The sequence below is a fragment of the Tamandua tetradactyla genome, chromosome 5, assembly GCF_023851605.1.
Source record: "Tamandua tetradactyla isolate mTamTet1 chromosome 5, mTamTet1.pri, whole genome shotgun sequence".
Classification (NCBI taxonomy): Eukaryota; Metazoa; Chordata; class Mammalia; order Pilosa; family Myrmecophagidae; genus Tamandua; species Tamandua tetradactyla.
In genome coordinates, this window is record NC_135331.1 from 42,200,664 (window position 1) to 42,344,842 (window position 144,179).

The 144,179-nt window shown below is 39.6% G+C and overlaps 2 protein-coding genes and 1 pseudogene across 3 annotated transcripts; all 3 read right to left on the reverse strand.

Annotated features, from left to right (window-relative positions):
• Positions 1-818: 818 nt before the first annotated feature.
• Positions 819-62,108, reverse strand: LOC143683074 (ceruloplasmin-like). Its single transcript, XM_077159369.1, has 19 exons — positions 61,481-62,108; positions 60,407-60,630; positions 55,691-55,903; positions 35,627-35,797; positions 34,724-34,966; positions 32,793-32,958; positions 30,737-30,867; positions 30,102-30,242; positions 29,610-29,821; positions 27,201-27,351; positions 26,130-26,342; positions 23,426-23,633; positions 21,322-21,461; positions 19,665-19,793; positions 17,845-17,951; positions 15,953-16,154; positions 13,101-13,240; positions 9,024-9,186; positions 819-928 (listed from the first exon to the last, which is right to left on the reverse strand). Exons 1-19 carry the CDS (start codon positions 61,636-61,638, stop codon positions 840-842), a joined length of 3,201 nt encoding a protein of 1,066 aa, XP_077015484.1. The 5' UTR covers positions 61,639-62,108; the 3' UTR covers positions 819-839.
• Positions 56,604-57,787, reverse strand: LOC143682157 (heterogeneous nuclear ribonucleoprotein A3-like; annotated as a pseudogene).
• A 3,224-nt stretch (positions 62,109-65,332) lies between the features above and the next one.
• TM4SF18 (transmembrane 4 L six family member 18) lies at positions 65,333-103,381 on the reverse strand. 2 transcript variants are annotated; one of them, XM_077160753.1, is made up of 6 exons: positions 103,035-103,381; positions 102,752-102,945; positions 99,869-99,955; positions 98,142-98,284; positions 80,988-81,168; positions 65,333-66,754 (listed from the first exon to the last, which is right to left on the reverse strand). In XM_077160753.1, the coding sequence occupies exons 2-6, from the start codon at positions 102,926-102,928 to the stop codon at positions 66,689-66,691; spliced, it is 654 nt and encodes a 217-aa protein (XP_077016868.1). In that variant the 5' UTR covers positions 102,929-102,945; positions 103,035-103,381; the 3' UTR covers positions 65,333-66,688. The 2 variants fall into 2 exon arrangements, with proteins under 2 accessions (XP_077016868.1, XP_077016869.1); XM_077160754.1 differs by lacking the exon at positions 65,333-66,754 and adding an exon at positions 78,270-80,237.
• Positions 103,382-144,179: the final 40,798 nt, after the last annotated feature.

Sequence of the window (144,179 nt, forward strand, 5' to 3'; positions counted from 1 at the left end):
GTTTGTCAGACAACCCAATAGACATTTCTAGTTCTTTTTCTCTTGTTACTTCTACAACAAAGGCTGAAAAATCTCTTTCCCAGACTCCCTTACAGATTGGAGTAGCCAGACAACATGGTTTTGTTTTGTCCAGAGAGACACAGGCAGAAGTTGGCTGTGGTCTCCTGGGAAGACTTTTTGCTTTCCTGGTAAAGGGGGAATGTGCAGTAGCTACTACCCTTTCCTCTCTTCTCTCTTTTCAATGCAGATGATCTAGGACTTAAGCAGCCATTTCACTACCATGAGACAATAGCCACAAGAGCAGGGCCAAGGAAATTAGAGCCACTGGCTCTCATGGCATCAATTTGCTGAGCCAACCCTAGCAGCCACCTGCCTCCAAACTTTTTTGTTATATAAGACAAACAGCATTACTAATTATCTTTTAGCTGAATTTTCTGTCACTTATAGCAGAACACCTCCCAACTGTTAAAACTGCCAGGTAACAGGCCAGCTGACAGCTCTTTATTTTGGTTCTGGAAATCTACCTTCTGTAGCCAGTAGTCTTCCATGCCTAAGACACAGCATATAAATGAATTTGCATTTGAAAGACTGACTTAATTTAATTTTTAAATCTAAATGCTGCAGTTCAGGGTAAAGTCTTGGATTGTGGGGCTCTTTTTCTAATTGAACTAGATTTCAGCTTGCATTTGCTCTGTATCCCTGTTGCCTACTTCCACTGCCATTTGTTGAACGGTTTGTTATATCACTGCAGTGTCACAGTTTACACAGCTCACACACAAGATTTATGCAGAAAACTTTAATTTAAAACTAGTTTTTCTGCTACATTATCATGAAAATCTTTATTGAGCCCCTTCTTGGAGTTTTTCTTCTTTGTCGGCTTTAGCTCTGCTCATGGGCTTGTTAACATCATATCGGGGAGATAGTTCTGCTATATCAAAGAAAGTTTAAAAAAAAATAGCATTATTATATAATAACATGCAGTTCTAAACTAGAACATTAAATTTAAATGGTTACATACATTTAAAGATAAACGTGTAAACCTTAAGTCTTAAGAACATCCTTAAAATGACTACCATGCTTTTGTCACAAAAAGTTCACTTATTAAATTGATGGCAAGTTAATAAAATTGTTGTCACCGGTGATATAGGCCAAGATGGCGGCTTAGTAAGGTACGCACGTCTTAGTTCCTCTTCCAGAGAAACTACTAGGTGAACAGAAACAGTGCAGAACAGCTCCCGGGGCTACGGCAGGGAATGGACACACAGCATACCCCAGTCTGGACTGGCTAGTCTGACTGCGAGACTCGGCTGCGGTGAGATCCCCGAGCGGCACGCGATTTCCCAAGCAGCGGCAGCTGCGGCGGTCGGAGCTACACCTTCCCTCCTTCCCGGGCCGGCTGAGAGTCTCGGAGAGGCAAGTTTCCCAAGCCACAGTGGCTGGCGCCCCTCTTTTGCGGGCAGCTTCCTGGTCTGGCTACGAGTCTCGGATCAGAGGGCTACCCAAGCCGCGGTGGCCCCCCTCCGCGGGCGGCTTTCTGGTCCGGTGACGAATTCCCCGGGCCTGCTGCGGCCGGCACCAATAGGGAAATCAATAAAGGAGCCACAGGGTCCCCTCAAGCCACGGTGGCTGACGCCCCCACCACGCGCGGCCCCCTGAACCAACTGAGAGATTTGGATCAGAAATCCCCAGGCCGCGGAGAACAGTGAGTGGGGGGATCCCTTCCAAACACGTGAGACAAACGTGTGCCACGAGCGCCACCTACTGGGCAGGATAAGAAAAACAGAACCCAGAGATTTCACAGAAAAATCTTACAACCTTGTTGGGTCCGACACCCAGGGAAATCTAAATGCCCAGACGCCAGCAGCAGAAGACAACGGTCCACGCTCAGAAGATTGAGAACATGGCCCAGTCAAAGGAACAAATAGTTCAAATGAGATACAAGAGCTGAGACAACTAATGCTGAATATATGAACAGAAATGGAAAACCTCTTCAAAAATGAAATCGATAAATTGAGGGAGGACATGAAGAAGACATGAGCTGAACAAAAAGAAGAAATAGAAAAACTGAAAAAACAAATCACAGAACTTATGGAAGAGAAGGATAAAGTAGAAAAGATGGAAAAAACAATGGATACCTACAATGATAGATTTAAAGAGACAGAAGATAGAATTAGCAATTTGGAGGATGGAACATCTGAATTCCAAAAAGAAACAGAAACAGAAACTATCAGGAAAAGAATGGAAAAATTTGAACAGGGTATCAGGGAACTCAAGGACAACATGAACCGCACAAATATACGTGTTGTGGGTGTCCCAGAAGGAGAAGAGAAGGGAAAAGGAGGAGAAAAACTCATGGAAGAAATTATCACTGAAAATTTCCCAACTCTTATGAAAGACCTAAAATTACAAATCCAAGAAGTGCAGCACACCCCAAAGAGATTAGACCCAAATAGGCGTTCTCCAAGACACTTACTAGTTAGAATGTCAGAGGTCAAAGAGAAAGAGAGGATCTTGTAAGCAGCAAGAGAAAAACAATCCATCACATACAAGGGAAACCCAATAAGACTATGTGTAGATTTCTCAGCAGAAACCATGGAAGCTAGAAGACAGTGGGATGATATATTTAAATTACTAAAAGAGAAAAACTGCCAACCAAGACTCCTATATCCAGCAAAATTATCCTTCAAAAATGAGGGAGAAATTAAAACATTTATAGACAAAAAGTCACTGAGAGAATTTGTGACCAAGAGACCAGCTCTGCAAGAAATACTAAAGGGAGCACTAGAGTCAGATACAAAAAGACAGAAGAGAGAGGTATGGAGAAGAGTATAGAAAGAAGGAAAATCAGATATGATATATATAATACAAAAGGCAAAGTGTTAGAGGAAAATATTATCCAAACAGTAATAACACTAAATGTTAATGGACTGAATTCCCCAATCAAAAGACATAGATTGGCAGAATGGATTAAAAAACAGGATCCTTCTATATGCTGTCTACAGGAAACACATCTTAGACCCAAAGATAAACATAGGTTGAAAGTGAAAGGTTGAGAAAAGATATTTCATGCAAATAACAACCAGAGAAGAGCAGGAGTGGCTATACTAATATCCAACAAATTAGACTTCAAATGTAAAAGAGTTAAAAGAGACAAAGAAGGACATTATATACTAATAAAAGGAACAATTAAACAAGAAGACATAACAATCATAAATATTTACGCACCGAACCAGAATGCCCCAAAATACGTGAGGAATACACTGCAAACACTGAAAAGGGAAATAGACTCATATACCATAATAGTTGGGGACTTCAATTCACCACTCTCATCAATGGACAGAACATCTAGACAGAGGATCAATAAAGAAATAGAGAATCTGAATATTACTATAAATGAGCTAGACTTAACAGACATTTATAGGACATTACATCCCACAACAGCAGGATACACCTTTTTCTCAAGTGCTCATGGATCATTCTCAAAGATAGACCATATGCTGGGTCACAAAGCAAGTCTTAACAAATTTAAAAAGATTGAAATCATACACAACACTTTCTTGGATCATAAAGGAATGAAGTTGGAAATCAATAATAGGCAGAGTGCCAGAAAATTCACAAATATGTGGAGGCTCAACAACACACTCTTAAACAACAACTGGGTCAAAGAGGAAATTGCTAGAGAAATTAGCAAATACCTCGAGGCGAATGAAAATGAAAACACAACATTTCAAAACTTATGGGACGCAGCAAAGGCAGTGCTAAGAGGGAAATTTATTGCCCTAAATGCCTATATCAGAAAAGAAGAAAGGGCAAAAATTCAGGAATTAACTGTCCACTTGGAAGAACTGGGAAAGAACAGCAAACTAATCCCAAAGCAAACAAAAGGAAAGAAATAACAAAGATTAGAGCAGAAATAAATGAAATTGAGAACATGAAAACAATAGAGAAAATGAATAAGACCAGAAGTTGGTTCTATGAGAAAATCAATAAGACTGATGGGCCCTTAGCAAGATTGACAAAAAGAAGAAGAGAGAGGATGCAAATAAATAAGATCAGAAATGGAAGAGGAGACATAACTACTGACCTCACAGAAATCAAGGAGGTAATAACAGGATACTATGAACAACTTTATGCTAATAAATACAACAATTTAGATGAAATGGACGGCTTCCTGGAAAGATATGAACAACCAACTTTGACTCAAGAAGACATAGATGACCTCAACAAACCAATCACAAGTAAAGAAATTGAATTAGTCATTCAAAAGCTTCCTAAAAAGAAAAGTCCAGGACCAGACGGCTTCACATGTGAATTCTATCAAACATTCCAGAAAGAATTAGTACCAACTCTCCTCAAACTCTTCAAAAAAATCGAAGCGGAGGGAAAACTACCTAATTCATTCTATGAAGCCAACATCACCCTCATACCAAAACCAGGCAAAGATATTACAAAAAAAGAAAACTACAGGACAATCTCTCTAATGAATATAGATGCAAAAATCCTCAATAAAATTCTAGCAAATCGTATCCAACAACACATTAAAAGAATTATACATCATGACCAAGTAGGATTCATCCCAGGTATGCAAGGATGGTTCAACATAAGAAAATCAATTAATGTAATACACCATATCAACAAATCAAAGCAGAAAAATCACATGATCATCTCAATTGATGTAGAGAAGGCATTTGACAAGATTCAACATCCTTTCCTGTTGAAAACACTTCAAAGATAGGAATACAAGGGAACTTCCTTAAAATGATAGAGGGAATATATGAAAAACCCACAGCTAATATCATCCTCAATGGGGAAAAATTGAAAACTTTCCCCCTAAGATCAGGAACAAGACAAGGATGTCCACTATCACCACTATTTTTTTTTTTTTTTTTTAAAGAGAAAGGGAGGAAAGGAAGGAAAGACAGAGAAGGAAGGAAGGATGGAAGGAAGGAAGGGAGGAAGAAAGGGAAACATTTTTAAACATTTTCTTGTTTTATTATATTTTGTTTGTTTGTTTGTTTTTTACATGGGCTGGGGCCGGGAATCGAACCGGGGTCCTCCGGCACGGCAGGCAAGCACTCTTGCCCGCTGAGCCACCGCGGCCCGCCCCACTATCACCACTATTATTCAACATTGTGTTGGAGGTTCTAGCCAGAGCAATTAGACAAGAAAAAGAAATACAAGGCATCAAAATTGGAAAGGAAGAAGTAAAACTATCACTATTTGCAGACGATATGATACTATACGTCGAAAACCCGGAAAAATCCACAACAAAATTACTAGAGCTAATAAATGAGTACAGCAAAGTAGCAGGTTACAAGATCAACATTCAAAAATTTGTAGCATTTCTATACACTAGCAATGAACAAGCTGAGGGGGAAATCAAGAAACGAATCCCATTTACAATTGCAACTAAAAGAATAAAATACCTAGGAATAAATTTAACTAAAGAGACAAAAAACCTATATAAAGAAAACTACAAAAAACTGCTAAAAGAAACCACAGAAGACCTAAATAGATGGAAGGGCATACCATGTTCATGGATTGGAAGACTAAATATAGTTAAGATGTCAATCCTACCTAAATTGATTTACAGATTCAATGCAATACCAATAAAAATCCCAACAACTTATTTTTCAGAAATAGAAAGATCAATAAGCAAATTTATCTGGAAGGGCAGGGTGCCCCGAATTGCTAAAAACATCTTGAGGAAAAAAAACGAAGCTGGAGGTCTTGCACTGCCTGACTTTAAGGCATATTATGAAGCCACAGTGGTCAAAACAGCATGGTATTGGCATAAAGATAGATATATCGACCAATGGAATCGAATAGAGTGCTCAGATATAGACCCTCTCATCTATGGACATTTGGTCTTTGATAAGGCAGTCAAGCCAACTCACCTGGGACAGAACAGTCTCTTCAATAAATGGTGCCTAGAGAATTGGATATCCATATGCAAAAGAATGAAAGAAGACCCATATCTCACACCCTATACAAAAGTTAACTCAAAATGGATCAAAGATCTAAACATTAGGTCTAAGACCATAAAACAGTTAGAGGAAAATGTAGGGAGATATCTTATGAAACTTACAATTGGAGGCGGTTTTATGGACCTTAAACCTAAAGCAAGAGCACTGAAGAAGGAAATAAATAAATGGGAGCTCCTCAAAATTAAACACTTTTGTGCATCAAAGAACTTTATCAAGAAAGTAGAAAGACAGCCTACACAATGGGAGACAATATTTGGAAATGACATATCAGATAAAGGTCTAGTATCCAGAATTTATAAAGAGATTGTTCAACTCAACAACAAAAAGACAGCCAACCCAATTACAAAATGGGAAAAAGACTTGAACAGACACCTCTCAGAAGAGGAAATACAAATGGCCAAAGGCACATGAAGAGATGCTCAATGTCCCTGGCCATTAGAGAAATGCAAATCAAAACCACAATGAGATATCATCTCACACCCACCAGAATGGCCATTATCAACAAAACAGAAAATGACAAGTGCTGGAGAGGATGCGGTGAAAGAGGCACACTTATCCACTGTTGGTGGGAATGTCAAAGGGTGCAATCACTGTGGAAGGCAGTTTGGCGGTTCCTCAAAAAGCTGAATATAGAATTGCCATACGACCCAGCAATACCATTGCTGGGAATCTACTCAAAGGAATTAAGGGCAAAAACTCAAATGGACATTTGCACACCAATGTTTATAGCAGCATCATTTACAATTGCAAAGAGATGGAAACAGCCAAAATGTCCATCAACAGACGAGTGGCTAAACAAACTGTGGTATATACATACGATGGAATATTATGCAGCTTTAAGACAGGATAAACTTTTGAAGCATGTAATAACATGGATGGACCTAGAGAACATTATGCTGAGTGAGTCTAGCCAAAAACTAAAGGACAAATACTGTATGGTCCCAATGATGTGAATTGACATTCGAGAATAAACTTGGAATATGTCATTGGTAACAGAGTCCAGCAGGAGTTAGAAACAGGGTCAGATAATGGGTAATTGGAGCTGTTGGGATACAGACTGTGCAACAGGACTAGATACAAAAACTCAAAAATGGACAGCACAATAATACCTAATTGTAAAGTAATCATGTTAAAACACTGAATGAAGCTGCATCCGAGCTATAGGTTTTTTGTTTTGTTTTGTTTTGTTTTGTTTTGTTTTTACTATTATTACTTTTATTTTTTTCTCTATATTAACATTCTATATCTTTTTCGGTTGTGTTGCTAGTTCTTCTAAACCGATGGAAATGTACTAAGAAACGATGATCATGCATCTATGTGATGATGTTAAGAATTACTGATTGCATATGTAGAATGGTATGATTTCTAAATGTTGGGTCAATTTCTTTTTTTCCGTTAATTAATAAAAAAAAAAAAATTGTTGTCACCTTCCCATGTGATCAAATGACCTGTACGCCCAACCAAGTTTGAGCTTTATGTCATTTGAAATGCAAAATCTAGTTTCTCAAAGAAGCAATATAGTAAATGGTGGATTTTCTTCCTGGACAATCTCTTTTTGTAAGAATGTACATGAACGATTGTAGGAATAAGGGTTATATGTATAATAACTGTATTAGTAATGATATCACTATTTATAGTAACAGGATGTCATAGGTAAAAATCATATTCTGGGTTAATGAGTTTTGTTTAGTTTAGATTTTTTGGTGTGTTGTATAGCAGAGGTCACATTTCATTTTTTTTTTTTCCATGTGAGTATCCACTTATTGCAGCACCATTTTGCTGAATTTTTGTTTGTTTCGTTTTTCATTTGCTTGCTTGTTTGTTTGGGAAGTTTATGGGCTAGGAATTGAACTACGGTCTCCCACATGGCAGGCGAGAATTCTACTGCTGAACTACCCTTGCATCCCATGAGTTTTGTTTATATAAGTACAGACCTTATGTACAGACAGGATTCTGAGGAACCACCCATAATGCCCCTGCTTCCTCCTACTTCAGCTGCCCTGCTCCTGCAGTCCCACAAGCTGCCCCAGAGAAAGTCTCCATGCTACTTGTTAGCTGCACAACACATTTTAAAATAGTGTATGATGTACATATTTTTAACTATTTTTCTGATTTTAAAAGTAATTTAAACTTTACAGAAACCTTGGAAAAAGAGAAAAGCATAAGAAGAAAATAAAACTCATGATTTCATCACCCAGAGAGAATCACTCTTAACATTTTAGTACAATTATGTTCAGTCTTCAGATATCTGTGAATCTGGATGCTATTTCATATACTATTTTGCAGAACACTTATTTTTAATCACTCAGTATTGTATTATAAGCATTTTCCCATTAAAACACTTTTAAGACATGATTTTAAAGTTAGGGAATCCCATTATTATTGTAGCAAAACTTACAGTAGATCATTTAGCTTGTTTTTAGTTTTTCACCAGCATAAGATAATGTTGTGATAAATCTTTTTCTGCATTGTTGATAATTTTCTGAGATCAATGGTCAGGTATAACTACTGACTCAAAATTTTAGGCTTCTTATTTAGGTTCTTTCAAGAGCTGTGCAACTAGTTAAAATTTTTCCAAATTGCATCCACATACTCATCTCACCACAACTGTTATTGATCCTATCATCCAAAATAGGTATCTTTGCCAAATTTATAACTTCTTCCCCCCAAAAGTTATCTTATTCTTGAGGCTAGATATTTTTTATAGATTCTAAAGCCACCTACTTGTATTTCATGTTCTGTGAATTGTCTATTCAAATTCCTCAGACAGATACTAAATGAATCTGGAAAATTCATCTAACCCTAGACTGGCAAATTAATTTAACTACAGACTATGTTTTATCAGATAGGGAACAGTTACCTAAGTTTAATCAAGAAAATAAAGCCATAGTATCCTGTTCATATCTAAATAGTAATCTTTGAATGAATGCGTGGTGGGCCACATCATGTAACTGTTCAACGAACAAGACTGTCTTAAAAAACAATGTATTTGTTTAAATACTGTCGCTTCTAATTGATTCAGCTAAATGCTCTTACCTTTTCTTGGAAGGACTGTGTAAGTGCTTTCCATTCCAGCTGTGATGTGAACGCTAACGTGGCAATGAAATAACCAGATTCCAACATCTCTTGGGAACATTTTTACAGTTTGATAGACTCCAGGGGGGAGGGAGTAATCATCAGAGCGATATATTCCCGAATCCTCAACAAGGAGAGGAAATATCATTAGTGACTTAGAGAAGGTATAGCCGCGTAAACATAGTGCCATCTACAATAATTCCCCAATTCTAATATACTTGGTTAAATCACAACTACAAAGATTACAGCGGTAGCCAATCATTGCAGCTGTTCTTTAAAAATCTCCTTCGAGTACAATCGAAAGTTTGGAGAAGTAGTAAGTACCAGAACATTGCAGTGTTTTCGCCATAAACAGGCTGCAAGGAAGACATCTCATTCTAAAAAGGTCCCCGGGGGAGGTGTGAGAGACCTTTCCAGCATCTCATCCAGCCCAACCCTGAATTCAAGGGTGCTCTTGATTTCAGAGAACGTCTGGTTATAAAAATCTCAAAGGTTCTAACTGAAATATTTCTAATTGGGATGTCCGTGGTAGGAGGTTGCTCACTTCTCAAGATGCAGCTAAATCAGGAAATCCCCAGTTAAGGAAGAGGGAGGCAGAAAACCCACTATTTAGATGTGCAGGCACTTGCAGTCACATCTGCCTTCTGGGGCACAGTGATTAGGGCACCTCATGCCTAATCTCTCCCCTAAATTGAAAGCATGCTGTTTAGGAAAGAGCCCATATAGCCTACTTTGAGTTTGAAAGAAGAAGCCCCAGGGCCTGGCACAGATGTATTAACAGGAGAGTAGGAGGGCAATGAATTGCTCTGCATAATAAAATGAGAGGTGTTTGCACGAAGCAGGGTCTGGGGTTGCAGCTCAAGAAGGGGTTCAGATTAATTCGAGGGGACAAAAGATGTCAGGAAAGTCTCTAGAAGGACTCTGGAGAAACAAGTGAGGGTAAAGGGAGAGAGTCAGAAGTTCTCAGCGATGGGTGTAGTGGAAGGATAATTAAGAACATGGGGCATCTAATGTTAAATGCTATGTATCTGAACTGCACGGTGCTGCAGGAAAAGCTCTCATTTTATCTCAAGACTTTCGCTGAAATCCATGATTCACACTGGCCATTATGGTTGCATAGGTGAGTTGAAGGAAATGGGGTGAGTTCCATTTTTGGAACTGCATGGAGACCCTTCTAGCTTCAGGAGGTGAGAGGCAAGAGAGACGCGCAGAAGCAGGAAATTAGAGTTGTGGGTGACCAGAAGAAATTTAGGACCTTGAGACACCCTGGAAATACTGGAGAGTATAGAGGAGCATAGGTTGATGCCACATTTCCCTCTGGATCTAGAGTGGTGGCTTAAACCATTGTTATTTAGGAAGATTCATTTTTCCCCTGAGGGGAAAAAGATACATGTACATAGAACACACTTCTAAGATGTCAGAAAATATAGAGAACTCTACGAAAACATCTTTAATGCAGATCAATAGTGCCCAAAGCACAGGTAAATGCCCAATATGTCCCTGCAGCCTTGACTCCAAGGAAGACCATGGCCTCAGGGAACAGGCTGTGACTGGCTGGCTTGTCCCAGGACTAGGTTAGTAGGACCAGTGGGCCCACTCCAGTGTCCCTCAGAAGTTCCAAGGAATAAAGCCCAGTAGCTGCATTAATGCTGGAGTGATTATATTCTGCCTCTGGGGGTGGGGTGGGGGTGAGGGGACTAGATGAGATCACCTGCTAGCTGAGATTCGAACCAGATGAGATGGGTTTAGAGCACGTGGCTAGAGTTGGGAGTTGGTATTAGGCACCTCTGTGGAATAAGAGAGCTCATTCTTAAGGGAGACAGTTTTGTGAAGTGGTTAAGAGTTCAGGCTTTGGAGTGGGAGCTAGTATACAAGTCCTTGTTTTACAACTTCTTTATGGTGCAACTGTAGAGAAGTGCTTCGTTTTGCTAATTCTTCATTTCACTACCCTGCAAAATGGTGATAACATAGTGCCCATCTCATAGGGAAGTTGTGAGGAGTCCATGAGAAATTCAATGCAAAGTACTAAGCATAGGGTCTGGCACATAAGAAGTACTTAAGAGAGGTTAGCTATAGTCACCATTATAGAAATGTTACCATAAACTCCATATGATTTGGAACCTCGTAATATAATCCTTTATGTAACAGTATCTTCTGAAAGATAAATCTTGCATTTCCTTTTGGCTCTGCACAACATTTGGCATGGTTCTAGGCATATTACAGGTACTTGCCGTGCTGAAATGATCTATTATATTCAATAATGTTAACTACAATCTAGATCTCTATATCCAGATTTTAAGTCTCTCTTTTTGCTCCAATTTTTTAGTGATTTTAATACAGACAGTTATTAACTTAATAACAATCTTGTTTCTAGGCTTCTGCTTCAAAAATCCAGGGAGTGAGTAGACAAATGGAAGTGTAGAGAGGTTATGATTGCTGGCAGAGGTGCTCTTCTAGGAAACACCAATGGGAATTCATTATATTATTCTGTCCATTTTATGATATACCATTTTTAATAACAAAAATTCTTTTTAAAACAAAAGTAAAAGAGTTTGAGGGAAATGAATTTGTTCATTAAAGGCTGGGAAAGAAAGCAGAATACCAAAAAGGATTTGTGCAAATCAACTCATGCACACTCATTTATTTCTATAATACACCTCTGTGCATGAGAGAAGCTGTGAGCATTGTTCATCTAGAATATGGGAAAGCTTTATGTGAAATTTTTGACAATGTGGAAAAGATGGACTATACTAATGCCAAGTGATTGGATAAAATATCTGAAGTACCAAATGCATAGAATATAATTGGTTCTAAATCATGCATTTATATAAAGATTAAGATGAGGAAATAAAGAAAATACTGCTTAAGTAAATAAATGTTACCAACTTGGAGACTGAAAGAGGAAGTATACAATTTAACATACTCATTATACATTAGAGAAATGGCCAGTCAAAAGTGGTCAGTAAAAAAAAAAAATTGTGATGGAGTATGACCAGTGGGATGAGAAGAAACAATTCAGACAGAAGATGTGAAGAAACTAAAAATATGTAAAATAGAAAAAAAGATGAAAATAAAAACGATAAAGTTTCCATGAAGCCAGTTGACACCTAGTCCCAAATTTCTATTTTACAACGAATGTTGAAGAAATGACAGAATTGGGAAGTTAACACTTTGTAAACCTCATTGTGAAAACTGGTTCTGGCAAAAATCATCAATGGATGCTTTTTAAAAACTATTAGGTGAAAAATTGTTGTAGAACAAAATTTGTAAAAAAACAAAATCAGGAGACAGATCAATACAGAATATGAAATATTCTATAAAACAACGATTTGAACTCTTCAAAAATGTCATAAAAGACCAAGGGAGGAAAAAAGGCAGAGGTACTCTTCTGATTTTAGGAAAGAAATGACTGTGGCAACCAAATATTATAATGAATGAACATTGATTAGATCCTGAATTTAATGTGCCTATAATTTTATAACTACATATGTAAATTTTACAGAATAATTGGGGTCAATTGTGAACTATGTTATATTAATATTGTTTTTTGGGGGTGTGATAATGTTATTGTGTTTGGGGTGGAAACTGTTCTTAATTTTAGGATACACACGCTTTAGGGTTTAGGGGCAAGGAATTGTGACTTTGCAATTTATTTTCAATTGGGTCAGAAAAAATATTCAATTGCCACATTGCAGATGTGGCAATCTATATGAATGCTCAAGGTATTTTTCTTTTACATTATTGAGGGTTTTAAATTTTTTTAAAAAGCTTGGAAAGAGTGAATTTAAAGATGATTATAAAAGTCTTATTTACATATCAAACAACATCAGGTTAGATTGAAAAATGCACTTCATTCACAGTTATCCAATATCCATGGGGTATAAAGAGCTGAGTGTGTAATTATTTATTTGTGCATGTATCGAACCTCTCAGCTCTGGCTTGATCACTTCCTCTCCGGTCATGTGATCTGGCCATTTTACCCCAATAATTGGTTTACGAGACATCACAGTAATTAAACCGAGTTACCGAGGCTCTTACCTTGTATTGAAAGCTGTGGCCATGAAAATGAATCAAGTGCAGGTCAAGTTCACTTCCTATGCTAATCAGGTACCAATTCACTTCATCCCCAACGTGGACCGTCAGCCCTTGGTTCTCTCCAAACATTCTTCCGTTAATGGCTTCAAAAAACAGAGTTTATTGTTTGTTATATTTAATAAAGATTTGAAATACTGTAGGGTCATTTTGTTGTTGTGGTTGATCATCTTATAGAAAGTATCATGGATGTTTTTAGGACAATAAGGAAGGCTGAGGAAGTCGTTAAATAAGATGAAGCCATCCATTCATGGTTGTGCATAATTCTAGAGTTTTACTTGCCTGAGGAAATGAGGCATCAGCATTGCTTTAATATAGTCTGGTTGGACTTGAATGTTTCACAACTAAGGACACTTAATTTAGTGGTGTGACTATTAAAATGTGTCTCCATATATAAAATGTATATATAGTAAATTGCCACTAGAGATTCAGAATATTAGGAGAATATATTCCCATAAACCTGCTCTATGTTAGACTTTTATCTGTTACTTGTATGCCTGGAATAGTCATTTACCTGAGTTCCAGGCTTGTTATCTTGTCTCCCTCTTCCTCTCTAATCCTCTACACGTGTGGTCTCCAAAGGTGTACATACTCCCCAAAGGTAATAGGGAGAAAATATTAAAATTATATATATATATATGCCCATTTTCACTTTTGTATTTTTTGTGGATCTTTAAAAATGCATTAGTACAGTACTGCAAGTATATGATGTATAACTGTATATCTATGTATCCATGCAGGTATGTGCTCTTAACACTTTTAGCTGATGGAGGGGTGTAAAAGGAAAAGGTAGGAGACACTGCTGTAGCCCACTGCTTCTCAGACTTTACTGTGCATGACCTGGGAGCCTTCGGCAAATGCAGATTTTGATTTAGTAGGTATGCATTTCTAACAAGCTCCCAAGTGATACTGGTACTTCACTTCATGGACCATCCTTTGAGTACCAAGTGCCCAGAAGACTGCCGGGTTGTTCCTAAAATGCCCATCTGTTCCTGTCATCCCCTAGCTCAGTTCCCGTGATTCTTTTAGCACTGTGGTTCTCAACTGGGGTGATTTTGCGCACCTAGGGACATCCAGCAATGCCTGGAGACATTTTTGGTTGTCACAAATTGGGAAGATGGGGGAGGATGCTACCATCACTTAGTGGGTAGAGGCCAGAGATGCCCAACCCAGCCCAGCCCCGACAACAAGGTGTTATCAGATCCGAAGTGTCAATAGCATTAAGGCCATGAGACGCTGACTTCGATCAAGTCTAAAATCTTAACAGGATGTTAGAAGGTGGTCTACAGTTCTGTTGGTCTTTCCTTTCCAGGTGCTGTGTGACTTAGCTCATGTTCTTCCATTTTCCTGGAATGCCATTCCCCTCCTTTTCTACTAGGTAGATTCCTAGACTTCCTCAAATACTCATTAAAAGACTATCGATGCCAGAGAACCGGGTTCGATTCCTGGTGCCTGCCCATGCAAAAAAAAAAAAGACTATTGATAGAATCGATGCAGCCCTTGCATTAATATTAAATTTATCTCCATTACTTCAAGAAAAAAAAGTTGACAATTGCCATATATGGATTTGCCTTCATTAGAGATTCCTTCCCTAGTCATGTCTCTGAGCTACCTCTGTGGGAAAGGTTAGGGTCAGAAGTTTGATTGGGTGTGATCTGATGAAACGAGATTGCTTGTGTGTTTTTTTGTTTGTTTGTTCGTTTTTAGGTGCATGGTCAGGGACTCGGACCCGGGTCTCCCGCATGGCAGGCAAGCATTCTATCCCCGAACTACCCGTGTTTTTTTTTTTTTTTTTTTTTTTGAGTAATTGGGTTATTTATCACTGTGTTTCTAGATGGGGGGAGGTCCCGAACTAGATGGACCTAATCACAATGGACCTATGAAAGAACTTCATTTGACAAGCACAGGGCTTTAAAAATTCCACCCATGAGGGTCTTTGGTGAGAAGGGTAGGTGCGACCATGTACTCTCTGGTTTGCCTGGAGCTCCTCTCTTCCCCATGTTCATCCATGTAAAATATTAGACAAGTGTCTGGTAAGGCCTTCGGGAAATGACACTGAGATTGGTTTTACGATCCAGCAGGCTTCTAGAAGTCTTTGGAATTTCCCTTGCTGTTCTAAGCCAGTGGTCCACAGCCTGTGAAGGCAAAATCCAGCCCCAGGTCTGCTTTCTTATGGACCATGCACTGGGAATGGTGTTCACATAAAAAAAAAAAAAAAAAAAAAACACTGTTTCATGACACGTGAGAATTATAGGATATACAAATTTCAGGGTCCATAAATGCAGTATTCTGGCTCACAACTATGTTCATTTGTTTACATATTATCAATGGTGGCTTTTGTGCTAAATGACAAGGTGGAGCATGCTTCTCTCAGAGACGTGTGACCCACGTGCCCATAACCTTTAGCCTCCAGCCCCTTACAGAAAAACGTTTGCCAACCCCTGGTCTGGTGTTCTAGACCGCGGCTCTGTGAACATGTGGTCACTTTCTATGAGCTGTGACAAACCACTCAGATGTGAGCCTGCATCTGTTCCTTTTGGGTGGAGCAACCCCACCGGGCCTCCGTGGGGGACACAGCTGGTGGACGTGGGGGGACGCAGCTGGTGCACGTGGGGGGACGCAGCTGGTGGACGTGGGGGGACGCAGCTGGTGCACGTGGGGGGACGCAGCTGGTTCACGTGGGGGGACGCAGCTGGTGGACGTGGGGGGACGCAGCTGGTGCACGTGGGGGGACGCAGCTGGTGCACGTGGGGGGACGCAGCTGGTGCACGTGGGGGGACCCAGCTGGTGGACGTTACCGTGCATTTGGTTGCTGAGGTTAAACTCTGGGTCTTTCCTGTTAACGTTGTTTGGGTCACGAGAATAGGTTTTGATGTTTTCTTCAAAGTACCAGGATCTGTTCTCATCGAAAATCATGAAGAGGATGACGCGATGGACCAAGCTGGGCTTGGTGTGGTTGCGACACACCACCAGAGGCCCTATCAGCCCACTGTTGAGATCCTGAAGAGGCGAAATGAGAGGATCAGCTGCACCCGTCACCACCAGGTCTCCCAAACAATAAGAGGATTGTGAGCAAGTTTTCTTTTTCGATTTTTTAGTGTGTGCTGGTGGGGTGGGGTGGGGTGGGGATGCATGGTCCGGGAATGGAACCCGGGTCTCCCTCATGGAAGGCGGGCATTCTACCACTGAACCACCCGTGCACCCCAAGTTTTAATTTTAGTGAGGTCAGGGCCTCACGTTTCTGAGGGTGAAAGTAAGTAGCAAAGTGCATGTCAGGCTAAATCCTTGATTGAAGAAACACCACCATCTCTCGCGTTAGAATCAAAATCTAAAGAGTACAACAAACTCCTGAGACGGGTGTTAGGTCTCAGAAAAAGAATTTTAAGAGCAAAAGGAACTCTTGATTCAGGGACCCCTCAGGCGCCTGCTCCCCGCCGGGCTCAGCTTCCTTGACAGGTCCAGAGATACCGGCTGGTGCTGTATCCTCCAGATGGCAGATACCCAAATAACTAGAAATATGGTCATAATCCGTTTCTGCTGATATCACCCTCCCCTACCAGCACTCCAGCCTGCTGATCCATGCAGCTGGACGTCGAAGGAGAGCAGTGCACAAACACCTCAGCAATCGATCACACCCTCAGTTAACACGCTCCCATCCTATCAAGGGACAACACAACACCAGTCGGCACCCTCCCCTCCCGGCTTCACTTCCCCTTTCAGACACAGCTCCCAGAACAAAGAGGGAGAGCCATGTTTCTTTCCTTTCGCTGGCTCCCGCCTCCTGCTTTCTCTCTGCTTTTTCTGTCTTCGATCAATCTGTGAAGCTTTAACTCGCTGTCCTGTGTAGATTCCTTAATGACTCCGTGCCTAACAAGGGGACTTTAGACATTTTCTTCGTTGGATTTAGCTCTATGTTTGAAATTTTCATTTAACAGCAGAATTTCGATTTTAATTGGAATTCTCTGGCATTGGAGTTGGTTGGCAGAGAAGTCTAAAGGACTCAGTTCCCTTTGCCCCTCCTTACGCCTCTGCACCCCCACCCCAGCCATGCAGCTTTCAGTGGGAGCCTTTGTTTGTTTATACTCATTTTAAGTTGAATCTCTGTGTAGATTCTTATTCCAGGAAGAGAGTGGGCCAAGATAAGTAAGTTCAAAGAAGGGAACTCTTTTTTTTTTTGGAAAGCAAATAAATTTAGACTCCAGAGTCAAGAGTTTTAAAAATATATACAATATGATACATTTTCATTTCTCATAGAATTTTAAACCCCACAGTTTGTTTGCTGTAACCCAAATCCTATCAAATGGAACAAGGAATGAGATATTATTATATAGTTACATGTATTTTCTAATTTTTTGACATTGTAGATAATATTATAAATCTAAGCAATCATAACCTAATAATTTATTTTACTTTTGAAACAATGCAAACCGGTATAAGATTAGCAGCTGAGCTGAATTCAGGTTACTTAATAAAAAGTTTACATAGAAATAAGATTTTTTTTTTCTTAAAGCTAAGTCCCTTCTTCCCCTTCTTTCCTTATAAGATTGGGTTAAAACTATGATTTGAGGGCAGGTCACGGTGGCTCAGCAGGCAGAGTTCTTGCCTGCCATGCCGGAGATCCGGGTTCGATTCCCAGTGCCTGCCCATGCAAAAAAAAAAAAAAAAAAAGGTGATTTGATTTAAAGTTTACCTTAATCACATCCACAGTGGAGTAGTAAAACCAAGGAATGCACTCAAAGTCCTCTGAGGTAGGGCCAGTTCTTTCAGGGATCTGCCAGATATATGTTTGGATTTCTCCTAAAATATATAAATACAGTCTATTTAGAGTCTTTGAAATCATACATCTTTATGGAGAACCAGACAATGAGCAACCCCCAAGGCTGCAACTGTATTAGGCAGCACAGTCCTAGTTTTCACTTCTGCCTCTACTGCTCCTAGCTTTGTGATCTTTAGTCAATGTGTTTATATTCTGTGGTTCAGTTTCCTCAAATACATAACTTGGGGATTTAGGGGTGAGATGAAATAGTGCATCTGAAGTCCCTGGCGTTCCTTTGCCCTGGCCACAGGGGAGGTCAATGTCACGACCAGTAATGGGACAGACCTGTTTTGAATCCCAGCTCTATTCCTTCTAACCTATAGATCACATGCCACCCCATCCACCACCCCCAAAGCTGTTTGCACGAGCCCTAGAACCTGAATCCTGTAGTCTTGCAGGAAAGGTGTTTTATCTACCCCCCTCCCACCCCCCACACACCTTCCACTTCTAGAGATTTAGAATCATTTTCCCAAGCACTCCTGACATGGTCTTCTTCCTCCACAATCAACCCCATCTCCGGTCTTGCTAATCTTTAACCTTTAATTTAGGACTAGCCTTTTCCTTCTAAAACACTGAACAGTGCCTGGTACACAGTAGATACTCAGAAGGGACCGTAGAATGCACGTAATGTGATCCTTTCCTGACTCATCAGAATGCTACGTGACCTGCAGTCTTCATTGATAGGAGCTTCCTGTTGATACTGCCATAAGATCGTTTTGAAAAACAAAAGGGAATATTTCACCCACCACCAAAGTTTATTTTCAGTACTTCTGCCCCACAAATCTTCCCTTCCTGAATTTGGCTCTTGATGCTTTCCCAAAACTACTTGTTTTGGAGGGCAACTACAGTGGGTGTTCTGATGCCATGCCTGCATCCCCCTTTAAGAATGAAGGAATTGATGTTCCTCCAGGTGTCAACATCCCTTGGGACACTACCTTGCCTAAAGAAAGCCACCTTGTCCGAGCCCTTATCCATAACTGGTGCAGGGATATGAAGACTCAACTCTCTCTGCTCAGTTCAGGATGCTGAGGGTCACCCTATCTTCAGAACTTCTCCTAGGGTTAGCTGAGACTTCTATTGAGGCTGCATATTTGCTTGACTTCTCCCTCTGTCCAATCCTACATCTTTCTCTTCCTTACTTTAGTCATTGATCCCTAGAACATTACTATCCAAATCTGCATGTGAATCTTCTCAGAGTTTGCTTCCTGGGCAATTTTATTAAGACAATATTAATTTTCTTCTGAGCTATATCATGGTGATGCCAAAGAAGCGTTCATACATGAGGCTCATCAATTCCCCTCAGTGTCTCAACTCTTCCTTGCCCCCTTCCTCACATACCGCAACTTTTACTCAACTCCTATGTTAGCACCTAAGTTGGAGAGATTGAACATAGCCTAAGTATATCTGTCAGTTAGATGGGTGTAGAGAAAGGAGAGAGGGCAACCCTAGAGGAGAAATTGTACACAATGGGGAGGTGGGTCCTACAGACCAAATGCTCATTTCACAGTTTTGCCCATCGTGCCCCATTCTGGAAGCCAATTTAACTTCAAAAGGAACTCTCCTTCCAAACTCTCTTCTGGCTCTTCTTACTGGTCCACTGCTCTCTCTCTCATCTGGAATTGTACCCATGTTTAAGGAAGAAATATGGTCCTGTGGAAGAGCTGTGGGGCTTTTCTTTTTCTCAAAGCAGTTACCTGGCTGAGTTGGAAGAACAGTGGAAGAGTTTGTTTTCACTCCGTGAGCATGAATAGAATGTGGTCGTGTACCTTTGTTTTTAAAGACAATTCGGAGTACTTGACCAGGCTTAGCAAATATTAACGGACCTAGGGAACATAAAAATTATTATTTATTATAATTACAAGCGGAGTCATCTGTCTTCTCAAGTATTTACAGTGATTTATGTCTTCTCAAGGATTTATAGTGATCTATTCTTATCCTTTTACTTAACATGTAGCCAAGTGAAACACAAAGACATATAATAAGTGGGTCACTGTTGAATTATGAAACAATTTAAGCTGATTTTTATCTGGAAAAATATAAATAATCTAGAGTTTTTATAAGCTCCACCTGATGGGCATCAGCTAAGGCCCAGGAAAATACAACCCTGCAAATTTAGAAATGAAATCACTTATTTTCCCTCCTGACTCTCATCAAAGTGTTTTATTCTCTGGCTCCTTAATGCTAAGTAAGGATTGCGAGAAGCTGCAAGGCCTGTTTGTTGACCAATGGTGATTTTCTCCCCCACAGACTGAAAACTTTCTTTTAACTCTCTGTCTCGTCCATCCCAAGCCAAGAACTACAGATATAAAATTTGTCTTAAATGCTGTATTTGCAAGCAGATTGAATTGGTGGCTCTAAAAATTCTGAAACCAAGATGGCTTTAAGATGATTTAAGCAGTAAGAACCCTTCTCAAACTTGTGCTATAATGACTAAAATCAGAATCTTGAAGATGCCTGGCAGATGTTAGATGCTAGCTAGAGACAGGGCCCCTCTCTTCCTCACGGCAAGCCCACCTTCCCAAACCCTATGCTTATTTTTCCTTTTCCATAAAGAATTTTCCTTTTTGCATAAATGCTATTAGAATCACAAGGGTCACATTTTGTTATTTATGTTGGTGCAATCAGCCAGAATCCTAGAGAAAACCAGCCAGTTAGAGCCCACAAGAAGGCAGCAGTAACTGGGTAGCATGGATCTCCTTCCAGAGGTCACAAAGGGACCAGACCAGGGGACCAATGATAGCCAAGAAGAGTAAAAATTCCTCCATCAGCACATTGGTCCATCAGTGAGGGTCTCAGACCAGAAAATAGCCTCTGATATGCGAACATATGTCAGGGTTCAAACAAGATTTGGGCATACATAAATGCTGTGTGATTTCTGGAAATGTCACCTGTGGAGGACTTGTGGTTGACCAGTCAAAGGGGGAAGAAAGGGTTGTAATTCTTCTCACTCTTGGATGGAAAAAGAGAGACGATACTTAATTTAAACAAAGAGACTCCCCCCTCCCCACCAAACTAGAGTTCCTGGGGCTTTGTTTTAGCTGCATTGAAATGATCCCTAGATGCATTTCTAAGGTCCATTCCAAATCTAGAATTCTTGATTCTGAGGGCAAGAAGTCAGGTAATATTTCCTTTTTTTTTTTCTTTTCCATGAAATAATATTTGAATTATGGCTCTTTTCCCAGTAAAAACACCTCTCAACAAACAAATTAGAGTTAGAATTCCATGCACTGCCCCCTGTCACAGTGGCTATCTATCCTCAATCTGTACAACAGTCTCTAGTGGCTGCGGACGAGAAGAAAATCCCTAAATTCCACCCTATAATCCAGCCGATCGGAGAAACCGATTCAATACCTAGTATGTCCAGATGTTTTTCCTCCTCATTTCTTTCTGTTTGATTTGTGAATGTGACATCATCATACTGACGATATACAATTTTCTTATATTCGGACCCAAGAAATGTCCCAGTTCTTTCCAAATATATGCTTGATATGCTTTAAGAGAATGAAAACAGAAATAAAATGCACAAAATTAATTTGACCAATAGACAATGCACTCTTACAGAAGAAATTCTTATTGCAATAATGCAACTTATTAATACCTAGAGGTTATTTTACCTCGTAAAGTAGTATTTTTCTCTCTCTTTTTTTTTTAAAAAAATCAAATGCATATAGATCTGAGGGTTTGTTTTTGAACCCAATTTGATTCTATTGACCTGCTCATCTCTCCATATGTCATTGGCTAGTTTTGATTACTGTTTTGATTACTGTAGCACTAAGTTTTAAAATTGGGAAGTATGAATCCTCCAACTTTGTTCCTCTTTTTCAAAATGACTTTGGTTATTTAGGGCTCTTACCCTTCCATATAAATTTAATGATTAGCGTCTCCATTTCTGCAAAGAAGAGTGTCGGAATTTTGGTTGGATTATGTTGAGTCTGTAAATTGCTTTGGGTAAAATTGGCATCTTAACAATAGTTAGTGTCAGCTCCACACTGTACCAGGATGGGGTGGGAGAGGAGTCAGCAAGGGAGCGCAGCACTTCTCTTACCACTTTTGTGTTTTCTTGATTTGGCAGTCATCCAGTTACTGCAACCTTTTCACTTTTCCAGAGGTCTCAGGAAATGGCTTTGCCTGTTTTTGCTAGTCTTTCAAAAATTCTGGGGGGTGGGGGCAGAATGCTTGTCTTCCATGCGGGAGACCCGGGTTTGTTTCCTGGACTATGCTCCCCCCACCCCCCGCCGCCCCGAAAAAAAATTCTGTGGGAGAACAGAACTTTGGAGCATTTTACACCACCTTCTTGGCTTCCTGGAAGTCTGTAATTCTTTTTTAACGTATTAATCTTGTTAAGATTCCTGGATAACCACTCTGTATTTTGAAACATTCTCTCAGGATGAAATTCTGGTTTTTATAAATGAATTTGTAGTAAAAGTGAAAAGCAGAGAAAGAAATAAAATTCTGCCAAAAAAAAAAAATCCGTGTCTGAGATTTGAGGTTCCCAGAAGAGTATAGATAGAAACAAATGAAGACAAATGAAAAATCTGACTGATTCCAAATGCTAAATGTGGGTGTAGTTCCATTTTTTATTCCTCAAAGTGAGAGACGGGTGGTGGGAACGGGCGGTAACACACAGCAGGAAGGAAGGAAGCAAGAAGTAGAAAGACAAGCTGGAAGAAGTAAATTATGTAGACATTTAAAAAGTTATGAAGTCATTTATATTTGAATATATCTCACACACAGATTTCCAGTTATGTATAATTGAATGTATCCTTAACACACACACAAACACACCTGATGCCACACACGTATTATACACACATCTTTGGCACACGCATGCACATTTTTAGTTTCCTAGGCTGCTGAATGCAGAGATCATGAAATGGGTTAGCGACACAATGGGGATTTATTAGCTTACAGTTTTGAGGCTGAGAAAAATGTCCAAATCAAGGCATCCTCAAGGAGATGCTTTCTTCCCAGAAACCAGCTTTTGGTGCTACATGGAAGGTACATGGCAGCTGGTTTCTCTCTTCTCTTCCAGATTTTGTTGCTTTCAGGTTCTTGCTGTCATGGCTTTCTCTCTCTTTGTCTGAACTTCATTCTCTTTTCAAGGACTCTAATGAGGACTACTACCCATCCCGGGGAACTCCTTAATTGAAGGAGCCTCATCAAAAGGTTCTACTTGCAATCAGTTCACAGCCACAGGAATAGATTACCTTTAAAAACAAGATTTTCTGGGGTACATACAATTTCAAGTCGCCATGCACACATGCCTTACCAAGCACACATAGAGAAATACCATGCACACACAAACCAAGCATTCGAGTGTTGAGGTAATTTATAATCGGAGGAGTTCTAAACATACACACCACACACACACACACACACACTCGTGACTGAGAGGCAAGAGTAGAAGATGACAGAAGTGGTCACTTCCAATCAGAGACTAGAGTTATCACCATACTTTCTGCCTTGTAAACGGTGTAGTTCTCTCTCCCACTTCTTGCTAGGAGTATAGTCCCATATGATTTCCTCAGCTGCAATGTAGATCGTTTTCTCCTCGTTGTAGGACATTTGATCAAGGGTTGAGTTGGGGCACTGTCTCACTTGGTATTTATGTTTCATGCCTCCTAGGTAGTGTTCTGTTGTCATGCAAACCACATTAAATGTTCCTAGAGGTGAATAAGGAAGGAATACTGAAAGCTTTGCATTCAGATTTCTTTCTTCTGTGAAATCATCCATCAGATAGAAACACCAGAGAGAAATAGAGCAAGACCATTCATTCATTTGTTCATTAATTCAACAGATATTTACTGGGCATCTTCTATATGCCAAGCATATTTTTAGACACTTGGGAAACATCAATGAATAAAATTGTCAAAAATTCTTGCTCTCACAGCTTACTTGGGGGACGGTATAAAGACAGGCATTTTACATATTAAGAAACTTTTATAGTATGTTGGAAGGGGATAAGTACTGTGAATAAAAGAACAGTGTAAGGGGGATTAGCATTCTGAGTGGGGAGGGGGCCTTGAGAGAGAAATGACCAATGTGTTGTTGTTTTTTTTTTGCCTGGGCAGGCACCAGGAAGTGAACCCGGTTTTCCAGCATGGCAGGGAAGAACTCCCCACTGCATCACCATCGCCCACATGACCAACGTGGTTATAGCATGAGCAGGGCAAGCCTTGTTGGGAGAGGGACATTTGGTCAAAGACTCGAGAGAGGTGAGTTGTGGCCATGTGAGGGCAAAGCAATTGGGCAGAAGAAGCAGATGGAGCAAAGGCCCCACCTAGGGGCCTCCTGGGTGTGTCTGAGGAACATCTAAGAAGGTCTGTGTGTCTGAAGTGGAGGGAGCAAGGTCAAGGGTAGTAGGCGAGAGGATGGTGGGGAGTGGAGGGCCAGGTCTCAGGGGCCCTCGTGGATCACGGGAAGGAATGAGCAGCTTGCGAAATGGGAGCGCTGTGGGTTCCCAGTAGACGCATGACATAAGGGCACTCTGGCAGCTGTGTGAAGGATAGATCAGAGTGGGTAACGGTGGAAGGAAGGAGGCCTGCTAGGAAGCTATAAGAAGAACTGACGAGAGCTGATGGTGGCTTGGGTTAGGGTGGTGGCAGTGGAGGCAATAGAGAGACGTTGAAGGGAATTGGATTTATAAGTTAAGAATGCAAACCGGTGACAATAAGAAAAACTCTAGCTTGGTTCAGGCCAGTCAACTCCATCCAAATCCCAGTTTTCTTTCTTTTACTTTGGCAATTTTCTGTTTCCTTTTTTTAGCACTAATCATCTCTTTCAACTCTGTGCATTTTTCTGTGGTTGCTGTTACTTTTAATGGGAGCTAAAATTTGAGAAGACTGATGAGGAAGCAAAATATTCAGACCCAGAGGGTTTAGGAAAGAGAATTTGTTTGGAAGGAAATGATCCCTGTCTGGGCACTAGCCCCGGGTTTGACACGTCGTAAGCATCATGACATGTCTGTTGTGACCAAGAGCACTGAGGAAAGGGAATGACAGGAAGGCAAAGGCTAAGTCTAGGAAAACATCTGCACAGGAAAGGAGAGGAAGAAGCGGGCAGAGATTCCCCTCCCCTGGGTGCGTGTGTGAGTGCCGTGGAGATGAAGAGATTTGGAGAAAAGTTTTTCTTTATCACCCTCCGATTGCTCTTAATCACCGGTTTCCTCTGTTCGAAAAGTAGAATGGAAATTTTGTAATGTGGGAAATTCAGTCAAATGAATATTTGGTACCACAAATGATAATAATAATAATGATTATCCATGGTCTTTAGAGTGGCTAGTCTATTGTGTAGCCAGTATATGGTTTGTGCCAGTGGTTTTTAGCCAGGATGGATGGATTTGTGTGTGTATGTGTGTGTTTGGGTGGGGGTAGATCAGCAGCATAAAAGGAGGAACTCAAGTTTTATTGAAAGGCAATCAAATACCGGACACTTTACTACACTCTATCTCATCTGATCTTGGTCTATTCCATTATGTGGATTATAAATTATTATAATCCTTATTTTACAAATAAGTGACTTAGGTTCAGGGGGGTACTAGTTCCCCTTTTTTAATTTTAATTTCGTTTTTGTTATTTGACTAGCTCCCCTTTGATCCACACAGTTCTCTGATTGAGGTGCCCCCCCCACCGCCCCCCATTTATCAGGCAAGGATAAACCTCACTGAGGTTAAAACAACAATTATGCAGAGAGCAAAGCTAGTAAGGAAGCCGGTGGAGAGAGGAAGGCAGAAGCAGGATGAATACATAAGTGTGTGCTGATATTGCGAGTCATTGATTGGAAACAAACAAACAAACAGAAGCAGGAGGGAGGCCAGGGAAATAAATGGAAAACGACAACATGAAATGCAGAACATATTAGAACAAAAACAAGTGAAAATACTTCAAAACTTTTAAATGTTTTCAACACTTTCGATGCGTTTAAAAAGTGTAGGTTGGGTTAAAGCCTGGAGGCTGTGAAAGACAGAGAATGGGATAAGGCCGAGGGGATTATGTCTACAGGAAAATGATATGCTAATGTGTACATAAATTAAATGGAACAGGCCAATGGGAAGCTTTCTAAGCATTGCTGTATCATTTCTGTTTTCTTTTCTATACCAACAGAGTATCTAGTGCATGCTTGGATGTGCTTCTGGCTGAAAGAGCAGATGCCCTACTTACCTGTGGAATCAGGTTTCATAAAAAGTGTCTCAGAGATATGTGGAAACAGACTTATAGTGTCCATCCTTGCCCCTAAAGCAGTGAAGGTATTTCCTGAAAAATATATCCCATGTAAATCTTTCTCTGATCCCACACTCAGAACGTGCCAGGAAACGTTGTCTCCTAAGCACAGATCCAGTCCAGGCAGGTTCCCGTACATGTATCCATTCAAAGCTGCAAGACATTCGTGACAAAAAACGAGTATTTAAATGACCAGTTCTTGACATCTTTTGAAATGCAGAACAAAGCACTAATCATGAAACAGTTCACTCCTGCAGGAAAGCACTGATTTACATACAACGTTCTTCATTCCTGTTGTTGTTTAATCACTCCATTGGGGGCTGCAAGCACATTAAGGAATTAGCGAATGACAGAGCTAGATGGCCTTTTCTTAGATCAGCCTTGAACCCCCTTTTTATTTTAGAATTGAAGAACCAGGGCCAGGGAGACAGTTGCATGCCTATGTCATCAGTCACCACACCACACCTTCTTCAAAAAGCAACCAACAAGGTGGGTGCAAAGGTAGCTCACAGGTAGAATTCTCGCCTGGCGTGTGGGAGACCCATGCACTTCCCAAACAAACAAATGAGAAAAAAAAAAACAAAAATTCACCAAATAGTGCTGCAATAAGGGGATACTCTCATGGAAAAATAATGAAATGTGACCCCCGCCATACAGCATGCACAGAAAAAAAGCAGCCATCCAGCCATCAGCAAACACCCCATTCTACCCACTCCATCAAATTTAGCCGTAGAGAACTATGTCATCTTTCTGTCTTACATTTAACAATCACTAAAATAAAGTATTGCACCAAGAAGACATTGAGAAATATTTAGTAAATTGAATTCAAAATAATCACCCTGGTAGTCGATATTTTTATCAGAAAAGTATATTTTAAGGAAACATGAAAAATATTAGCAAGTCTCTGGGGAAAATATGTGAATCTCTCTTAAGCAATCTGTGATTCTTTAAGTAGAATGAAATGAAATAACCCTTTAATACATTCATTTTGTAAATTATAATCTCTCTTACAGTACATCCTGTTAGAGTTCTGGAACTCGGTATCCTCTTTATTCACGTTTTCAGGCTCTGTGGTAAATGTTCTGATATTTTCATCCAAGAGATGACTTTTGTTTTCATCAAATATTGTGGCAAGCAGGTAAAACTCTTTGTCTATTCCTTTCTGTGGATGAGAATAGACACAAGAACAGACCCAAAGGGTAGAAGATTCACACTCAAAATCTAGTGAAATGGTTGATCTGTATCTGCATACAGGATTTCCATAAAGGTTTTTTTTTTTATACTTGTGAAAAATCTGGCCAATTAATATCTTGGTTTGTGGGCACTTTATATAAAGGCATCTGTGAGGCCATAAACTGGAGGAGCCGTTTACTCCTAGATAAAGCGACCCGTTCCCCATTTCCCTGTAGGCAGGTCTGAAAGTGCCCATGTGTATTCCTAAGCACAGTAGCTACCTGTACTAGAACCACTCCTGCCACATGTCAGCAACTTCTACAAAACGTGTTTATGATCTTGCAAAGCTCATCTTGGTTCTGTGCCTTCCTTGCTCTTACCTGATGGAACCCCCTGTGACCTGCTGGGTGCTGACTGCTGCTCTGAACCTCCTGTGGCCACCAGGACCCGCTGCCCAGTTTGTGAGCTCCCTAAAAAACTGTTACTATTTTCTGTGCATTGCTTTTCCAGTCTTTAAGTGCCCATGGAACTTCAGCGGAACTTATTCTATGAGTTCATAACCAGACACAGTGAATCCAAGTGAATGAATTTATCAAAGAATTAAAGAACTTGGGAGAAGTTTCTATGGCTTTTTTTTTCCATAAATTTCTTACTCTAGAAACCCCTACATCTAAACTCCCAAAGCTGAACAGTATGACCATAGATATTTATAGCAGCTTTGTACAAAGAATGCTATGAAGTGCTCTGTGGAAAGTAAATTAAACAAAGTGTTTTCAATTATAGAAAGGTGCATTTTTAGGTTTTCTAAAGAAATTAGATATTTATATTGTTGGACAAGATATAAAAATTATAGGTATGATAAGAATGAAGAGATTATTTCACTTGACTTTTATTATATACATGAATGCAAATATACATTTGTAGTTGTAAGTAAGCATAAAGTTAATGACGCATTTATTTGTATTTGGGTATGTATACTTTATTATATGTGAATTTTTTAATATAAGGGCAAAAAAGTACTTGGATATTAGTTCATTCGTGAATAAGGAAGAAGGGAACCTTATTCATCAAGTATTTATTGAGTGAGCATCTACTAATGCCAGAGAGGGACTATGGTGGTTACAAAAACAGAGAAACAAACAACCTTGAACATGCTCTCAAGAAACAGTCTAGTGGGAGGGATAGACCAGTTAAAATAATTGCACAGAAAAATTCTCTAAAAGAGACATGCACAACGGACTATGGCAATCCCTGATTTGTTAGGGAAATTTTCCAGAAGAAGAGACCCTCAGACTGAGTCTTCAAAATGTCTCTTTTTCATCAGAAAGACCCTCCCTGACAGAGAGAAGAGGTACAAAATCAAAGAGATATAACCCAGCCTTCCTCCCACAAAGACTAACGAACTAACTCTGTAGGATAGTCAAAGTGGGGTGTACAGAGAGGAGGGGGGACATGAATCTGGAAGGATCAGCAAAGGTCGTATGTTGGTCTCTTAGCCAGCAACTTGTCTTGGCCTCCTGTGGGGGTGATTTTTGGTCTGGGGAGTGCTGTACCCAGGATTGGCAGGGAGGGATGGGGAGTGTTTTTGAAGTAGGATGAGAATTAGCAGAGGACTTAGGAAGTTAAACCAACTCAGAAGACACCTAAAATAAGACAGCGGTATTGGTGATTACATGTTGGAGGTGAGAAAGAAGGAGTTGTTGAAAGAAGTCTCAGGCTTGGTAAGGCCATTAACTTAGAGACAAGATAGAGGAAAAGAGGCTGATTCGGGAAGGTGGGGGATGGTTTAGTAGCTATTCAGAGAAAGGTTTAAAGGTTAAAATAGCAGAGTGTGGGGTGCAAGGGTAGCTCAGTGGTAGAATTCTCGCCTGCCATGCAGGAGACCCGGGTTCAATTCCTGGTCCATGAACTTCCCCCAAACAAACAAACAAACCAAAATTTAACAAATGGTGTTGTAATGACAGGATACTCACATGGAAAAAGACTGAAATGTGACCCCCACTATACAGCATCCAAAAAAAAAAGTCGAGTGGAATTTGAGGTGTGTGGTGGCCATACCAGCATGGGAGTTCATTTGGCAGGAGGAGATAGAATTCAGTATAGTTCAGAAGAGAATAGATTTGGGAGGCATCAGCATACGGAAGATGAAACTGCTGGTTCCTGTGGCCCTGGGACACCACTGGGTCTGGGAAGTTCTGTGTCACGCAGCCCTCCAAGGAGTCCCTGGACACAGGCCCCTTGGCTCACCTGTTTGCCGTCCTCTCCAAGACTTCCATTCCTGCACACCAGGAGAGGCCCCACAAGGCCACTGTTAGTGTCTTTTTCCTCATTCACCGAGGAGTAGTATAGCCAAGTCAAGCAATTGGGATCCGTGGAGGTGGGACCCACATCTTCTGGAACTTCCCATGTGTAGACAAATGTTTTACCAGGACTCACATGTGACGATGGTGTGGGAGTACCTAGCAAGAGATACACTTTATAAAAGAGAACCCGGGACCGTGAATGCACTGGGCCAGACTCTGAGATCTTCTCAGAGCAAGGGCTGTCTCTTGCTTACCTTGCAGCCCCTTGAGTGATAATCGAATGGGGTGGCTGAAGGAATAACTCTGCCACAAGGAGGGCACAGAGTTGTTGTGGTATGAAAAGGAGGCTGGACAACAATTTTAGAAGGAATTTTATTTTCTTGCTGATATTATGTTGCAGTATGGCTTGCTTGGGCCCACCTTGAGCTCTACTTACCTTTTCCAGGTGTTTTGTAGAAGGCACCCTCGTTGCTCTTGTTGTAACGCAACCCATGACTTTGAATGCTGAGTGGCAGGGAAGCATTGTTATAGAATGTTACCCGGATGCTCTGTCCCACCTCGGCCTTAATGACAGGGCCTAGAAACCAACAGAATTAATAGTTGTCCTCGGTTTTCATGACCATAACTGTCAGTCTGTACTGCTTGGGCGAGGCTCTCCTAGGAGCGAAGGAATGGGATGACGCCATGGGTTTGAATTACCTCCTACTGCAAGAGGTCTAGGTGATTCAGGGTCTTAGAAAACTCATTTTGGATCACAGGAATATATTAATCCCATTAGATTTATGGGGAACAAAGAATGCAGTTAAAAGCCATTGGGTCCAAAAAAAAAAAAAAAAAAAAAAAGCCATTGGGTGTAAAAACTAAAATAACAACAATAAAAAAGAAATTTAAAAAAAATGAAAAGAAAAAGATTCATTGGGTGAATCAGAAATGCCTTGTTTCCATAAGATTATAAGGTTATGGCTAAGTTCTCTAAAACTGTGTAAATAAAACTGTGTGAATATTGTTTTGATTGCATAGAATTTGGAAAAATGACATACATAACCTAGCAAGGTATACTGAGCGTTTTACCAAGGATTCCATAATGCTCTTCTCTTGCCGTCTGTTTTTGGAAGGAAGCATCTGTGTATCCACGGTAAACAAGTTTTTTGTAAGTTCCTCCAATTCTGTTGTTGCTTTGCTCAAAGTATTTCTGAGATTCACTGTGCAGAGGAATTAAATACACGAAGAACTTTTATATTTATATGATAATGTGAAAAGAAAGGAAGAATCTATGCATATCTGTTATAATATATATATATAATTCATTGTTAATTATAAAAGTAGTGTATATTCATTATAGAAAACATGGAAAATAAGGAAAGATACAACAAAGAAAATTAAGTTCTTTATAATCCCACCATTTATTAGAGTTATTGTTAATATTTTCATTGGTCTCCTTTTAGTCTTTGGTCTATGCATGTGTATGTGTATCTGTATATTTCGATATTTGCTCTCTACTTAATCATTTATCTAAAATTTTTCTTTTGGGGAAAAAAATATTAAAGATGCTCTGATTTTTTTTCAGGAAAATAATAAACACTGCTTTCAAAATAACTATGTACAGAGATGCTATACTATTAAGATATTCATTCTATTATTATTATTATTGTATGTTTAAAAATATATGTATCTGGGTTCCCCTCAGAAACAGTATTCCCTAGCAATGAAGTGAGAGCTTGCTGTGCTAAGATACCCTGGAATTTCACAACTAGGAGAACCAAACAAGCTAAAAGAATCTATTGATTTGCAATTATAGTGGTCAATGTAAAATGAAAGCAAGACTTAATCTTGAATCTAATTTTTGCTGTAAGCCCAGATAACCTTTTCACAATTAATATAACATTTCTGTTACCCAGATTGATTAATTTATTGATGAGTTTCAAATGTTAAGAGAAAATATTCACTGGACATAATATTCTTGGCTTTCTTAAACTTTCTGTGAATGAATTACAGAAAAATAAATCAAATGCCACAGAAAGCATTATTACTTTTTGGTGGTTTTAGAACCTGATCATTTCTGACATGTAACTTTCATTCAGTAGACCAGAAGAATTAAATCCCTGTAACCTCCAAATTGGTAAATAGATACTGAGCAGGACAGCTGTCAGAAATTCAGGGTCATTAAGTACTTTTTGGCATATTTCAATGCAGATTCACAGTGCTGTATTTCGGTCTTAGGTTTTGGTCATTAAAGTAACAGTTGCTAATATATTCTTAAGTGTCATTGAGTTAATGTTTAGATGATATGATTTAAAGATGGCATAGAAAGTCATTCAGTTATGCCTTCGGCTCTTAGCAAGGGAGTATACTACCCATGAAGAATGCTTTTGAGACTCCCTAAATGGTTATGAATACTGTTGTCTGCTATGTTGTTAAATGTCTCAAAGGTATTAAATGAATCCGTTTTAAAATTTGGCGCTAGGAAAGTTGGTGACATGTGAGTTGAGGGTAGAGGAGTAAGGGGTTGGGAATTTGTGAAGTTTTCTAGTAAGAAGGATGGAGCAGGTACAAAGGCAGGGAGGTGAAGCTGATGCATTTGGTTGGTGGGCAGGGTCTGAAGAGAGGGGCATAGTGACAAGGACGACTCTGTCTTCAGCCTGAAGAAGCGCCATTGCTAGAGTGACGTCATCGTGGAGGGAACACGCCTCCTTGCAGAACTGGTGTGAGAAGCAAAGCGCCCTGGCCATACGTAGCTCAAGGACCTTCTCTTCTCCCAGAGTAGACAGGGCTTCCCCTCCCTTGGGACTGCCATTCATCCATGCAAGCTGCTCAGGACTTTCTGGCTATATGAAGACACAGTCTGGGTTAAAAAATAATAATAAAGCTAAGAAAAAAAACGAGTAGTATATTTTCATTTGCTTTGGTAAATAATTGTTAACCTAGATGATCGGCTACAATTATTTTCCACCCTTTACCATTCTTGGTTGTTATACATTTTTTACTGTTATTATAAAAGTATGATTTTCATTAATATTTATATTTTGTTATATGGTACCTTAAATCCTTTAAAAGAATATCAGGGTTATAAAAAATTCAGTTATCTTTATCATTTAACCATACATATTTCAAGCAGTGAATTTCAAACCTTCCAGGTGCTGTTAAATTTTTTCCGGTGAAGAAATCTATACCAGAAGGGGCATAGTCCCATAGGATTTCTTCAGCAGCAATGTAGTAATTTACAACCTGTGCCCCAGTAGCATCTGTTGAAGGTTTTTGGCAATTTGTTACATTGAAAAAAGCCTTCATACTCTCTGAAAAACAATAAGACCGTGTAGAGAATATTATTAAAAATAAAAAAGATTTGCTAAGCCCATATATATTTTTAATTGTAGTCAAGATTATGGAAACATCTGCTTTCTTTGAGAAACAAGGTATTTTATTTATGAAATCTGTGCCAAAAAATCTAAAGTGTATGAAACAAGTGTAAAAGAAAGCAGGACACAAAGATGAATATTAGAGGGACATATATTACTAGACTCATTGACTCATCTTCTAGTTGAAGAGAGCACTTCCATAAAGGAGAGACACTGAGACTGTCTCTGGTCCAAAACATGTTTCGTCCATAAAGACAAAACTCCCATCAATAGTCACTAATGAGTAACTTGGTTTATCAGATTAATTAGTTGGCAGGCAGGAAGAAATGCCATGAGCATCATTAGTGGGGGTGTAAACTAGCATAAGGCAATTTGGAAGTGTCTGTTAAAACGAAAAACGCTTCAGTTATACAAAGAGTCATGTACAAAAGTGCTCACCGTAGCATTGTTTATAAAGAAAAACAAGAGGGGGGGGGGGAAGAAAATTAAATGTCTACCAGTAATCAAATAGTTAAATAAATTAAGGAAAAAAATTCCATATTCCTAAAATATGGAAAACATGCAAAAATTAAAAAGAAAGAGTTAGATATATAAGGAATGGATTTCAAGACATACTGGTGAATAAATAAATCAAGCAGCAGAGTATTGTATATAATGTGATCTACTTATGTAAGAGCTAAATACTAAACGAAACTATGTATCTTTATTCTATCTGTTCATCTATTTGTGGGTGAAAATGGTAGTAAAAGTTTTGCAAGTATACACCAAATTGATTTCAATGGTTACTCTTTGAGGAGGGAGCTGGGCAAGAGGTAAGGTTGGTTTGGACTAGCGTTGTGCTCTTAAATTGGGTCTCCAAAAAGAAACAAACAATAAACTTGATTTACAGCATTTGCCGTTTTATTTTTGCGGTGTAAGTATTTCCACTGAGGCCAATAGGAAGCTGTTAACAATTTAACAGTTGGCTCAGTTTAACAGTCTTGAGCCAGTGTGAGCTGTCTTCAGCCAACCACACTGGACTTCCATTTTCTTGCCCCCACTAACTACCCCACTTAATCAGTCTAACAGCTAAACCACAAATAGTTATCAAGGTTTACTCTGTGCTGCGCACTTTTCAGGGCTGTGGGAGAGAGAAGCCACTCAATGGCTACTGGAATTCAAAGATTGGAATTAATGATAAAATGGTTATCGTTTAGAAATGGGTATCATTTTCAGGTTAAAATGTGCAGTCAGCCCCCCTCCTCTACTTACTTCAGTCAGAGACGTGCCCTCTGCCAGGTCTCCCACCACATCTCTGCAGACACAACAGAGTCAGCCCTAGATCCAATCGAAAAAGTTTCTAAAACCTACGTGGCTGATTGATCCCATAGCTTTCTCCCTTGTTTCTTCTTTTTTTTTTTGCTATGTCCTCCCACAGTTTTGTGTTTTTTCTTTTAATTTTTATTTGCTTCCAGTCTTTAAAAAAAAATGAGCAATTATAAGAATATATGAATAGGGTGGTGGGGCGGTGGCTCAGTGGCAGAGTTCTCGCCTGCCATGCCGGAGACCTGGGTTCAGTTTCTGGTGCCTGCCCATGCCAAAAAACAAAAAGAATAAATGAATAGACTTTTGCTGGAAAGGAAGGAAGGGAAGAAGAAAGAAAAGAAGGAGGGAGCATGCACTTCTCTGAATAAATAAGTATTTGTGGGCAATAAATCCCTACCGTAAATCTGGCAGCTCAGCATCCACTCTCCTGGGCCTTTGGCCTCCATGTAAGCATCTTCTAGTGAGGCTGGTATGACAGTGATGGTGTCCCTTCTATGATTCCGAGAGAGCAGAGTTTGTCCATGGAGGTATATGGGATGGATGTCCACCGCACCCCCCATGCCAACAAAATGCCAGTGGACTCTGTCTTCTGCACACATGGTGAGATTGGGAAGATTTCCATATTGGTACCCATTTATTGCTAAAAACAAATACATATTAACCCATCAAATGGAGTACAGCAATGCCACATGTATAAATGCTACATATTTTTTTCATTATATTAACCTTGCAGCATCAAACTTGTTTTCATTCATACTTGAAGGTAGTATTTGCTTCATATCACACAGAAAATGTCATAAATATATATAATTAGAAGTGTCAGGATGAAAATGTTTACAGTTAGATGGAGAAGTAAGCTGAAAGGTAGGCAGTGGTGAAATGGGGGAAAGAATAGAAAGTGAGTTTCAAAGAAAGTGAGGTTAAGGTGACAGACTCTGAAAGCATTCTTTTCTGAAAAATTTTATGTTGGATAGAAACACAGTTTTGTAAAATATATGAGCAGTTAAGACTCTACCCTTCCATGATCATTTATTCCCCTAAATGTGTTTTTACCATCTCCTTTTGATCAAATATCAGACTTCAGGAAACAAGTTCATGCATCTAATTTAACAAGTTAAGGAACTTTGGAAACCAATAGAATTTACTAAATGCCTTGTATATCAAACAGAACACCCTGAGTGAAAAATCAAAATATTTAAACTCATATGTAAACAAACTCAAACCAAGGGAAATTACCAAACAGAATACAGAAAATAGAATTGCAGTTATTATGAATGAGAAATTCTATTTTTGATCTTACAAGGCTTTTTATTGCTCGCCACAAAGCCGGGATCACTAGTGTTAACTTTGCCAGGTTCAGTAAATGTATTAATATTGTCATTGATATACCAGCTTTCATTTTCATTGATTATAGTAAACAACAGAAAATAGGACTTGTCAACATTTTTTTCATTGTTTCCATTCAGTGTCCCTGAAACAAAAAGAACAATTTATTTTTTTAGATTTTTCATAAAATAATAATCATGGCTATGTCATAGATACTATTTTAGTTTTCCTTGGCCACTCAAGCGAATTACATGCAATGGGTTGGCTTAAGCAATGGGAATTTAATGGCTTGCAGTTTGGAGGCTAGGAACAAAGTTCAAATCAAGGCATCTAAAGGCCATGCTTTTTTCCCCAGAGACTAGCATTCTGGGGCTGGTTATTGGTGTGGCTTGGGCCTGGGTTCCTTAATCATTTGGCTGTGCACATGGCAGTCTCTCCCATCTCCTCCAGGTTCTGTTGACTTTCAGCTACCTGCTTCCCAAGACCTTCTCTTTGTCTGAATTTCATTCTGTTTATAAAGGACTCCAGTAATGGGATTAAGACCCATCCTCACTGAATTGGGCCACACCTTAACTGAACTAACGCCATCAGCAGGTTCTAATTCCAATGGGTTCACCCCCGCAGGAATAGATGAAGTTGAAGAACATAGTTTTCTGAGGTAGACAGCTCCAACCCATCACAGATACAATTATGTTTATTTGAAAAATTATCTACAGGGTTTGTTCATTGTTAGAGCATACCAAAAATATAAGTATTTGAGTTGTGGGGTTACAAAAGATGCACTTTTTATATATAAATCTATTTCATTTTTATTTCGAATCAGGAGGGGACCATATCTGATAACCACTATCGTATGGAATTGTTCTACGTACAAAATCTCGAACTTTGTGCTTCCTTACATCGAGCACAATCGTCGCTCATGTCAATTAATTAATTAATTAATTAATATGCACGCATTCATCAAATATCTACTGAGAATTTGTAATGTGCTAGGTGCTATGGCAAGTATGTGGCTCAGAAAATTGAATGACGGATTTCTACACTTGGAGAGCTTATAAACTAGGATGGCTCCCATCAGTAAATAAGTAATACACTATAATACATGAAGGTCTATGATAGGAAAGAACAGGAGCCATCTAATGAAATCTTGGGCATGGTAAGCTTACTAGTGACTCCTCAAGTGACATCTAAGGATTGAGTGAGAGTTTGCTGGAGTGTGTCAGGAGAGAAGATTCCAGGCAGCGAGTAAGAGAAAAGGAGCTTGGCTTTTATACTAAGAGTAACCTGCAGCCAAAGAAGGATTCGAAGCATAAGAGTAACAAGATCAGTTTAGCCTTTCAGAATTGTCTCTCTGATGGCCAGGTAGAGAAGAACTGAAGAGGAAATGCTGGTAAAGCAGTTTAAGAGGATGTTGTGGGTATATAGGTAAAGATGATAGGTTAAGATCAGTGAAGCTGGAAGAGAGTTGAGCAGATTTAACCATGTTCAGGAGGTAGAAGTGGCAGGACTGGATGATTATATAGGTTTGGTGGAGTGTGAGGGAGAAGGGACTGTCAGGAATGATGTCCAGAGAAGATTGTGGAAAGATGGTAGAGTAGAGTACTCCAGAAATCAGTCCCTCCACCAGAAGAGCAATTGAACTGACAGGAACTCCAGAGTCTAGTAGAACACTGTGCAGCCTCCAGGGAAGAGTGGAAGGAAGAGGCCGGTAAATTGTAAATAACTGTGAATTTCACTCTCTGTGCTGCAGCTACCATCTCCCACTCCCCATCCTCCCTGCAGACAGCAGTGGGGTCCGTCAACCTGGCTGCTGGTACAGTTTGCCAGTACCTGAGTGGGATACAAAGACCGAGCTCCCTAAGATCCCCAGGTGTGCATTCCCATCACTGCTCGCTGCTTTTGGTCAGCTCCTTCCAATCACTAGGGACCCTGCTCTGGAGGCAGCCACTGTTCCAGTCTGCCTTGGACAAAAAATGGCAGAGAAGTCTTATTGACAGTATTCTTCCTCCAAACATAGAAAACAAAGGTTTGCATTAACCAGGCAAGTGCCCACCTAAGAAGATGCAGCTTCAAAAGTCACAGGAGAAGCTCCTGGCACCCTTGTTGGCCCCACCCTTACTTCCTCCCCCGGGCAGTGTGGAGCTGGTCCGTGCTTCCATTGTGGGTCCCTGGCCTTGTTCTGGCTGACCTTAGGGAACTCCTCTTGGGCTTGCTTGCCCCACCTCCTACCCAGGAATTGCCCTCCAGGCTAAAACAGCCTGGGACAACTAAAGCAGTGCAAGAAAAAATTAAGTCAAACAGTCTGAGACAAAGTTTTATCTGTCTTAAGTCTTACAGTAGGGCACTCCAGAGAGGGAGAAAGTCGGTTTCACAGGGAATAAAAGGGTCATTCAGATTCCTATGAACAGGGAATTCCTAACGCCACCAGGAAGCTCCATGTCAGGACAAGATGCAGGCTCAGAAGAGACAGGGAGGACCCTGCACTTTGCCTTGACCTCCAGCTGACCTTGACAGGAGGACTGAACGGCGAAGAGCAAGGGCTAATGCAAAGCCAATTTGCAAAGACTGTGAAAGGTTTTTTCACATTGGGTTTTGGTTTTATTCGCTCCAGGAACTCAAAGAAAAGTCTGTCATAACAGCAGCTAGAAATAAACTCAAGGAACAGACAGTTCAGACACTAAACTCCGTAATTAACATTTTTAAATATTAAGGTGCACAATGCAACAAAAGATCATTTAGACAAGTAAAGAAACAGGAAATGATGACCCATTCAGAGGAAGAAGGTAAAATCCAGAAAACATCAATGAAGAAGGCCAGATTGTGGATATGCTGGACAAAGACATTAAGAAAGTGACTCTCTTCACCAATATCAGCAGCAACAATCAGGACAGCAAAATGAAAAAAAAAAAGAAAGTGATTCTCCATGTGCTCAAGGAGATGAAGAAAAAAAATCAACTAAGGGATATGATGGGAACAATGAATGAACAATATGAGAATTTCAATAAAAATGTAGAAATTTAGGGTGGGCCACGGTGGCTCAGCAGGCAAGAATGCTTGCCTGCCATGCCAGAGGACCCAGGTTCAATTCCTGGTGCCTGCCCATGTAAAAAAAAAAAAAAAGGTAGAAATTTTAAAAAGGAACCAGTCAAAACGACTGGAGTTGAGGACTACTTTAATCAGAATGAAAAGTTCCCTAAAAGGTTTCAACAGCAAATTACAGGTGACACAAGAGGGGAGCAGTGACCTCAAAGGCAGGATAATTGATAGGAGTCAGGCTGAGAAGCAGAAAGAGAGAAGATGTAGAAAAAGTGAAAATAGCCTAAAAGACCTGTGACCTGTGGGATACCATCAAGCACACTAATATATGCATTATGGAAGTCTCGGAAGGAGGAGGAAAAGAGAAATGGGTAGAAGGAATATTGAAAGAAATAATGACAGAAAAGTTCCCAAACATAACAAAAGACATGATTATGCACATCCAAGAAGCTCAGTGAGCACCAAACAGGCTAAACTTGAAGAGAAATATGCTCAGACACACAGTAGTCACATTGTCAAACCCAAAGAATAAGGAGAGAGTTCTGAAAGCTGTAAGAGAAAAGCAGTATGTTATGTACAAGGGTGTCCCAGTAAAATTGTTCTGATTGGTCATCTCAAACCATGAAGGTAAGAAGGCAGAGGGATGGAATACTTACAGTGCTGACAGAAAACAAGTTCCAAGCAAGACTTTTATATCCAGTGGGGCTGTCTTTCCAAAATGAGGGACAACTTCAGACATTCCCTCAAAAAAACAGTTGAGGGAATTGGTCACCCCTAGACCTGTTCGACTGGCAATGCTACAGGGAGTTCTTCAGATTTAAGGAAAGTACACTAGACAATGGATGGAAGCAACAGAAAGAAAGAAAGAGCTCTGGTAAAGCTTACCAGTTGAGTAATTATAAAGATGAGTTCTATTGTATTTTTTTGGTATGTAACTCTACTTTTTACTTCTTTTAGGTTCAAAATGCAAATGCATAAATAGTCATGACAAATCTATGTTTTGGGAAATATGATGTGAAAAGATAATTTATAACAAGTGAAATAAAAGATGGGGAACAGAGGCGTGTAGGAGCAGTGTGGGTATGTGTTACTGAAGTTAGTATCGACTCAAATGTGATTTCTATAGATTTAGAATGTTAAATTTTAGCTCCATAGTAATCAAAAAGAAAATAAATGAAAAGTACACATAGAAAGAAATAAGAAGGAACTCCAACTGGTAATACAAAAAAATCAAATACATATGAAAGTAAGCATTAATGGAAGAATTAAGAGACAAAAATGTATAAGACTTACAAGGACCATGCAGTAAAATGGCAGGAGAAAATTCTGCATTATCAGTAGTTACTTTAAACAAAAAGAGATTAAACTCTCCAGTCAAAAAGCAGACATTGGCAGAATAGACAAAAATGCATGGCCCAGTGATAAGCTACTTATAAGAGCCTCACCTTAAATTGAAAGACATAGGTATTTTGAAAACGAAAGGATGGAAAAAAATACACCATTCAAATAGTAACCAAAGGCAGTTGGGGTTGCTATGCTAATATCAGACAGAGTAGTCTTTAAGTCAAAAGCATTTGCAAGGGACAGAGAGGGTCACTATATACTGCTAAAGGCCTCAACTCAACAAGAAGACAAAAAAATTATAAATATATGCCCCTAATGGCAGAGTCCCAAAATATATATAACAAATATTGGCAGATTTGAAGGGAGAAATAGATGGTTCTATATTAACAGTAGGAGACTTCAATATACCACTTTTATTAATGGATAAAATACAGAACTTATAGACAAAAGTTCAATTAGTAAATAGAAGACTTGAACAATACTGTAACACTAAACACCAACTAGACCTAACAGACATATATTAAACACTTCGTCCAATAGCAGCAGAACACACATTCTTCTCCAGTGTACATAGATCATTCTCAGGGTAGATCACAGATTAGGTCACAAGAGAAGTTTCAGTAAACTTAAGGATTTTGAAATCATACAATGTGTCTTCTCTGACCACAATGGAATCAATAAAGAAGCTAGTAATCAATAACAGAGGGAGAACTGGAAAATTCACAGATGTGTGGAAAGTAAACAAAGCACCCTTAAACAAACGATGGGTCAAAAAGAAATCACAAGGAAAATTAGGAAACATCCTGATGCAAATTAAAATGAAAGCACAAATGCCAAAACATGTGAGATGCAGTAAAGGCAGTGCTGAGAGGGAAATTTATAGCTTTTAAATACTCATATTAAAAAAGAAGAAATATGGAAGGAAGAAATATTCACTTCCATATTTGGAGAATTTCTGATATTCTCAGAAGCAGTGGGGAAAACCAAATCAATAGGCTGAGCCCTCGATTTTGGGGTGCACCCCTATGAAACTTATCCTGCAAAGGGTAGGCTAAGGCTACTTATAATTATGTCTAAGAGTCACCCCAAGAGAACCTCTTTTGTTGCTCAGGTGCGGCCTCTCTCTCTAAGCCAACACGGAAGGTGAACTTACTGCCCTTCTCCCTATGTGAGACATGACTCCAGGGATGTAAATCTCCCTGGCAACATGAGACAGGATTCCCAGGATGAGCCAGGACCTGGCATCATGGAATTGAGAAAGCCTTCTTGACCAAAATGGGGAAGAGAGAAATAAGACAAAATAAATTTTTAGTGGCTCAGAGATTTCAAACAGAGTTGAGAGGTTATTCTAGAGGTTATTCTTATGATATATCTACATATATATATATCATTATATAGATATCCCTTTTTAGTTTATGGTATATTGGACTGCCTGGAGGGAAGTACCTGAAACTGTGAGCTGTGTTCCAGTAGCCTTGATTCTTGAAGATGATTGTATAACGATGTAGCTTTTACAATGTGACTGTGTGATTGTGAAAACCTTGTGTCTGATGCTCCTTTTATCCAAGGTATAGACAGATGAGTAAAAAAGTTTGGATAAAGATAAATAAATAATAGGGGGGATAAGGTGTACAATAAATTGGATAGATGAAAATATTAGTGGTCAATGAGAGGGAGGGGTAAGGGGTATGGGATACATGAGTGTTTTTCTTTTCTTTTTTTATTTCTTTTTCTGGAGTGATGCAAATGTTCTAAAAATAATCATGGTGATGGATACACAACTAAGTGATGATATTGTGAGCCATTGATTTTACACCATATGTGGACTATATATATGTGAAGATTTGTCAATAAAAATGTTTTTTTTAAAAAAAGAAGAACAAATATCTCAAATCAGAGATAACCTCTGATTTTTAGGACTTAAAACAAACAAATAAACAAACAAACTAAATTTAAAGTATGCAGAAGAAAAGAAATAAAGATCTGAGAGGAAATAAATGAAATAGAGAATTAAACAAAATAAAGACTCAAAAAAATCAAAAGTTGATTGTTTGAAAAGATCAATAAAATCAACAAACCCTTAGCTAGACTGTCAAAGGCAAAAACAGAGAGGATGAAAATTACTGAAATCAGAATTGGAAGAAGGGACATTATAATTCAACCCATAGAGATAAAAAGTACTATAAGAAGATACTATGAACAAAAAACAAATTAGATAACCTAGATAAGATGGAAAAATTCCTAGAAACATAGAACTAAACTGACTCAAGAAGAAAGGGAAAATACCAAAAGATCATTAACAAGTAAAAAATACTGAATTATTAATAAAAAAATTTCTAATGAAGAAAAGCCCAGGGCCAGATGGCTTCACCAGTAAATTTTGCCACACATTCCAAGAAGAATCAATCCCAATATGGCGCAAACTCTTCCAAAAAATTTAAGAGGAGATGACAAAAGCAGTTGTCTTCAACCCATGCTATGAGGCTGGCATCACCCTACTACCAAAACCAAATAAAGTTACCATAAGAAAAGAATATTACAGGCCAATATCCCTTATGGATATAGATGTAAAAATTCTCAACAAAATACTAGCGAACCAAATCCATAGCACATTAAAGGAATTATACACCATGATCAGGTAGGATTTATCTCAGGCAGGCAAGGATATTTCAACAAATGATAATCAATTAATGTCATACACCACATTAGTAGAATGAAGGAAAAAAAAACAACCCACATGATCATCTCATATGATGCAGAAAAAGCATTTGACAAAATCCACCAACACTTCTTCATAAAAGTATGTAAACAACTAGGAATAAAAGGAGATTCCCTCAACGTGATAAAAAGTAACCATGAAAAATCCACAGCTAAGACCCACTTCAGGGAAGATGACTGACTAGAGCAGCTTGAGATTAGCCCTGCTCCATGGAAAAGATAGAGAAGGGACAGGAGGGCGACTGAGGCAGCAATTCAGGAGTGCGACTGACCTGGGAGAGCCTTCTGCACCATGTGAGGCAGCCCTGGTTGCAGAGGCAGAACTGAGAGGCAGAAAGCTGGGGCCTGGCCTGGAGGCACAGAGCGGCCGAGCCCATGGGAGTGCACGGATGGGAACACGGGACTAGGAAGTAAGCCAGGCCACATTTCTTGGGTGCGCTACCCTCACCTGTGACTCACCCCACACCCCATGCAAATGAACCCCCTCCCCCACTCCTATTCCCCACGCTCCAGTGCTCCCACCCCACCAGCCCCCAGTGCATGTACCTGCTCCCCACCCCCATCTCAAGTGCAGCCCAACCCACCTCTCCTGCACCCCTCCCGAGCACTGCCTCCCCCTCCCTGTTCTCTGCAGGCTGTTGCCAGCACATAAAGTTTGGGGGCACTAACCTCCATACCCAGGCTACCCCCACTGCCCACTCACAGTGTCACAGAGCCTCACCCCATCCTCCCTGTGCTCAGCGCATCTGCTTACAGCATTCCCAGGCTCACGCATGTGCATAGGCCACAAATCACGTCATTCAGCTCTGGGAACCACACTTTACAGAAGTCTGGGAGCTGTGCACGCACACAGCCCTCAGTCTCACTTCCCAGCTCTGAGAAAGTGCTGACCTGCACAGCTGGGTCATATCTGCCCCCAGGCCACAAAGGCATAACACCGACCTACTGCCACTGCTCTACGTATGCACACAAAGGGCCCGTGCCTTAGACCAGTGCACACCAGGGTTACATACTCCAGACTGATGCACCCGCACAGCTACAGCCTCCCTGGCCAATGGGCACCCATGTTCACAAGCACCAGTGTAACATCCTTAACCTGCACCTACACCTGCCCTGAAACAAATCACCACACTGAGTGGCCCACCCCATGCCCTGCTCCCTCCTGTACAACCATCCTGCAAACACAAGGCCTTAGACTACTGAAAGAAATCAACTCCCAAAGTAAATTGATCAAGATATGTATATGAGATGAAGACAGCAGAAGAACGCTAAGCACCTCACAATGCAGACAGATGTAGCCCTGCCTAAGGACCAAATTAAAACACCAGAGGAGACACAGATGTTGGAACAACTAATCAAAGATGGTCATACAACTCTACTTAATAAAATAAGTGGGATAGCAAATGACATAAAGGAGATCAGGAAGACAGTAGAAGAGCACAAAGAGCAATTGAAAGAATAAATAGAAAAATAGTGGAAATCACAGAGATTAAAGACTATTGACCAAATAAAAAACATACTAGAGGCACACAACACCAAATTTGAAGAGACAGAAGAAAGAATAAGTTATACAGAGGACAGGATAATTGACTTCGAAGACTCAAAACAGCAAATGACAAAAAAGATGGAAAAAACTGAATGGGAACTCAGGGAAATGATAGACAAAACAAAATGCACAAATATAAGAATCATTGGTGCCCCCGAAGTAGAAGAGAGGAGTAAAGGGCTAGGAAGAGCAGTTGAGGATATAAAAGGGGAAAACTTCCCAACCCTCATAAAGGACATAAACATACAAGTCACAGAAGCCCAAAGAACCCCAAGCAGAATAAATCCAAATAGACCTTCCCCAAGGCACATACTGATCAGTCTGTCAAATGTTGAAGAGAAGCAGAAAATCCTGAAAGTGGCAAGAGAAAAACAAAGCAATCTACTACATACAAAGGAAATCAAATAAGACTGAGTTCAGACTATGCAACTAGCGCCCTGGAGGTGAGAAGGCAGTGGTATGATATACTCAAGATCCTGAAAGAGAAAGACTTCCAGTCAAGAATTCTCTACCCAGCCAAAAGGTCCTTTAAAATTGAGGGAGAGATTAAAGCTTTCATCGAGAAAGTCCTGAAAGAATTTGTCAACAAGAGATGGGCCCTATAAGAAATACTAAAAGGAGTTCTGCTAGCTGGAAAAAAAAAAAGACAGGAGAGGGAGGTCAGGAGGATGGCACAGAATTGAAGAGTACCACTAAGGATAATTTAAAGAACACAAAGAGAAAGAGGGAAAAGAATATATAGATCTGACAAATAAAATAAAAAAGATAAGATGGTGAAATCAAGAAATGCCATTTCAGTAATAACTTTGAATGTTACTGGACTAAACTTACCAATTAAAAGATACAGATTGGAAGAATGGATTGGATTAAGAAACATAATCCAACTATATGCTGGTTACAAGAGACTCATCTTAGACACAAGAATACAAATAGATTGAAAGTGAAAGGATGGAAAAAGATCTTCCATGCAAGTTGTAACCAAAAGAAAGCAGGAGTAGTTAAACTAATATCAGACAAAATAGACTTTAAATGTAGAGACATCATAAGAGACAAAGAAGGACACTATATACTAATTAAAGGGTCAATTCACCAAGAAGATACAACAATCATAAATGTTTATGCTCCCAATCAAGGAGCTCCAAAGTACATAAGACAGACATTGGCAAAACTGAAGGGAGTGATAGATGTTTCAACAATAGTAGTAGGAGACTTCAATACACCACTCTCCTCTATAGAGAAAACAACCTGAAGAAGATCAACAAGGAAATAGATAAGTTAAATATCTTGATAAATGAATTAGACCTAACAGATATATATAGGTCATTGCACCCCAAAGGACAAGGTTATAAATTCTTCTCTAGTGCTCATGGAACATTCTCCAGGATAGATCATATGCTGGGGCACAAAACAGGTCTTTATAAATTTAAAAATGCTGAAATTCTTCAAAACACTTTTTCTGATCACAATGGGATGAAGCTGGATCTCAATAACCATCAAAGAATGAGAACATTCACAAATATATGGAGATTAAATAACACACTCTTAAACAACCAGTGGGTCAAAGAAGAAATTGCTGGAGAAATCAGCAGCTATCTGGAGATGAATGAAAATGAGAATACAACTTACCAGAACTTATGGGATGTGGCAAAGGCTGTGCTGAGAGGGAAATTTATTGCCTTAAATTCCTATATTAAAAAACAAGAGCCAAACTTGAGGACTTAATAGAAAACCTGGAGGAACTTGAGAAAACAGCAAACTAACCCCAAAAGCAAATAGAAGAAGAGAAATAACAAAGATTAAAGCAGAGATAAATGAATGGGAGAACAAAAGAACAATAGAAAGAATCAATAAAACCAAAAGTTAGTTCTTTGAGAAAATCAATAAAATTGATGGGCCATTAGCAAGACTGACAAAGAAAAAAAAGAGATGATGTAAATCAACAAAATCATAAATGAGAAGGGGTGTGTTACCACAGATCCTGAAGAAAGAAAAGAAATCATAAGAAAATACTATGAACTACTATATGCCAACAAACAAGACAACTTAGATGAAATGGACTAATTCCTGCAGCCACACAAACAAGCTACACTGACTCAGAAAGAAATAGAAGATCTCAACAAACCAATCACAAGTGAAGAGATTCAATCAGTCATCAAAAATATTCCTACAAAGAAAAGCCCAGGGCCAGATGGCTTCACAGGAGAATTTTATCAAGCATTCCAGAAAGAACTAACACCATTCCTGCTCAAACTTTCCCAAAAAATTGAGGAAAAAGGAACTCTAGCTAACTCATTTTATGAAGCCAATATCATTTAAAAAAATTTTTTTAAACATACCAACATACAAACATGAACATTCTTACCATATGATCACTCCATTCTTGGCATGTAAACAATAACTCACAATATCATCTCATAGTTGTATATTTATCACCATGATCACCTCTCAGAACATTTGCATCAATCCAGAAAAAGAAATAAAAAGAAAAAAATTTGTACATACCATAACCCCTCCCCCTCCTCCTCCCCGATCACCAGCATTTCAATCTACTAAATTTATTTTAACATTTGTTCCCCCTATTATTTATTTATTTTTAATCCATATGTTTTATTCATCTGTCCATCAGGTAGATAAAAGGAGCATGAGATGGAAGGTTTTCACAATCACACAGTCACATTGTGAAAGCTATATCATTATACAATCAATTTCAAGAAACATGGCTACTGGAACACAGCTCTACATTTTCAGGCACTTCCCTCCAGCCTCTCCATTACATCTTAACTAAAAAGGTGATATCTATATAATGCATAAGAATAACCTCCAGGATAACCTCTCAACTCTGTTTGGAATCTTTCAGCCATTGACAATTTATTTTGCCTCATTTTGCTCTTCCTCCTTTTGGTCAAGAAGTTTTCTCAATCCCTTGGTGCTGAGTCCTAGCTCATTCTAGGATTTCTGTCCCATGTTGCCAGGAAGGTCCACATCCCTGGGAGTCATGTACTACATAGAGAGGGGGAGGGTAGTGAGTTTGCTTGTCATTTGGCCGAGAGAGAGAGGCCATATCTGAGCAACAAAAGAGGTTCTCTGGGGGTGACTTTTAGGCCTAATTTTAAGTAGGCTTAGCCTATCCTTTTTGGAGTTAAGTTTCATATGAACAAACCCCAAGACTGAGGGCTCAGCCTATTGCTTTGGTTGTTCCCACTGCTTGTGAGAATATCAGGAATTCTCCACTTGGGGTAGTTTAATATCATTTTAATACCAGAACTGAGTAAAGATGCTATAAGAAAGAAAAACTACAGGCTAATTAATCTCCCTAATGAACATAGATGCAAAAATTCTCAATAAAACTTTAGCAAATTGAATCCAACAACACATTAAAAGAATTATACACCATGACCAAGTGGGATTTATACCAGGAATGCAAGGATAGTTCAACATAAAAAAAATCAATTAATGTAATATAGCACATTAACAAATCCAAAGGGAAAAATCACATGATCATCTCGATTGATACTGAAAAAGTATTTGACAAATTCAGCATCCTTTTCTGATAAAAACACTCCAAAAGATAGGAATCAAGGGTAACTACCTCAATATGATAAAGGGACTATATGAAAAACTGATAGCCAACATCATACTCAATGGAAAGAGACTGAAAGCCTTTCCCCTAAGATCAGGTACAAGATGAGGATACCCACTGTCACCACTATTATTCAACATTGTGCTAGAAGTTCTATCTAGAGCAATCAGGCAGAACAAAGAAATAAAAGGCATCCAAATTGGAAAGGAAGAAGTAAAATTCTCATTATTTGCAGATTATATGATACTATACTTGGAAGATTCTGAGAAATCTACAGCAAAATTACTTGAACTAATAAACAAATTCAATAAGGTGGCGGGATATAAAATTAATGTGCAAAAATCAGTAACATTTCTATACACAAGCAATCAGGTAGCTGATGAGTCAGTTAAGGAAAAAATTCCATTCAAAATAGCAACTAAAAGAATCAAATACTTAGGAATGAACTTAACAAGGGATGTAATGAACTTGTACACAGAAAACTACATAACATTGCTAAAAGAAATCAAAAGAGATCTAAATAGGTGGAAAGACATTCCCTGCTCATGGATAGGAAGGCTAAATAGAGTTAAGATGTCAATTCTCCCCAAATTAATCTATAGATTCAACACAGTACTAATCAAAATTCCAACAACCTACTTTAAAGATTTGAAAAGCTAACTACCAAATTCATCTGGAAGGGAAAGAGACCCTGGATAGCTAAAAGCATCCTAAAAAAGAAGAACAAAGTGGAACCATTAACACTCCCTGAATTTAACACCTATTTTTATAAAAGCCACAGTGGTCAAAACAGTATGGTACTGGCACAAAGACAGAAGTATTGACCAATAGAGTTGAATTGAGAGTGCAGAAATAGACCACCACATTTATGGTTGACTGATTTCTGATAAGGCCCCCAAATCCTCTGAATTGGGACAAAATAGTCTTTTCAATAATTAGGCATGGAAGAACTGGATATCAATAGTCAAGAGAATGAAAGAGGGCCCCTATTTCACACGCTACACAAACATTAACTCAATGTGGATCAAGCACCTAAATATAAGAGCTAGCACCATAAAGTCTCTAGAAGAAAATGTAGGGAAACATCTTCAAGACTTAGTAATAGGAGGTGGCTTCCTAAACTTTACACCCAAAGCACAAGCAACAAAAGAAAAAAAAGATAAATGGGAACTCCTTAAAATCAAATGCTTCTGCAGCTCAAAAGACTTTGTCAAAAAAGTGAAGAGGCACCCAACTCAGTGGGAGAAAATATTTGGAAATCACATATCAAACAATGGTTTGATTTCTTGTATATACAAAGAAATCATACAAATCAACAACAAAAGAACAAACAATCCAATTATAAAATGAGCTAAAGATATGAATTAGGCATTTTTCTGAAGCGCAAATACAAATGGCTCAAAAGCATATGAAGAGATGCTCATTTTCACTGGCTATAAGGGAAATGCAGATCAAGACTACAGTGAGATACCACCTCACACCTGTAAGAATGGCTGCTATTAAGTTTGGCAGACTCTCCCTGCTGGGGATATGGTGGAGACAGAGGAGAGGTTGTAGGCTTGTTTTAATGGCTTCAAATGACCAACTTCTGGTGTCTGAATTCCTTGAGGGAGGGATTCCACCTGAGTTGTGCTTCACCCCTCCCCTGCGGAAGGCACAGGCTCCAGATAAGCCCTCAAACGAGCTTGTTTCTGCCTATGCCTGGGGCAGCTGCAGCCTGAGAAGTCCTGCAACTGCATCCAAAGGCAGTCAAGTCTTTGTAAAAACACAGCCACAGAAATCTATGTTTCTTTTCTTTTTTTCTTTTTCCATCAGCCCAATAAGTGACCTCCGCTTTGACAAGGTTCACCTGAGCTGGGGGCCTATTTTTTAGTAGTCAGAATTTGTTAATTAATGCCACAATTGGTGTTTGGTTGGGCTCAGCCCCTGCTGCTGCTAAAGTCTCTTTCTTTTCGTCTCTGGGAAGCAGCCTGTGGGGGAGGGGCACCATCCGCCGCTTGGGGAACTAACGGTTCTGGGGAGGCTCACAGCTGGTCTAGCTGGTCAAGACTGGGGTACGCTGCGTGTCCAGTCACTGATGTAGCCCCAGGAGCTGTTCTGTACTGTTTCTGGTTATTTAGTAGTTGTTCTGGAGGATGAACTAAAATGCACACATTGCTAAGCTGCCATCTTGGCCCTGAGAATGGCTGCTATTAGACAAACAAGAAACTATAAATGCTGGAGAGGATATGGAGAAACTAGGACACTTGTGTACTGCTGGTGGAAATATATAGTGGTACAGCCACTATGGAAGACTGCTTGGCTATTCCTTAGAAAACTAAATATTGAGTGCCTTATGATCCAGCAATAACACTACTTGGTATATACTCAGAAGAGCTGAAAGCAACGACACAAACAGACATTTGCGCACCAATGTTCATGGCAGCATTATTCACAATAGCCAAAAGATGGAAACAAACCAAATGTCCATCAACAGACGGGTGAATCAACAAAATGTGGTATATACATACGATAGAATATTATGCAGCAGTAAGACAAAATGACGTCCTGAAGCACATGACACGATGGATGAGCCTTGAGGACATACTGCTGAGCAAAATTAGGCAGACACAAAAGGACAGATACTATATGATTCCACTTTTATGGCCAACATAAAGGTATAATCAGAGACTTATAATATAGAATACAGGGGAATTAGAGATATATAGAAGCTAGAGATGGGTGAACCATTAGCTAATGAGGTTGAACTCCAATGTAAGGGAATAGATAGGAATGAAAGTGGTTCTCTAGTGAGTCTACACTTAATATTACCATATTGCAGATGAACAAGATTGAAACAGGTTGTATAGACCTACGTGTCCCACTGACTCATGCTAGAAATATGAATGAGTTCTTGTAAGAATTACTTGAAAGATATGATTCTTGTATAAAGAGTGTTTGAGAGGCTGTTTCATATGTATGATATTTAGAGGTAAGAACAAGGCCAAACAAGTTGGGGTTAAAGTAATTCGAAGATAGAGGTAAGGAAGACAGTGTCTATATTTTAGAACCACACATACTCTTTGAGACCAATGGAAGAAAAGTTTATTTAATCTGGAACTGAAATTTTCTGTAGTGCATAATCTAAGTCAACCTATCTGTATAGCTCATTTGAACAACTGACACAGAGAGCCCAGAATGAGAAAGAAGTCCTTTAATCCTGTATAGATTATTGTAATGCCTGAAACATCCTAGAGTATATTAAACAGATAATCAAAAAGTATTGGCAAAATCCCCTGAGGAAGGAGAGAAAGACTGTGGAACTATTAAACCTTAGCATCAGGGAATCCTCTGATACTATGCCAAACTTTAGGGAAACCCAAATCATTAGGCCATGCCCCTAATCATGAGGCTTACTCTTGTGAAGCTTATGTAGGTAGCATAGAAGCATAGACTACCTATAGGCATGCCCAAGAGTTACTTCTGGAGGACCTCTGTTGTGGCCTCAGTCTCTCTAAGCCCAATTCTGCAAGTGAAATCATTGCCCTCCCTCTATGTGGGATATGACATCCAGGTGTGAAAGTCTCCCTGGTGATGCAGGAGAGGACTCCCAGGGATGAATCTAGACCTGGCACTGTGGGATCAACAATTCTATCCTGACCAAATGGGGGAAATGAATTGTAATTAATAAAGTATTAGTGGCAGGGAGAGTTCAAATAGAGTCGAGAGGCTACTCTGGAGGTTGCTCTTACGCAAGCTTCAGGTAGACCTTGTTACCTGTCATAACCTGCCAACCCCCAACCAGGACCATTCCAGTAAATCCTAAAGAATACCTAGGGCAATTTATAAGATTCTACAAGGGTTCCAGGTACTAGAGTAACTTGCCAGAAACCTACAACTTCCAGATGGGTCCCTGATCCAGTTAAGTCCTGAAACCTAGCCCAGCCTCTCCAGAACATCAGATAGTTCTATCTCCCTACTCTATGTCCCTATTAGTGCCAGGCCCTTCCAATATCAAAAATTTAGAATTGCCATAGCCCAAACAACCCCAATGAAAGGTATGGAAAGATCAAATGTGATGGTGGAATTGTATATAGAAGATAGGACTTCACAAATGAATATGAATGCTGAATCATTAAATTGATATCTCTTTTAGTTTCCACTATTTTAGAGCAGTTAGAAGTAAAAACCTAAAATTGTGAAACTGTAACCCATGTCAGAGCCTGAAATATGTTCTATAGCTAATCGTGGTGCTGTGCTTGGAAATTTATAGCTTTTTTGTATATACATTATTGTTCACAAAAAAACAAGGAAAAAAAAGTTGATTGTGATGATAAAAAAGTATTTAAACCTGCTAGCCTCCTATATTCTGGAGCAGCTAGAAGGAAAAATTGGAGAGGATCATATGGTAGCCCATGACAAATTCTAGGATCTATTCTGTAACCACTTTTTGAAGAGTGCTTTGGAAACTATTGCTTTTTTATTTCTTTATTTTTATGTGTATATATGTTATACTGTATAAGAAAAAAAGTTAAAACAAAATCCATAGCTAACCTCTTTCCCAATGTTGAATGACTGAAAGCCCTCCCTCTCTGGTCAGGAACAAGACAAGATGCCCACTATCACCAATTTAATCAATACTGAGGAGGAAGTACTTGCCAGAGCACTTAGGCAAGAAAAAGAAACAAAAAGCATCCAAACTGGAAAGTAAGAAGTAAAATTTTCAATGTTTGATGATGATACAACCTTATATAAAGACAATTTACAACAAAATCTCTAGAGCTAATATACAAATTCAGCAAAATGGCAGGGTATAAGATCAATATGTAAAAATCAGTAGTGTTTCTATATACTACTGATGAATAAGATGAAGAGGAAATTAAGAAAAAATCCACTTGTAATAGCATAAAAGAATCACATATCTGGTAATAAACTTAACCAAGGATGTAAAGGACTTACTATAAAACAGAAAATTATAAAACATTACCAAAAGAAATTAAAAAAAGACCTAAATAAATTAAAGGACATACATGTGCACAGTTTGGAAGTCCAAATATCATCAATACGTCAATTGAACCCAAAGCGATTTACATATTTAATTCAATCGCAATCAATATCTTAATAGTCTTTTTTGCAGAAATGTGAAAGCCAATCATCAAATTTATATGGAAGAGTAAGGGCTCCAAATAGCCAAAAAATCATCTTTAAAATGAAGAACAAAGTTGGAGGGCTCACATTTCCTAATTCTAAAACTTGCTATATAAGTACAATGGTCAAAACAGCATAATATTGGAATAAGGAGAGACTGCTAAACCATGGAATATAATTGAGAGCTCATAAATAAACTAAGGGTACCCTATCCGCTCAAATGGGAAAGAATAACCTCTTCAACAAATGGTGCTGAGGAAATTAGATATCCATATGCAAAAGAATGAAGACGGACCCCTAACCCACACCACATACAAGAAGTCAAAATGCATTAAAGACCTAAAAGTGAGGGACACCGTGGCTCAGCAGGCAGAGCTCCCACTTGCCATGCCGCAGGCCTGGGGTTCAATTCCTGGTGCCTGTGCCCATATGCAAATAAATAAAATCAAAGATCATTTAAAAAAAAAAAAAAAGACCTAAAAGTGAGAAACAGGACTTTCAAACCCCCAGAAGAAAATGTACGGACGCATCTTCATTCTTTATATTAGGCACTAGTTTTTAGATTTTACACCAAGATCACAAGCAGAAAAAGAAAAAACTAGATCAATGTTTTGTTTTTTTTTTTAATTGTGCGTTAAAGGACTTCATTATGAAAGTAAAAAGCCCACACAATGGGAGAAAATATTTGGGAAACCACGTATTTGACAAGAGTTTAATATCCAGAATTTATTTTTAAAATCCTACAACTCAACAACAAAAAAGACAAACAACCCAAACAAAAAATGGCAAAAGACTTGTATAGACAAAAAGATACACAAATGATCAAAAAACAAAACAAAACAAAAACCCACACACACTTAAAGATGGTCACCATTATTAGCCGTTAGGAAAATGCAAATCAAAACACAGTGAGAAAGAACAAAAAAACACAATGAGATTTCACACAGTAGTAGAATGACTACTATTTTTTAAATGAAAAATAACAAATGTTGGAGAAGATGTGGAGAAAGAGGAACACCATTCATCGCTAGTGGGAATGCACAACAGCAGAACTGCTGTGGAAGCCAGTTTGGAAGTTCTTCAGAAAGTTTAGTATTAACATATGACCTGGAAATCCTACTTCTAGGAATAGACTCAAAAGAATTGAAAGCAGGCGCTCCTGCTGTGATGTTCATGGTGGCATTATTCATAATTGGCAAAAAATGGAAGTCACCTAAGTGTCCATCCACCAATGAATGGATAAATAAAATGTGGTATATACACCAATGGAATGTTGTTCAACTGTAAAAAGGAATGAAGTTCAGATACATGCCACAACGTGGATCGAGCTTGGTGACATCATGTTGAGTGAAATAAATCAGACACAAAAGGACAAATATTGCGTGAGGTCACTGATAGGAAATAATTAGAATAAGCAAAGTCATAGAGTCAGGAACTAGAATATAGTTTACCAGGTGCTAGGGCCAGGGTAGGGAATGCAGAGTTAAGGCTTGAAATGTACAGAGTTTCTATTTGGGTTGATGGAGAAGTTTTGGTTTATGGATGGTGTTGATGGTAGCACAACATTGAGAAATGTAATTAACAGCAATGAATTGCATATTTGAATGTAGTTCAAAGGGGAAATTTTAGGTTGTATGTATGTTACTAAAATAAATATTATAAAAAGAACTCCTTGGAACTGCAGAACAGAAACAGTAAACCCTAATGTAAAGCAAGGACTATAGTTAATAGTATAATTATAAAAATTTGCTTTCATTAATTGTGACAAATCTATCACACTAATGCAAGGTGTTAATAATAGGGTGGTATATGGAACTCCACAATTTTATGCATGCTTGTTCTGTAAACCCATAACTCCTCTAATTAAAAAAAAGAATTGAGATAGAGTTTGGAAATATGTATACTTGATAGCATAATGCTTAAGTTGAATATATACTTATTCTACATCTAGTCTTCACTCAAATGAGTTCCTTGAAAGTTTGTGAAGGAGGGACAGAGAAGTTCTTCAAAAGTTGGTTTAGATAGTAATTCTCTAAAGAACATAATCTGTAACCTTGAGACTGAGTTGTTACAGTAAACTCAATTGTTAAAATATTTACTGTAGAGAGCTGTTATAAACTTTAAGTTGGAAGCTTGTCATAGGAAGCTAACTTCATTCACTTCATAACTAACCTAATGCAGTGACCTTATTGATTTTGTATAATGAAACTAATTAGAATATAAAAACTGTATATTCCCTTGCAAATGAGAAACATCTCAATAAAACATCCTCCTTGAAAAACATATTTTTGCAATAAAATACACTGGTGATTCTAACCAAACTTAAAACATAAAAGTAAAATCTTGCACTTCCACAAGCAGAACTCTAAGGAACACAACATTCAAGAGACACACAGAGGGCCTCTTATTTTCCCTCACTCTGCTGAAATTTAACACTTCTTCTTTGGAGGGAGAAAGGAGGCAGTAATTTGGTGATGTTACTGATTTTGACTTCCTTACCTGCATTGAACTTGAACAGAGGGGTTAGATTCAAGAACTCCATTTGGTGCTCAGAGTTCCAAGAAGATAACTTCACTTGACTAGAGAAGGGAGATCGTTTGGCTGTAAAATTCCTCTAGGGGAACTGGTGAGAGCCCTCACACTCAGGTTAGCTTTTGCTACAGCTTAAGATTTTAAAGATAGGTTACCTCTTTTACACGTCAGAAGGCCTCCAATGAGTCCTGAAGCCACATCTTTTTCAGTGACCATATGGGAATGATAAATCCTTGTCACGCAGTTGCTATCGTTGGGACCAGGCCCTTGGTTTTCTTCCACATACCACGTGTAGATATACTGCTCCCCCGGCTGCAGCCGGTCGTCCTGCTTTTGCAGGCCTGTAGTATTATCAGGATAGAGAGCACCTGGAAAACATCGTCTGCCACATAAGCACAGTAGCCACAAGTCAACACTACTCAGAAAGTGACGTATGCATTTTCTATTGAGCCATGAATATACCCTAATTTGTATTTTTAGGAAAAAGTGTGCCTTTCTCCTCTTCTCTCCCTCATCTCCTGCCCCTCTCAGGCCTCCTTAATTGACTTTCCCTTGGATGCCCAGCTTAGTGGAAGTTACTAGATCAAAAATGGGTATGAGGCAGGGGTGTGTGTGTATGTGTGTATACATACAATTTTTCTTCAGTGGTTTATGTAAGCATTTATTCTATTTTATATTTTTGAAAAGTTAAAAATTCTTTAATTTTTTATTCCTGGTACCACTACCACAATTTCCAGGGCAATATACCTGATGTAATCAAAGAAAAAAAAGAAAAAGAAAAAGCCATAACAGATTAAAGAGTTCAGGAATGTATATCTAATTGACGCTACATTGCATTCACCAATGGCTGCACTTTTTACAAACTGTGGCTATGACAGCCCTGAACTAGAAGGGTTTCCTGTTTAAGCTGCAGTAACTTTTCTGGCTACGCATCATTGTTTCTTCTGTGGCAGATTTTTACAGTTTTCTAGTGCGTTTGGGATTACTGTCTCAAAGTAACCTGCAGCTTTCCTTACAACTCTTTGCTCTCTCTCTTGCAAAGAACTGAAGCCATTTTCTGTTAAATTCTTAGAAACTTCTGCTACCATGTCCACCACATCCACCCCCAGACCCATACCCACCACCACAGGGACTGCCCGAGCGTCTTCCACCCAAACTGTCCTCTTTCATGGTCATTGTTGTCATCCACTCTAATTTCCAGAATCATTATAGTTCCCATCACCACAATAGCTACCACCACCAAAATTTCCTCCTTCATTGCAACCATCACATCCTCCTCCTCCACCACCACACCCGCCACCTTGGTTTCCATGTCCTGGTCCACCACCACCACAGCCCCCTCTAAGCCTATAACCAGGACCACCGCCATAGTTGCCACCATCACCTCCAAATCCGTTATACCCACCATCACCTCCTCCACAGCTACCTCTGCTGCCCCCCTCCACCATCACCATAGCTTCCTCTTCCACCAAAATTTCCACCATGGCCAAAGTTCCCCCCACTACCTCCAAAGATCCCTCATGGCCCATACAATTGCCAGATCCACCTCCATGACCTCTTTGTGACCCAGCAGGCTGCACCTCTTGTTAAGAAAGGGCCTTTTTGACTTCACAATTATGCCCATTAACAGTGTGGTATTTCTGAACAACAGTTTTATCAACTGTATCATGATCAAATGTTACAAAAGCAAATCCCCCCTTTTTTTCCACTCTGCTGTCTTCCATAACATGGTTTCAATCTCCTCATTTTTTTTTCAAAGCAATCTCTCAAATTATATTCTCCTGTGTCTTCTTTTACACTACCCACAGAAATGTTCCTCACTGTTAGATGGGCACCAGGCTTTATAGAATCCTCTCTAGACATAGGTCTCTTCGGTTTCACTACATGCCCATCAACTTCGTGCGGTCGAGCACACACTGCTGCATCCACCCCTTCAACACGAGAGTAAGTCACAAAACCAAAGCCTCTGGAACATTTTGTATGGGGATCCCTCATCATCACACAATCTGTGAGCATGCCCCCTTTCTAAAAATGTTCTGTTCAACTATCATCTGTAGTTTCAAAGCTCAAACCACCAATAAACAGTTTTCTCAACTGGTTTCTTTGGATCATGGCCTTCCTCCTACCCGGGCAATGGCCGGAGTCCACAAGCATTTATTTTTTTTACTCACAGATCCGAGGGCTGACTTGGGCAATTTTGCTTCAGGTTCAGATCTGCTCTTTATTCTGGTATCAGCCGCTACAGGGTTCATGTTCTTCTCATGGCAATAGCAGAGGCACAAGATATTAAGCAAAACCAGGCAAGCACATTTAGAGTTTTTGTGCATACCATGTCCACTATTGTCCCATGGACCAAACAAGTCACACGGCCAAGGCAAAAGTCCAATGGGGACAGGAAATCTACTCCATCTACTTTATAGGGAGTTCTTGCAAAGCTACCTGGCAAAGGATGTGAATGGATAACTATAGTACTAAGAGGGAGTGAAAAGAGGGGACAATAATCCAATCTGCCATAATGTAACATAGCTTCCCCCTCCCAACATTTTATTATGAAAATTATCAAACACAGAAAAGTTGAAAAAATTTTACAGTGAATACCCAATACACTCTTCACCTAGATTCTATAATTAAGATTTTACCAATCATGCTTTATCATGTCACTCCATTCTGTTATCCATCACTCCATCCTGTTATCCATTCATAAATCCATATTATTTTTTATGCATTGCAACAGAACTTGTACATATAAGAACTTTCCCCTTCAACAAAGCATGCATAAAATTGGCTAGAGTTTAATATTTGATTCTGGTTAAGTTTTTCCTTTGAGATAACATTTACATATAGTAGAACGCACAAATCTTAAGTGATCATTCAATGAGTTTTAACAAGTGCATTCACCTGTTAACCCAAACTCCTATCAAGATACACAACATTACCATCATTTCATAGAGTTCCCTTGGGACCTAGCAATTGGATAGTTTTCTTTTGCATCTCACAGATTTCTAAATTGCAGATCTGCATAAGGTAGTCTTTATAATTTGTTGCACATTAGCAGAATCCATAGGAATGAGCAGAAACAAAATACTGAGAGAGGAAAATTCTTCTGGGGTCAGCTTGGGGCTGTGACCAGAATTACAGAGTGCTCATAGGAGAAGGACATTCATTCATATCAAAATCATTTTTGATTGCCTCCAGGACTGCTGTCACGCTATGGAGAACCTCTGTGGGAATTACAGCAACGTCTCTCCTTGGGTAGTGTAGCTATTCTCTCTTAGATTGGGAACCCAGAGCTCTTCTGTGCAAATTTGCAAAAGTCCACCTTTCCCAAATGGAATCAGCCTCCACCAGGGTGCAAGTTTAGTACAAGACAAGTGGAGTATGAATAGTATGAATAGTGTACCACCATCTTTATTGAGTCACTCAATGAATATTTATGGTGCATTACTAAGTGCCTAAATATGGGATACATAGGTGACCTCTAGACTCCTGAGTTGCCCTCCCCCCATCTGTTCTTTATTGCCAGTCAGACACAGAACCTAAGGCATGAAGAGGCATCCATACCACCTGCATTAACCCGATGAAGTCCTCAGGAGGCCCTCTGTGTAGCTTACGGTACCCTGAGCTATTTTCTCAATTCTCAGTTTGGGGTTTCGCTCTCCTGTCCCTCTTCCTCTCTGGATGGAACTTGGTTTTAGATCCCCACACTTTGAGGCTGAATCCTGATAGTTTTAGATACAACTGCTTTATTCAATCAAAGATTTTGGAGCATGGCCAGCCTCTCATCTTCTACCCATTTTGGGGTATCTTCCTACTTCACCTTGAACATGAAAAAATCTGCAGGTTCATGGCTTACTGACTCCTGTTCTCTCTCCCTGCCCAGCTGTTCATCTGGAGCTAGCTCTAGAGCTGACACAGATTCCCCTGAGTCTGATTCAGTCCAGAGAATTAATTCAGGGCCCATTTCTGGCTTTCTCTTCGTGCTTCACTGAGAGATCATCAAACCTCAGCCCAAGTCTTAAGTGTTAACTAAAAACAACTCTTGTTAACGCTTATCCCGTTATATGTCTATAATGTGTACTCTATTAAGGTGCAGTGATCATTGCAAGATGGTCATGTGACGTGGAAAGAGAGTTATGAAAGATGAATGGAATGAACGATTTCCATTGCCCTGTTTTTCTATAGAGTTAAGGTAAGGTCCTTGTTGGAAGGCACCCACCCTAAAGGCAGCACTCTAATGAAGTTAGACTTAAGATCTAATTTTCTAAAGATTTATACCAGACCTTTGTAAAAATATAAGAAAATAACTCTATTTTCTACCCACAATCAAACCTACGCTTTCTTTTCATATATTTCCTTATTGTCTCCTGGAACTTCAAAAAACCTTATTTAATGGCATTTTCTTCCCTTCCCTTTTCCGAAATCATCAAGCAGCAGTGAGAGTAGATGTGTCGGAAGAAAATACCATCCAGAAATAGTGGTTTCTTTTCTGGAACTGATGTTTGCAAAGAAGCAAATCCTCATTTATAGGAAATGGAAATAGGATGGGGGCACACAGTGCTGATTTTGCCAACCTAATATTTAACTTATGAGTTTCTCCTTTAACATGAAATGAAAGACTTTTTGTTCATGAGGAAAAATTGTGTTTTCTTTCTGAAGAATTGCACAAGAGTTTTCACTCATTCAAGATGAGAAATTGAAAAAGAATCATCTTCGTGATAAACATTAAAGACATCCTAAATAAGTCTGAATTCACCCCAAACAACCCCTAATTCATAATGATGGCCAGTTAATGATTACCTCAGCTTTGGGCGTTGTGCTCATGTGCTCCATAAGCAAAAGATGAGAAAAATAAGGAAAAGGTGGCAGCTTACCCTCATTTTTTTTCGTGTAAGTGAGTCCGTGAGGATGGAAACTGTAGGGTTTTGAAGCAAAATTTTTTACGTGTACGTGGAAGTAATCCCCAGTCTCTCCCTTAAGTATTGGACCTACAAATCCCAACCATGGTGGCTTTTCAATCATTGTTTGGAATGTATCATCAGTATACTGAAAATATGAAGCCTTTTTATAAACAGTTCCTATCCAAGATTGATTATATCTGTAAAAACAAAACACAGCACAACACACAAAAACAAATTTAAAAGTTACAAGTTACAACTGGAAAGAAAAAAATATTAAATCAACTGAAACTAGAAGCAAGAAACTTTACTTCTTACCAATTTTGATAGATAATCCCAAACACTGGAGAAAATAGGAAGGGAGTGATAAAAGATTGTATATATAAAGACAACCTTGGAGTTTCTGATGCAGAGCTCAAATGCAAATGTAGTAATCAATATACCTGGTGTTTTGGTTAAAAGACATGCTAAATTCTTTGTATTGAGCCACACGTGCATTTCTAATCTCACTTTGAGTATACTTTAGTTCTCAAACATTGGGTCAATTCCTATGCCATTGGAGTGTTTATACTTTTGAATAGATTTTTGGATTTCTTGATAGAATTGGAGGCATTTTGCACAACAATAGTGATAAATCAGAGCCTCACTTATAAACTCTAGACCCCTCCTCTCACAATCCTCTGAAGAGAAAAACCAAGAAAGCACTTTATAATCTTTCCCATATCAAAGAGAAAAGCATTGTTTTCACATTTCATTCACCACCCAACAAAATCGATGATAAACCCAGAATTAGAGATGATCCCTCAAATAATGTGTCCCAAGGGCAAGAGTAGCAAAACTTTCCGGAAAGAACAGTTTCTGATTTATATTATTATCTGTTCCATACCTACCCTTATGCTGAATAAACAAAACAACAAAAGAATGGTTCTAGCAATCAATGTATCTCAAGAGTGGAGTGTGGAAATCCTTCATCAGCATTTCATCAACAAATAATAATCAGCAATTTCTGCTATTGATAATGATTTTTTCAAATTCAAAGATATTACTTACTGATCTTCTGAAAAAGTCTTTCCATTAAGCATATTTTTACCAGTAGGAACATAGTCCCAATTGATTTCTTTAATACCTAAGTAGTATTTTCTAACTTTTGCCCAACCTGGAAAATTAATAAACATCAAAAAGTAAGCCAGTGGGTAAAGGGCCTTCATTTTCAAATCCTGAGCCTGGAGATGTCAACTGAATTGGGCTTGCCTTCCTTTTATAATCCAGGCTTTCTTCCTTTATTTGCGTATTTGCATAAATCAGCCCTACATAGGAATTTTTTGTTTATTTTTATTTACATATATATCATTTCCATTTCAAATGAATTTGTTTTTTGGTAAGTCAGATAAAATGTTGCACAACCCATAGGGATATTGGATATTGGTCAAGTGTATACTGCCAGTTCTGTGTTTGCTTGAATTACTGGTAGATGGGCTACTGGAATAATCAATCATCTGACCACTCTCTTCTACCCCTCGAGTACAGAAATAGTCTATCTAGTCTGTTTTCTCACTATTCTAATCTAATCTGCATACCATTGCCAGATTGACTTCTTTAAATGTTACTTTTATTATGTTATGCCCCTAGATAAATATTTGAATTCCTTGTCATTTCAGTGTAAATTTTTCTTAAATACTTTGACATTTAAAACCCTCCATAACCCAGCCCCCAAGCTGATATGACAAGCCCGTCTCCTTCATTCACTAAGAGGGTCTCTGTCCTAGGAAGTCGTCTTCTTAAGGACACGTGTGGGGTGGGGAAAATGCAGGGACACCGGAGTCAGACGCTTACCTCTGTCACTTACCAGCTGTGTGACCGAGTGTAATTCTTCATTTATAAAATGATAGCAACATTACTTACCTGATTAGGAAGATGTGGAAATTAAAAGTAGCAGTGCATGTTGCAGGGAACTTTGAGGACCATGAGAGGAACCTGGCACACAGGCAACACTTAATAAATGGTATAGACCTCCCTTTCTACCTTCTTTCAGTTCACTTTCTGGATTCATCTGATCTTATTCATACCAATTCTCCAGGCCGCTATGCCTTGTCTCCCTTTGTCCCTTCATTGGCTTATCCAAATTTTCCTATTCTTCAAGGTCAACCAAAGCTTTACCTCTTCAGTGAAGCCTTCCCTGACCATTGCAGCTGACACACGTCTCCCGCTTTCCGAATTCACCAGCTGCAACACATTCTAATACTGAACTGCAAACTGCTTTTGCATTGCTGCTTAAATTTTCAGGCAGTGTTTTCTTGGCCCCTCTAGATTACAACTCTCACAATCTAACGAATCACTTCTTTTTCTTCTTTATATCTCTAAGATATATATAATGTATAATTATACATATTATATATTCTATATAGTATATATTATTTGATTTTTAAAAATCAACAGAGTGCATGCTTTTTTGCACTAAAAAATAATGAGGCAAAAAATACAAAAATACAAAAATAAAATAAAAGCAAAAAATAACAATGAGGCATAATCTTGCATTTTGTGGTTCAGTGGTAGAATGTTTGCTTCCATGAGGGAGACCTGGGCTCGATTTCCAGACCATGCACCCCACCCCCCCAAAAAAATAATAACAAGGCTTTTTTTTTTTAACAGATAATATAAAGTGCCTTGCCCAAGGTTACGATACCAAGGAAAGGAACTGGAAATTTTATTTGCCATTGTTTTGTCCTGTATATTGTCTTAAATTTGGGTATCTGTCACTGCTAGGTTGTTTGAGAATTTATAACTTGAAAGCCACAGGGCCTATTAGGAATTAGACTGTTGTTCTGGTTTAGGTTTAGGAACCCAAAGTTGAAATGTTAAGGCAGCACAATCATATGTCATATAGTATTCTGCAGCTTGCTTTTATCCACTCTACCCCATGTCTTAGGCACCTTTCCGTATTAGTATCTAGAGGTTTCCTTCTTTCATTTAAATTGCAGCCTCACCTTTCCTATTACAGATGTAATACAGTTTATCTTTTTCTTTTTCTTTTTTTTGCATGAGCAGGCACCGCCTGCCTGTAAAAATAAATACAGTTTATTTTTAAAAGCACAGAAAATCCAAGTACATATTTCCCATGAACATATATAGATATTTTAAACATTTACAAAAATGTCTGAAAGGGAATGTAAACTAAAAACTGCTCTGAGGAGGAGCAGAGAGGATTATTATATTTTAAAATTCTTTTACAAGGAAAATGCATTTCATTTATATATTATTTGATTTTTAAAAATCAACAGAGTGTATATATATATATATATTTTGCATTAAAAATTAATGAGATGAGTGGGTCATGGTGGCTCAGCAGGCAGAGGTCTCGTCTGCTATGCCAGAGACCCAGGTTCAATTCCTGGTGCCTGCCCAAGTTTAAAAAAAAAATGAGGCAATAATTCTTCCTCATAAGAAACACTGCTAAATTGTACATAGGTCAAAACTTCCAGGATGTGATATCACAAGGCTGGTCATATTTGTGAATCCTTTGGTGAATTTTAAGAGGAAGTTGGATGAGCATCCCACTGCTTTCACAAATTTAAATGCCACCTTCAGATGTTGGAAAGAATTCAGAGAAAGTAGAATGGAAAGGGCACAGTGTGTAGAGAAACCACCTACAGGAGAACCAACAGGAAGAGGAAGGGATTCATGTCTCAAGCCCTCTGAGACACAGTTTAAAGAGTTGGAGATAAGAGCCAGGTCAGAAACGATGGACCTTGCATGAGAGGGATTAGAGTCAGGCTTTCTGGCCTTAAGGAGACAACGCAATTGGATTGGAGAGTTGGAAACTAGAGGTCAACAGATCTATCTCTGCATGTGGAAGAACTTCCCTGCCACTGCGGCTCAGACCAGCTGTATGGAAAGGACCCACTTCCCAAGCAGGTAATGGACTCCTTAAATAGGCTGTCAAAGGCTTCTTCACCGACTAATTTTACTTTCTTCCTCATCCTCATAGGAACATGAATTTTACTATGCACTGTTGATAATAGAGGGACTTTTCAGCTAGCATTTTGTTCCTCAATAGATGCCCACACTAATGCAAACAAAGAAGTTTAATGTGTTTAAATCAAACAGAACTACCTCTACCATTTATTAGCTATGTAGTTGGGGACAAGTTCCAAGTCTTCTTATCTATGACATGAGGGTAATGGTGATTAACATAAGGGCTCCTGTGAGGACACAGGCCCTAGTCCGATATATTCAGTGGGTATATTTACAAGAAGTTAGCGCCTTTCCTTAGACAACAAAGTGATGCTGATAAATATTCCCCTTTATATTTTTATTCATCTCTGTATATAACCAAGGAATCTGAATTGAACTAGAATCTCTCTCTCTCTTTCATTCCCCCACAAGCACTTTTTCTTAGGTAATGTTATATTTACATTTTATGGCTTGCCAAGATGGAAATAACTTGTGCATGTCTGTCCTTTCTTTCCTGCATAGCCCTGAGAGGATCAGCTATTTTCATACAGCAGTATTTGAAGTTGGTTAGCATCATTTGTCTATTTTCTTGGTCTGTAGCCCAACAGCATAAAACAACTTACTTAGCTAAGATTTGTTGAATTTGGCATGAGCATGTGAGCTCAAACACACTGGAGGAAAATTTTGATTCATTCCTGGTTTTTCCATGCCAGGGCTGAAAAAAAGTTTAAAAAATAAATAGAGGACATGAAAATGCACATCACAATCTAATGATAATAGTGCCTTATGTTTGAAAAATGCTTCACAATGTATGTAATACCTGATAAAAGAAAAATATTGCTCTCTGCAACCCTTATAACATCAGCCTATTTTATAGAAGACAGATCTAAAGCTTATGTTCTAGTTTGCTAGCTGCTGAAATGCAATATACCAGAAACGGAATGGCTTTTAAAAGGGGGGAATTTAATGAGTTGCTAGTTTACAGCTCTAAGGCTGAGGAAATGTCCCAATTAAAACAAGTCTATAGAAATGTCCAATCTGAGGCATCCAGGAAAAAGTACCTTGGTTCAAGAAGGCCGATGAAGTTCAGGGTCTCTCTCTCAAGTGAGAAGGCACATGGCAAACACAGTCAGGGTTCTCTCTCAGCTGGAAGGGCACGTGGCGAATACAGTGTCATCTTCTAGCTTTCTATCCTGGCTTCCAGTTTCATGAAGCTCCCTGGGAGGCGTCTTCCTTCTTCATCTCCAAAGGCCGCTGGCTGGTAGACTCTCTGCTTCATAGTATTGCTCTCTCTGAATCTCTCATTCTCCAAAATATTTCTTCTTTTATAGGACTCCAATAAACCAACCAAGATCCACCCAAATGGGTGGAGACATGTCATCCCCTAATCCAGCTTAACAACCATTCTTGACTAAATTATATCAACCAGGGAGATGATCTCATTACAGTTTCAAATATACAGTATTGAATAGGGATTATTCTACCTTTATGAAATAGGATTTATATTAAAACATGGCTTTTCTTAGGGGGCATACTTCCTTTCAAACCAGCACATGCCTTATGTTTGAAAAATGCTTCACAATGTATGTAATACCTGATAAAAGAAAAATATTGCCCTCTGCAACCCTTAAAACATTGGCCTATTTTATAGAAGACAGATCTAAAGCTTAGAAGGTCAAGTAACTTACTGTAAGAGGCACACTTACCAAATTCTGGCCTTGGGAGTCGAACGTAAGTCCCTCGATTCCAAGTCAAATACTCCTTTCGTGAATACCTTAGTAGTCAGCTTCCATAGCTTAAGTGTGTATACTTGTATATCAACAAATGCTACATTTTTCTCATACTGTATGTTCTATTTCTAATTTCCAACAAGACAGAGCAATGGATATAAATTATGGAGGAGCAAGGTGAGGGAAGATGTCAACAAATTTTACAGGATTTAAATTCTTCCTATCACTTCTACTAATAACAACCATTTATTGAAAGCCAGCTCTTCTCTAGCCACTTTTGAAACATTAGCTCGAATTGTGTCAGCAACCCTAGAAGGGAAATTTATTAAACTCTTTTTATAGATGTGGAATCTGGGACTTGAAGCCTCTAAACGAATTGCCCCAAAACAATTAGGTGTTATTGCTGGAATTTAAACCTGGGCCTCAAAACCTGGCTGGTGCCCTTACCACTGAATTCTCTTGCAATCTAGGACTACTCTGAGGAAAACAATCAAGCAGATTAGAAGAGTTTAAATAAGGCAAGTAGCTAGTAGCGGGGGCAGATAGATTCAGTTGCGCTGGGCGCCTCTTGTCCTTCTCAGGTTAAGGTGCTGTAAATGCAGGTGTTCACAGTGTGGGGTAGACTCCGCAAGCGACTGGATACCTGTGGAACGAGGCATAGAAAGGAAGAGTGGGAAGATACTGAGAACCGATGAGAAGGGAAAAGGAAGCCCCTGACATCTAGAAGCTGGCCTAGTATTATTGACCCCTGCAGCTAGGAGCTGGTCTGGCCCTCACGGCTGGATTGTGGTGTTGTGTTGGACACAAAACATCAATGCCAGGCAAGACCACTGTGCTGGTTTAAAACTGCTGTGTACCCCAGAAGAGCCATGTTCTTTTGATTCAGTCTTTTTGTTGTTGTTGGGCGGGGGTGGGGGGAGGATGTGAAAATCAGGTGTTACTGATGTTCATGGCCCAAGAAAGCTGAAATCTAAGCCCACAGAGAGAGAAGTATAGAAATAATCCAGTTCATGCTACTCCAAAAGACTAAGGAATTGGATTTAGAATTCAGTGTACAAGGTAACACTGAAAGTGTATTTTGCTTTGAAAATTCTCTTAGTTATACTAGACGTTTTTCCCCTTTAAAAAAATATATTTTTATTGAGAAATTTTCACACATATACAGTCCATACATGGTACACAGTCAGTGGCTTACAGTATCCTCACATAGTTATGTATTCATCACCAGGATCGTTTTGAGAACATTTGCATCACTCCAGCAAAAGAAATAAAAAGAAAAAAGAAAAAATCATGCATCCGATACCCCTTGCCCTCTCAATGTTTTACCCTTTATCCCACCCTCCACTCCATTATTTATTTATTTATTTATTTATTTATTTAATCCTTATTTTTTTTAACTCATCCGTCCATACCCTGGATAAAAGGAGCATCAGACACAACATTTTCACAATCACACAGTCGCATTGCAAAAGCTGTATCATTATACAATAGTCTTCAAGAAACATGGCTACTGGAACACAGGTCTAAAGTTTCAGGTGCTTCCCTCTAGCCACTCTAATATACCATAAACTAAAAAGAGGACATCTATATAATGTGTAAGAATAACTTGCAACCTGCAGGATAACCTCTCCACTGTGTTTGAAATCTCTCAGTCACTGATGCTTTATTTTGTCTCATTTCTCTCTTCCGCCTTTTGGTTGAGAAGTTTTTCTCAATCCCTTGATGCTGAGTTCCAGCTCATCCCAGGATTTCTGTCCCATGTTGCCAGGGAGGTTTATACCCTGGGAGTCATGTCCCACATAGAGGGGGGGATGGCAGTGAGTTTGCTTGCTGTGTTGGCTTAGAGAGACACATCTGAGCAACAAAAGAGGTTCTCTGGGGGTGATTCTTAATGCCTCATTTTAAGTAGACTTAGCCTATCCTTTGTAGGAATAAGTTTCATATGAACAAACCGAAGATCAAGGGCTCGGCTTATTGATTTGATTGTCCCCACTGCTTGCAAGACTATCAGGAATTCTCCAAATGGGGAAGTTGAGCTTTTTCCCCTTTCTCCCCATTCCCCAAGGGGACTTTGCAAATACTTTTTTATTCATTGTTGAAATCGCTCTGGGATTTATCAGAGCATCACACTTTCCTGGACAAACCAACAAAATCTCATGCCCTATTCAAGGTTCCATGTACTTATGGTGTTCAATTAAACTGACCATATAAGTTAAATTAGGAAATGCACTAGTAAGAATACAAATTTTGTAGCAAATAAACATTCCTTGCTTTGTCTCACACAGAAGTTGAAGTTTTAAAATATGAATGACCATCTATCTTCAACACCCTGCAATAATGACATTCCTCTGTTCTTCCTCATGCAAAAACATTTTTTAATTTGTACATTTAGTCACTATCATTGTATGCTTTAGGCATTCCTAGATTATACCATCTCAGTCTTTATTGTCTAACTTTCCTTCTGGTTTCGTACGTACTCCCTCCCTCCTCCCTCTATCATACTCACATTCAGCTTCATTCAGTGTGCTTACATTATTGTGCTACAATCAGGTAGTAGTGTGCTATCCGTTTCTGAATTTTTATAATCAGTCCTGTTGTACAATCTGTATTCCATCAGCACCAACTACCCAATCTCTACCCTATTTCTATCTCCTGATAACCTGTGTTCTTAACTGAAATTCTTCAAGTTCACTCATTAATGTTAGTTCATATCAGTGAGACCATACAGTTTTTATCCTTTTGTTTCTGGCTAATCTCACTCAGCATAATGTCTTCAAGATCCATCCATGTTATTACATGCTTTATGACTTTATTATGTCTTACAGCTGCATAATATTCCATTATATATATATATATATACCACAGCTAGTTTAGCCACTTATCTGTTGATGGACATTTGCTGTGTTTCCATCTCTTGGCAATTCACATTGATGTGCAAATGTCTGTTTTTGTTCTTGCCCTCATGTCCTCTGAATAGATACCTAGCAATGGGATTACCTGAGCATATTGCAATTCTATACTTAGTTTCCTGAGAACTGCCAAACTGCTTTCCACATCGGTTGTACCATTTTACATTCCCACCAACAGTGGATAAGTGTGCCTCTTTCTCTGCATTCTCTCCAGCACATATCATTTTCTGTTTTTTTGATAATGGCCATTCTGGTGGGTGTGAGGTGATATCTCATTGTAGTTTTGATTTGCATTTCCCTAATAGCCAGGGAAGCTGAGCATCTTTTCCTGTGCCTTTTAGCCATTTGTATTCCTCTTCTGAGAAGTGTTCATGTCTTTTGCCCATTTTTAAATTGGCTTGTTTGTCTTTTTGTTGTTGAGTTGAAGAATCTCTTTGTATATTCTAAATACTAAACATTTGTCTGATATGTGGTTTCCAAATATTATCTGCCATTGTGTAGGCTGCCTTTTTACTTTCTTGACAAAGTTCTCTGATGCACAAAAGTGTTTAATTTTGAGGAGTTCCCATTTATCTATTTCTTTCTTCATTGTTCATGCTTTTGGTGTAAAATCTAGGAAACCACCTCCTCTTACAAGTTTTATAAGATATTTCCTTTAAAAAATGTTTTTTTACAGTTGGTTTTCTACTTTGATTAGACTCAGAGGCACTAAATGACTCTGTTTCCAATCATCAAGATGGCACTGACAGTCCATGGGGTGAGTTGGCAATAGAGATACTCAAAATATCATAATTTGATTATGTTAATTGCATGCTCTATGAGGCAAGGCTCTGGATGAGAGTGTTTCTGACACCTTAACGGAGTTTTATGAAATTCAGAAGTATAATGACATTGGCTGGTCGTTAGTTAGGCTGGATACAGTTATGAGGGAAAGGGTTGCGCTGAAGGCTTCAAATTTGCAACATAAGCATCATATGAAAGATATAAAAGTTTTCATGTGTGCCCTGTGAGGAAATCTTATTTCTTGTGGTTGTAGACTTGAGATCTCTGAAAACCAGTCACAGCCTTATTGTGTGAGTAGCCCATCTACAGCGTAGACTAAAATCTCAGCCTTGTAGGGTGTCTGCTGTTAAGGAAAGGGATTTGAATGGAGAAGGGTGGGATCCTGAAACCTGGGATGTGGAGGCTTGATAATGATGACAATGGAGACAGAGAAACCCAGGGATCTGCTGACTCTCTGCTAGATAGACCTGCAATGGTCTAGCCTAAGGAAGAGCCACCCAGCCTCCAACCTGCCCTGTGGAAAGAGCTTCCCAAGCTACAGCCTACCTTAAGAAAACAGTTTCCTGTGCTCCAGTCTGCCCAGAGGACTCTCCCATCCAAACTCCACCTAAAGAAATTAACCCTTCAGTGCCTGCTGAACCTATAACCGCCTCCCCTGGGGAAAGAGCTCTCACTCTTTGGTCTGGAGCCATTAATCTTCTTCAGCAACTGAAACTACAATGGAATGTCCTGAGGTAATTGACTTGAAAGACACTTTGAATTATTTTCGTAACTCACCCCCACCATCCCTCTTCTCTTCAAGACCTTTGACCACACTGAAGTCCCAACAGGCCTAGAAAGATGAGGTACAAAGTGTGACCCATCAGGAGGTATCTATACTCCAAAAGAACTGCATGAGTTTTCCAATCTATATAGACAGAAATCAGGGGACTATGTGTGGGAATGGATATTAAGGGTGAGGGATAATGGTGGAAGGAATATAAAGTTGGATCAAACTGAATTTATTGATATGGGCCCTCTAAGCAGAGATTCTGCATTCAATGTAGGAATGTAGGATCTGCGTTCAACAATTAGGATGGTTGGCTGAAACATGGATCAAAAGGTGGCTGACATTGTCTGAGGTTGATATGCCAGAACTGCTCTGGTATAATGTAGATGAGGGGATCCATTGGGTTTATCTCTGTATATATGTTTAATTATTCTCTGAATTTTTTTGAGAGTAAGTTGTTATATGCATAACATACTTCACCATGCATCACCTAAGAATAATGGCATTCTCACACAATTACCACACCAAGAAATTTAACATTGATACAAAAATCTTGTCTAATATATAGCCTATAATCAAATTTCCCCAATTGTCTCAATAATGCCCTTTATTACTTGTTCTTTCTTCTGATCCAGGATCCAATCAAAGGACATGCATTCTACTTGGTTGTCATTATTCTTAAACTCCTTTATTTTAGAACAGTTTATTGGCTTTTTAAAAGTACATTTACATTTTGAAGAGCACAGCCTGGCTGTTTTGTTGAATGTCCCACAGTCTGGGTCAGTCTGACTGTTTCTTTATTATCGGATTCAGGTTAAACATTTTCTGACAAGGACAGCACATAGGAGATGTTGGGTACTCCCCATGCCTCACATCAGGAGGCCTGCGATATCCGTTGGCCCTTGCTGGTGTCCTGGTTGAGGTTGCCCAAAAGCAGGTCATGGACAAGGAGTATTTGGGAGGAAATCCCAGAAAGCACAATGTGTTGGTAGGAAAGTGAGAAAAAGAAGAGAAAAAAAGCTAGTAAATGAATGGATTACTGCAGAGGTCAATTTTGGCTTAGCCTGGCTGGGGACTTTCCAGAAGACTCTGCATTACCACCCTCAGAATTATCCTACAAGGGGCAAAGAAGTTACAGAGTTTATCCATCATCTCTGGTTGGCTGAGGGACACTCTGGGGTGTTAACTCCCAAGTATGTCTGAATGGCTCTATGTGTGGTTCAAGTATGTTCTTACAACTTGAGAACATCCTCAGGGAGAGAGATACAGGAAGTCAGCAACCTGTAGAGGCACTTTCTCCAGGAGTCCTACAGGGTAGGCCAAGAGGGGACTCACACAGAGAAATTGTTATCTGCCAGATTTCTCTAGTCTGAAGTTATCTTTTCCTCTTTGTAACTAATAAGTAATCTCGGAGGTTATACTTTGAGATTGAATGAATATCTTATTCCCCAAACACACTTGCCCTTGATGGTTTTCACATCACTCATTCATAATTCCTCTTAACATAAGAAATCAAATCCTATTATTGATTCCTGAGCTCTAAAACCTATAATTAATGAAGATTAATCTTGTCTGGAAATCTGAGCTCTTTAGGTCTGTCTCACTCTTCCTATGGTTATCATCTTAGATCTTAGGCCCAAAGAAACTCATCCTTTGAATTTTTCTAGTATTAAAGAGACTGACTCAAGACCTCTCCAATTCCTACAAATGTTTCCCTTCAATCTCCTGCCCCTGCATCTAGGAATGGGCATCTCTGCATTTTGGCAGAGTAGGTGGAAAGAGACTTGCTCTGTCATTTCTAAGAACACCAAGAAACTCCTAGGGGCCTCATTTTCCATTTCAGAGAAGCTGATGAAAAGACTTTTCCATTGCAGGCAGCAACTGTACTTAACCAGAGATTCCCACTACAGTGGACTTGATAGGTTCCCTAGAGTTGCAAGTCTAAACCACTGTAACCTATCTTGCCCCTCGGGTGGAAGCTCCCAAGGCCTCATCACTTCCTTCTTTCCTCATTTCCTGGGTACCCTCTTCTAGGTCCTTCAGGAATAGCCTCATCTGGATGCCCTGAGGCAATGAGAGCTCAGTGGTGCCTATTCAGCAGGATTCTGTGTTCTTGGTCTGCAGAAGAGACCTGGGCTCCCAGTCAGAGAAGTCCGAAGGAATCCCAGCTATATCTGGATATCTTCTGTCATATCCCTGCATTAGATAGAGTGGTTCTAAAAGTAAAGAACTACAGTCCCATTGAACATAAAAAGGAAGAAGGGAAACCCAGAAGCTGTATTTGGTTGTTCTCTAAGGACCTCAGGCTCCCATTTTTGGCAATAGTTACGAAAAAATTCTTCCAAAACATCTTTAGAATCATTCAAGCCTATTAATCTTAATGCCTAGAATGATAAGTTATGAACTCTACCACAATCAGAATTCCTAAGGATGCACAGACATTTGATGGGAATGGAAAAACCTGCAGGACCAAGCCTGGTTTACTTACAAATTTTGGAGAATGTGATGAAGTTCTCAAGACCTCAACATTAAGCCAGTTCTTGGGATTTTGTACTGGAGTGTTTCCTTAAACTAAAATTTGCTCAAGACTCTTCCAATATGAAAGTTTTCTATGAATATTCCTTTTGAAGTACCATCCTCATTTTGTTTCAGATCTTCTCTTATTTTCTCTTACCTTTTGGAGGATAGTAGTGACCTCTCCCTCTCCTTTTAATAAATTTTTCTTCTCTCTAAATTGATCAATTTTAAAGAAGTCAAATTTGGCTTAGCCTGGCTGGGGACTTTCCAGAAGACTCTGCATTGCCACCTTCAGAATTATCCTACAAGGGGCAAGGAAGTTACAGAGTTTATCCATCATCTCTTATTGGCTGAGGGACACTCTGGGGTGTTAGCTCCCAAGTATGTCTGAATGGCTCTCCATTTAGAGAGTCATTCCTCCAAATTTTTCTTTTTCTATTTTGTTTTGGTCTCTGTCTTTCATGTAAGAGGCTTTCATCAGATATCTGAGGATCCTTGTCTATCTGCTTATGTTTATGAGTGGAGGAAAAAGCTGGCTGGAAACCAAGTATGTGCATAGCACTTATTGACTCTGAACATCATTGCTGGGTGAAGCATGTTATTGAGAAATTCCCAGTGTCAGTGTAGTAGTTTTCTTTTCTGCTTTAATAAATAACCACAAACAGTAGCACAAAGCAATATTAATTTCTTATCTTATAGTTCTGGAGGAAAAAAGTCCAAAGGTCCTAAATCAATTTCACTGGGTTAGGGTGCATGGGTAGTTCAGTGGTAGAAATCTTGCCTTCCATGTGGGAGACTCGGGTTTGATTCCTGGACCATGCACCACCCCCACCTCCCCAACACACACACACACACTATGTATATATATATATATATATTTCACTGGGTTAAAATCAATGTGTCGTTAAGGCAGTGTTCCTTCTGGAGGCTCCAGGGGAGAATGTTTCAATGGCATTTCCAGCTTCTCAGGATTATCTACATTCCTTGGCTTGTGTATACCCTTCCTCCATCTTCAAAGCCAGCAGTAAAGCATCTTCTCTCTTCTCTGACTTTCACCTACTTTCTCTGATTTATCTTCCTGCCTCTCTCTTATAAGGACCCTTGTATTTACATTGAGGTCATCTGAATAATCCAGGATAATCCCCCCACTTTAAGATTTAATCACATCTACAGAGTCTCTTTTAAGATATTTACAGTGTCCAGGGATTAAGACATGGCATTTTGTGTGTGTGTGTGTGTGTGTGTGTGTGTTTAGGGGGATTATTCAGCCTACTACAGTTAGTACCTATGTTTTTCCCTCTTGGGCTGGCCAGATAACCCAGAGTCTCTAATTAGAAGGTAAAATTCTGACAGCCAGTTTTCTGAGATTTGACTGAGTTAAGGCTTTGGGGCCTGGGGGCTGGTTGGGGGGCAAGCAGTAGTGAGGTGAATCTCAGCATTCAACATTTAGGAAGCTCCAGTCACTCTGTTTTGAAATAGTATCCATATTTTTAGCTGTATCTAGTTTCCTCCCTTCTGAGACCAATTTATCCTTTCCAGAGAATAAACTTTCAGGCATATGCTGCTGGTTCCAATGGCACGGAGAAAAGAAGGAATACAGAAACTCATCTAATTCTTCCTTTTTGTTTCAGTGGCCTCCCTTCATTCCAGAGGTACCTAATGATATGAATTTGGGAGTGTTTTGAGTCTGAGGTGTAAATCAGTTGAGTCTCAGCTTCCCCCACTGACAGGTAGCTTGGGATTTTCAGGTTTCTTGAGTTGGTGTCATCATTTACCTTTTATCCATCTGTTCTGCAACTTCCAGATTTTTAATAATGTGCTTCCTCCCCTTTCTCTCCCAATAATTGTGGGTTTATGTTTTTTTAAAAAAAGCTTAACTATGATTTTAATGTGGTATTGGGCAGGAGTGAAATTGGTGGGAGTGTGTGTGTGTGTCGTTCCCAGTGCTCCTTCTAAACAAAGAGAGTCCAGATCTGTGTATTCTGCCCGTGTATTAGCTAGGGTTCCCTAGAGAAACAGAATCTTGTAAATATAAACTTTATAAACATATCTCATGTAAATGTGGGGATGTAGAGTCCAACAAGATATGTAGGGCAGGCCATGAGCTGGCAGCTCCAATGAAGGTTGTCAGTGAACTCTAGGAGAGGCTGGCTGGCTGAAGCAGGAAGAGTTATTGTCTCTTCTGAGTCCTTAAAAACCTTCTAGTAATTGGATTAAGCATCACTCATTGCAGAAGGCACTCCCTTTAGCTAAATGCAAATGCAATCAGCTGTGGATGCAGCCAAAATGGTCATGATTTAAGTCCATGAAATATCTTCACAGCAACAGACAGGCCAGTGCTTGCCCAAACAGACAACCGGGCACCACCACCTGGCCAAGTTGACACATGTACCTGACCATCACAACCTTCTATGCCTGTACTGGGTCGAATAGCATCCCCCCCAAATTCATGTCCACTTGGAACCTGTGAAGGTGACCTTATTTAGAAATATAGTTTGCAGATATTATCATGTTAAGATGAGTCCATACTGGATTGGGGTGGGCCATAAATCCAATATAATTTTTGTACTCATAAGAAGAGGGAAATCTGGACAGAGAGACATAGACACCAGGCAAGATGCCATGTAAGGACAGAGGCAGAATTGGAGTGATGCATAAACAAGAAAGGAATACCAAGGACTGCCAGCAACCACTGCAAGCTAGAAGAAGTAAGGAAGGAGTCTTCCCTAGAGCCTTCAGAGGGAGGAACTGTTGGTACCTTGATTTCATACTTCTAGACTTCAGAACTGTAAGAAAATAAATGCCTGTTTTTCTAAGACTACCAGGTTACAGTACTTCGTTACTGCTGCACCAGGAACTGAATATACTACCCCAGTATGCATACTTGAGCTTTATTCCTTGCCTCAGGTTTTGCCAGATATTCCAATTCTTTCAGGACTATAATTTTGTCACTAATTCCTGGGTTCATCTATCAAAGCAGGAGGCAGAACTAGGAGGAGTCTTTCTGAAAAGGCATAGTTATGGTTTTCCTTATGGTAACCTTGAATCATCTATGTTCCCTATAGCTTTTCAGTGGGGAAATGGTGGAAGTGTATGGACGAGGAGCTGGGACTTTAGGGACACATGCACATCAGCTACCATGTACATGGTCTCCAAGCACGTGGCAAAAGGAAGCATTGGACCCCAGGCACTTTGACCAGTCTAGCAATGCCTATCTCCTATCTCACATTTTTTCTCTCCCCAAACCTCTGACCCAAAGCTGTGTATCAAATTGTCCTATTGGTGGTCACCAACCTTCCCCATTGCCTATGCTTTCTGTTTCGTCTGTGGCATTTCCAGATCTCAGTCATCTTAGACCTGCTTCAACTGCACCCAGGTTCGGATTTAATAGCCTTGGGTCCAAAAGCTTCACTCTCCACGATAGCCTTATTATTATTCCTATTTTACAGTTTGGAAATTGAGACAAAGAGATGCTAAGTAAACATGGGCCAAAATGACACAGCTCATAAGGGAGAGCCTGGATTTGAACTCAGGCAATCTGACTCCAGAGAGCATCTTTAAAGTGGGCTATGCTATTGGTTACTTATAAATCATGTCCTGTGTGTCAAGCTGTGTTTCCTGAGATGTATGTCAATACAAGTATACAAATTAGTGTATATATAGTACACACACACTCATTTAATCCTTGCAACCCTAGATCAAGCAAAGAACAAAGCTATTGAAAATCTGAACAACAAAATTAACGACTTGATCTAAAAGAAACATATAGAATGCTACACCCCAATATGGGGGGAAAACTTTCTTTATCAACACACAGAAAATTTACCAAAATTAGCCATTAAACAAGCTTTGACCACTTTCAAAGAATAAGAATCATATAGCCCACATTCTATGACTACAACACAAATAAGTTAGAAATCAATGTCAAAAACAAAAACAAGAAAAAACTCATATCTTTGGAAACTTAAAAATATATTAAAATACTCATGTAAGATGACATAAATCATAAAGGAAACTAGAAATACTCATAACTGAACTAAGGAAAATACAGTGTTTTAAAACTTGTGATATGCAGCCAAAGTGGTATTTAAAGAAAAGTGAATGCATAGTCTTAAAATGTTTAAGAAAAGAAGAAGAGTTGAAAATTAATGGATTAGGCATTCAATTTAAGAAGTTATGTGAAGAATAATGAAATAGAAACAAGGAAAATAATAAAGATAAGTGCAGAAAAACATCGAATAGTGATCATTCTCAATTAGTATTAGTTGGAATACTTAGTCTCTAGACTAGTTCTCTCCTATTTTTAACTCCTTAAATGGATTTTGCAGAAGGAATTAGAGGGCACTTATTCTTTTTTAATAACATTTATTTTTTCTAGTTAATGAAATAATGGATTTTAAAAGGAAAATTTGAAAATATAAAACAGTGTAAAGAAAGGAAATATAACGAATAATTCCATCTTTAGGCAATAATTTTTAACTATTAACATTTAGATATTTTCCAGTCTTTTTTTCTAAGTATCTGAAAGTGCATCCTTAGATATATATATAATTATATGTTTATTTACAAAAGTTGGACTCAAACTTCACATGGATTTGTACCCAATTATTTTACTTAAAATTATATCATTAGCATATGCTTTTCAAAAATGGAATTTGAGATAGCTATATTAATATATAATTTCATTGATAGGTATGTCACACTGCATTTGACTATTCCCTTTTGTTAGATAATGTTTCCAATTCTTTGGAGGACTCATTAAGCTGATGTTTATTCATGATCTACTCAATGTATGGTAACATATTGTTTTTAAAAACAAGTTTTAGACATTTAGGATGTGTCTGGCAATCTGATGGTGTTGCCCTGCCAGAAATCATTTTGTAACAGGGCTGAGGAGTCTATTGGAGAACTAAGGAAAGAGAGCACTGGATGTGATGAGTTTATAGGCTTGACATTGTAAGAAATTCTCAGGCTTTTGGAGAAGAGGGGCCACTCTACAATATGACATCTGTAGCTTGGGTTTGTCCCATGGCCCCAATCCCATAGAATTCATAAGTCCACTGGAAAATGAAATGGTTGTGAGTGAGAGTTTTAAAAGAAAATTAAGCAAAGCTCTGTAAAACTTGGGGGCCCAAGCATCTCTGCCTTGGGTTATTTTGGCTGTAGTGAACAGAGATAACTGATATAGAAGTGGGGTTTATTGAAACAATACACCTGATAATAAAGAAGAGACACTACCCAGGAATCTAAGAACAGAAGCTGTTGGCAGTCCATGCCTTATATTCACTGGCATTATACATGGTAGACTAAAACTTATCAGTTTTAGTTCATGTGTCTTCACCTTTATCGATGTGAGTCAGAAGTTCTCCATGTGTTGACATTCTTCTGGTCCTTTGATTACTTTTCTGCCAGCAATGCCCAGCTTGCTTTCTTCTTTGTTCCCCAGTTCAAATTCCCAAGCGAGACTAGTCACCAATCTTGTTTGGCTAGTGTTTCAGGCCAGGCTGAGTCAAAGTCCTCCAACATGAAAATAGGCTGCCCTTGGCTCTGGTGCCCATCACAGCTCAATAAGTCCAGCATGTGGGGGTCATGTGGGGCACAACACGGCTCACTTTCAACACTCTTGCTTCAGCAGAAGCTGTGGACAGGGTGGCTTCCCTTAATGGCATAACAGGCTCCAAGGAGAGAGGCACCCCCAACCCCTAACCAATTCCCCTCAAACCACTGTCCACTGCCTCTTTGTCACAGAGCAGGTATTGACAGGGCATTGTTGCCAGTGTCCATGGAAGAGTGCAATGGGGAAGGAGCAGAGGTGTTGAGGCCCAGAGGTCCTGAGGTGGAGACAGGTGCTCGGCAGAGGAGCCACTCAAAAGGGCAGAAGCGCCTGCCATGAACATTCACCTTTGAGTACCTACTGTGTGCTCGAACCTATGGGTGATGGGAAAATATAAGCCATGGCTCCTGTCCTCAGAGGCCATAATATGTGTAGGTAGAAAGTCTGTAAATACTCTGTGTGTTTCAAAAACGTAAATATCATTCTTCATGACACAATTATCACTTGGTCAGTTGTTACTTTCTTTAGTCCATTGAGCATGTGCCCAGGACTCATGTATTTCAAGGCTGGTTTTTCTAGCCCACCACACTTACCACCAGAAGGGAAAGAGTGGGGCCAAGAGCTTAATTAGATTATATGAAGTTAGATAAAATTCTTTTGGCTTACTAAATCACTGCTTTCACTGAGAGTGAGTGAGTTATCACCCCATGGTGTTTACAGATACTCAAGGTTGGGAAACATGGAAACAGCATGTGCTTTTTAAAGTTGGAAAAATGGTGTAATTTTTAATAGTAAAATTGTGTGTTTTTAAAAAGTATTTTACTAATAGATCACACTCAAAAAAGAAAACTGGGGAAATATAGAGAGGTAGGAAGAGGAGTCATTTATGATCCAAATTAACTGTAGTTGATATTTTGGCATATTTCTTTCTGTTTTTGTTTTTTATCCTAAATTTTGAATATTTGATCTTTGTTTTTTTTAGATAGTAGTGACCATATTGCATACATAAACTTGCAATCAGCTTTTTCATATAGCATTATTCATATTCATTTTTCATATAGCATTATTCATATTTTTAATGACTGTGATATACATCTAATATACCACCCTTTATTTAACCCCTCCCCTGAAGATAAACTTTTAGGGTATTTCTGATTTTCTAGACCATTAAACAGTATTGAAAAAATATATTTGTACAAAATTTTATTCTATGTTAAATTTATTTCCACAGTGTGGATTCTTGGAAATAGATTTGGTTGATAAAAACGTATAAACAGGGCAGGTCACCGTGGCTCAGCAGGCAGAGTTCTCACCTGCCGTGACGGAGACCCGGGTTCAATTCCCAATACCTGCCCATGCAAAAAAAAAGTATAAACATTTCTGAAGATCCTAACATTTATTTCTTAGAAAAAAAATGTCTAAATGGAAGGGTGGCACAATTGGCACTTTCAGAAAGGACTGTACATTTCACAATAACCCTCAAACAGAGAAAGCACCATCATTTCAATATTGCCCAAAAGTCTGCATAATGGGGCTTTGATGGCCATATCTTGATTACAGAAAACATTCATGTCCTTATTCAAATGATTCCAGGCTATAGAAGAAAGGAAAAACAAAATGAGTAAAGTTGTAAATTTGGCTTGATTAATGATCCGTAAACCAGGAAGCAGCTTAAATTTATAGTTTATATTCAAAATACAATAGAAAGGAAAAATGTCTATTTGAAACTACTAGGGAAGATTATGATGTTAAAAAGGTCTAACTCATAATTTCTATGTAGTCTGGATTTGCTGAGTCAGCTTAGCAGTTTCAACCATAACTAAATCAACATTAGTATTTTAGTAGATGAAGTAGATGTAGTTTCATCAGGTTAAAATATGTATACGTTTTTCTTCTTCAATACCACCTGTTAAGGATTGTGACTTGAATGGAGCATTATTCAAAACAGAAATCATTTCAATGGGATAACCTTCTGAGCCTTTGATCAGCTGATGAATAAGGAAATTCTCAGTAAAGGATAAGGCATACTTGTGCCTTAAGCTATTTCTACACAGTGCTCAAATGTTGCTCATTTTAAACACTTGTGCTATTTTCACAATACAATAGGTAGTGTAGATTTTATTATTAGTCGACTGATTTAATCCATACACACAAGTGGACAGACACACTGGGACGTCAGAAAAAGATTGAGGTATTGGAGACTGAGTAAAGAGAGGGCAGTAGGGGTGGGGGGAAAATGATGGAATTCTAGAGACTTCTCAAGAACACACTCAATAATACTCATTGATTCCTGGGAAGTAGGGGTAAAAGGGAGGAGGTAGAGGTGCCAGTGAGGATCTATTACCTGGATGATGACGGAATAGGTTCCACAAAAGATTCTGGATAATTGAATGAATACTCTGATGAAGCAGACCATCACTTGAAGCCCGCTGAGGGCGATGAGGATGGAAAATAAAATGATGTTCCACTCCACTACATATGCAGGTTCCAGGCACTGAATCCAAGTGCTAGAATCTGTCAGGAAACTGTCAGAGAGGAGGGAGAAGTCAAGACCCACGGCCAAGTCAACATACTTGTTTGAGGAAGCTTAGTAGTATTTATATGTTTGTGAAAATGACATATGTAGTCACATTGAATGTGAATTGATAGATTAATCATCCAGATGCATCCATTGAACAGATTGTAGGCATAATGCTAAGCTAGACACTTAGTTTATATAACCGTGGTTATATATAACCGTGGTTATATATATAATTGCCCTAGAGGCAATTCCAGTTTGATTCAGAGTCAAGACATATATTGAAGAATTCAACAGCAAGATACAGCAGAATAAATCAATTCCAGGAAGATGAAAACACCCATTCTCTAGGAGTCCAGAAGTTGGCCTGGACTGTTAGGGATAGGGTAAGCTTGCCTAGACTGTAGTCACAGATGCCACAAAATAAAGAGAAATTTGGTTTGAAATTCATAGACTCAACAGTGGTGCTTAACCCAATATTTTTATTATTATTATAGTAACTTATATGCAATCTGAAATTCCCCCTTTTAACCACATTCAGTTATATAATTCAGTGGTGTTTATATGATCACAATATTGTGCTACCATCACCACTATCCATTACCAGAACTTTACGATCAATCCAAATAGAAACTTTGTACAATTTAAGGACTAACTCTCCATTCCTTATCTGCTCCCTGACTCCTGGCAACTCCTATTCCTGACCCTATGAATTTGCTCATCCTAATAATTTCTTATCAGTGAGACCACACAAGATTTGTCCATTAGTGTCTGTTGTATTTCACTCAACATGGTGTTCATCCACATTGTCCCATGTATCGGAACCTCATCCCTTTTGACGTGGGAGTCATATTCCATTGTGTATGCACACCACATCTCGCTCATCCATTCATCACTGGATCGAATACGCCTCAGCATCCCCTGGAGACTTGTTAAAAGTGAGACTGCTGGATGCCACCCAGAGGTTTTGATTGAGAAGGTCTGGGTGAGGCTGGAGAAGCTGCATTTCTAGGAAGTCCCCAGGGGATGCTGATACACTTGCTCAGGGATCCGCGTTCTGACGAGGGCTGCTTTGGGACATAGCTTCTCTGCAGTTGTTAAGAAGATTTAAATAATGAGGTGGGAACCCAGCAGACCAAAAGTCTTCACCGAGGTAATCTAGCATGAGATAGTGAGGGGTGGGGAACAAGCATTAGAACACTGCCTTTAAAGCACCCTGAATCAATCAGACTGACTTTTGCTCACTTCTAGCTTGGCAGCTACCATCAGCACTTCTCCTAAGAGAGCTAAGCTGTCTACATTCAGCTAAATTGAAATGGAGAACTGGTTTCCTGAAAAAAAAAAAGCCCCTAATCAAAAGCAATCAAACCTATTTACAAACCTATTTACAGAACAGTCTTATCTAAATCTCTTGAATCAATAGCAAAGTGGTTTTCCTCAGATCAGCCACAGGCAACCTGAGTTACTCCTAGAGTCTCTGGGTTTCATCCCTGGGGTGAGGGAAACGGTGAAATTTGCATTGTGACCTTGGTCACACCATGACCTCCCTCACTTCTTTTCTTTCCTCTTTCTTTCATTTCTTTCCTGTGCCCTTTCTTTAGCTCTCTTCCCCTCTCTTTCTTTTCCTTCTGTCTATGCTCTGGACACGAGGCCCCCTTGAGAATTTCTTAATGCTACTAATGACCCTGAGACCCCAAGCAGTTAAGAGCAGTGAAAATGGAGTCAGAATGCCTAGGTCTGTGTGATCTTGGGCAAAGAACTTGACCTCTCTTGGCAACAGGGTTAAAATATCAACCCCCAGGGTTATTGTTGCTATTCAGCAAGAGGAATGGAAAAATGCTTTGGAACCTGTAAAGCACAATACAGATGTGATTTTCTCCTAGCATTTCCCTAGGCCCATCTCGTCCCCTCATGCCCCTTACTTAGGGAAGTAAGTAATCCCTCCTGCTGTAATGGTAACTTCTAAATGTAATCTTCAAACTGTAAACCAGCTGGAAATTTTAATAGCAGCCTTTACACGTACCCTTCAATGTGGAAGTAGGCTGTAAGGAGAGCTCTTCCTCTCACAGAGGGCCAATATGTAAATGTAAAGTCTGCAGCACTATGTAAATGCAAAGTTTACACCCAGATTTGAATAAGATTTCCTCTATGGCCACAGACTCCCAGATAGGAATAAAACTTTTCATCTATCTCCCTAGACTGGGAGGTACCTTTCCCAGATGTCACAGAAATGTAAATCCTGGAGGAAATAGGAACTAACTAAGACAAACAACTGAAATTCCCAAGACCTCTGTTCCCTGTTAACTAAGATGATTATCTTTCCTTGTCCCTGACCTCTGTAAAAGCCAAAGGAAAAATCAGAGATTTGGGAGACAGAATTGGGGAAATTCCCCTGTTCTGCAGCCAGTGTAAATAAACCTCTTTGTGTCTCCTCAGCCTTGTTTGCTGTGACTTTTATCGGCCATGCCCAGCATCAAACCAAGATTTGGGGGTGCCCCTTCTGCGGTTTTTGGTACCCCTTAGGGGGCACAACGTCTGAACAATGTGCTGCTGGGTGGATTCCTGAACCCTAAAGTTGTAAGACATTCACAACGTTTAGCTCTGCAGCCAACATGAAAGACTTTTCTCTGAGAGCTAGATGAGAGAGTTTTCTTGCCCTGTGGGTCTATGGCCTCAGTGGTGACCAGGAGAGTAGAACAACAGGTTTGGTGAGTGAAGTGAGGGTGTCTTGTGTGTTGGTTCCGGTTGGGTTTTTAATATTCACCAACACATAAACTCTTTCCAAAGCTGTAACTGGGAGACTGCACTTGGTTCTTTGGGCACTCAGTGGCACATAAAGCCATTGAGACTTGGTCACCTAGTTTTGGCTTTGATTCTTCTTTTCTCTGATCTGTGGTTTGGTTGAATTTTTGGTTTGTGTTTTGTCTTGCCTTGTTTTGTCTCAAAAGTTGTCTGATGAGCATTTAAAAAAAAATGGGAAACAGCACGAGTGAGAAATCTAAGGAAGATAAGGATGATCCTTTAAATTGCATTAATAAGCATTGCGAACAATTTGGATATAAGTGCGTGACAGAAAACAACATGAGACGTTTATATGAAGTCATTTGGCCTCAGTACAAATTAGAGGATGACCATATGTGACCAAGCCAGGGATCAATGGAATATAATGCTGTTTTACAGCTAGATTTATTGTAGAAACCGGGGCCTGGGCTCCCCACCCATATTGAGAGTAAGATGCTACACGTAGCTGCCTGTGTGACCGAGACAAAAGTTAAGGTCAACAAACCTCCTCAGGAAGGAAAAGAATGCACAGATGGTATCATAAACCACTTATCTTCTAAAGCATTAAAACGCCTTGCACCTGATATGTAGATAACAAATCTCCAAACCCCTGTGTCATGAGATTCTGCTGAAACTCTGTTGTTATGCTCTATGGAGTGTCCTTGTCCTAAACCCTTATAAGCTGCCTCTTGCACTCCCACCTTTGTGGTGTGCTGACTTCCCAGTCATCATCAGGACAATCTTCTCCTGTTTGTAAGTTCTAACAAAACTCATGTCTGACCCCATGCCTTGCGTGCTGTTTGGTCTTGGGGCTACATTGAACTGAGCCCTCCAAGAGCTGTCTTGTAACTTTTATTTTTTAAGAGAATGAACAAATGGGATGAAATTCCACACATGCAGTGTTTTATAGCTCTAGCTCAAAACAAAAAACTGCAGAGAAAATGCTTTGTGCATGGCATTTTACCTACCAACTGAGCCCCTAGCCTCTCCTTGAAAGCTCCAGAGATCTCAGCTCCAGAGGAAATAAAGGAGGGCCTCAGCCCCCAGTAAGAAAATGCTAATTAAGATTCCCAGCCTGCAGGTGGTGGAAGGTTTTGAAATTCAGGTGGAGAAATGAGTGGCCAAGATATCTAGGTCCAGGCTTGTGGCTCCCATGCCACTCCTCTTCTGCTAGGGTCTGCCACTTTTGCACTCTCCTTCCCTCTCCACTGAAGCCTAGGACTTTGCCACTCCCTCCTCTTCCTCTCCCTCTGACACCTTGTTGGAAGGCTGAGGACGAGCCTCTCCTGCCTTTGAGCCCCTTTGAAATGGCCTTTCCAGCTCATATCCAGAGTGATGTGAACTCGAAACAGGGTGCTGTCCACCTCTGGAGTGCAAAGGCAGGGACAGTGCCCTCTCTGACAAGTGCCAGCTGGGATAGATAATATGTATGGGCAGACTCCTGTCTCTCCCTCAGACCTATCCAATCGGAAAAGTTGGGTTCCAGTTATCAAGAGGATCCCAGGAAAATGGAAAATTTGTTTAATTTTTGCAAAAATTTATTAGGATTATTTTTTTACACAATTGGGCTGATAATACAAACTTTGTTAAATGTGCTATTAACCTCAGAAGAAAGTAAAATTGTAATTGAAAAAACTCATGATTATGCTGATTCTTTAAGCAGTCATAAAACAGAGAATCCAGTACATGGCCGTGGAAATCTGGCTATTTCACAAGTAAATCCCTATTGGAACCAAATGAACAAGCTGACAGGATAAAATTAGATCACTATAAATAAAGCATGCATAATTGGGACTAACAAATGGAGTGTCTAAACAAAATAACTTAAGGAAAGTCAAAGAAGTTCAAAAGCCAGATGACAATCCATCAAAGTTTTAAAAGTGATTATTCAAGGCTTATCAAAAGTTTCCCAACATAAGCCCAGAAGACCCAATAAACTGGCACAGGGTAAAACAATCCTTTATTTGCCAGAGTGCCCCTGACATCTGTTAGAAATTGCAAAAGCTAGAAGGAGGATCAGGTAAAACAATATTGGAGCTTGTAGAAATTGCCTTTAGAGTTTTTCATGATCAGGAATCTGCCTGTAAAAGGCAGCAGAATCAGCAAGACACTTACCTATCAAACCTCTAAGCTAATCGTCTAGGAGAAATGCTCAACAAGAAATTTGACTACCCTCAAAACCCAAGGGGAAAAAAGCATGACAAAAATACACCACAAAGGGTAAGACCCCCGAGGAACCCTAAGGAAAGCTTTAAATTTCCAACAATGTGCCTACTGTAAGGGGGAAAGGCAATGGGTCTCAGCAGCCCAGCCCCCACAGGGAAAGGCAGTGGGTTTCCAGCAGCCCAGCCCCCACAGGGAAAGGCAGTGGGTCTCAGCAGCCCAGCCCCCACAGGGAAAGGCAGTGGGTCTCAGCAGCCCAGCCCCCACAGGGAAAGGCAGTGGGTTTCCAGCAGCCCAGCCCCCACAGGGAAAGGCAGTGGGTTTCCAGCAGCCCAGCCCCCACAGGGAAAGGCAGTGGGTCTCAGCAGCCCAGCCCCCACAGGGAAAGGCAGTGGGTTTCCAGCAGCCCAGCCCCCACAGGGAAAGGCAGTGGGTTTCCAGCAGCCCAGCCCCCACAGGGAAAGGCAGTGGGTCTCAGCAGCCCAGCCCCCACAGGGAAAGGCAGTGGGTCTCAGCAGCCCAGCCCCCACAGGGAAAGGCAGTGGGTCTCAGCAGCCCAGCCCCCACAGGGAAAGGCAGTGGGTTTCCAGCAGCCCAGCCCCCACAGGGAAAGGCAGTGGGTCTCAGCAGCCCAGCCCCCACAGGGAAAGGCAGTGGGTTTCCAGCAGTTCAGTCCCCACAGCTAGCAAGGCATGAAAATAGTGACCTGGAGTGTTAGGACCCAGGGGCTCCATCCATTCTGAACCTCCAAACTCATTTCAAGGAAGAAATTAGGTGAGAAATTAGTAAATTTCCTGGTAGATAGGAGACTTAATTGTACTTCAAAAGAATCAGTCCTTGTTATGGGCATGTCTGAAGTTGCTAATGGCTAATTCTTGTCACAGCTTCAGCAATGCCAAATTGGAACAGGTCAATTGACTCACATAAATCTTTGCAAGCTTCTCTGCCTCTCTCACCTGGAGAAATGAATTTATTTACAAGTTATGGCTCTATGAGCAGGCCTGAAAACTGCATTGAAAGATCCAAGTAAGCAATAAATTCTTTACAAAGAAGGGTGGTGAAAAATCCTTGAGGTGAGCCAAAGATATATAGAAAGTCATGGTAAGATTGCAGCTGGACGTGATTCTAATGTGTTTAAAACCATGCCCGCTTAGATGAGAAGCAGAGAGAGTATATTGCCACTAATTAAAAGATTTTTAGAATAAAGACTATAACACCAGGAACCCAAGATTACAGACTTGTCTGGGATCTAAGAGCTATAAATCAAATAGTGGAAAATATATCTTACAGTACCTAATTTGTATACTCTCCTCATCAATATTTCTGATGCATCTACTTAGTTTAACTTTAAAAGATGCCTTTTATTGCTGCATCCTAATAAATAAAAACTCTCCATTCAAATAAGAAGAACCTGGCACAGGTATAAAATAACAGTACAGTTGAACTGAATTGCCACAAAGTTTTAAAAGCACTCCAATTCTTTAGACAAATCTTGTCCAGAAATATTCTGAGAGCAAAGCTCCACAAGAGACTTCTTACAGTCTAGACCCTTTGGCAAGCAGCCATGCCAAAGAACAAAAGGGAATTCAGAGGATTCTTAGGTACAGCCTACTACTGTCAACTGTGAATACAAAATTTTTAATTAATAACCAACCCCCTAAATCTGGCAGCTCTGAAGGGAAATAAAGATCCCTTAGAATGGACACAGGAATGCCCAATTGCCTTTCAAAGTTTAAAAGAAAATTAATATCAGCTCTAGCCTTGGGCTTCTTGACTTATGAAAGAATTTGACCTGTCTGCCCATGAAAAGCAGGGCATGGCCTTCAGGTTGCTGGTGCAGCTTTTTGGAAGAAGTATATGGCCAGTGGCTTATTCATCAAAACAGTTTGACACTGTAGCCCAAGGATGGCCTGCTTGTCAGTGGCAGCCACTTGTGAACTCTTACAAGAAGCAGAAGCGTTTGCTTTGAGCTCCCCATTATGTCCTTACTGTATTAGAACAGAAGAGGGGCAGTAGCTATAATGGAGAGGCTAAGTTGCTATCAGGCAGTGCTGCTGACAATCTTAAGTGTCATCCTAAAAACTATAAATGAGCTCAATCCTGCCACCCTTCTCCTAGAAATTAAAAAGGACACTGAACGGACTTGCCAAAACATGATTGCATTCAGCTGTTGGATGAAATCTATTCAAGCAGATGAGGGCTTGAATCCAAGCAGACTTGTGCCACGAGCAAACTCAGACTTAGAAATATTTACTAAAGGTAGTAGTTTCATGGATCAAGGTAAACAGAAAGCAAGATATTCAATAGCAAATACTGTCTCCCCCACTGGGAACATCAGGCAAAGAATAGGGCTAATTGCCCTCTTAAGAGCCCTCCAACTGAGCACAAGGTAGACTCACCTGCCTACACAGACTTAAGGAATGCTTTTGCCATTTTTCATATTCACAGAACAATTTTAAAAGACCATGGTTACAAAAAACTTCAGCCAACAAAAATATAAGACAGATAGATTTAATTTTAAAATGGTTAAAATTTTAATTTAAAAATGGAACTCAAAGAATTAGCCATCCGCAGCAAAGGACATCTATCCCTGGATAATGAAAGTCCTTAGTGAAGGGGACTGGCAAATAGACTTTACGGTAATGCCAAAAGTCCCTGGAAACTTCAAGTCTTTGCTAGTATTCAAAGTGTGGACACCTTTACTAGATGGTTAAAAGCTTCTTTTTCTTTTTATACTAAAAAGGCACAAGAGGTTGTGAAATGGTTACTTCAAGAAATTGTTTCTTAACCTAATGCCCACTTATAAGGGACTGGTAGAGTATTTTATGATGCATCCAAACAAGACAGCCTTACAAAAGAACAAGGAGGCTTCTCAGGTGCTGATATGGAATGATCTGATTTATGTTGCAATATAGGAGAAAAAAGGCATGGAATATTGTGTAAAGTATGCTACCATGTGCAGGAAAAGGATGAAAAGGAAAGGATGAGTCTGCTTCCAAATGTGCACGAAAGAGACTGGTAACAGTGGCTGCTGGGGTGGGGGAACAGGATAACTTGGGACCAAGAGGGAGGGATATATTATTGGATGCTACTTTGTACTTTTTGAATTTTGAATCACATGAATGTTACTTCCAATAAAAAATAAACCAAAAAATGATATAAAAAAAAAAAGAAATTGTTTCTTAATTTGAACTTCTGCTTTCTATTCAAAGCAACAATAGACCAGGTTCCTTCCATAGCAATGATGGTGAAAGGTGTGTGGAGACCCAGGACCTGGGCTACTCCTCCACATTTAGAGTAAATTACTGCATGCAGCTGCTGACATGACCTGCACAGAAATTAAAGGTCAACAGACCTCTTCAGGGAGGAAAAGAATGTACAGATGGTATTGAAAGCCACTTAACTTGTAAAGCACTGAAACTCCTCTCCCCTGATTTGGTTATAAATCTCCAAATCCCTGTGTCATGAGACCCTGCTGAAACTCTGTTTTCATACCCTGTGGAATATCCTTGTCCTAAACACTTATAAGCTGTCCTGTGCACATTCCCGCCCCCTCCACCTACCATCTTTGTGGAGTGCTGACTTCCATTTTCTGCATGATCATCAACAGGAAAAAATCTCCTGTTCACAAGTTCTAATAAAATTCATGTCTTATTTTGTGCCTGATGTGTTTTTTTTCCTTGGGGCTGCAGTGACCCATGCTCTTCAAGAGCTGGGTTGGAACAATTGGCAAGCCAGCCAGGAGATGCAAGAGCTGCTGTCCATAGCAGGTATGAGAACTGGAAAGGGAAAATCCATGTGGGAAATCCCAAACTGACCTGTATTGTCCACTTGGAGAGGAGGTGGCTGCCCTTTTTGAAGAATGGGGACCACTATGAGAGTATTGGATGACCTGAAAACTCTGTTAGAGTTCTTAATTGTTTTGCAACAGATAGCAGGACAACACAATTTTAGCAAAAAGAAAGAAGATTGTCAAATAGCAGCAGCCATAGCATTGTCTGTTAGGAGCCTTTCAGATGGCTACCAAAGCAGAACAAATGGCAAAAGCTACTGAACATTGTTCAGGGGAGGAATTAAATCTAAAAAGAGATATGAACCTTGCCCAGGCAGAAATTAAGGATTCTACAACTGACTGTCAGTGTCGAATGGATGATCAGTTAGAGACTCTGGCATGCAGAGGCCATAAGTTGCCTCAGGCTTGAGTCTGTAGAATGCTAAGTGATCCAGGATGGGATCCAAAAGCCTGGGATTTCATAGATTATTTATCTGATGATGAAGAAGAGGAAAAAGAAGAGGTCTGGGAAACAGAGAATAAAGTAATGCCACCTTCGTATGAAGCGGTTCCAAAAGTTGCCTCTTTCCTACAAGGAATTAGCACTCAATTGTATCATTATCACTTTGTTTTAGATTTAGCTAATGCTTTCTTTAGTATCCCTTTAAATAAGGCCAGTCAACCAGCTTTTGCCTTCACCTGCATAGGAGAATAAAGGACTTTCATTATGCTTCCACAAAGCTATTTACATAGCCCAACCATCAACCATTTGTCTCATGACAAAGGATTTGGCTAAGTGGAAAAATCCCACAGGTGTAACTCTATTTCACTACATTGATGATGTCATGTTAGCCAGTAATTCTATTTCAGAACTAAAAGAAGCCTCAGACTCATTGTTCTCTCACCTTGAGAGTCAGGGATGGGCATTTAAACATGACAAGCTGCAATGCCTTGCTGCTCTGTCAAATTCTTGGGTGTTGTTTGGTTGGGTAAAACAAACAGTATTTCTTCTACAATAGTTGATAATTGTTTCCTTATGCTACATACATCAAAGCAATTAATGGCCTTTCTAGGGCTGCTAGGGTATTGGAGTCCTTTCATTTCCATTTAGCTCAAATATTAAAACCATTGTACATGCTAATTAGAAAAGGCCATATTTGGGAATGGGAAGCCCTCCAGCAGGCTGCTTTTGAAAAAGCAAAAAGGGAAACAGCACAGGCACAAGCACTGGGGGTTGGGGAGTGGGGCACAGATCCAGACCTGCCCTGTGAATCGAATGTAACCAGCACTGATACTGGCTTTGGGTGGAATCTGTATGGAGTGCCTACACAAGCAGACAATAATTGGAAGACCACTCTCACTGGGCAAATAGCCCAATCCTGGGCCATGGATCTCAACATCATGTGGATGTTTCATCTGCCGTAACTCATGCCCACATCAAACCCAACGTTGGGTTTGCACAGACTCGCCATCTTCAGGCACTCTGGAATTTCTTGAACTGTGACCCCTGTGACTTGGACTGCACGGAAAGCTCTGCTGGCCTGGCAGGAAAAGAATCTGCACATGGTATCATAAACCACTAATAAAGCATTAAAACTCTTCTCCCCTGATTTATTGATAACAAATCGTCAACCCCCTGTGTCATGAGACCCTGCTGATAATCCGTTCTTATACCCTGTGGAATATTCTTGTCCTAAAACCCTTATGAGCTGTCCCTGGCATCCCCCACCTTCTCAGAGTGCTGACTTCCATTTTCTGACCACCCGCCATTGGGAAAAGTCTTCTCCTGCTCCCAAGTCCTAATAATTCATGTCTAACTCCCTGCCTGGCATTTTCTTTGGCCTTGCGGCTATGCTGACACATGCCCTTCAGGAATTGGGCTTGAAATACCTTGAATAACAAGGTATTTCAAGACTTCAGCACCGACTGCTGCCTATGTTCTGCTTATGAGCCACAGTCTACAGGAAAAACAGAATGCAGAAATCTGACTTTAAAAGACAGCCTTACCCAAATCTGCTTCAGAACTCATTTAAATAGGACAAATCTCTACCTGCTGCCCTTCTAAGGATAAGAATAGCACCCTAAAGCAGGATATGCTTGAGCCCTTATAAAATGACATTTAGAAGGCCATTTCTAAAAGTTGAATATATAGGTAATATGTATCCCAGTTCAGAATTAGCTACAATTTGATATGCAAAAGTCGTTGAGCATTCTTTTGTTGCTCAGATGTGGCCTCTCTCTCCAGCCAACACAACAAGCAACCTCACCATCCTCCCCCTGTCTGTGTGGGACATGACTCCCAGGGGTGTGGACCTTCCTGGCCACATGGGACAGAAATCCTAGAATGAGCTGAGACTCTGCATCAAGCGATTGAGAAAAACCCTAGAATGAGCTGAGATTTAGCATCAAGGGATTGAGAAAACCTTCTCGACCAAAAGGGGGAAGAGAGAAATGAGACAAAGGTCAATGGCTGAGAGATTCCAGAGTCCAGAGATTATCCTGGAGGTTATTCTTATGCATTAAGTAGAGATCATCTTGTTATTCAAGAAGTAATAGAGAGGCTGGAGGGAACCGCCTGAAAATTTAGAGCTGTGTTCCAGTAGCCATGTTTCTTGAGGATGATTGAATAATGATATAGATGTCACAATGTGACTGTGTGATTGTGAAAACCTTGTGTCTGATGCTCCTTTTATCTACCTTGTCAACAAATGAGTAGAACATATGGAATAAAAATAAATAATGGGGGAACAAATGCTAAAATAAATTTAGTTTGAAATGCTAGTGATCAATGAAAGTGAGGGGTAAGGGGTATGGTAGGTATAATCTTTTTTTTCTTTCCTGTGTTCATTTTATTTCTTTTTCTATTGTCTTTTTATTTCTTTTTCTGAACGAATGCAAATGTTCTAAGAAATGATGAATATGCAACTAAGTGATGATATTGTGAATTACTGATTATGTATGTTGATGTTTTATCTGGTTTGTTAAATTTTTAAATTAATAAATAAAATTTTAAAAAGTCTTTGAGCATTACTTTAACTGAAATTAATAGTTACGTCTCTAATAACCTTACATTCCCTGCAGATGGACACCCTTAGAGATTAAGTCTGGCTTTGTACCTGAAGGACCAGCAACCCCAGGCTCCACAGGTTAAGCCTTATTTAGTATATGCTTGTTACTCATTCTTCTCTTAAGTTTCAGGGAATAAGACCCTAGAATTCACCACACTAGAGTCAAGTTGAAACTATTTCTAGCTAATGGCCGTCCTGTTAGCTGGAAAGCAGCAGTGACAGTAAATCCTTCTGAGTATCCAGAAGATAAGAGTACTTATGAACTTCTGGACAACTTAAAATGTTTGTTTAGGAGGAAATCTTCCTTGTCAGATTGGTTACAATGTTCCTTGTTTTCTATTTTTTCCTTGACTTTAATGTGTTCTATATAATAACCCAGGAAAGTAATCTCTCCTGGAAATAGGCCCATTCACATGCTGATTCTATGAACCAATCTAATTGCTGAATTTGTAGCCAACTGTTTATCTTTAGTGTCTCCAGCTTGCCATCGTGGATATCCCCCTTACAGGGAACAGACTGGGTAACTCTCAAGTCATTAATAATTGAGATGCAAGAGAAATACAGTGTGTTAAGCACCAATATCACCAGAGATAATCTTATCACTGAGTAATAAAATAACCCAACCAGAACGTCATCTTGTTTTTTCTTGCAAAATCACTAATGAAATGATGCTATGTTATTTCTATCAGTTGGACAGAAAAGGCAAAAACTACTGAAAAAAATAAAATTTTTCATTAAAAAATAAAATTGGACATGCTCAACTCTAAGATAAAATCATTTTGCTTGCCCATAAGATATGGGGTAGTGAGTCAGAGGCTCCACTTTGTTGGGAAGAGAAAAATAATTTCCTGTTACACATCTCTTACTTAATAAGTAAAATAAGACAGTTAGCCCCTGAAAATTGTAAACAAACCATCACTTTATTAGCTAGTAATTGGTATAGAACTGACTGGAATCTGAGATCTGAAATATATTGTCACTCTTAACAGACTCCAATAAATCTGATAATCATATAGCTTCAATATTGATTACATTTTTAAGCTAAAAATGTAATTGCCAAGGGTGCATGGGTGGTCCAGTCGTAGAATGCTCGCCTTCCATGCAGGAGACCCGGGTTCGATTCCTCAACCAATCACCTCCCCCCACCAAAAAATGCAATTGCCAAAGTAAATGCATTAAATGACAGCTATAGCAGTATAGCTCTAGTAAATGCAGAAATGGCTTTAATGCACAAAGCAGTACATAGAATGGCCCTAGATATGTTCACTGCTTCACAAGGACAAACATGTGTCATAGTCAAAACAGAATGCTCCACCTATATTCTTGCTGAATCTGGTAACAGCTCTTCTCTCCTATGTCATCTAAATGATCACATTCAAGGTATAACTACTCCAGTGAATAATTCTAATTTCTCTTGATCTATTCAGTTGGCTAGCCTTCAGGAATAGGGTCATAGTATGGACTCTTTCTCAACTGTGCTTGTAATCTTACTGATCATTGTACCTATTCTTGTTCTAGTTAAATGTCTTTTGTCTCTATGTACTGAAATTATAACTCAAACATGTATGAAACCCTTTTCATCTTCCAGAACTATTGCCAAGAGCAATCCATTTACCCCCATCTGCCCTGAAGGAAATCAACCATATCTGCAAGTTGAGTCAGAGATTTCACTAACAACCCTCTAAGTCCCCATTCAGCCGGAAGCAGCCAGAATGAATGATGGCCAAATTCCCAAGATTGGAAATAGATATTGTGTTAAGGGGGAAATTGTAACAGTAACCTTTAAAATGTAATCTTAAAACTGTAAGCAAGTTGGAAATTGTAATAGTAACCTTTAAATGTAACCTTCAATGCTGGAAGCAGGCTGTGAGGAGAGCTTAGTCTCACAAAGGAGCAATATGTAAATGAAAACTCGGCACCCAGATTTGAATAAGCTTTCATCTATGGTCCCAGACCTCCCAGATATGAATAAAGTTTTTCGTCTATCTCCCTAGACAGGGAGGCACCTTTCCCAGATGTCACGGGATGTTCATCTTGAATGAAGTAAGAAATAACCAAGATAAACTACTGAAATTCTCTAGACCTCTGTTACCTGTTAACTAAGATAATTATCTCTTTGTCTTTGACTTGCATAAAAGCCAATTGAAAAATCACAGATTTGGGAGACAGATTTTGGAAAATTCTCCTGTTCTCCAGCCCAAATAAATAGACTTCTTTTTTCTCCTTAGCTCTATTCAGTGTGACTTTTATTTGCTGTGCCCAGCGATGAACCCAGATTTGGGGTTTGTCCTTGGGCTGGTTTGAAATTGTTATATACCGCAGAAAAGCCATGTTCTTTTAATCCTAATCCAGTTTCGAGGGAACAGACCCACCATAGGGTGGGACCTCTTGATTAGATTATTTCCATGGAGACGTAACCCTGCCCATTCAAGCTAGCACTTAATTAGTTTACTGGAGTCCTTAAAAGAGCTCATGGAGCGGGTGGGGCAGCGGGGTGGGGTTGGGAGAGAGAGAGAGAGACAGTTCAGAACTGACACTGAGAGCAGAGAGATGAAAGAAAGACACAGATGTTTGGAAATGCAGACAGAAATATCCTGAATGATAAGCAAGGACTCAGAAATAGCAAGAACCTGGAGAGAACGAAAGGAAGCTAAGAGATGAAATCCAAAGTTTGTCCTGGAGAAGTTAAGTGAGGACTCACAGACGGTTAGAGAGAAAGCTCCTAGAATCAGAAGCTGAAAGCATTGCAACCCTAGAGAAAGGACCTCCAATGCCAGCCATGTGCCTTCCCAGCTGACAGGTATCCTGTCTGCCTCCTGCCTTTCCTGCAAGAAGGTATCCTCTTTTTGGTGCCTTAATTTGGACATTTTCATGGACTTAAAGTTGTAACTTGTAACTTAATAAATCCCCTTTATAAAAGCCAATTCATTTCTAGTATATTGCATTATGACAGCTTTAGCAAACTGAAACAGTCCCCTGCTCAGCTCCTTACTCTAGATTGTTCCTATTATACGCTCTGCCGAGATCATTCAGTACTTTAAAACAAGTTGACTGGCAGAGTTTCTACTTTTCTCCCTATGGTACTATTTATTCATCTTGAAACTATGGAGAATCATAAGTGCACTAGCAGGGCCTAGGAGGAACAGGGGAGCTTTCCCTGACATGAATTCTTTCCCTGCCTCCACACACAGCTCTATTGTGACATTTACTGCATCATATTGTAATTCTGTCTAAGTCCATGACTGTATCTTAGTTATAGCTGTTTTACCTTGTCTATGTATGTGCTTCCTCATTGGACTCTGTGTTCTGAGAGCATGGATGTACTTTAATGATCTCTGAATGGTGAGGTCTATGGCTTAAGGCAGTATTCCATCATATTATAAAGATCAACAAATGTTGAATGAATAACTGATTTAGTGTCCACGCCAGTCACTGCCCCAGGGGCTGGATCTGCCGGCCACCTGCCAGGTAGAGAACCTCATGTAGCATAAAGGTACATGCAGGGTAATGCTATTAATAATAAAATCTGACATGTTCTGAGAGTTTAATCTCATTATGCATCACTCACATTTAATTTTCAACTCCATGAAGTAAGCATGATTGTGATTCCCAATTTACAGAGACTGGAAGATATGCAGATACTTATCTAAGATCAGACAGCTTATAAGTAAGAGATGGGAGATGCAGGGTTGAGTCTCATCTATAAGCTTCTACAGCTCATAGGACCTGCTCCAAGGACCAGGCCCACCCAAAGGCTTCCATCTCAGCAGCATGTTCTGCCAGGTCTGTGTGTGTTCCTAGAGGCAGGCACCTTATGTAATTTATCTTTGATTTTCTAGCCCCTAACCCAAGGCCTAGACAAATAAGTGCTAAACAAATATTTACTGAATAAATGCACAAAAGAATGATTGATATGCTCAAATTCACCATTAAACACCTGCTCCGTTTTGAATTTGCCAAACTTTGGAAACTTCTCCAGAAGACTCAGAGACTTAGCTACCTTATATTCATGGCCTCGAAACAATGTTTTTACTTCCAAACATTTGTATATCCGTGGAAATAGGTGGAATCAAACGTCGAAGGTAGCTTTGAAGGAGTAACAGAGAGGCACGAGGCAGCCTGAGATTCATGAACCCGAGGGGAGGCTACTTTGGTGTGGAAGCATGAGAAACTTCAAGGACTGATTACACAAAAGCTTCATGCATTTGGCATCCATCTCAACATCATGGTTCTCTCTCCTGAGTGTGCTATCTCCCTCTTGTGCTCAGGAAAGTCTGAGGTTATTGATCTGTGGGAGAGCTCTGCTCACTAGGAGGTCACACCCCGCAGTGTCTTGTGGAACCTTCAAAATGAAGGCAGCTACGTGCACAGAAGCAGTTCTGCACGTCTAGGAGAGCATGAGACCTCAAACAGGTGTGAGCCTTGAACAATAGAGCTACCCCTGGGGATTTGAAAAGAAAATGCAATTCCCTAGTGAATGGCACAAAGAGTTGCTTCCTCATTTCTTTCCATTAGAATATGAGCGCAGGACAAATAGAGAGAGAATCAATGGGCCCTTCGCAAGTCTCTGTCTAGGCCCTCTACAGGACTGGTCACCTGATAAACTCAGCATAAGGCTAGTGTGCGTATTACGTGCTCCAGGATTGGATCCCTTGACATCTGGCTGAACTACCAACCGACATGCTACTTAACCTCCTGGCTTCTTTCGCAAACTTCCACACCTAGTCATGCCCCTGGATGTTAGACCGTATACCGCTGTTTGCCCTACCTGTTCTGTCTCTCTATTGGCCCTGCTGGTCTAACCCTCAGTGTCACCATCCAAGGAACCAGTGATGGTTCCCCAGCCAAGCCCCTTCACATCTGTAACAGGCCAGATGTCCAGCCTGTCCACAAAACAGAGTTGCTAGAACCACTCAGATCTCAGGCTTCAGTAACTGCCAGACCACAATAGCCATGGAGTGCTGTACGGAAGGATGCGAGAGACACTTCTTTCATTTAGAAATCTCCATGAGAACCTCAAAGATAGGACATGGCCTTAAAACCTGGAAAAAAAAGGTGTAAAGAAAGATCTGTGAAGAATAATCTAATGGAAAATTCTGCACATTGAATCCCAAGTTGATCATGGAAATGGCCATAAGCATGAGGCCAGGTATTTCTGACTTCCTGACCTCTTTGGCTTGGGGAATTATTCCTTACCTTCCTGCAGTGCTTTCAAAGGCATACTCCCAGCCATTGACGGTGCGGCAGTATGGGCCTTGGACAAGGCCCAAGGCAGATATGACCAAGCAGTATCCAGAGAAAGCAATTCCAAGGGCAGAAAAGATCATTGACAGCAACATCTAAATTAAACACAGAAGGATGTTAGTGCCATCCAACAAGACAAGGGGTATTGTGGATGAACTGTCAGATAATTCATGGAAGAATTATCCGTACATTCTTCTACTCACACAAGTCTGCTATAGACTATCTGATACTAAATGTCAATATAAAGAAGGAAAAATTTAATCTGAACCCATCTGGATTCAAAACTAAGTTTTTAAATGACTTTTTCTTTGAAATCATGTAGAGAAAACAGGGCAATTTACTAAATTTCTTCTTTTTTTCTGGAATTTTGATATCATCAAAATAGCATCAGTAATAAGCATTTCTTACATAAACAAAGAAAGGATATGATCTATCAGTTTATAGCTCTTTATTTATTGAAAACCTGGTATTTTCTAGGTAAGGCTGGTTTTCTAAGAATTATAATCCATAAACCCTGCTTTTCTCTTGGGAAGGTCCTATTTGGATATCTTAATATATAGTCATACAGGAGGAAATGTAAGGTGTTGGCCTATATATTTATATACATATTCAAATGAGCATGAGATTGATGGCCAGGGGAATTTTTTATTTAAGTAAAGAGAAAGTACAATGTTCAGAGGCAGATGATGCAAGCAGAGTTGTGAGATAGTAAATAGATTCATCTGATCTAAAAGGGGATTCATAGAGAGGGACAGAGAGGAGAAGCTTATGAATATGAGACTGACATGGTATTAGTGCTGGGGAAACAGAGGTGATAGGGCACATTCTAGCCTATGAGGAACTTTTGAGTGGAGGAAAGTGCAGCTTTAAAGATTGGGGTCAGGGAAGGCTTTGGCCATCAGCTGAAGAAGGCTGAACTTTATCTTTTAGGGCAAGGGGCTCTTATCCCTACAACTGTTTATTACAAAAATAATTAAAATCTGTTGAAAATATATATCCTTTCCCTAGACTCACCTATTGTTACTATTTTGCCATAATAGGGAAGGATGGAAATTTAAGAGCCCATCACTTGCCTGTTGAGCACAGGCTTAGGAAGTTTGGGTGTATTATTCCCCCCAATTCTAAGTTTTTGATGTTCCAATTTTTTAAATGCACATTGCAAAGACACAACAACATGGATGAATCCAGAAATCATTAGGCACAGTGAAAGAAGCCAGATCCAAAAAACCCCAAATACTGTACAATTCTATTTCTATAAAACACAAACTAATCTATCATGACGACAAAAACGGACCAAAGAGTCATCTTTTGGGGGTGATAGTGATGGTGGTATTTAACCATCAGAACTCACAAAATTGTAAACTTTTAATGGATGTCATTTATTGTATGCATGAGTCATCAATAAAGTTGATAAGGAAAAAAATATACTCACAGAAATCCAGTTAGGGAAAGGTAGCATTATTTCCTAATTTCCTGTGTCTTTAAATCCTGAATTCTGAAAGAGCATTTGCAGAACAATGGTGAAGAAAAGACAGTGAACAAAATGGAAGACAACCTTTGGGTTCTGAACTGATGGGATCAAAGGGGGGGAAAGATATTGTCAGTATTTTAGTATTTCTGAGTGAGAGGACAGAAAGCTGGAGCCCACACAATAATCCTCAAAAAAGCGCTGTTCTTACCATGTATTTTTTGCTGCAGTTTTCACTCTGGCAACATTTATACTTGTCATTCTCCAGTACTAGAAGAACTGCTGCTACTATAAGCATCTGTAAGAGGGAAGATATAACATGACAGAAAAGGAACATTAATTTATATTCTGACTCACAGTGAGAGCGCAGTGTTTCCAAGCATAGACTCTGGGCTCATGTAGACCCGGGTTTGAATCCCAGCTCTACTACTTTCTAGCTGTGTGACCTTGAGAGTCTTCCCCTATAAAATGGTTCACCTCATTGGATTGTTGTGAAATCATGAAGGTAAAATTTGAGCACAGAACTTGGTCCTAGTAAGTGACTGATAAATGTTAAGTATTATCATCATATTTATCAATGATCAAAAGCTAATGATTAAGGAGGAATAAACAGTATGAGCATGGCAAAACCATCCCAGGTAGCAAAATCTGCATTTCTCACTGGCTTAGTTATAGAAAACAATGGAAAAATCACTGCCAGGAGCTTGCCAGCCTCCCTCCATTTATTGCCTTCTGGAAATGGAGGTGAGAGGCACAGATTCTGAAACTACACCTCTTACTTCAAATAAATCAAGTTCAATTTCCCCATGCATTCCAACCATCTCAGGTTCAGATTTTTCAGTGTATTTTGTCTATATTAAGCAAGAAACGTGGAAAATTCAGTGCATTCTACTTCACTTTCTTAGCGTCTTAGGCAAACGGCCCAAACTCTAGGAAGAAAATGGATTTATTTCCTATTATAACTCTTGGTTTCGGAAGGTATGGACCATGAATTCCTGATGGCAAATTCTCTGTTTATCTTCTACCCTCACTGTTCAGTACTGAATCCCTTAACTGACTTTGCTGGTATTTTACTGTTTGTAGTCACCCTTTCCAGCTTCCAAAATTCCTCCAGCCTTAGTTTATTTATTTATCCACTTAATTATTTGTCTATAATCCTCTCCTTTCTCCTAATATGTAACTTGATCCAGTTACAATAATATTTTTTCAAGAATTCCTAGTCAATAATAACAACAAAAAAAGAGAACAGGCTCTTTTCCCAGTTTTAAATTTTACACAGAATAAAAACAAAAGAGTACTCTATCCCCCTCCTTCCAATACGATTACTTGTCACAGATTTTAATAGAGAACTAGCTAACTTTATTTATGACTTACAACGCCTCCATTTATTAATTACCGTTACATATTGTGGGGAAAAAATGAAGTGTATGGCTGACGTTCAGTGACCAGCTTCACTGCAATATTGGTAAAATAATTAGTCCTGGACTTCGGAGTCCTGCTGTCCTAGTGTCACCTGCATTGAGGGAGAAACGGCCTTCTTCCTAGTTTTAAAATATAACTGCAACACAGAGGACTCAAGAATAATGGAGGAAAATTGTCTGTAATTCCACCAGCCTCTTATGTTTTCACATATTTATTTCTGGTATTTTCTCACAGATATATATTTTTACATAGTTGCAATCCCCTATAAATTACCCACGATTTTGCATTTGTATCTTTTTTACTGTCACCTAACACTAAATAATATGCATTTTTCCATGTCATTAACACCCTCAGCATTATAATTCTCATCACTGTATAAAGTGAATATACCACAAATGAGCTGGCCACTTCTGTCCTGGGAATACTTCTACTAGTTATTTACTATTATAAATAATGCTGCCACAAACACTGAGTATATAACTTTCTTCTTGTTTTGGATTGTTTCCTTAGGATGAATTCTCAGATTTAGGCTTCCTTAGTCAAAAGACACAGGCATTTTCCTGGATCTTGATATGTTGTCCTAAACTGTTCTTCGGAAGGTTTGTGTTTCTTTACAGTGCCACCAACAAAACTGCTATGTGCCCACCACAGCGCAATTTCAATAGCATTGGGTTTCAGTATTTTAAAGTCCGTTAATTTAATTTGTAAAAATGAATAGCTAAAGGAAAACTGCCTATCAACATAGCCACTCAAATAGCATAATAATAATCTCTCTTACACATACCCAAAGATGTAGAGATGGATTATAATGAATTTTCTTTTACATTCTTGGTGATAAGGAAAGCTTATAGTTCACAATACACTGTTTTTAGATATAAAATGATGAGGAAAAGTGTCTTTTCCTCTGCATTGTCAACGTGATTTACTATTAGCTTGTCTATTTTTAAAGAGTACAAAGTCATCAGGAAAACATTCATGGATTCTTACCAAGGATAATTCAATTTAGTCCGCAGAAACACCCTCCATTATTAGGGGTGTAATGTAGGACCATTTACTGCCGACATGGCCCATTTTTCAATGAGAATTTATTACCTCAATTGCCACTGGCTACTGATTGCTTATAGAGCTCTGATTGTATTTAATCCCCAGAATTACCCAACAAAGTAAACACCATTACTTGCATATTTCATATAAAAAAACTGGGGCTAAAAGATTCTGAGTAACTGCTTAAAGTCCTTGTAGCACAAATGACAGAGTTTAGATCTGAATGCAACTTTGTCTGAATCCCCGAGGCTGCTTTTTCACGCTGTCCAAATGCCCCCCAGTACAGCGAAATTGAGTGTGGGTAGAAAATCTGTTCTGGAAAAGAGCAGCACCACTGACGATTAAATCGCTCAAACTGACACACAGGTGCGTGATACACAAACTTTCATCAGGGCCAATCTCCTGCATCGCTGAAGCTACACAAACACACAGCTTACCGAACACAAATCTATTTTCCAAGGTCCAGCAGACACTCTGGCCCCCTCACCCACCCTTCAAATCCCCAACCTAGGGTTAGTAGAGTGATCATCCCATTATCTTTTTTTATTTTTATTTTTTGACCAAGAACAAGACCATTCCTAGTAAGATTCCCCCTTATGCGATCCCCAGTCTCCAAACTCACACTTACCATGACACCTGAGAAACAGATTCCTTCAAAATACCATACGTAGTTGGTAAGTTTACTGCTGGTTGCATAGAAAGTTTGCCCATTTGGGAAATACAATAATATATTAACAATTATACTCCAAATTGCGAGCGGAATCAGCAGACAACTTAAGCAGCTTCCACACTTTCGAGACCCCATTTTGCAGAGTTTAAAACCTGGAGGAGATTTCAAAGCATAGAATTACATAAAGCCTCTTCCTTTTCCGTTTTACCTGTCTTTTTTTTTTTTTTCTTTTTGAGATTACCTGGCACTTTCTGGGTCAGAGCCCTTTACTTCCTATTCCTGCGGTGCGGAGGGCTCACATATCCCTGCAGCCGGACAGCGTCCAGGGTAAAAGAGCGGTTTACTGTTCCGAGAACAATAGACGATGATCAGCTGCTGAAGAGCTGAACTGGGCTTCATCCTGTGCCAAAGGAATGTGGTGTTTTTCACTGCTTTTTGAAATAAGTCATTTTCCTCTAGATTAGAGCTGTAAAGACTTAACCTTGAATTTGTTGTAAGCAGGAAATTGGGGAGGCGAAGTGGAATGGAGTCTGGCAAATTTCATCCCACGACAGGGGACAGAACAGTTAAAGAGGTAGTAGTGATCAAGGGAGCTCATCATAGAATACGGCACGCTTATTAAAGTAACCTGAACCTTATGCCCTCTTTAAAGCTCTTTCATTCGATATTCTATATTGTGTGCTTAGGAGTCAACAAGCGTTGTTGAAGCTGCAGACGGCACCAAAAGGACTAAGAAAAGGACTTTTGGGTGAGAAAAACAAGACATCACAGTTGGTGAATTGATTGTTAAAAGACCTTGAGAATCTTCCATCCAAGAATTCACTTCTACTATCTTCTTAACCCTCACTACCTCCCTGAAGAACATCAGGCGCAAGTTCCTATCTGTCTTACTGTTAAGGAAAAGGAGGTAGAGAAGCTCGGTAATGTGGTCAAGACTTTGTGAGAAATGAGTTGGAAACAAGGAGTAAAACATTCTGCCTTCCCAATTATTGCCCTAATTATTGTTATTGCCTCTAATTATGATGCCAGGAGGCCAGGGTGGAGAGTGGGAAGGAGTCTTGGTAACAAACACAAGGAAGATGATATAGATGACGTGGTTAAGAGCTCCAGGTTGGCTGACCTGGCCGGAATTCCATTCTCACCCTCTCCACTGGTACCCCCAGGACCCTGCTTGACTTTGGACCAATGACTTAACTTTCTTAAGCTTCGACCTCCTAAACTGAGAAGGAGGGATTAAAAATAACACCTTCCCCAGAAGGATAGTGTGAGGATTAAATGAGATTGTAGTGCCAAGCAGTGTCAGCGGCATATAGAGATAGCTGGCATTATATGGAAGCAATCATTAATAATAAAAGGAGCAGTTATAGGAACATAACTGTCAAGTTAGTGTGGGGATCAGAAATAGTCAAGTCTGTTCATTTCCTCCCTTCTGTACCCAAAGCCCAATGGTCCCTCATGAACTCTTAAAATCTTGACTCCACAGAAGTATTAATATATTCTTGTCCTCCCCAGGAAGTGTTAATACTACTTAAAATATGTACCTTTAATTCAGAAGAGTAAAATTTATTATTATATAAATAGTTTTTAATTCTACTAAAAAGAAAAAGATTTTTGGAGCCACTTTTTTTTTTTTATTTTTTTTAATTTTTTTTATTAATTAAAAAAATTAACTAACACAACAATAGAAATCAATCCATTCTACATATGCAATCAGTAATTCTTAATATCATCACATAGGTGTATGGTCATCATTTCTCAGTACATATGCATCGATTTAGAGAAAGAAATAGCACTACAACAGAAAAAGAAATAAAGTGATAACACAGAGAGAAAACACAAATAAGAATAAAAAGTACAAAAATATATACGAGAAAAAAAACAAAACAAACAAACAAAAAACTATAGATCGGATGCAGCTTCATTCAGCGTTCCAAGATAATTACATTACAATTAGGCAGTATTGTGCTGACCATTTTTTTTTTTTTTAGACGTCATACCATTCTACATATGCAATCAGTAATTCTTAACATCATCACATAGATGCATGATCATCGTTTCTTAGTACATTTGCATCGGTTTAGAAGAACTAGCATTATAACAGAAAAAGATATAGAATGTTAATATAGAGAAAAAAAATAAAAGTAATAATAATAAGAACAAAACAAACAAAACAAAACCAAACAAAAACCTATAGCTCGGATGCAGCTTCGTTCAGTATTTTAACATGATTACTTTACAATTAGGTATTATTGTGCTGTCCATTTTCGAGTTTTTGTATCTAGTCCTATTGCACCGTCTGTATTCCATCAGCTCCGATTACCCATTATCTTACCCTGTTTCTAACTCCTGCTGAACTCTGTTACCTATGACATATTCCAAGTTTATTCTCGAGTGTCGATTCACATCAGTGGGACCATACAGTATTTGTCTTTTAGCTTTTGGCTAGACTCACTCAGCATAATGTTTTCTAGGTCCATCCATGTTATTACATGCTTCATAAGTTTATCCTGTCTTAACGCTGCATAATATTCCATCGTACGTATATACCACAGTTTGTTTAGCCACTCGTCTGTTGATGGACATTTTGGCTGTTTCCATCTCTTTGCAATTGTAAATAACGCTGCTATAAACATTGGTGTGCAAATGTCTGTTTGAGTTTTTGCCCTTAATTCCTTTGAGTAGATTCCCAGCAATGGTATTGCTGGATCGTATGGCAATTCTATATTCAGCTTTTTGAGGAACCGCCAAACTGCCTTCCACGGTGGTTGCACCATTTGACATTCCCACCAACAGTGGATAAGTGTGCCTCTTTCTCCGCATCCTCTCCAGCACTTGTCATTTTCTGTTTTGTTGATAATGGCCATTCTGGTGGGTGTGAGATGATATCTCATTGTGGTTTTGATTTGCATTTCTCTAATGGCCAGTGACATTGAGCATCTCTTCATGTGTCTTTTGGCCATTTGTATTTCCTCCTCTGAGAGGTGTCTATTCAAGTCTTTTTCCCATTTTGTAATTGGGTTGGCTATCTTTTTGTTGTTGAGTTGAACAATCTCATTATAAATTCTGGATACTAGACCTTTATCTGATATGTCGTTTCCAAATATTGATTCCCATTGTGTAGGCTGTCTTTCTACTTTCTTGATGAAGTTCTTTGATGCACAAAAGTGTTTAATTTTGAGGAGTTCCCATTTATTTATTTCCTTCTTCAGTGCTCTTGCTTTAGGTGTAAGGTCCATAAAACCGCCTCCAATTGTAAGATTCATAAGATATCTTTTGGAGCCACTTTTGTTTTAAAAGAAAACAAACCTAGACAACTAGGTTTCCAACCTTACTATAGGTGCCAGAGAGATTTCATGGCACCCCCTGGTGGATGTGAATTTTTCCTGTAGTTTTTTTTATCAAAGTGCATCAAGAGAGACGGGGCACTGGATATGTTTTCCAGTGGTACAGAAGCAGCCTAAATCATATTTTACCAGAAATCTTGGGTTAACTGGGGAGATCAATAAAACTTTTGGTCAAATATTCATTGAGTACCTCCTACATGCCAGGCACTGTTCTAACAGATGGGGAGTTAGTAGTGAACAAGACAGTCCAAAATCCCTGCCCTCATGGAGCTTACATTCTACATTAGGGGAGAATAACAACACACAATACATAAGTAAAACATGTAGCACCTCAGGTGGGATACATGTGGTAAAATAAATCAGGGAAGGGCAACGGAGGGCACCAAAGAATGGGGGGTGAGGGTGTAATTTCAAACGGAGTGGGCAGGGAACACCTTACTGGGAAGGTGACAAAGACCTGAAAGAGGTGGAGGGTGTGAGTCATGCAGGGAATTTTGAGGAAAAGCATGGCAGGCAGATAAGGCAGCAAGTGTGCAAAAGCCCTGGGGTAGAAGCGAACTGTAGCAACGAGGCCTCTGTGGCAGAAGCCAAGGGAGGGAGGGGAAAGTAGTGATATCCAAGATTGTCTTTGAGCAGAAAAATGCCTTGATGTTTAAAAGGCTCACTGCCCCTGTTGTACTGTGCCTAGAAGGAAGGGTTAAGTGCCAGAGGAAGGAGAGGAACTCTAAAACCATTTAAACAATCCAGGTAAGAGATGGTGGTGGCTCAGACCAGAATAGTATCAACAGATATGGTAAGAAGAGGTTGGATTGTAGATATATTTTTGAGGGAGCGCCAACAGGATTTGGTGACAGATTGCATGAGGGTATGTGAGAAAGAGGAGAATCCAGAATGACTACTGGTGTGGGATGGGGTTGTCATTAACTGAAGTGGGCAAGGCAGCAGAGGAGCAGATATGGCAGTGGGTGATGAGGTGGCCAGTCTGGGGCATGCTAACTAGGCAACTGTATGTACGAATTTGAAGTTGAGGAAAAAAATATAGGATGCAGATGCTCAACTGGGTCAGTTGCTGCAGACTGGGCAAGTGATACGAAGATGGAGAATTGGCTGGTGGATTTGGCAACGTGGAAATCACTGATGACCTTGGTAAGAGGAGCTTTAGTGGTGGAATTGGGATGGGAGTCCGACCGGAATGAGTTCATGAGAGAGTGGGAGGAGAGGAAATAGAAATAGAGTAAAAAGAACTCTTTTAGAGAGTTTTACTTTACTTTAAAGTTTTTACTTTAAAGGTGAGCAGGGAGATGGGGTAGTAGATGAAGGGAAAATGGGAGTCAAGAGTAAAAATATTAATGGGAAAATCTATATCATGCTGTCTACTGATGGGAAGGTTTCTATTGGGGAGAAGGTGGGAATTGACAGCGCAGGAGAGAAATGGAAGAATTGCTGGAGCAGAATCCTAGCATCAGTGAGGAGGGATGGAAGCATGTGCACCAATGGAAGAGCTGGACTTCGATGGAACACAGGTAATTCAATCCTAGTCACAGAAAGGAAGACAGAGCATGTGGGCCTGGAGGTAGCTGGTGGAAACTTCTTATTGTTTCTGTTTTCTCAGTAAAATAGGAAGCATAGTTGTTAGCTGAGAATGAGCATGGGGACAGGGTTTTGTCGACTTAGAGAAAAAGGAGAAGATATGAAACACTGGCCTGAAAAAGTGGGCTGGTGAATGGACAGAGAATGTGGCAGGATTGCTGGCAGATGCTGAGCACCCCTTGCATCTATAATCATGAATTTACAGGGAGACTAGGCAGCACAGTTGCATGGTTTTCTCTAGTGAAAATCAGCCATGCAAGTGTGAGTACAGAGTAGTAAGGAAACTGGAATCCACCAGGATTGTGGGATTTCCCAGGCAAGAACCATGCAAAGAGAAAGGAGCAAAGGAATCAAGAATACATGCAAGCGAGTGATTATAAAGATGGACTGCAGAATTTAAGCTGAGTAAGGAGGAAAGTGAGGATGGGAGGAAATGTTAGGAACAGTAAAAAGCGATTAGACTTTGGATCGCACGTCCTAGTGTGGTTGAAGAGTTATTGGTTTGGGGTAGCAGAGAGAGGAAGCTGTGGGATCCTGGAATTTGATGTTATGGAGCTGTTTTAAGAATTGATAAAAACAAGGTCTAGGAGTTTAACCATAGGAGAGAGTGGCTGAGACAGAGGAGGACAAGAAGATGGGGGGTGGGGTGGGGGTGGGGAGCAAACCAAGACGGCAGGGCTTGGGACGATCGTTTACAATGGATACTAAAATCAACATCAATTATGAGAGGGATAAAGGATGAGAAAAGTGACTCTAAGGGAGAGGGAGAGTGATCTGAGGGTGGAAGATAGCTGCTCCATCATCCGGCCCCCAAATTTACAATCTCTTTACCCAACAATCAGCTACTCCCTAACTTATAGGTGTTTGAAAATATGAAAATGTTTGATTTGGCTTTCTGTTTTCCTCACCATGAAACTGCCTCGCATGGAGGTTCTAACAGGTGCTAAATGAGGAGTAAGAAATGAGAAAGGGAGAGAATGGAATAATCACTGAAATGGGTAACTGGCTACCTAGAAACAGCTGTGTTTTACCAGACATATTTGCAAAGTTGGGATTTCATAAAAGTTTTCACTGCCAATATTTTGCCCTTTGGAGAGGACTAATAATCCATCTTGTTTAAAGTACAAGGAGAGTGGAATCATTGACTATTTACCATCTTGTAAAATGCTGCAGTTTCCAGGAATTTTCAGTGTCAATGAGGCGTGCTGTTCCTTCCAATCTGCCTCTGCTGTTCCTTCTGAATAATCATGATCAGTTGACATTTACTGACTGTCTTTCACCTGCCAGATACTGTGCCAGAGCTTTCACATATATTTAAAAAAAAGAATTCTCACAACAATCCTAAGGTGAAGGAATTATTAACTCCATTATCCATGTAAAAAAAAAAAAAAACCATATGTAAGAAAACTTTAAAAAACTTGCTCAGGAGCAAAAAGTTAAGTTCAAGTCTTCTGTCACTCTAAATTTTTATATTGTTTGCACTATTCCACTATGGTCACCCTTGCCAATACATTTCTACACTTTAGGCCCCTCTTCTTCATTGCCAATCAGTTCCAATGCTAACATGAAGAACTGGTTTCTGGGCGAAAGGGATATAGGTTAGGTAGGTTATCTAGATAGATTAATGATGTCTGCCAAGAAGGTGGGTCAGGGAAAGGCAATATCCATTGCTGGTATTTCTCAGTCTTGGTCAAGCCCAAAGAGGTTCTCTAATGATGTCTCCATGTCAGGTTAGTAGTTATGGAGGCTTTGGTGTGGGAGAGGGGAATCGAAAAACCAAAAGTCGTTTGGGATACTAATCAGCAAGAGTGACAGAAACAAATGGAAAGGATATGGCTGGTTGGAATACTTGGTAAAATTATGAAAAGGGGAGTTGAGCAATTTCCTTGGCTTTGATTATCCCATTAGTGAAAGCATCTAATAAAGCCTTCCCAGGTAACTAAAAAATTTTCTCAAGTCCATCCCTAAGAAAACTTACGTATGCTCACAAATTAAATTATGGAAGCCATTTGGCTCCGGTCAATTCCCAATTTTCTTGCCAAGGAATTCTTACTAAATCAAGATTTTCTGTTCATCCTCCACTCTCCGGGAAGAGTCACTGGGCTGCTATGTTTATTGGCTGCATCTGGCCTTGGCTTCCTGTTCCCGAGAGCAGAGCTGAGGAAATCCGCAGGATGCCTGCTACGGTAGGGGGACATGATGACTCAGGAGGAAACACTCCACCTAAAATAGTGTTGGCTGCAGTCTCTGAGTCACTCTGGACTCAGAGTTCATGTCTGACTCTGGAATTAGCTCTACAGGCAATGGGAGGTGGGAAATACAGAGATATCTGAAAGATGTTCATCAAAATGAAAAGTTTGCAACAAAGATAAAAGTTTAACAGCAGAAAAGGATTCAGAGAGAAATTTAATCCCAAAGGTTCGGAGTAGATGAATTGTGATTTCCACCATTGATCAAGAGCATAAAGTGCTGGTGTTTGTCCAATTTAGGGATCTAATAGGAGTGAGTACTTTCTTAAAATCACTTTAGGAAATAAGCAGTATGGCTCTGTAAACAGAGGTGGTTGTTTGGATGCAGGGGCCTTCATTGTTTGCTTATCTCTTTCTCTAGACTTACCAGGCCCAAAATGTCTACAGTGCTGAGGATGAAAATTCTGCTAGACTCTAGGTTTATCTCCAATGGTTGGTAAACAACTCCTAGCATTTTACTACTGTGAGAAGGGAAGGAATACATGATTCCTATCCAATGCTCCTTCGGCAGTAGTCTACCTTCGCAACGTCCTTTAAGACACTTTACCTTCCCTTTACCCCATCCTGAACCCAATTATCATAATCACTTACTTCACACGGAGGGTCCAGGGAACTGGATTCAGTCATCTGTTCTTTAAATATAAGTTGGCATCTTCTACTTAGCAGGGAGTAGACTACTGAGGCAAAGAAAACCCATTCTCTGCTCTCAAGATATTCAGAGTCTGGTTGAGGGAAAGTTAAAGTTTGCAATATAAAATGTCCAATATCAAATATATTTAAACATAGGCTTATTGAACGCAAAGAAAGGCACAGTGATCTTGAGTAGAGCCGGGGGTTCCAGGGCTTTTTCAGGAAAGGGTCAGGGACAGAATTGTCTTCAAGGTCAAGAAGCAGGTAGCTGGGCAAACCGAGATTCACTCAATGTCAAGTGCTCATTGGTAGATAAATGCAACGTGCGAAGCTTGTTTGGATCTTGATTTGGAAAAAAAAAAAAAACACTCCGAAACACATTTTGGGGACAATTGAAAAAATATGAATATAGACTGAGTCTTAGAAGATACTAGGGTTTTGGTTGTTAATTTGTTTTGGGCCAATGATGGTTAATTTGCTTCAGGTACATGTCTCTCTCAGAACATCTGAGGGCAGTTTTCCTTGGGGCACATTTCTTCACTGATTTTACATGTCCGCTGTTCACAAAGGAGGTTGGTTCTAATTTTTTAAAAATGCACACACCTTATTTCGAACTTGTTTAGGAAAAAAAAGAAAGAAACGGAAATACGGTGAATAAATAAATGAAGTAACTGACAAAATGTTAACATGGTTCATTTGAATTGGATGTTTACTGTACTTATTTTTCAACTTTCCTGAATTTTTGAAACTTTTCACAAAAACAATAGTAGAAAATTTGAGACACTCAGTTGTATACACGACCAAAATTCAAAAGGTATTTTCATCTTGGCCAAGTAGTAAATAAATGGCCTTCCCATACACCTGCCTTAGCTTACACAGAGGATACTGAGTTAAGAGAGAGTGTGGCTCACTTTGCAGCTTGGAGTTGGTGGGTCTTGGCTGTGTCTGCCTGCCTGTGCAGGTGCAAAAGATGTGGTTGGGAGCCTGGGAGGGCAGAGCTCAGAACTTAAAGGGTTTGCAGATGTTAGGCTGAGAAGTTTGAATTTTATCCTGAGGGAGGCAAAGCTACTGAAGATGGAGGGCATCTAGAGGCTCACTCTGGTTGCAATTTAAATGATGGATTAGACTTTGGAAGAGTTCAGTGACTCCACTGAAAATAAAAAGGGCCAAATGCTGGTGAGGATGCAGAACAACAGGGATCCTCATTGTTGGTAGGTGTTCTAGCTTGCAAAAGCTGCCAGAATGCAATATCCCAGAAACAGAATGCTTTTAAAAAAGGAAATTTATTAAATTGCAAGTTTAAAGTTCTAAGGTCATGAAAATGTCCAAATTAAGACATTGAGGGGAAGACATCTTAACTACAATGAAAGAACCGATGAAGTTTGGGGTTTCTCTTTCAGCTGATGCAACATCTGGCAGCTTTCTCTCCTCATTTCATAAGGCTTCCCTGCAGGCATTTTCCTTTGGCTCCAAAAGTTTCTGGTTGAATAGACTCTGTTGCTTCTGGTGGCTCTAAAGCATTTTCCAAAATGGTTCCCTCTTAAAGGGCTCTAGTAAGCAACCCCACCTTGAATGGATGGAGGCACATCATCATGGAAACCATCTAATCAAAAGTTACCACCCCCTATTGGGTGGGTCACATCTCCATGGAAACAATAAAAAATATCCCACCCAGCAATATTGAATAAGTACTAAGGGACATGGATTTTCTAGGGTACATAATAGCTTCAAACCAGCATAGTGGGGGTGCAAAATGGTGCAACCACTTTGGAAAACAGTTTGGCATTTTCTGAACAAAGTTAAACATACACATACATTCAACCCAGCAATCCCGCTGCTAGATTTCTTTCCCCCCACTGCTAGATATTTACTCAAGAAAAATGAAAACCTATAGCTACATAAAGACCTGCAGGAGAATGTTTACGGCAGCTTTATTCATAATCACCGAAAAGTGGAAACAACCCAAATATCTATTGACTGATGAATGGATAAATTGCACATTCATAAATGGAATACGAATTAACAATAAAAAGAAGTGAACTACTGATACATAATCACAAACTGAATAAATCTCCAAAGCCTTATGCTAAGTGGGAAAAGCTAGACTACTTTTTTCTTGTATGATTGCATAGATATGACATTCTGGAAAAGACAAAATTATTGGGTCAGAAATCAGATCAGGGATTACCAGGGGACTGGGATGGGGATGAGAAAGGAGCACAGAGAACTTTTAGGTGTGATAGAAATACTTTCTACAATATTTTTATTGTGGTGATAGTTATGAAATTGTATATGTTGATTAAAACTGTATATTTAAAAGGCAAGAATTTGAGCAGAAATTATATCTCAATATACCTGCCTTTACAAAAGGGTAATAGGAATAATAGTACTTGAGAACCGATTGGCTAGAAGATAAGGGAAGAAGTGAAAGATGTTCTATGATCAATAGGACAGATGGTAATAGAAAAAGTGACGTCAGAGCCTAGCGCCTGACAGGCAGAAAATGATGCAAAAATGAAATGCTGAGTCAAGTTACATCTAGGAGTAATTCAGAATATATGAAATATTTTTGTTCCTTTTTGTGTTATTTTAGAGGCCAAATTGGCAGAAGTGCCAAGAAAATGTTACAAAATTTAACAAGTACAGAACGGATTATCAGGAAAAAATTTTCATTCTGGAAACTCACTGAGAAAGAGCCTGTTTGTGTATATATGCACAGGCATGCCTCTCTCAAAGCACCTGAGGGCAATTTTCCTTGGGTTACATTTTTTTCACTGATTTTATATGTTCTTTAAATAATTAAAATATGTGCAAAATCATTTCTGAATGATAATTAATAGAAAATACTAAATTTTCATTACAAAACAAAGAACATCTATACTGTGGTGGTGGCACCGGACCTTTAGATGGTTTGGAAGGAATTTAAAAAGGTAGAATGTCTTTCAGGAACAGATTTTTTCAGACATGCTTGCCAATGGACGAAAGGACCTATCAAATAAGGATTCTATCGTAGAATATATGGAGAGAAAAGACTGGAAAGAATCTACCTCCACATTAATAGAGAATTGGCTAAATGGATTATTTAATAGACTACTACACAACTGTTAAAAATGAGATAACTCTGTATGTGTTCATATAGATGATGGCCACACCCAAAAAACAAGACTGTGTATAGCATGTTTACTATTTATATAACCAAAGATTACATACATACATATGCATGTTCGCTTGCATAGACACAGAATATCTCTGAAACACTATAACAAGAGGCTATGTATCAATCAGGCAGGATCCATTCAGAGGATAGAAACTCCACTGCAATTTGAACAGGGAAGGTTTAATATAAAGAATGAATAAATATTTATAGGAAATTAATTACTATAACAAGGAATAAGGAAACTCTAGAAAGTAAAGTGGGGCTGAGAAAGAGTACCCAAGAATGGATGAACTTAGAGGAGGGAAGCTTCTCAAGGCTGGACTCAGACCTCTTTCGAGAGGGTACAACCCTCTGGATGGTGGAGAATTTTTCTGGGTTGCCCAGGTCAGGGCTGTTCTACAGTTGACAGGCTGGGTATCGCAGGCTGGGGCTGGCAAGTTGGAAATTCTCGCATGGGGGCATCAGCAGGCTGAGGCTGGAGGGCAAGGCAAAATTCACTGAGAAGCTCTTGAGCATTTTTTTTTTATTAAGGGTGTTCAAGGGAGCACTACGTACAGAATGTAAAATCAACACAGTTTGTATCACCTGGCACCAGAATGGAACTGAGAGCTTGTAATTCTGTCTAGCTTAATGTACATCCCAGAGTATGTTGAGCAGATAATTAAAAAGTATTGGCAAAGTCCCTTGAGGGACAGGAGAAAAAACTTTTAAGTTTTACCACTGGGGAAACCCCTGATACTGTGTCAAACATTAGGGACACCCAAATCAATAAGCTAAGCCCTTGATCTTGAGGCTTGCTCTTGTGAAGTTTATTTATGTAGCTGAGACTAAACCTACCTATAGCATGCCTGAGAGTTACTTCCAGAAGACCTCTTTTGTTGCTCAGATGTGGCCTCTTCCTCTCTCTAAGTGCAGTAGTGCAAGTAAAATCATTATCCTCCCCACTATGTGGGACATGACATCCAGGGGTGAAAGGAGCCTCCCTGGCAAAGAGGGAGATAAATCCCAGAGATGAGCCTGTGGAATCGACAATGCCTTCCTGACCAGAAGGGGGAAAGAAATGTAACAAAATAAGATATTAGTGGCTGAGAGAGTTCAAATAGAGTAGAGAGACTACTCTAATGCAAATTTCAGCTAGACATTGTTTTTCACCATGGTTTGCCAAACTTCAACCTAAACTATTCCTGTCAACTCTAAAGAACACCTAGGGCTCTGTCTGAGATTCTACGAAAGTTTCATGCACTGTGATTAATTTCCAGAAACCTACAATCTCCAGATGGGTTCCTAGGCCACATAAGTCCTGAAACCCAGACGGACCAGTCTCTCCAGAACATCAGCTAGTTCCATCCCCCTATCCCATATTATCCACAGCCCTTTCCAACAGCGTAGCCCAAACGATCCTAAAGATTGGGAGAAAGATCAAAGGAGAAGGAGAAGTGATAACAGAGAAGATAGGATTGAACAAATGAGTATTACTGATGAATCATTATATTGATATTTCTTTTGGTCTCTAATGTCTTGGAGCAGTTAGAAGGAAAAATCTAAAATTGTGGACTTGTAACCCATACCAAGCTCTGAAATCTGTTCTATAATTACATGTTACAATTCTTTGAAATTTATCGCTTTCTTGAATATATATTATATTTCACAATAAAAAATGTTAAAAAAAAAATTCATGGGGAAGCTGCCCACTGGGAGCACTGTTGAACTTGACTGGAAGCTGGCTGGGCAAATGTGCCAAGAAACTGCCTGCAGGAGTGTTCCTGAGCTGGCCACAGTGAAGGCAGCTGGGGCAACAATGGACCTTCTTAGATGGGCTCCAGCATTGGGTCTCTTACACACCAGTACTACACCATGGGACCAAAAATGTCAGAAAAGCTCCAGAACCACAAAGGAATCCCCTTTATCTTCCAGAGCTCCTCCAATGCCCGCTACTGTCAAAGCTAAACTTCATGTCGGCTGGCAAAGGAAAGATAGTTTAGCATCATAAGCAGGGAAATGGGTGGATTTGGCGCCAAAAGGCAATCAATTCACAACGCCACACTGTAACAATTGTGTCTGGAGAGAAAAACTGATTGATGAGGCGCAGATGGAAGAGAGACTTTTACTTTTCATTGTAAATCCTTTTGCTGTTTGAATTGGGGGAGGGGCATTGGGCAATTTCTTTAATGCATTATATTAAGTATCATACTATAGAATAAGAATGATGAGAGTAGTATGCTAATGACTGTTCTAAATGTTTTCAACCTATTAATCGTTCCCCAAACAGTTTTACTACTATTAGATCCAATTTGTATTGAGGAAGAAACTGAGGCACGAAGAGGTTAATTTGCCCAAGCTTAGCTAATAAATAGTCAAGCTGTCACCCCGATAATCCGACTCCAGATTCTGTGTTCTTAAGCACTACGCTCTATTAATTTGTGGCAGATTCAAATGTTTACTGTAACAAAAAATATAATAATGTGATAGTTATTAACATTGCTCACCAGATATTTCCCTGCCTGGTCCTGGGGGTTGAAGTGGGTTCTGTGATTAATGAGTCTTTCCGGTCGAGCATTTAATGATTGTGAGAGATTTTCCTTTGCTCTCTTTCCCCTTTTGTGCAAAGAACAGCCACACAAGAGACAGCACTATAATCGCAATATAGACTACCTGTCTGTAGGCCGTGCAGCCTGAGCAAGAAATAAACCTTTGTTTTTCCAAGCCTTACATATTTTAACATTGTTTCCTTTCTGAATCATAAACTAGCTTATCCTTGTGTTTCTGACTGGAGTTAAGTAGCAAAAGCACTTTTCTTTTTTTAAAATGCCGAACAGAATACATTACTCATTCTAGAAGTTTTTAGAGTTTAAATTTTTGAAAAATTTAAAACTTACAGAAAAATTAGAGGAATAATGCAATCACCACAGTCTTTTGTCTACATTCACCAGTGGCTCATATTTTATCCCCTTTGTTTCATATTTCTCAGGCACCTTTTCCTTGAACTATCTGAGAGTTGTAACCATCATTGATGTCACCAGAAAAACTTTAGTAGGCATCTTCAAAGAGCAAACACATACTACATGATCACATTATCACAATAAGCACAATAATTAATAACAAGTTTCATAACGTTATTGAAAATACAATCCATTTTCACATTTCCTTGATTGTTTTTCTCTAAGTGAAGCTTAGGATTTCTTTTTTGGTCTAGGATCCAATCATTGCATTTGGTTGCAGTATCTCTTTAGTCTTTCTTGATCAAGACCTGTCTCCTTAACCTCTTTTAGTTTTTCATAAAATTAACTTTTTAAAAAAGAGTCCAAGTTGTGTTTTAGAAGTTCTCACATTCTGGAAATGTCTGCTTATTTCCTCATGGTGTAATTAACCTGTTCCTTCAGTTTCTGTATTTTTGATAACTAGGACATCAAAGTTTAAAGATTGGTTAGCCTCGGTTTCAACATTTTTGGCACGAATGTCGGCGGCTTTATTTTGTGTCTCCTCAGCAGATGCATAATGTACGGTTGTCCCAAAATTGATGATGCTGTTTGATCACTAACATCTCTTGGTTGTAAAGCTCTAATTTTTTCCTCTGTAATTAATAAGTAATATATGGATCCCAGTGGATATCTTGTTCTGTGACAGGCTTTCACCCAAGGATTTCAGAATCCATTTATGATGCTTGACTGAATTGATTAATGTAACGGACTTAAAAGTGGTGATTTTATAATTCTTGAGGTTTCTACATTTATTAGATGGAATTGTCCTGTATAGAAGAACTTCCTCTTTATAGCTCCCTTTTTCTTTGAATATTACTATGGACGTGTGATTTGTTAATTCAGTGTATGATGATCTATTGCCAACATTATTTTTTGATGCATAAAATATTCCAAATTTGACCAGTGGGAGCCCTTCAAGCAGGCTTCTGTAATCCTTTGGACATGCCCCTCATCATTCTTTGAGCATGTTCATGCTTTTTGGCCTGACCAGCTGTTCCAAGCTCCGTGTTTTCCCTACCCCGGACCTAAAATCAATCTTTCTCCACTGAGCCCTACTACCTTTTAGTAGGAAATGATAATTACAAACCAAAATTTGGTGCTAGGTGTAGTATACTCATGACTGACAGGATAACATTGTTTCTTGCAGTGGACAGAGCTAGTAAATAGCTATAATATATATAGTATATATATTTAAATATATATATACTATATATGTACTATACACAGTATACATATAATAGTATATATATAGTATATATATATAATGAATTCATATTGATATTTCAAATCAAATGTAATATTACTAGCTTTTCTTCAATTATATTTTGCATAAATACTTGTGCATGTTTTTGTTCACACCAAAACATCTCAGTTTCTGAGAGCATTACTATGTTTACATTTTTGCTGTCTTCTATAATGTAGAATAAAATAGCTTTAGAATTACATTACCAATATTACTACCAATCATAAACCTATGAAGTAAAGTTTTAGATTGTTTTGTAGCCCCTTTAGTCTCTAGAATATAAGGACATTAAGGATATGCAATCTGGGTACAGTTTTAGTTCAGAAGAAATAATCAAGTAATTTTGGACATGCAGTCCTTAGTGAGATATATTCTAAGGACAAAAAGGATGGAAAGAAATCTTGAAAATAATTTAGTGCACAGATTCATTTGTTTTCTTTTTATTAATTCTAGGGTTTTACTTAAAAAATATTTTATTACATTTAATTTTTTAAACATATTGATCACTTTTAGTTGGTTCAAAAGTCAGAACAATACAAAAATGTAAACTCAAAGAAGAGCTCCTCTCATCTTTCATCACTTCACCTCCACTCTGTTCTTACTCACCTGCTTTTAGTAGATATTTTCATTAGATTCTGCTTTATTCTTCTTGTGTTTCACAAAAATAAGCAAATATGCATATAAATGAAAATGTGTTCTTTTTTCCCTTTATTTTTACAAAAGTTAGCATACTATATGCACTTCATTTTTTTTCATATAACAATATATCCTGAAATTCACTTCATGCTGGCTTATAAGGTTTTTCTTTTTGTGGGGGGAGGGAGGTTTAATGGCTGCATAGTACTCCACTGTGTAGCTGTATCATACTTTCATTTATTAGTAGGTGCTTGGATTGTTTACTATTACAAATGACACTGTAATGGAAAACATTTAGCACATACTACTTCACATTTGGGGAGATTCATCTTCAAGGTAGTTTCCTAGAAATGGCTTTTCTGGATCAAAAGGTAAATACATAATTAATTTTGTTAGATATTGCCAAATTCCCTTTCTCACAGATTGTGCCATTGTGCGTTCCCATCAGTATTATATCACAATGCTTGTTTCCCCACAGCTGTATCAAAGGACTGTGTTGTCAAGATTTTGAATTACTACCCATCTGAGACTTTAGAAATGATATAGCTGGGTTGTATTTTTTAACTTTTTGTTTGTTTGTTTTTGTTTTTTAGCAAGAGCAGGCTCCAGGAATCAAACCTGGGTCTCCCGCATGTCAGACAAGAATTCTACCATGGACTTCCGGAGAAGATGGCGGTTTAGTGGGATGCGCGGATCTTAGTTCCTCCTCCAGGGCAGCTGCTAGGGGAGTGGAAGCGATGCAGAGCAGCTCCTGGAGCCACGATGGAGATCAAAGGGACAGCGTACCCCATCCTGGAACGGCGGACTGTCTGGGAGAACCAGCTCCGGTGAGATCACCGAGGGGCGCGGGCTTTCCTGGGTGGGGTGGTAAGCGGCCGGAGTCCCTCCCTTCCTCCTTCCCGGGCCAGCTGGCAGAATTGGACAGGCGGTCCCCTCAAGCTGCGGCGGCTGGCGCCCCCGCCACGCGCGGACCCCCAGACCAACTGAGAGGGTTGGATAGGAAATCCCCAGACTGCGGAGAACAGTGACCAGGGGGGTCCCTTCCGGACACGTGGCTCCCCAGTCCGGCTGGGAATGGTGCACTCTCCCAGGCCGCAGCGGCTGGCGCCCTCCCGCCACGCTTGGCGCCCCGGGCCGACTAGGAGGTTTGGATGGGCGCTCTCACGGGCTGCGGCGGTGACCCTCCCCACGTTCGGACCCCCAGGCCGGCTGGCACTCTTCCAGGCCGCTTCGGCTGGCGAACCCCCCCCACAGCGAGAGTTTTCCAAAGTTAAAGGACCCACAGCCCCTTTTACCGGTGGGACCCGCAGACAAACGTGTGCCACGAGCGCCACCTACTGGGCAGGATAAGAAAAACAGAACCCAGAGATTTCACAGAAAAATCTTTCAACCTGTTGGGTCCAACACCCAGGGAAATCTGACTAAATGCCCAGACGCCAGCAGAAGATAACAGATCACGCTCAAAAGATTGAAAATATGGCCCAGTCAAAGGAACAAACCAATAGTTCAAATGAGATACAGGAGCTGAGACAACTAATGCTGAATATACGAACAGAAATGGAAAACCTCTTCAAAAACAAAATCGATAAATTGAGGGATGACATGAAGAAGACATGGGCTGAACATAAAGAAGAAATAGAAAAAATGAAAAAACAAATCACAGAACTTATGGAAGTGAAGGACAAAGTAGAAAAGATAGAAAAAACAATGGATACCTACAATGATAGATTCAAAGAGACAGAAGATAGAATTAGTGATTTGGAGGATGGACCATCTGAATTCCAAAAACAAACAGAAACTATCAGGAAAAGAATGGAAAAATTTGAACAGGGTATCAGGTAACTCAAGGACAATATGAAGCGCAAAAATATACGTGTTGTGGGTGTCCCAGAAGGAGAAGAGAAGGGAAAAGGAGGAGAAAAACTAATGGAAGAAATTGTCACTGAAAATTTCCCAACTCTTATGAAAGACCTAAAATTACAGATCCAAGAAGTGCAGCGCACCCCAAAGAGATTAGACCCAAATAGGCGTTCTCCAAGACATTTACTAGTTAGAATGTCAGAGGTCAAAGAGAAAGAGAGGATCTTGAAAGCAGCAAGAGAAAAACAATCCATCACATACAAGGGAAACCCAATAAGACTATGTGTAGATTTCTCAGCAGAAACCATGGAGGCTAGAAGACAGTGGGATGATATATTTAAATTACTAAAAGAGAAAAACTGCCAACCAAGACTCCTATATCCAGCAAAACTGTCCTTCAAAAATGAGGGAGAAATTAAAATATTCTCAGACAAAAAGTCACTGAGAGAATTTGTGACCAAGAGACCAACTCTGCAAGAAATACTAAAGGGAGCACTAGAGTCAGAACCGAAAAGACAGAAGAGAGAGGTATGGAGAAGAGTGTAGAAAGAAGGAAAGTCAGATATGATATATATAATACAAAAGGCAAAATGTTAGAGGAAAATATTATCCAAACAGTAATAACACTAAATGTTAATGGACTGAATTCCCCAATCAAAAGACATAGATTAGCAGAATGGATTAAAAAACAGGATCCTTCTATATGCTGTCTACAGGAAACACATCTTAGACCCAAAGATAAACATAGGTTGAAAGTGAAAGGTTGGGAAAAGATATTTCATGCAAATAACAACCAGAAAAGAGCAGGAGTGGCTATACTAATATCCAACAAGTTAGACTTCAAATGTAAAACAGTTAAAAGAGACAAAGAAGGACACTATATACTAATAAAAGGCACAATTAAACAAGAAGACATAACAATCATAAATATTTATGCACCGAACCAGAATGCCCCAAAATACGTGAGGAATACACTGCAAACACTGAAAAGGGAAATAGACACAAATACCATAATAGTTGGAGACTTCAATTCACCACTCTCATCAATGGACAGAACATCTAGACAGAGGATCAATAAAGAAATAGAGAATCTGAATATTACTATAAATGAGCTAGACTTAACAGACATTTATAGGACATTACATCCCACAACAGCAGGATACACCTTTTTCTCAAGTGCTCATGGATCATTCTCAAAGATAGACCATATGCTGGGTCACAAAGCAAGTCTTAACAAATTTAAAAAGATTGAAATCATACACAACACTTTCTCGGATCATAAAGGAATGAAGTTGGAAATCAATAATAGGCAGAATGCCAGAAAATTCACAAATACCTGGAGGCTCAACAACACACTCTTAAACAACAAGTGGGTCAAAGAAGAAATTGCAAGAGAAATTAGTAAATACCTCGAGGCAAATGAAAATGAAAACACAACATATCAAAACTTATGGGATGCAACAAAGGCAGTGCTAAGAGGGAAATTTATTGCCCTAAATGCCTATATCAGAAAGAAGAAAAGGCAAAAATGCAGGAATTAACTGTTCACTTGGAAGAACTGGAGAAAGAACAGCAAACTAATCCCAAAGCAAGCAAAAGGAAAGAAATAACAAAGATCAGAGCAGAAATAAATGAAATTGAAAATATGAAAACAGTAGAGAAAATCAATAAGACCAGAAGTTGGTTCTATGAGAAAATCAATAAGATTGATGGGCCCTTATCAAGATTGACAAAAAGAAGAAGAGAGAGGATGCTAATAAATAAGATCAGAAATGGAAGAGGAGACATAACTACTGACCTCACAGAAATAAAGGAGGTAATAACAGGATACTATGAACAACTTTACGCTAATAAATACAACAATTTAGATGAAATGGATGGGTTCCTGGAAAGACATGAACAACCAACTTTGACTCAAGAAGACATAGATGACCTCAACAAACAAATCACAAGTAAAGAAATTGAATTAGTCATTCAAAAGCTTCCTAAAAAGAAAAGTCCAGGACCAGATGGCTTCACATGTGAATTCTACCAAACGTTCCAGAAAGAATTAGTACCAACTCTCCTCAAACTCTTCAAAAAAATCTAAGTGGAGGGAAAACTGCCTAATTCATTCTATGAAGCCAACATCACCCTCATACCAAAACCAGGCAAAGATATTACAAAAAAAGAAAACTACAGACCAATCTCTCTAATGAATATAGATGCAAAAATCCTCAATAAAATTCTAGCAAATCGTATCCAACAACACATTAAAAGAATTATACATCATGACCAAGTAGGATTCATCCCAGGTATGCAAGGATGGTTCAACATAAGAAAATCAATTAATGTAATACACCATATCAACAAATCAAAGCAGAAAAATCACATGATCATCTCAATTGATGCAGAGAAGGCATTCGACAAGATTCAACATCCTTTCCTGTTGAAAACACTTCAAAAGATAGGAATACAAGGGAACTTCCTTAAAATGATAGAGGGAATATATGAAAAACCCACAGCTAATATCATCCTCAATGGGGAAAAATTGAAAACTTTCCCCCTAAGATCAGGAACAAGACAAGGATGTCCACTATCACCACTATTATTCAACATTATGTTGGAGGTTCTAGCCAGAGCAATTAGACAAGAAAAAGAAATACAAGGCATCAAAATTGGAAAGAAAGAAGTGAAACTATCACTGTTTGCAGACGATATGATACTATAAGTCGAAAACCCGGAAAAATCCACAACAAAACTACTAGAGCTAATAAATGAGTACAGCAAAGTAGCAGGTTACAAGATCAACATTCAAAAATCTATAGCATTTCTATACACTAGTAATGAACAAGCTGAGGGGGAAATCAAGAAACGAATCCCATTTACAATTGCAACTAAAAGAATAAAATACCTAGGAATAAATTTAACTAAAGAGACAAAAAACCTATATAAAGAAAACTACAAAAAACTGCTAAAAGAAATCACAGAAGACCTAAATAGATGGAAGGGCATACCGTGTTCATGGATTGGAAGACTAAATATAGTTAAGATGTCAATCCTACCTAAATTGATTTACAGATTCAATGCAATACCAATCAAAATCCCAACAACTTATTTTTCAGAAATAGAAAAACCAATAAGCAAATTTATCTGGAAGGGCAGGGTGCCCAGAATTGCTAAAAGTATCTTGAGGAAAAAAAACGAAGCTGGAGGTCTCACGCTGCCGGACTTTCAGGCATATTATGAAGCCACAGTGGTCAAAACAGCATGGTATTGGCATAAAGATAGATATATTGACCAATGGAATCGAATAGAGTGCTCAGATATAGACCCTCTCATCTATGGACATTTGATCTTTGATAAGGCAGTCAAGCCAACTCACCTGGGACAGAACAGTCTCTTCAATAAATGGTGCCTAGAGAACTGGATACCCATATGCACAAGGATGAAAGAAGACCCATCTCTCACACCCTATACAAAAGTTAACTCAAAATGGATCAAAGATCTAAACATTAGGTCTAAGACCATAAAACAGTTAGAGGAAAATGTTGGGAGATATCTTATGAAACTTACAATTGGAGGCGGTTTTATGGACCTTAAACCTAAAGCAAGAGCACTGAAGAAGGAAATAAATAAATGGGAGCTCCTCAAAATTAAACACTTTTGTGCATCAAAGAACTTTATCAAGAAAGTAGAAAGACAGCCTACACAATGGGAGACAATATTTGGAAATGACATATCAGATAAAGGTCTAGTATCCAGAATTTGTAAAGAGATTGTTCAACTCAACAACAACAAAAAGACAGCCAACCCAATTACAAAATGGGAAAAAGACTTGAACAGACACCTACCAGAAGAGGAAATACAAATGGCCAAAAGGCACATGAAGAGATGCTCAATGTCCCTGGCCATTAGAGAAATGCAAATCAAAACCACAATGAGATATCATCTCACACCCACCAGAATGGCCATTATCAACAAAACAGAAAATGACAAGTGCTGGAGAGGATGCGGAGAAAGAGGCACACTTATCCACTGTTGGTGGGAATGTCAAATGGTGCAACCACTGTGGAAGGCAGTTTGGCGGTTCCTCAAAAAGCTGAATATAGAATTGCCATATGACCCAGCAATACCATTGCTAGGTATCTACTCAAAGGACTTAAGGGCAAAGACACAAACGGACATTTGCACACCAATGTTTATAGCAGTTTTATATACAATTGCAAAGGGATGGAAACAGCCAAAATGTCTATCAACAGACGAGTGGCTAAACAAACTGTGGTATATACATACGATGGAATATTATGCAGCTTTAAGACAGGATAAGCTTATGAAGCATGTAATAACATGGATGGACCTAGAGAACATTATGCTGAGTGAGTCTAGCCAAAACTAAAGGACAGATACTGTATGGTCCCACTGATGTGAACCGACATTCGAGAATAAACTTGGAATATGTCATTGGTAACAGAGTCCAGCAGGAGTTAGAAACAGGGTAAGATAATGGGTAATTGGAGCTGAAGGGATACAGACTGTGCAGCAGGACTAGATACAAAAACTCAAAAATGGACAGCACAATAATACCTAATTGTAAAGTAATCATGTTAAAACACTGAATGAAGCTACATCTGAGCTATAGGTTTTTTTTTTTTTTTTACTATTATTATTACTTTTATTTTTTTCCTCTATATTAACATTCTATATCTTTTTCTGCTGTGTTGCTAGTTCTTCTAAACCGATGCAAATGTACTAAGAAACGATGATCATGCATCTATGTGATGATGTTAAGAATTACTGATTGCATATGTAGAATGGTATGATTTCTAAATGTTGGGTTAATTTCTTTTTTTCTGTTAATTAATAAAAAAATAGTGTTGAATTAAAACACAAAGTATAAAATAAATACCGAAGAGTTCATACTGATATATATAAAGGATGAATAAAGAAATACATGTGGAGAGAATAGACACATCTCCCATACAAATTAATTTATGTGATTACTCTGCCCTTAAACAGATGGACCATAAATCCCCACTACTTAAGTGTGGACTGCACATAGTGACTTCCTTCGAAAGAGTACAGTATGGAATGAGAGATTAAAAAAAAATAATAATATCACAGAAACCTGAAAAACACTATTTCAAGTCAGGTGATCAAGGTTAGCATCAATAGTAAGATGTCATTTGATAACATGTACCTTCCATACGATGTGATAAATAATAGCACTTTACTTTCGTGGTCTTCATCCCAAAAACTCGTAACCCCCGTCTAATCATTAGAAAAGCACAGGCAAATTCCAATTGAGGAACATTCCACAAAATATCTGATTCTTCATAACTGTCAATGTTATCAAAAAACAAGGAAAGTCTGGGAAACTGTCACAACCAAGAGAAGTTCAAGGAGAGACGACTACTAAATGGAATGTGGTATCCTGCTTGGGACTCTGGAAAAGAAAAAGACATTAGGAAAAGAGAAACAGATAAATCTGAATAAATGGTCTTTTAAAATAATGTATCAATAATGGTTCATCAATTGTGACAAATGTAACATACTACAGCTGTAAGATGTTAATAATGGGGGACACTGATACGGGGCATACAGGAATTTCTGTACTATCTTCACAATAATTCTGTAACTTTAAAGCTGTTGTAAAATAAAAAGTTTATACAAAAACAAAATTTTGAAAAGCTAAAAAAAAAAAAAAAGAATTCTACCATGGTATAATGTTTTCTACCTGTATTTTTTAACTTTCAATTGTAATATATACAACTCAAAATTTTTCATTTCTACCACTTGCAAGTATACAATTCTGTGGTATTAATTTTATTCACATTTTTGTGCTACCATTACCAATATACATTGCTCCAGGCTTTTCATCACCTTATACAGAAACTCTGCACCCCTTCAGCAATAACTCCTTCTTCCCCTCTACCCTGCCCCGTAATCCACTGTCTTTCCCTATGAAATTTGCTTATACTAGGCACTGTTTGTAAGCATGCTAATACAATATTCATCTTTTTGTGCCTGACTTATTTCAGTCGATATGATGTCTTCAAGGTTCATCCATGTTGTCATATGTATCAGAACTTCATCCTTTTTTATGTTTGAATAATATTCCACTGTATGTATATGCATTTATCTCTATATTCGTTGGTTCATGGACACTTCCACCGTTTGGCTATTGGGAATAGTGTTGCTGTACACACTGGTGAACAAACATCAGTTTCCCCTGCTTTCAATTCTTTTGGATGCTGTTTTAGTTTGCTGAAGTTTCTGAAATGCAGTATGCCTAAAATGGGTTGGCTTTTACAGCAGGGACTTATTAACTTACAAGCTTACAGCTCTGAGGCAGTGAAAATGTCCAAATCAAGCCATTACCAAGACCATCCCTGGACTCTGAAGACAGGCTGCTGGAGTTTCGCAGCAACTCTGTCACATGGTATGCCAGTTTGAAAAGATTATGTGCGCTAGAAAAGCCATGTTTTAATCCTGGTCCATTTAGCAGAGGCAGCCATTTCTTTTAATCCCTATTCAGAACTGTAGGTTGGAAACCTGATTAGATTTTCTCCACAGAGATGTATTAGCCTCCTCCGTGGAGGTTAATACCCCAATTGTGGGTATTAACCTTCGATTAGAGGGAGATGTGACTCCACCCATTCCAGGTAGGTTTTGATTAGTTTACTGGAATCCTTTAAAAGAGGAAACATTTTTAGGAAAAAGTTTAAAAGCCACAAAACCTACAGGGCCCACTCATCCAGAGAACTTTGAAGCTGAAGAAGGCAAACGCCCCCACAGGGGCGTCATGAAACAAGAAGCCTGGAGAGAAAGCTAGCAGACGTCTCCATGTTCATTATGTGCCTTTCCAGTTGACAGAGAAACCCTGAACGTCATCAGCCTTTATAAAGGAAGGTAACCCTTGTTAGTGCCTTAATTTAGACATTTTTATAGACTTGCTTTAATTTGGACATTTTCACAGCCTTAGAACTGTAAACTTGCAACTTAATAAATCCCCCCTTATAGAAGACACTCATACAGTAATTCTGTTTTCAATTCTCTGAGGAACCACTGAACAGATTTCCACAGTGGCTCCCCCATTTTCTACTCCCACCAACAATGTGTAAGAGTCTCGATTTCTCTGCGTGCTCTTCAACACTTACTACTTTCCTTCCTTTTCTTTTTTTTTTTTAATAGCCAACCTAGTGGGTACGAAGTGGTGTCTCATTGTGGCTTTCTCTTCTTCATTTTTAATTATAGAAGTTATAGGTTTTGCCCTAGTTTGCTAGCTGCCGGAATGCAACACACCAGAGATGGATTGGCTTTTAAAAAAAGGGGATTTATTTTGTTAGTTCTTCAGAGGAAAGGCAACTAACTTTCCACTGAGGTTCTTTCTTACATAGGAAGGCACAGGACAGTCTCTACTGGCCTTCTCTCCAGGCTTCTGGGTTCCAGCAACTTCCCCTGGGGTGATTTCTTTCTGCACCTCCAAAGTCCTGGGCTGAGCTGCAAGTGCTGAGATGAGGTATGCTGCACTGCTTGGGCTGTGCTACGTTGTGCTCTCTCATTTAAGCACCAGCCAATTAAGTCAAAAGTCATTCACTGCAGCAGGCATGCCTCCTAGCCGACTGCAGATGTAATTAGCAACAGATGAGGTTCACGTACCATTGGCTCATGTCCACAGCAACAAAACTAGGTATGTTCACCTGGCCAAGTTGACAACTGACTCTAACTACCACACTCCATATCCTCTCCAACATTTGTAGTTGTCTGTTTGTTTATTAGTAGCTATTCTTATAGATGTATGGTGATATCTCATTGTCATCTTAATTTGCATTTCCCTTATAGCTAACTAAAATGAGCATCTCTTCATGTGCCTTTTAGCCATCTGTATTTACTCTTCAGGAAAGTGTCTATTCATATCCTCTGCCCATTTCATAGTTGGGTTGTTTTTCTTTTGAGGTTGCACTGTATAATTTCTTTACGTACATGAGATAGCAAGTCTTTATCTGATATGTGCTTTCCCAACATCTTCTCCCACTGGTTGGCTGCCTCTCCACCTTTTTAACAAAGTCCTTTGAGGTACAGAAGCGCTTGGTCTTGGAGTTCCCATTTATCAATTTTTTCTTTTGCTGTTTATGTTTTAGGAATAAAGTTTAAGGAGCTACCTCCTATTACTAGATCTTGGAGATGTTTCCCTGCATTATCTCCTAGAAGTTTTATGGTACTGGCTCTTACATTTATGTCTTTAATCCATTTTGAAATAATTTTTATATAGGGTATAAGGTAGGGATCCTCCTTCATTTCTTTGACTATTGATGTCCAGTTCTCCCATGCCCATTTTTGAAAAGACTGTTCTGCCCAGTTCAGTGGATTTGGAGGTCTTATTGAGGATCAATTGTCCATAGATTTGGAGGGCTATCTCTGCACTTTCTATTCTAATCAATACATCTGTCTTTGTGCCAGTACCATGCTGATTTGACCACTAAGCTTTATAGTAAGCTTTAAAGTCAGGAAGTGATCATCCTCCCTTTTTTAGGATACCTTTAACTATTTGGGGTCTCTTTCTTTCCCAGATAGATTTGATAACCTGCTTTTCCAAGTTCTCAAGGTAGGTTTTTGGGATTTTGATTGGTATTGCATTGAATCTGTAGAACAGTTGGGATAGAATTGACATCTTAACGACATAAAACCTTCCTATCCATGAGCATGTAATGTCTTTCCATCTATTCAGGTCTATTTTTATTTCTTATAGCAATTTTTGCAATTTTTTTGTGTCCAAGTCCTAGATATCTCTGGTTAGGCTTATTCATGGATATCTGATTCTTTTGATTGCTATTTTGAATGGAATTTTTTTCCTTAATTCTCCCTTCAGATAGGTCATTGCTTGTACAGAAAAAAATGACTGACTTTTGCACATTAATCTCTCATCCTGCCACTTTGTTAAATTTGTTTATTAGGTCAAGTAACTTTGCCATTTATTTCTCAGGGTTTTCTAAGTATAGGATCATGTCATCTGCAATTAATGAAAGTTTTACTTCTTCCTTTCCTATTTGGATGCCTTTTATTTTTTTCTCCTTTCTAATTGCTCCAGCTAGGACTTCTAGTATAGTGTTGAAGAAAAGTGTTGACAATGGGCATCTTTGTCACATCTTAGGGGGAATGCTTTCAGTCTCTCACCATTAAGTACTGGCCCAACTTGGGAGTGGGGAAATTGCTTAAAAAAAGAAAGAAAAAGTATATATATATAAAAAAGGTTATTCTAAATAAAAGGAAAAAGGCTTACACCAAAAAAAAAACAAACAAAAAAAAAACCTGGCTATGGTTTTTTCATATATGCACCTTATGATATTGAGAAAGTTTCCTTTGATTCTTAATTTTTGAAGTGTTTTTATCATAAAAGGATGCTGAATTTTGTCAAATGTTTTTTCGGTATCAATCAATATGATCATGTGATTTTTCCCTTTTGATTTGTTAATATGCTGTATTACACTGATTGATTTTCTTGTGTTGAACCACCCCTGAGTTCCTGGTGTAAAGCCCACTTGGTCATGATGTATAATTCTTTGAATGTGTTGTTGGATTTGATTTGCTAGTATTTTGTTAGGAATTTTTGCATCTGTGTTCATTGGGGAGATTAGTCTGTAGTTTTCCTATCTTGCAGCGTCTTTATCCAATTTTGGCATTAGAGTGATGTTAACTTCATAAAGTTAGGTAGCATTCCTTTTTCCTCAATTTCCTGGAAGAATTTGAGCAGGATTGGTGTTCTTTTTGGAATGCCTGATAATATTCACCTGTGAAGCCATCTGGTCCTGGGCTTTTCTTTGTGGAAAAGTTTTTGATAACTGATTGAATCTCTTTGCTTGTTGAGATGTTCTATTGCTTCTCAAGTCAGTATAGGTAATTTGTGTGTTTCTAGAAATGTGTCCATTTCATCTAAGTTTGTTGTCCTCTCTGTTTTTTCTTTATTGGTCTAGCTAGGAGTCCATCAATTTTATTGATTTTGTCAAAGAACCAACTTTCGGTTTTGTTGATTATTCCTATTGTTTTACTGTTCTCCCGTTTGTTTATTTCTGCTTTAATATTTGTTATTTTTCTTCTTTATTTGCTTTGAGGTTAGTTTGCTATTCTTCATCTAAAGCCTCCAGGTGAGCAGTTAAGTCCTCAAGTTTAGCCCATTCTTGTTTTTTAATATAGGCATTTAGTGCTATAAATTTCCCTCTTAGCACTATTTTTGCCGCATCCCATAAGTTTTGATATGTGATATTCTCATTTTCATTCATCTCCAGATATTTACTGATTTCTCTAGTAATTCCTTCCTTGATTCACTAATTATTTAAGAGTATGTTGTTTAATCTTCATATATTTGTGAAAGCTCTGGTTCTTTTGTATATTAATTTCCACCTTCATTCTGCTGTGGTCAGAGAAAGTGCTTTAGGTAATTTCAATTTTATTAAATTTATGAAACTCAGTTTATGCCCAGCATTTGATCTATCCTGGAGAACATTCTATGTGCACTAGGGAGGAATGTATATCCTGGTGTTTGGGGGTGTAATGATCTACATATGTCTATTAGGTCTAATTCATTTATCCCACTGTTTAGGTTCTCTATTTCTTTGTTGATACTCTGTCTGGTTGTTCTATCTGTAGTGGACAGTGGTGCATTGAAGTTTCCCACAATTACTGCTGAAACAGCTATAGCTCCCTTCAGTCTTCCCAGTGTTTGCCTTATGTACTTTGGAGCTCCTTTACTGGGAGCATAAACATTTATGATTGTTATTTCCTCTTGGTGAATTATCCCTTTTATTAATATGTAGTCCTTCTTTGTCTCTTATGACATCTTTGCATTTAAAGTCTATTTCATCTGATATTAGTGTAGCTACGCCTGCTTTCTTTTGGTTACAGCTTGCGTAGATCTTTTTCCATTCTTTCATTTTCAATCTAATTGTGTCCCTGAGTCTAAGATGTGTCTTTTGTCAACAGCATCTAGATGGGTTATGTTTTTCTTTATTTTTTATTTTTATTTATTTATCTATTATTTCCAATGCTGGTCACTGAAACATTGCAGTAAGTGTACTTGTGTGCCTGTGTTTTTATTTCTGCAGCGAGAGAGGCGGAAGAGCCTAAATGCCAAGGGTCTGGATCCAAGCTGCTGAGTTCAAATGCCCACTACACTTTTAGGTTACCTTACTCGGTGCTTCAGTTTCCTCATCTGTAAAAAAGAAATAGTAATTGTGCACATAGCATGGGACTATTCTGGAAATTAAATCCGTCCATGTTCTAAAGTGCTTTGAAACAGTACCTGTTTTATTTTGTTAAGCTAGAATGCAATTGTATTAATTAGGGTTCTCTAGAGAAACAGAATCAACAGGGAATGCTTGCAAATATAAAATTTATAAAAGTGTCTCATGTGAACACGGGAACACAGAGTCCAAATTCTCAGGGCCAGCTGTGAAGCCGACTATTCCGATGGAGGGTCTGGATGAACTCCACCAGAGAGGCTCGTTGGCAGAAGCAGAAAGAACCTGTCTCTTCTGAATCCTCCTTAAAAGGCTTCCAGTGATCAGATTAAGCATCACTCATGGCAGAAGACACTCCCCTTTGGCTGATTACAAATGGAATCAGCTGTGGATGCAGCTGACATGCTCATGATCTAATTCTATGAAATGTCCTCATTGCAACAGACAGGCCAGCACTTGGCCAACCAAACAAACAGGTCCCACCACTTGGCCAAGTTGACACATGAACCTAACCATGACAGCGATATATCAGAAAAATAATTTGGGGGGGCATGGGCAGGCTCGGGGAATTAAACCTGGGTCTCTGGTATGGCAGGCAAGAATTCTGCCACTGAGCCACCATTGCACCACCCAGGAATGATTTTTAAAAGGGGAATTTGTTAAGCTGCAAGTTTGCAACTCTAATGCTATGAAAATGTCCAAATTAAGGCATCAACAAGAGGTTACCTTCACTCAAGAAAGGCTGATGCTGTCCAGAATACCCCTGGCAAGACACATAGCAGCTGCTGGCATTCTCTCCCAGCTTCTTCCAATGGCTTCCCGGGGGCATTTTCTTTTATCTCTAAAGGTCTCTGGCTGTGTTGGCTCTGTGGGCTCTTACCTTTTGGAATGGGGCCTCACACTTTACATTTGCAAACAAAGGAGTCATTTTACCTCTATCTTAGACTGATGTTTAAATAGAATGTATCTGCATGTATCTTGTATGCAGATTTATCATCATCCTGTGATAGGATTTTTATGTCTTAGTCATCACTAAAAGTACAGTGGTCAAAAAAGTTGGCCCTGGGCAGCAGAGATTGTAATTTACGAAGTAGCAGCAGTTTTTACAGTTTTTAAAAAGGCAATGTTTAATCCTCACTAATAAGCTGATTTGAAAGTATTACGTACCACAGAAAAGCCATGTCTTAATCCTGATCCTATCTGCTAGGGGCAGCCTTTTCTTTTAATCCTGATTTAATATTGTAGGGCATATATTTTGATTAGATTATCTCCATGGAGATGTAACAAACTCAATTGTGGGTGTGACCTTTTTGATTAGATGGAGATGTGCTGCTTCCCATTCCAGGTGGGTCCTGATTAGTTTACTGTAATCCTTTAAAAGAGGAAACATTTCGGAGAAAGTTCAGAGCTGACAGAGAGAGCAGATGTAGACACTTGGAGGGCAGTTGCTTCAGAGAACAGAGACACGGATGTTTGGCAATGCTTGGAGCCCAGCGGACATCATCATGAGATGCTAAGTAAGCCAGAACCTGGAGAGAGCCAAGGGAGGCCAAGAGATGAAACCCAAGCCCTGGAGAAGCAAAATGAGGAACCCCTGCAGCAACAGATGCTGAAAGCAAAGGAGCAAGGAACCAGCAGAGGCCAATCACATGCCTTCCCAGCTGACAGAAGTGCTCCGGACAGCATTAGTTCTTCTTGAGCAAAGCTCAACAAACTAATATAACAAGGTATTTGATTCCATTCAGATAGTATTTTATGGTTTGCAAAGTGCTTTATTGATCATAATATAACTGAGAATTTAGTATTTAAGGGATGATGATTATTATGAATTATTATATAGATATTCCTATTTACTTTCTTGTAAAATAGAGGGAAATATCTGAAATCTTTGAATTGTAATCCAGCTGCCTTGATCTCTGATAATGATGCTATAGTATTTTTCTAACACCCTTGTGATTGTAAAAACCTTCTGACTAACCTTCATTTGTATCCATTTATCCAGTTTTTCAACTTTAGAGACTTGTGATCACTAAAGACAGCCCTTAATGTTTATTAATGAAGGGTCTGGGTCAGCCCAGAGCTATCTCACCCCAAGTTCAAAGTAATCTTGATAACCGAGACTGAATCTAACTAAAATGGGTCCACCTAACCTGTGCAGTAGCTTAGACTTTAACCTATAAGTCACCTGTACCTTACAATAATAAAAATCATGCCATCATCATATTAAGGTGCCATTTTCTTACATATGTTCTGTGACTAAGCATGTAATCAATCTGCGTATGCTCGATAATTAAATCACCTTTAATTACATAATCTGGGGGCTCGGTATTCTAAAACCTGCCCATCTTTTAATGCTCTTAAAACTATCAGAATTACTGCAGTTTGGGGAGATAGATTTTTGGGCCTATAGGCCCTCTGATCTCCTGTTTCACAGCAAACTTTTTCTCTGTTTGAAATCCCAGTATCCCAGTATTGGGTCATTTGAGCATTTCAGGTAAAAGAATCCACTGCCTTTGTTAACAATAATGTCATTGACCCAGTTTCCTGCAACTCTGCAGGAAAGATGTACTCATCTCCACAAACACATACAGATAACAAAAACAGGATCAGAAAGGTGGAGTGGCTTGCCTGGAGCTTCTTGGCTGGGCTGTGGCGGAGCTGCCCCTGGAATCCACTTCTCTAACTCCAGCTCAAGCTGCCGGGCATTGCACAGGTGTTGAGAAGCTCCATCGTCTCATTGCAATCGGCCCTGAACCTTCCATGTCAGTGATTTTATGGAGAGAGGTGTGGTGAGAACTAGTAGCAACTTGGCATGATTTGCAAGATGTGATTAGTGAGGACAGTGTAGCCCAGCATGCAGGCTTAGCTTGGCACGGTCATCAAACCTGCCCTTGGTTGCCTACAACCCATAGACGGAGCTTCTCAACCTCCCTACTCAGTCAGACCAGTGGGTCCCCACCTTGGCTGCACATTAATTCGTGAATAAAAATCCTGAAGCCCAGACCACATCCCACACCAACTGCAGCAGACTCTTTGGGGCCACTGGTATCTTAAAAACTCCACAGGTGTTTCTAATGTGCAGCTGAGGACGAGAAAAATCAAATTAGAGAAATACACAGAATCTCATGTGATCTAAATATGCAACACTTTATTAAATGGATCAACTCTTGATTGGGACATAACGACAATGCACTGATAAATGATTGATCTACAAATGACTACATTGTTACCATCATTACAATAAAGCTCAGTTCATGGAAAAATCCTGCTTAGCTTTGAACTATGTCAGTGTTAACTAATTTAAACCTCCTTTTAGTTATTATCTCCAGTTCAGGAGTGCAGGAGCTAAGGCATTTGGGCTAGTGACTGGTCAAGATCACACAGATGCTAAGCGGTGGAACTGGGATTCAAATCTAAGTAGTCTCAACTCCAAAATCCAACACACTTAACTTCCAAGCAGCACTGCCTCCCATGTGAGTTATTGATTTCATGGGCTGGCTCTATGTTTGTTTGTTGTCATTTGTCTGTACTTTATGCCTCTCCACATCAGTGGGCTCCTGAGACTGGCTCAAATCTTCCTCCTTTTTGCTCTTTTCATGACCTGTGATTCTCTCCAGCTCAGCAGGCTCCCTAAGGGTAGAAGCTGTGTTCTTATTCAGTGCTATATCTTCAATGCCCAGAACAGTGGCTGACACATAGCAGGGCTCACATGCTACTTATTTTTAGAATGAATGACACTCAGAGGAGCTACATGACTTAATTTACAGTCAAACTTAAATGCTTTGAGAAATCAATGCTTGGTGTTCAGCTAGAAATAAAATGAAACATCTCAGCAACTACAAGTCCCAGAGGTAGCATTAATAACTTTCCTAGCAGATTTTTAATAAGTTAAACTTATTGAAGGCACTTGAGCTGAAAGGTACTTTAAAGAAGACTGTAATGAACTCAGTGTGGTACTATTTGCAATTCAAAAATTGGGTCCCCCATCCCCCCTGCACTTCCCTCTTTCTCCTTTTCAGAGAAAAAATTAGCACACTGTGCAATGAAAAAGGAAATGAAACAGCACCTGTATTCAGGCCCAGAGTCAGCTATGTAGCTGTCCTGCCAGAGGTTAGTTAGGGATTTTCAAAAATGTAAATAAAGTTAATTTATAACATTTTAATTTAGAACGTCTCTAATGGGTATGAACTGCTCCAACAACTCAGATACCAGTCCTGCAGAAAATCACGGAAGCCCCCCCTGGTCTAGCTTACAAGGCCCCTGAGGTTCGCTGCCCTGAATTGTCCCCACCCAAGGGGAGGCCGGCATGTCTGTCCAGCGCTGTCGTTACTTCTCTCGGCCACACGGTGTCACTGTTGCAGACCAGTTTGTCCAGCTTAAAGCCCTTTGGGAGCTGTGGGGAGCCCTCCAGGTACCTGTAGCTGCAGGGGCTTCAGGGGTCCCCCAAACAGGACGAGGCCCTTGCTCAGCGCTCAGCTCTGCCGGGTGCGCCACCGTGGCAGCCCCTTCAACCAGCTCTTTCAGTTCAGACACACCCGGAGCTGGGACCTGTTTGCCGTAAAACTCCATCCCCGTCCTTTCCAGGGATCACTCCAGCAAAGGGACTTCGCCTGGACTTCTCTTCTGAAGTTCAAATCATATGTGCCACTCTGTTCTAGTCTGCTAGCTGCTGGAACGCAGTATACCAGAAACGGAATGGCTTTTAAAAAGGGGAATTTAATAAGTTGCTAGTTTACAGTTCCAAGGCCAAGAAAATGCCCCAATTAAAACAAGTCTATGGAAATGTCCAATCTAAGGTATCCAGGGAAAGATACCTTGGTTCAAGAAGGCCGATGAAGTTCAGGGTTTCTCTCTCAGGTGGAAAGACACATGATGAACGCGGCATCATCTGTTAGCTTCCTCTCCTGGCTTCCTGTTTCATGAAGCTCCCCGGGAGGTGTTTTCTTTCTCCATCTCCAAAGGTCGCTGCCTAGTGGGCTCTCTGACTCTGGTGACTATGTCGTTCTGCTCTCTCAGAATCTCCATTTCTGAGGAACATTTCTCCAAAATGTTTCCTCTTTTACAGGATTCCAGCAAACTAGTCAAGACCCACCCGAATGGGTGGAGACACGTCTCCATCTAATCCAGTTTAACAACCGCTCTTGATTGAGTCACATCTCCAGGGAGATGATCTAATTACAGATTCAAACATACAGTACTGAATAGGGATTAGAAGAAATGACTGCCTTTACAAAATGGGATTAGGATTAAAACATGGCTTTTCTAGGGTACATACATCCTTTCAAACCAGCACACGCTCTCAGAACTTTCCTATTGGGCTATTCCGATGCTGAGTTCCATTTGTTTAAGACTCCACTTCTACGCAGAGACTCACACAGCTACTCTGTGCTGGGGCAGAGGTGTGAGTGTGCCAGCCCCCTGGCGATCACATTTGCATAGCTGGGCTTCTGGAGACCATGTTAGGCACATAATAGATACTCCCACATGCCTTCAAATGTGACAGCCCCATCCTAGAAGCTCCATTTTGCCCTTTCCTACACAATCCACATCTCCTTCCTTCTTCCCTGAGAGTAACCGCCATCCCGACTTCTACAGTAATTGTGTCCTGACTTTTCTTTATAGTTCTATCACCCAAGTGCATCCACAAACACTACAATGTAGGGCTGATTTTTTAAATTTGTTTTTGTTTTTATATGCATCTTACTCCAAAGAAGTGAATTTTACAGTAGGCGGTGATTCTTAGACTTCAGTTTACATCAGAACCAATCAGAGCGTTCATTAAAGCACAGGTTACTCATCGGACGCCACTCCTAGAGTTTCTGATTCAGCAGGGGGTGAGGACTGAGAATTTGCTTTTTTAGTACGTTCCCAACGGGTGCTGGCACTACTGGACCGAGAGCACACTTTGAGAACCACTGACTTTGGTACAAGGGACTATTTCCAGGGCTGTCTCAAATTCATCTCTAGAATAAACAAGCTTCTTATTTCAAGTAATGCTTTGGAGAGCAGGATTAGATGGCCCAAAATTTAAAAGTGCATCTGTTCCCCCTCCCCCCCCACTATAATGGCAAGTGATGGTTTGTTCAGCAAGTCGTTTTGTATCCAACCAAAAGAGACTAGCTCTGAGACCCCGTGAGCTCTCGCTTGATCTAAACCTCCCATTTGGTGCTAAATCACTGCTTTAAAGAGGTCGAAAGCACTAAGGTGGCTGAGTTGTTGTGAGTGACTGGCTTCCAACATAGCCTCCTTTTGGATCATTTGTTCGGAAAAGGAGATCACTAAAATCATGAGATTCCCCATTTGGCGTACAAGCCAGATGGAAATCTCTGTATCCAGGGTCAGCCATACCAAATAGTCAAATGCGAAATGTTCTCTTCAATATCCTTCCACCTTCTTTCCAGCTGCCATTGCAGCTATTCTGCTTCACAGTCTGAAGCTGATGAATTTGAAAGTGGATTCGATTTCTTCCCATCACTTCCATATGAAGTAAAAAGGAAAGCACTAACACAGGGGAAAGAAGCTAATATTTATTTCTTACTTTCTTTTCATCACTCAGTGGGTTGGGTGGTGTGGTGACTAGTCTCCAAGATAACCCCCAATGACCCACCTCCTGTGTAGTCCACCCCACCTTTTACCATGGTTGGTCTGTGAGGCTATAGGTAGAAGTGATGGTATTCCAAATTAGGTATAAAAGATTGTGGCTTCCATCTTGGTCTCCCTCTCTCTCTCTCTTTCTCTCTCTGTCTCTCTCTGATCAGAGACTAGGGAAAGCCAGCTGTCTCATTGGGAACAGCTTGGTAGAGAGGCCTATGTGGTCACATTACGTTCCTGGACGTGGATCGTGTCCTATCCCGCGGCCCGCCCCAGATGACAGCAGCTCAAGTTGACAACTTGGCTGCAGGCTCGTGACGGCCCCTAAGCCAGGCCCTAAGCTTAGTTTGCTTCTAGAATCCTGATTCACAGAAACTGTGAGCAAATAAATGTTTATTGTTTCAAGTTGCTAAGGTTTGGGGTAATTTGTTCCACAAATACCGAACAGGTGCTTTTCCGTTGTTACCCCCATTTAAGTTGCAAATAATCCTGAGGGGTAGTTATTGCCGCATTTCACTGTATCTCAGGTGCCATCGATTTCAGGATGCCGCATTTGCCCTATGAACAATTAAGAATGAAAAAAGTGCTGCTGACTAAAGTATAACATGTTTTCAAGTTGTAAGAAGCCCTCCAATTTCAGGGATGTTAAAGGGTGAAAAATTGTACATGATAATATCGAAGAAACATGGCATCTGATCTGCATTTTATAGCAGGGAATTCTTCTTATCCACTGGGGAAATGAAAACTTTCCTTTTCAGCTATGTTATGCATCTTGGCACAGAGTAACCAGTCAGTGTATGTCTGTTGAGAGGTTTTGTTTTGAATGGATGGATTTAATGTCTGATTAATATAACATGATTCCCAGGGCAAACCAATCCTCAGCATGGATTTTGTTCTTAATTATAGGTCATTCCGGAAACATTTTTAAAGGCGCATGTTTTCTCAGTTCTCATGGTAGTCAAAGGAAGATGACATTCTGGATTCTAAATCCAACTCTGGCCTCCACGTCTCCCTTCTCCTAAGGGCAAATGGACCAACTGCTGCGGACTTCTTTAAAATCAGTCAAGTCAGCTCCCATCTCCTAAGAACAGCTGCCATAAAGTTTCTACTCTCGGCCAGCCTTCCCACACACATTACCTCTGCCAGGCATTACCATCCCCACTGGACATATGAGGGAACAGAAATGGAAAGATATTAAGAAACCTGTTTACGGTAACAAAACCTTAAGGCCGGAGATCTGCCAGGCTGTTCTTACTTCCACCTCTCCCTGACCACTGTGCCTTCTCTAAAGGATGGTAATGTGGCCTGTCTCCCGACTTTAAATAATAATCACAGCAAAGCCAAAGGGCAGCAGGCTGCTGTGAGAGTTTTTAGTGGCCTCTGAGTATGCCTTTTACAGAAATACCATGGTATCTTTCATCTTAGGAACACAGAGTGTTTCATAAGCATTCTTTCATTAGTACTCACAGCACCATATGTTTTCAAATATATGAGTTAATGTTTGCAGATGGTCTTTGAGAGCTGAAGATTATATGCATGCATGAACATACAGCACTGTCCTAAAGCCTGGACAGTGGTCACAGACTCACAGCCTTGGAGAACCATCCTACAAAAATGTCACACCTACCAAGCCATGAGGATGGACGCAGGGATGGGGGGAGGGGGTCCAACAAAACAATCTCTGGTTCTGAGATGGAGTAAATCTATAAAGCAGAGGTGGCAAAGGGAATTCCACCTTTGGTAGCTGAGATCAATTACTCATGTCTGCCTGGCAGCATAAGTAGAGAAGATTCTGAGGCCATGTTGGGCTCAGGAAAAGAGGTCTGGGAATGATTAAGGATGTCTGCCATGGGTGGGGAAGTGGAGAAAAAAGTTCTAGGAATTTGGCATTCTTGTTACAGAGCTGTGGTTCTCAACCCTGCTTGCACGTTAGAATCATGTAAAGGGCCTTTAAAAAGACTACTGCCCAGACTTTATCCTAGAGAGATTGAATCAGAGTTTCACGAGGTGAGATCTGGACATCTGTAATATTTTTCAATGCCCCAAATGATTCCAATTGGCATCTGGATCTGGGTGTTTAAAAAAATTATTGATGTTTGGGTTCCAACCCATATTTTCTGATTTAATTGATCTGGGGTGTGGCTTTGGTATTGGGAATTTTGAAAGCTGTTGAGTGATTTTATTGTTTAAGGATTCTAAGTGTTGAATAGAAGGGTTGAAAAGAGGAAGAAAGTATGTGCAAAGATCTTCTTGTGGCTGGTTGGGTTGGGATTTAATCTAAAAATTCATGACTTGGGTGAGGAAGAGGCAGATAGGAAACAACTAAGGAGTATGATAATATAATAGAATTACTGTTCTCATCTTTTTCATGTCCAAAATAATAACAACCTCTGACATGGAACTTTGTAGTTTACAATGAACTCCCACATAGGATCTAATTTACCCACCATAACGGTGGTAGACCAGTTTACAGGTTAGGAAATCTAGGCCCAGAGAAGAAAAGTGACTTATCCAAGATCAACAGCTATGACCCAAACTCAGGGCTCCCGAGTGAAGCCCATCATGGTTTCTGTGGTTTTTCAGGCACTCAAATGTGTTTATCAAATAAGAGTAAAGTTGTTATTTAATTCCCTGTGATATTAAAGGGGGAATGATTTCCAAAGGAAAAAAAAAACTTCAAACTGGCAAATAGAGAGAACTGCCTAATTCTGGTCTATAGGGACTATTTAAGGTGAGGGGGAGGTGTGGAGCCATGAAAAGAGGGTGTTCAAGGAGGGCCAAGGGTGCTTCTTCATGTCTCATCATTCTTTCTTTCTGTATCTTAGTCCTGGGCTCCCATCTGGCATGTCTCCACAAGCCAGCAAACCCTGTGTTCTTGCTTGTATAGGAAGCCATGACGATGTGGGAATGGATATTTCTCTCATTACACAGAATGAAACTCACCATGACCTCCAGTGTGACGCTTCCCAGGGCCAAAGAAACACCCAGCTGCTCACAGGTTGTCTGACTCACAGGGGAACCTGACCCTTTGGCCAGGAGCACTGAAGACTGAATCACTCAGCTCACTTTTCCAGAAACTGGTACCTTGCTAATATGTCACTTCATTTCTGTCTCTTTCCAACCATAATGTCTGAATACTCAGGCTTTGTCCACCCCACATCCACAGCAAGTCCCCACCCCATCGCACCTTTACACTCATGGACAAGAGAGGGAAGTAGGTACACGGGCAAATGCATATGGAAGCTGCTTCTCAACCCTTACAGGAATTTGTAGATTGCATATATATTTGCCCACACCCACATACAAACATTTCAGTGATAAACACATTGGGACTCAGAAATGGAGCTGACCGGGAGAATTGGCTTGATGCTAAATTATGGAGGAGAAAAAGGTCTCATGATTTCATTATTTCTATTTTCCACTCAGAGAGGCCTCCCACTTGGAAACCAAGTCAGCTACAATAAGAATTTTTTTTCTCCCAAAGTTGTGGCACTGGACTTCCTTGAAAAATGTAGAGAGCTGGCTTGTGGTCATAGAATGGTCCCCTGGAGAAGTGGACAAGGTCTGCAGGCCTAATCAAGAGCAGAAGGAGGGCAGAGGCGTGGGTGTTCCCATCTGTTTTAGTTTCCTAAAACTTAAGCAGATACCTTGAAACGGGGTGTCTCAAACAATGGGAATTTATTAGCTTACGGTTTTCCTGCTGGGAAAATGTCCAAATCAAGGTGTCATCAAGGCATCATCAAGGCGATGCTTTGTTCTCAAAGACCGGCATTCTTGGGCTGGCTGCTGGGGACCCTTGGCTCCTCTGTCACATGGCAAGGGGCATGGAGGTGTCTCTTGGGCTCTCCCTTCTTTGGGTTTCATCGATTTTGGCTTCTCATTTCCTATGAGTTTCTCTCCCTCTGGCTGAATTTCATTCTCTTATAAAGGACTACGGTTCTGAGTTAGATCTATCCTGACTGAGGCAGGACTCAGCTTAACTGAAGTAATCTCATTTAAAGACCTCCTTACAATGTGTTCTCACCCACAGGAATGGGTTAAATTTAAGAACTTGTTTTTCTGGGTCGTGAACAGGCTATCAGCTAATTAGATTGAGAATTTTCTTCTTTCTTTCCAGGCTCCTTGTTCTAACTGAAGGACTTCTTTGAACACCATCTATGTATTGCCATTTAGTGAGCATTTACCATGTTTCCAACGCAGTGCTTTTCCTGTGGCTCCCTTTTTTTCTGAATCTGTAGCTCTAGATTGATAATTAAATAATTTGGGAAGTTTTGAGTTAAACAGGTTTTTACAAGAAGACTTCTCAGAGCTCACGATATGTTAATGTGTGTGGCAGATATCCAAGGAGATTTGTGTTGTGCGCGCTATTTCCCAGAGTATCTCGTAGGACTTCTGTTAGTTGAGAAGATGTTGGTGCAGTTGCAAACAGGGACTGTCGGCCAGTATTCATTCTTCTGGCTGGATTCTGGGTAAATCACATTCATTTTACTTTTCTCTCTATTTTTTAAAAATACATTTGAAAATTTCCATATGAGCTTAAAAATGACAAAAATTCCTCTCTTGTCCCATTGTAATAGAAGTTTCAATTTTTAGCCAGCCAGATTAGAGGATGGAAGATTTTTTCTGCAAGGGGCCAGGTAGTAAATATTTTAGGCTTTGGGGACCATATGTTTTCTGTCACAGCTACCCAATTCTCTGCCATTGTAGCAGGAAAGCAGCTATAGAACGTAGGTAAACTTATGAGTATGGTTGTGTTCCACTAAAACTTTATCGAAACAGGTATCTGGCTGGATTTGGGCCATGGGCTGTAGTTTGCTGACTCCACTGGCTGTAGTTTGCTGACAAGTATCAGCCTCCTTTGATACTTGGTTTGACTCCACCACCAAGTTCTGGCCAATGGATATAAGTGAAAACAGTGAGAGCAACTTTGGGGATGGGTGGGGGTGGGTGGGGGGTTGTCTTTGTTTGTTCTTTCCTTCTTTCTCCTGGATGAAATGCAAAAATAATGCCTGGGGTTCTAACAGTGTCTTAGACCATGAGATAATCGTGGAAATAGAAGCAGATGTATAAGGGCCTGGGGTTGCTGACACCACCGGGTACCATACCAGTCCCAGACTGTCCACCTCCATGCTGCTTTCATGTGGGTATTCTTATCTCATTGAAGTCTCTCTTATTTTATACTTTTCTGTTATTCGAAGCTGAACCAAAGCCAAATGAAGTCACCTACTTGAAGAAGTTTGCTTTGAATGGGTAGACAAGTTTCAACCTAAAAAATAAGGTTCTATTTAGAAACTTATATTTGGTATTCTTTGGCCAGAAGAGTGTTCTTAGTTCTAGAAATTTAAGTACTAAGTGGAAAGAATAGGGGCTTTTGGATCAAATCATGGTCTAGCCTCTTAGCAGCTGTGCTGGTTTGAAGCTGTCATGTACCCCAGAAGAGGCCATGTTCTTTTAATCCATTCCTGTGGGTGTAGACCTATTCTGTGTGGTTCCTTTTGTTTAGGTTGTTTCAACCAAAATGTGACTCTCCCAATCAAGGTGGGTCCTAACTGGTGTCCTCTGTGAAGAGAATTAAAGAGATAAACACCCAGAAAGAGCTCAGAAATAAATACCCGGAGAGAGGCTCACAGAGGGAGAAAAGCCCCAGAGATGCTGAGAAGACCCACAGGTGCTCAGAGAGAAAGCTACTGGAATCAGAAGCTGGAAGCAATGGAAATCAGGAGCAAAAGACAACAGATTTCATCCATGTGCCTTCCCATGTGACAGAAGTGTCCGAAATGCCAGCGACCTTTCTTCAGGGTCCAGAGATCATCATGCTGATACCTTAACTGGGACATTTTCATAGCCTAAGAACTGTAAATTAGGTTAATAATCCCCATTATTTAAAAGCCA

Excerpts from the sequence above, each read along its gene's own strand:
- LOC143683074 (XM_077159369.1), bottom strand. The coding sequence starts at position 61,638 with ATGAAGGCCCTTTACCCACTGGCTTACTTTTTGATGTTTATTAATTTT. Across the intron at positions 30,868-32,792 it reads AATTTAACAGCACCTGGAAG|TGAATCTCAGAAATACTTTG; the intron begins GTTTGAAATTCA and ends TCCTCTGCACAG. Across the intron at positions 929-9,023 it reads CACAGTCCTTCCAAGAAAAG|CAGAACTATCTCCCCGATAT; the intron begins GTAAGAGCATTT and ends TCTTTGATATAG.
- TM4SF18 (XM_077160753.1), bottom strand. The coding sequence starts at position 102,928 with ATGGGGTCTCGAAAGTGTGGAAGCTGCTTAAGTTGTCTGCTGATTCCG. Across the intron at positions 98,285-99,868 it reads ACTGCAGCAAAAAATACATG|ATGTTGCTGTCAATGATCTT; the intron begins GTAAGAACAGCG and ends TGTTTAATTTAG. Across the intron at positions 81,169-98,141 it reads TTTGAAAGCACTGCAGGAAG|TTTCCTGACAGATTCTAGCA; the intron begins GTAAGGAATAAT and ends CCTCTCTGACAG.